The following is a 144,179-nucleotide window of genomic DNA, read 5'->3' on the forward strand; positions in this document are numbered from 1 at the left end:
CGCCGTCACTTATGTGGTAATGAACGACTTCGTAACAGCCGGCCTGGCCGACGGCCTCGCTGAGAGAGGCGTGCCTTTTAAAGGCCCTCGAGACCAGTCGGGGGGAGCTGCAAGGCACTGCTATTTAGGGACCCTCAGGGCGACAGGAGGGTCAGCGCCGAGCCCAGGCGGCATCAGCGCGGCCAGTTCCCGTGTGAACCTCCCCGTTGGGACCCGAGGAACCAAAAGCTCATCCTCCCAGGAAGCGGAGGCTCTGGTGCCAAGCGAACCCCGCCCCCCCCCCCGCGTGGACGGCACCTGCGGGGTCACGTGGCCCGCCAGCCAGACGGTGACAGTCGGCCTCGGCCCGCTTGCTCGGGCCACTCCTGGAGAAGCAATCTTAAGGTTTCAATTAAGCTGTCCTTGGCCTCTTTTTGTTCCTTCAGAAAGGCACATCTCGGTTTAATTACATAACTGAGAACTAGGCATTGCATTCGTCCCCTTACCCTCCTCCACGAAGACCAGGATGTGAGCTTCACACGCAGACTCTCTGCAAGGCTGCGCTCCCCTCCCCTCGCTTCGCCTACCCTCCCCTCCGGCAGGCGCACACCTGGGCCCGCGCTCCCGCCGCGAACAAAGGCCTGACCTTAGCAGCGAGGTCAGCAGATGAAAAGCCTCCGCTGCCTAGACCCTCCCGGAACATCACAGCGCCCAGGTGGGGGGCGAGGCGGCGCGGAGGCTGCGCGAACGCCGATAAGTGAATTCAAAAGCACCTGCTCCTACGGCTTATCTCCCCCAACAATATGAACTCGGAGTTATCACATGGAAAGTGTTCCGCATTAGCCTTACGTTTAGCTCTTGAAACCAAGTGCAGTGCGCTACAACTTTAAAGGACACAAGAGTCAAACCGGCAAATAATTTTATGGCCTCAGGGGGTCCGTTCCCGGCCTAAACCCTCAGGAGGAGAGCGGGGCGGGTTCGCTCCCAGGCTCCCCTCGGCCACGCTGGGCACCGAGGCGGGAAACCCCTCGCTTCCTGCCCCCTCGTGAGCCCCAGGTCACACTCTCGGCCGCCGCCCGAGCCTGAAACAGGGCCCCCGACCCGGCTGGGCCCCTCGGCCTCGGGACAGCGGCAGCTCTCGCCGCCCCACCTGTTAGCACTTACCCGGCTCCAGCTCTGCCGTTTGCTGTGACTTGTGAAGGGCTAGGAAGTACCCGCATCGACCTCATCTAGCCAATCCAGTAGCCACCAGCCACGCTGCAAGGGCTCAAAAGCCATACGTGGCTGGTCAAATACTGACTAGACTGGGCTCCCATCATCCCCGGAAGTGCTACTGGGCAGCTGTGGTCCTAGACCCTCTGGACGCGCGTGGGGTTAGAAGAGGCTACCCAGGAGGGTAAGAGGGGAAGGCAGCTGGCCACGAGGGCAGCCCTAGAGCCCGGAGCCGCCCTCGCCGTGGAGGCGCGGGAGCCACCGAGCAGCGGCCTAGGTGCGGGGCGCTCAGCGTCAGCCCCACCTGCGTACTAACGCCCCTGGCCATCCCGGGGTCGGCGGGCTCTTGGAAGCCCACGAGCACCAGGGCTGCTGCCCTCCTGCCAGGCCGAGCCCTCGCCCTGTAGAACCGGAGCCCTGGGAGAGTGATGCTGAGCCTGAAAAACGGCCACAGCCTGGGCTGCCAGGAGTCCCGCCAGGACTAACAGAGGCAACTCCAGCGCAGGTAATGGGCCTGATCAGACCGAAGTAAGAGGATTCAGGACTCACTCGACTGAAGAGGGGCACAGAGCCCCACTAGAGACCAGGTCACCTGCCCAAACAACCCTGTGCTCTGCAAACCTCCCCCAGCGCCTGCCACACAGCAGGAGGTCAACACATACCTGAATGAATGGATGGGAAAAACATTCCTGCATCGGTGCTAGACCCAAGCTGCCTTTCCATAGAAACAGCTGCTTTAGGACGAGGAGGTCCTCAGGAACCAGCGTGGCTGACCCTCACAGTACTGAGGAGGACCTCTGAGCCCCAGAGGTCAAAAGACTTCCTCAAGGTCACACACCCTGGCAGGTCTCATTTCTGATCCAAGGTTCTTGCCACTACGCCACCTTCTGTTCAAATCTGTCCTTGACTCAGAATGTCACATCAGCCCCCTCAAGGATGAATTCTGTGCCCCCAAGTCTCTGTGAGAGCCGGGTAACACACCCCTAAACACCTCGGGGAGGGTAGATGAGGGCGGCAGAAGCAGCCAGCACCACGTGGTGGGGAGCCTGCCGGCCCAGGGCAGCATGAGCTCATTTCCAGCCCAGCCATAAAGAGGAAGACAGGGATGGAGGAGGGTGGGCAGGAATCTTAATGTGTTACTGTCACCGTGCCTATTGGGGACCTTATATTCTTTTTCTACCCTATCGGTAATGTGGGATTGTTTTTTTTTTTTCTCTACATTCTTTTAAATTCTCTTTTCTGAGAATTCAGTGTCCTTGACCTCAACAAATGAAATGAAAACCCTGAACCAAGGAAATAAACCAAGCAAACTTCTCAGGAATATAAATGCCGCTGAGGCGATGACCTTATTAACAGACCCCACACGATGGGCAAGGAAGGCCTGGTAAAGGAAATCTACAGATATTCAAGAAAAACGAAGTTAGATAAGGCATACTCACTCTGCATTTGCACCATTCCCCTCCTCTCCAGACAAGGAGCAGGTAACGAGGGCTTCATCAATACAGCTGTTGGACAAACTGCACATATGCAAATCAGCGGGGTGATATGGATCCCCTGGACATAAGAATTAGTTAATGAACTTACCAAATTACTGGCAATTATTTTTGAAATGTTATGAAGAAAGACAAAGCAAAAAAAAAAAAAAAGAAAGGCAATGAGGTAGATAAGATTAAACAAACAAAAAATGAATGACCAAGGCAAACTCAACTTAATGCCTAGCACAACCGCCCCCCCACCCCGGTACACAAACACACACATAAATCAAAAAGTAAAAACACAAACTCAGATGCAGAAAACAAGGTTCACTCACTTTAGACAAGGCTCACTGCTTGTATTTGCCTTTCTTAAACGCCATGTGCACAGGGTAGCCTATCAGGGTATCAGCAGACGGGCGCCAGCTGCCCTGGCATAGAGCACCCACATTTCTGCAGCCGCAGCCTCAGGCTTCTCCATGACACCCTTTACCTCCACTCTCTATATTTCTGCTGAGACGCAGCTGCCTCACCTGTGAGCCTGGCCCAGGGAGACACAGATCTTGGTGTCCCACATACACAGTGACCCCTCCGTGGTGGTGAAGGTTGACGAATGTCCCATTTGGATCCATTGAGCCTCAAACTCAGCTCCCTTCGGATGAAATGGTAAGAGATAAAGAGGCAATAACCTTGGAGAAGTCATATGCGGAGACCAGGAAAATCAACCACTGAGGAAACTACTTTTCTAAACTGGAGGTGCAGTGTCTGTTGCTGAACTGGTCGGAGCTGGCTTTCCCTGGTGTTCTGTTGGCTCTCAGGGTTTCCAAATGATGCACAACAAGCGTTCTTGGTCGGTGACCTGGAAAGAATGGCTACGCACCAAAGACAATATGGGGAGAAACATAAACCCATACAAGGCAAGGAAAACCCACCGGAGAGATCCCCAGGATGAAGGCACGGAAAGCAGCAAGAGCATGAAAACCAGTGGGGAGGGTGGAGAGAAAATGATATGCGATCTAGCAGCCAGAAAACAGACAGGAGGGTCGGGGAGGGAGAGGATGGTGTCACTTCCTATTTGTCCACCACCTTTCATTGGAGCATCTCAAAGCACATTACAGGCAGCAGCTCTTTAATCCTCCCAGAGGAGGATGCTGATTTGAAGGGTTCCCTGGGGAGCAAGAAATAAACCACAGGATCAGACTCCAGGGCCAACCTCCTCTCTGCCTTTCAACACCCTTTGTTGCAGATGGTCCCGCCTAGGGCAGGTGAGAAGTGCATGGGCCCTAAAACAAGCCTCCGTCATAGGGACCAAGAGCCTTTGAAATGTTTGGACTCTTTCACTCGGTTCACTTTACTCCCAAAAATCTATGCCAAAAAACCCAATAATTTTCAAAGACAACAAACAAGCTTTATGCACAAATATTTTCCTATAACATTATTCATAATAGCAAATAATTATAACAATTTAAGTGTTCAACAAGAAGGGATCTGGTTCAGTACTGAAGAGACACGCCCCCAATGGAATTATCAGTTAGCAGTTAAAATGCTTCAATGAGATCTGCAAAAACGTGGAAACAACCTTCTCCTCTACTATTAGTATTAAAATGCAGAATACAACGTACCACTGGTTCTCAACGGGTGGTATACGTGTGTTATGCGGAGGGGGACATGCTGCACGGACATTTTGTTTTTACTGTTTTTAAAAGGGTAACATTTCAAACAGTCCAGAAGGAAAAACGAAGTCTTCCACCTGCACTGCTCCCTGGGCCCTCCCCCCAGAGAGGAGTCTACTGGGTATCACAGCATCTACACTGAAGTGGGCTACGAAGGAATACAGGTTAACTACGAGAAGGGGATCTTTCTGAGTGGTGGAGTTACAGCCAAGTCTTATTTCCATTTGTTCCTTCCACTTTTCTGTAATTAATTTTTGACGTAAAATAAACTAAGATGAGAAACCAGCCTTAACTTCTCTATCCCGAAGGGCAAAGCCCACGGCCTGCTTCCGGCCCCGGGTGCACACCTGGGCTGGGTGGGCCCTGCGGTTTCCTCGCTGCTCTGATGGTGTCTTCAGGGGCTGTGGTTTAGGAGGGTCATGCGTGAAGGAGTCAACTGGACAAAAAGAAAATAAGCCAACTCCGCACAAAAGGGAGGAATGCTTCAGTCAACACTGAAAAAGGGCCCTGGATTGAAACTCTTGATAACAGTTCTCAACTCATTTCAAAATCAGCATTAGCCACCAAAATGTAAAGTATTCGTTTTATTAAAATGCAAATCAATCAACTAATCTGTCTTTCTAGTAACAGTTGAATTGCAGTATCCGTGTCAATTAAAATAGTTTCCAATTTACTCTTGGCTGGAAGGAGGGTGGTCCTCTGAATTTTAAAATGCAAGCCTCCCTTTACTGAAAATTCTATCCGTTCTTTCTCATCTCTCCTGATTTTAATTCATTTTAATTAAACATGATGGACTCCAAATATTTTGAAGTACCTGCTTAAATTTTTTTCTTCATCAGGTAGAGAGTGACTGTGACAAAGGTTCCATCTCTTTAGGAATCGTGGGTCTGCATCATGCTCACGGGAAGTGCCGTTAAGAGGTTACTTACTTGCTGTTCTAACGTGGGTTTATCTGGGATCCTCAGGCTAGATGGATGGGGTTGGATGGTCTATATTCGAGTGACTGTAGGGGAAATCTTCTATTTCCGTTGAGTGATCTTTTAGGTAACTGGAGACACACTGAAAATTAAACGTTTCCCTGACAATCAAGCCCAAGAGGTTAACTTACCAAGACAAGAAAAACAGAGCAGGATGTACCAAGGTCCAATTAGTGTGAGATGGAGAAATCCTCCTCCCCCCATTTGCCCCGTCCGAGCCCAGCAGACACACTCAGATGTTAATACTAAACTGTGATGCAGATTACATTCCAGACTCACTTCGTTTGGAACCCAGCCTCTGGGCGCTGTGTCGCAGTCCACAGACGACACCACGTCAATGACACGTGGGATTCCTGGGCACAAAAATCTGTCACTTGGTTTTGACATTTTAAAACAATACCAAAACCTGACTCTAAAAACAATGACTAGTTATTAACTACAACTGCCCTCAGATGCCTGTACGCAACATTCCTTTAATTCCATAGCTCAAAATACAGATTTGGGCAAAGGACCCGGGAGACGGTCGGCCTTGAGTGCGGGCACGCACACATTACTTATGCAAGATCATCTCATTGCATACTGACCACAGCAGGCCAATAAATCCCCCTTATGGGGATTTAATTTCCAGCTTTTGACCTTTCGGATGAAAAACAAGTGAATCATTTCCCCCTGCTAGATTTACACCACAGCTAATCTCAATAAAGTGATTTAGGAATGGTGAGAATGGAAAAGGACTCTGGAAGAATCTTTATGGGTGAAAAGAGGAAACAAGAAGTCAGAGATCTGTATTTAGCAACAAGTAGGCAGATGCCTCCAAGCTCCAACGCCTCTGGGGCGCAGCTGACAGGTTTTGGGGGGCTCCCTGCTCCTCACAGCTGCGATCAGTCGCTAAACACGACTCACCCCGAAAGCCACATCTACCCTAGGATTATTCCTTCCATGAAGTATTTTATATTGTGAAAGAAGGCCATTTGGCTGGGAAAACAATGAAAACCCTCCCAAAGAACCTGTCACCCTGTGGGAACGCTATATCACTCACTCTGTGCTGCTTAAGGAATCGAGTGTGGCAGGGGCGGCGACAGTAAAAACACTCTTTATTTGTGGTGGTTCAAGGCCGTGGGGGGCGAGCCCTTTGCACACGGACGCACCGGTGACACAGATGCTGGATTCCAGGTTTCCGGGCACTCGTCAGGCCCGTGTTCTGAACAGCACACGTTCCCGGGATTTCCCGAGTTCCTCTATGTGGGGCTGGGTGTGCGGAGGTCCCGCCTCAGGCCCCGGGCCACAGGGAGATGGGCGCCGTCAGTCCCCGTGGCCTTCGTCAGGGGGGTTGAGTTGGCCAAAAAGAGATCGATACAGCTCTGTCCTGGAAGACAAACAAAACAAACTGGTTAACACGCTGGTTAACTTTTCAAGGTTAAAAAAGGGGCTTCCCTGGTGGCGCAGTGGTTGAGAGTCCGCCTGCCGATGCAGGGGACACGGGTTCGTGCCCCGGTCTGGGAAGATCCCACATGCCGCGGAGCGGCTGGGCCCGTGAGCCATGGTCGCTGAGCCTGCACATCCGGAGCCTGTTGCTCCGCAACGGGAGAGGCCACAACAGTGAGAGGCCCGCGTACCGCAAACAAACAAACAAACAAAATAAAGAACCAAGAAGCTGGGAAATACCCCAGTCTGATTCTTCAATTGGAAACACAGCCACATAATTAGAAATGCATCCCACAGCTCTTATTCGCAAATACGAAGGAGGGCAGGAACCTAGAAGCGGCCAAACAGCAGAATATGTAAATAGTCCAGAGTGGCTGGATACCCTGTCTCCAGGGAACGAGTTTTCTATAAGTTTGCCCTTTACACACAGGCTCTTCAAGTAAGAAAACAAGATTGAATATTTTAATAGGATGTATGAGACTGCCACATGAGGAGGATTCAATCAGACATGGGATGTAGGGGATATAATTCAGTTTTCATACATTTTCTTGCACTTGGCAGTACTTGAAAAACAATGAAAATGACCCAGCAACAAGATTCCAATTACCAGCACACGTGCAGCTGCTCGGGCGCCAAGGGTCTTCCCCACGCCCCGGCCCTTCCACTATTCTCCATCTAATAAATAATTCGATTGGCTAATTTATTTCTAAAGCTGGGTCTGACATTAAAAAAAAAAAACCCTAACATGCCAGGGTCTTGCGTCCCTGAAAATGAAGTAAATGACCACCTGCCGCCTCTGTTTCCACCACCACCTGGCCAAAGGCACCTGTCGGGGCGGGCGAGGCCCTCCCAGCACCAGCACCGAGCCCACAGCTCCAGAGCACTTCTCTGGATGGAGGGCAGTCTCCCTGCAGAGATGCCAGGAGCCAGGAGGGTCCAAGCAGGTCAAACCCACAGGGAGGCGGGGACCACGCCCGTGCCCTCGGGGAAGGAGGGCAGGCACCTGGGCGAAGGCCATGGACCAGCGAGTAAACGACCTCCTCGGAGAAAGCTGTGCCTGCTCTGCTTATGTTTTCAAGGTCTACAGCCTGCCCTCCTTGTTAGGGAAACAGGCCTTTCCTAACAGAACCGCTCTCATCATCTGAGAGTCATCATCAGCAAATCTGATTTTCAAAACAAAACAGAAGACAAAAAAAACCCCACCTTCAAACAGCTATTTTTGGTCCAGCCAGACTCGAACACAAACACTTACAAGTCTGTTTTTGAAGTCACCTTACTACAGTGGTGTGTACCAAAAGAGACATTATAATTAGAAAACCCAGCAATAGGAACAGCATATTAAAACTTTTTGAAAGGGAAAAGTCTTAAAGAAGGAACCGCAGAAGCCATGGATATAAACAAATCTTATCATGCTGGGTCTCCTGTATTATTACAGGAATTTTATTGCAAGAATTTGCTGGTGCCCTCAGCCGACCACGGTGCCCCTGGACCTATAAACAAAGGATGCAGGTTCACCCGGAGCCCCAGGGTCTCTTTTGTTCCCGAGCTGTACACATCTGCCTGGCTCGGCCTTGGCCAGGCCCCGGACACGCGCGTACTAAGGCAGAAGGCAGCTTCAGACCACATGCAAATGAGAGGCAAGCAGCCTCCCTTCCAGAGGCAGTGGCTGCCAAATCACCAGCCCCATCACATAAAGGACTTTATCACGCGATGGCCCGCCTACTTGCCAAAAAGTACAAGTCTCTCTAGCCATTTCCACAAAGAAATTAAATGGTGTTAAGGGGAGAGTCGCCATGACAAAGAGGACAGTGTGGCTTTAAGGCTGCGACATCTGATGAGAGGGAGCTGCAGAGGCACCATGCCATTTAGCCCTTCACAATCATCCCTTCCCAGCCTCGCCGTGCTCGCCTGCACCAGAGCCCATCATTACCACTGAGCAAATGCTTCCTCTCCGCGCGGTGACATCAGCAAACCGCCTGGGCTAAGGCGGCAGTTACTGCCCGCAGCAGGGTTCACGTGTCGGGAGCAGAGAGGGAAATGCTGAAACCCATGTTTTGATAGAACATCATTTCACACTCAGGTGGGCAAAGCTGACAAAGATGCAGCTGTTCATGGCAAAGCAACCTGGAAAGCCGAGTGGTCTGCGTTCTTAAAGTAGCTTTACAGAAGAGAGAGAATATGAGTAAGGGATTATTCCAATCTAAGAATCCCCAAGCAATTTCAACTTGAAGTCTTCCTCACCCATGACCACCAATCAGTGACCATTTTTACCTTCAAAGTATCTCAAACTTGCCTGCTCCTCCAGGCTCCATTATTTCAGATCTTACCATCTCTCACCCAGAATGCAGTGCCAGCCTCCTAAGCGACTTTTCTGTTCCCGTCCCCTCTTCCCCCGCCTCCATCCCCCTCAGCCCCAACTCTAAGGACTCTAGAGATGGACAAAGCAGACCCTCCTGGGGTCCAGGAGCACCACCAGGATGAAGACCCCCAGACTCCGGCTGCTCAGCTAGGCCCCAGCCCCTCTTTTTCCCTGCGGAGGACCCGCCGGGGACAGAGCTGGGAAAATCACGGCCACGAAGGGTGGGGTCCAGGGTCTGGTCCTCGAGCCTCTCTGCGTACCCCCTAACAGAACTCTACAAAATCCCGCAGCCCCTGCACACATTTTTAAGTTGATATATGAAACTTTTCTTGATGAAGTTAATAGTCACAAAGGATATAATTACCACAAATCTGTGAATACCAGCTTTTAAAATACCTCTTACATCCCTTTTGTAATACACCCAATGGAATCTATATGCCAATACTGATCTGATACCCATCATCACTCACTTAACACATAAACAAACTCTTTAATTTGGAAAATTTATAGCATCTTTCTCTTTTTAAACTTGTATTTCCATTTGATTTTTCCCTACAGATTTTTGTCCTAATATAATTGTTTTATGCTTGAAAGTTTTTTATTGATCACACACTTCTTGGCCACAAAAATAAGTATGCAAATTGAAACACTTTTTGAAATTTGAAAAGTTGAAATATTTTAATTTCTTGGGACCATAAGGCTCTAAGTAATTTTTAAAAATTACTTCTGGACTGTGTTATCATTACAATTATTATTAGGATACAACTGATATATACAATAACAATATAATAAAGTGTAGTATAATTTTGGTAAAATTTTAATATACATGAATATGTAAAATGTTACTGGAAATGATCTCTCAATGATATGGATGCGGCTTTCCCCTCCATTCCCATTCCATGGATGAATATAATTTATTGCTAGAATGAAAGAGGGTTCAGCACCAATTCTATTCCTATTTTTTAGTTCTTGTAGACAGAAGTGATGAGAAACCTTGCCACACAAACAAGCAGACGTGGGAATGGGAGTTTTGTTATAGCAATGATACTCAATTCTTTTAATTCCTTCTGAATTAACCCCCCCCCCCAATCACAGAGTGATCTACCACCAAAACTTAGTTTTAATGATCTACCAGGCTTACAACTCAATTAGGTTCTCCTGCAATTTTGCTGAGAATAAAGACCTGGAAGCCACCTGACCGGCAGGGCTCTGTTACCCAGTCCTGGGTCACAGCCGGTCGCAATCCCTACACCGTATTTTGACCGGTCCTTCTGTGAGGTTCCCCACTCCAGAGTAACGTCCCATGTCAGGGTAAGGAGGGGCTTCGTGTCTGGAAAGGACAACCTGAAAGGCGAGGGAGAAGGAGAGCTGGCAGCTCCAGCTCGGGCAGGCTCTCAGGCAGGGCTGCTGAGAGCCTCTCAGCAAAGAGCTGGAAATTTGATTCCTGCCGCCTCTCTGTGTCTCCTTTCCGGTAGGAAGATCTCTGCACGGCCCAGGAGAAAGACTGAGGCGGAGGGCGTCCTGAGCGTTGCCCCAAACCCAGACAGATGCTAGACCTGGGGTCAGTGCTCAGGGGAGAGGGAGGCACCTGGAAAGAAACAGGATGCGTCCATATCCCTAACCCATCCCAAGGCAGGAACACAAAACTAAAAACAGAACTAGGTAATGAGAAGCCACCATGGGACAGAGGGTCGGATGCCTTCTGCTGCACAAAGCATTCTCCCTGCAGCACCCTTCCTAACCGGGATCGAGCCACCCAGAGAAGCTAAACTATCAGTCCTTCAGGTTAACCTCATCTCCATCCGATTCTCCAGGGTAAGTGTACAGTTTAATACCTGAGGTGCCCTTAAGGCTATGCATAATGAAGTTGGTTTTCTAAATATATAATTCCTGCTCCCTATCACATTAAGAATCAAGATTTGAATCACTGAGCTGAAAGGCCTTCCCCCCCACCCGTCACCCTCCCCCCACACTCCTGGCCTCAATGTAGAAAATGTATTAATGTGGGTATCATGCGGGAGAATAACCTACAGAGTAATTAACAGGACTTGGACCTAAGGTAGAAGGTCGATAGCAGGGGCTCTTCCTTGAATTAAAATTTAACTTACCCTTTATTGCAACCTACAAAAGCAAGTAATGAGCACTAACATTTTTATTTCTTTTAAACTGTCATTTAGGCTATAGAGGGGATAATTACCTATCTCTAATGTAGTAAGGTTTTATAACCCTTAGTGAGGCATTTTCTAATTTAATATTTTTACTATATTATCATAAAACCTGTTTCTGGAAAAAAATGATCATGGATTAGCAGCCATCTTCCATAAAGACAGAGAGAGTGTGTGTGTGTGTGTGTGTGTGTGTGTGTGTACTGGGATTCAGCTTATTTATTATGTGACTCTTGTGAAGAGACTTAAGCGCGCCCAGTAGAGCTGGCTGTGAGATGCCATCACTTGAGTGGTGGGCGAGGTTTGAAGCAGCCCTAAACGAAACGCGGTGGACGTGTGTCACGGTGCCGTCCAGCCATGCGCACTCCTCACTGACCGCGACACAGACCAGGGGCTTTCACGCCATCATCGGGGCAGACACTACAATGCAGCACCTGAACCCTGCAGAGGACCTGTGCGGGGGGCGTGGGACTGAAGGAGCCGCGCAGGCCTCGCCCCAGGCACCCCACTCCTCCTCCCCCTACTCTGGCCCGGACACCCCCACACTGCACCCACCTGGCCCTGTGGCCAAAGGCGAGCAGACAGCAGGGAGAAAGCAGCCAGGCCACCGCTCCCTAAAGAAACCTGCACAGCCTCCAAAAGTACATCCCATTCTCCAAGCAAGTACGATATGCAGGGATTTCAGCGTGTGCCCGTAGAAACAATATCGCTGCTTTCCTGATTAAAACTATACACAGAATTTGTCCTTGATTAATTTGAGATTGTTCATTAGTTGCTTCACTGGGGGGGTGGTTGTCCTCCCTAAATATACAAGACGCATCCCAGAGTGTGCGGGGGGAGGGGCCTCCCTCCCCCATAATCCCCTTCCCTTCCCTGCACACCTGAGGGCCCTGTGCTGCGTGCTTCTGCGGAACTTGATGTCTTAGACATACATTTGAGAATCCAAGGGTGACGAAACACACAAAGGGAAAGTGAGACTAAGGGCTCCAATTCCAGCAGCACTCGTGTCCAGCAGAACCTTGACGAAACCCGAATACCTGGGAGTCAGTACAGACACAGCAAGAACAGAAACTCACACTGACCACTGTGGTTGCCGACTGCAGATGTACTTTTGTTTTTTGGTTTTTTTTTTCGGTACGTGGGCCTCTCACTATCGTGGCCTCTCCCGTTGCAGAGCACAGGCTCCGGACGTGCAGGCTCAGTGGCCATGGCTCACGGGCCCAGCCGCTCCGCTGCATGTGGGATCTTCCCGGACTGGGGCACGAACCCGTGTCCCCTGCATCGGCAGGTGGACTCTCAACCACTGCGCCACCAGGGAAGCCCTGCAGATGGACTTTTAAAAATCATTGGCAATGTTACTGATGCATGCTTTTTTTCACGTTCGTGTTTGGAAAACATTTTACTTATTAGTGCTGTAGAAGCTTATGTGTATTAGGTGAGGATGGTCCCTGGCCTCAAAGTATAACACAAAGGTATAATAAATTCATAAAATACACAGGAATGCCTATTTGCTGTGCTAGGTTTTCGTAGGATTACAGAGACAAGAATGACGCAGCAGAACCTGCGTGGGGAAGGTGAACATTATCAGTTAACTCTGTCTGGACAGCCCCCTCCGCTCGGAGAGGTGGCAGTGTCCTCCCTCTCGCCGGGCACCCCTCTGCTGCTCTGGGACCCCTCCCACAGCCCAGTCCTCCAGAGTTAGGACGGACAGCTCCTTGATCCTCCCCGTGGCAGCATTTCAACCACTGCTGCCTTCCCCTGACTAAATCTGGTCTCTTCTGGGTGAAAAGAAACAGTTCACTCCATTCCCACTATGACAGAGCTGGAGTTCTCCTGCTGGCCCAGTGGAACTCCTCGGAGCCCTCCAGGTAGCCGAAGAGCTGACGGGGAGGCCCTCGCTCTCCGAGCCCACACCCACGTGTCTGGACGGTCCAGGCGGTCCAGGTGCGTGGGGCGAGCTCTACCACCTCCTCTGTTCTCAGCCCGTCCTTTCCTGCCCTCACAGAGCTTCCAGTCTCTCTGTTCTGCCTGCCAACGTGCCCAGGGCAGCATCCCAAGTGCCAACTGAAAAAGATATCTTGCCAGTCATCACCTGGCACCAAACCAAGGGGTCCTCCCAACCTAACCTTCTGGCTGCTTTGAGGTCCGCTCCCCAAATACCAGAGATGAGACAGCACCTCCCTTAATCTTTCATTCCTTCTGCTTCCTCTGACCCCAATCCATTCTACTCTGTATCAGAGACTTTACAGGCGAGACAAAGATGCCTGAGAACTGTTTCTATGACCTAAGAGGGGAACTACATTGGTCCAGGTGGCAGGAGGCTGCCCTGCGCTCCTGGCGGCCGCATGCACATCACAGCAGCGGATCAGAGGCAGGGCCCCCCACTCCGGGCCTTCATCTCTCAGGAAGCCTGCGTTGTGAGGAAGACAATGCAGGCGAAGGGACAGAAGTACGTCCTGTAAGGAGGGAGCATCACATAGGATGACGTAAAAAAAAAAAAAAACTAAGAGTAGAAGACTCAGAATTCTTGAATGCAGCCGAAAGGCCAGCACTTAACAATAAGTGGGTCTCGGGCTTCTCTCCCGAAACGCCGGCACAACTGCATACCAAAAAATCACACACACACACAACACCAAGAAACGTGAAAAGAGAAGAAAGCGACCTTCTCTTACTGAGGTCTTATTTCTTAACAGGATCAAGTTAGCAAAGTAACAGTGACTCAGAGAATGCCCTCACCTATCACTAATTACCTAAATCTGGACGCAAGGCAAATCTCCCATCAGAACCAGGCTCAACTCTTCACAAGCTCCAAGGCAGCCCACCGCAGCTGCCCAAATCTGCCACAAGGTGGCAGCACACGATGCATTTCTCAGTGGACCAGGCAACTAGCAAGGCTCCCAGCAAACTGTGGCCATAAATTACCTAGAGTGTCTGCTCTCCTTGCCATCCTCCCCAGTGCTTGAAGGAGACTCGGGAGGGTCTGTTCCATTTCGCTCCTTTGGTCAGGTCAGAATCAGGTCCTTCAAACCTCTGCAAATGCTTTTAGCCCTACAGCTTTAAATTACAGATGATGACACGGCCTCTGGCCCATCTCCTAAAGATCAGACCGACTCAAGATTTATAAATGTTCAAAGATGCAGGTTCAGGCCCCAAACAAAAGAACTGAACGGCTAGGAGGAGGAAGGAGAGGTGAGAGGGAGCGAGGGGTGAATCTGTAAAGGTTTGCTCCCCACTTGCGCTCCCTCCTTGCTCCCAAGCCAGTTAACAAATTCACTCCACTTACACAAGGAAGAAAAACACTTGAAACTTCCATCATCCCTACCACTAGTTTCAAGTCTTTCAAATTCTTTTAAAGAAAAATAATTTACCTTGGTGGGACTTGCAAAAAAGTGGAGGGGGGTGGGAGGGACTACTGACAAAAGGGCTGTCGCCTCCTCTCCTGTGCATTAATATTCCATATTCCTGGGATGATTTCCACTTTCACAGTTTGACTGTTTTATAACAGATTTGACGCGAGAGAAGACAAATGGCCTCACAAAGGAAAGACGACAAATCATCTCACCGCTTTTAGCGGGGTCTTCTCTTTACTTTTATTTATTTTTATTCTGTGGCTGGGCTGCGGAGCTCTCTGCCTTGCTGGCGATGTTTAATATTAACGCCAAGCCCCCGCGATGCTGGCAATAGAGTTGGCCCGTGTTGTGTTTGTGGCTTTGTGACTGCTGGCTTCAGGAAGATGAAGCTCCTTGTCCAAACAGCAGCCCCTCTAACAGCTCCTGTTAAAAGCCAGGGGATGCTTCGCTGCTTAGACGTGAATCACTTCCTTCAACCCCAGGGAAAGGGAGGCTGACACTGAGTTAAATTTGTATCCTTATCAGGACCTCTGCCCATCGACGCAGGGCCGGGCGGGAGCGGGCGTATGACGCTTCTCTCAGCTCCAGTTTAAGGCTACTCCGAGGGGGTCAAAACACACAGAAATCAACAAGGATATCTGTCCTCAACCCACAGAGTTTCAGCAAGGCATTCCATTACTTCTGGTGATATATTGGAGGACTAACTTTACCAAAAATACCCAGTCCTAATCCGAACATAAAAGCAGCAACTACCGAGCACACAAACACTGGCAGTACCTCTGGGCGGCCGCGCCCCGGGCTGGGCTCAGCCTGCAGGACACAAAGGCCACCATCCACACGCTCCCCCCAGGGTGCGACCGCCCCTGTTCTGTTTCTGTTCTGCCCTCTTGGTCTTTTTTATCTTCCTCCCATAGCCCTTGTCCTGGGTTCTGTTCTAGGCCCTCCTCCCTTCTCTCTCGACCCCTCCCCTGGCCAACTCATCCACGCTCTCAGCCCTGCCCATCTCCTGGGTGCAAAAGCCGCCTACAGCCGGAGTGCCCACGTCCCACCTTGGCACTGCGTCCAACTCCAGTAAACTGGCCGCTGACAGCACCAGGCCCTGCAGGGCGATTCTGCCGCCTAAACTACCTTTGTTAATCATGGCAGCAGAGTCTCTGTCTTCCATGTCCAACACTTAACTGTTTAATGGCAGGAAGCTACAAAGTTATAGGTACCAACATCACATTTTCTGATTAAAAAATAAAATCCTCCCTGAGATAGGGATCTTGTTTGGACAGTTCACTTACATTAATTGACAGAATGCAAACTGGTGCCCTCCATCTGTCACTCTTTCTTGGTTTTTAATGGTTTCCTTCAAAGAACTTCCTCCTCTCCACCGTAAATCAGAGGAGAGAAATTTGGAAAAAAGGTTTCTCCCAGACACCTGCCAGGGCACCTGTCCCCAGGAGGAGTGCCCAGGAGCCCTCAGCTTCCGGGTGACTGCAACAGGGCCACCCCCCACCCACGCACCTCGGTTCACCAGAGTCGCTTCAGTCAGCAATCTGATGACCTCGGCCAGTTATGGGACTGGTTTTTAAAAGCCTGGCTGCTCTGTGCAAAACGAGTGGTTTGCGTTTCTGCCCCTGGAAGCTGGTGACTCTGTTTTGCTGCCCGGCTATGTGCCTCCCCTGCAGGATGGAGAGCTGGGCGAGGACAAGGAGGCTGAGCGCCGCCAGCGCCGGCAGGAGAAAATGTGTATTGATTTGTCCCTCCTTTTAGAGGAGCACGGAGCGTTGAAGAACAGCTGCTCCTCTCTGCAGCCTTTCACATTACACGCGCCACAGAAGGCCCAACCCCCACCCGCCTCCGGGAAGCAGAAAGGGGTGGCTCCTGGGTGCCAGCGGCCACTAGGCTGCCTGGTCCACTGTGCGGACTCCCAACACCCCAGGCCAGAACGCCTCCCCTTCCTCGGATCCAGTAATTTCCCTCTCTGGGCTGACGTTTCCTCATCTATATTGGAGAAGAAAGAGCCTTCAGTCTTATTTACCTTTTAAGTGGAGGTACCCAGAGGGTAAAACAGTTAATGTTTACAAAGTGTTCTGCTCCCCAGAGGAAGACAATGGATAAAACACAAGGTGTGGTTGGCTCATTCAAGACCTCGTTTCCAGGGTAGTTAGTAACAGCTTCCCATTACAAATGCCCCCGCTTCCTAGCACCTGGAACTCAAAGTACACTCAGGCAATGCCCTTTATCTAAATATCCTTTTTTGCTGTGACACTTAATACCAACACTAAAAATAACAAAAGGAAATCAAGGACTATTATGCCTTGTTAATGCACATACAGGAGCCATTCCAGAAATGTCTTCTTCTTAAACCAAACAAATCCTGAGAGCATTCCAAAAATGCTGACCTACAATGAGAACTGGTCATCACAGAGCCCTGTCTGAACACTCCATGTTTCCACAGTAACTAAAAATTTGTAGAAGGGCCACCAGAAACCAAACCCGGTATGGTTATCACAGCCAAGATGGGCAGGAGAAAACCGACAGTATGATACAAGTTTGTGGTGTACACTCTTGGGAGCAACTGCAATACAAGAGTGTTCTTGAAAGACCTTTTCCCAGGGTTCATCCTAAGTTAAAAGACCTCCAAAACTCTATAAGTAAAGGATTGGGCATGACAAGTCCCGGAGCTGGACTCTCCTTATTTCTAGGGCTTTTCCAACGTGGCCAGGAGCGAAGAACAAACTATGGCGCCGGCTCTCAGGCGGTGCGACATCCTCGCGGGGAGACAGAGCCCGCAGAGTAATCGATTAGGGTCTGCACTGCCGGTGAAGTACCGTGTACAGGGTGCCGTGGGAACAGAGCAAAGTGCGGACGGTCCCTGACTTACACCAGCTCGACTCAAGATGTTTCCACTTTACGATGGTGCAAAAGCAATGTGCACTTATTAGAAACTGTACTTCCAGTTTTGAACTGTGACCTCTCTCTTCCCGGGCCGGGGATGTGCGGCAGATCCCCTCTTGTGATGCTGGGCAGGGCAGCCCCCAGTCAGCCACACGATCACAGGGGTGGACAACCACTCTGTGCCCAGACAGCCCTCCCGTTGTTCACTCTCAGTACAGTATTCGATCAATGACATGAGACACTCAACACTTTATTATGAAATAGGCTTTGTGTTGGATGATTCTGCCCAACTGTAGGCTAATGTGAGTGTTCTGAGCACGGTTAAGGTGGGCGAGGGTCAGGCGTGATGTCAGTAGCTTAGGTGTATTTAATGCATTTTTGACTTACATTATTTTCAACCTGCAATGGGTTTATCGAGATGTAACCCCACTGTAAATCGATGAAGATCTGTATATTCGAGTTAGATGACTTGGAGAGATTTTAGTAAAAGAGGCAAGAAGCCTTTGTTCATTCATCTTATAGGAATTGTTTGCAAAAATAATCTTACCAGCAAATTGCTTACAAGCAACAGACTCATAAGCTGAAGGCCTTTAAAGGCACTTCAGACAGGAGACCTACAGCCAACTCTTCTCAGGTTTGCACAGAAATGGGTATGTCTGCGTTGCAGGCAAAGGGACAATGACATAATATGTACACATGGGAAAATGTAAATTTTGTTTATTTACCTATTTGTACAGATATCATTAAAACAGTCCTTCTCAGAAACAAAAAAATTACAAAGAACATTTCATTCTCAAGAATCTAATGAGCAAGAAGAACTATTTTCACTTTATAAAGAAGGAAACCAAGGCCCAGAGACAAGATTTCTTCAAGGTCACATTGTCTGTGAGCTGGGGCAGAACAGGTGCTCAAGGATCCCGAGTCAGTTCTCTAGCCCAGAGAAGGCTGACATCAACTGGGAAAAGACTTAAATTGTTTTGCAAATAAAACTTCTGCTACAAAAATGCTATACCGTAAGTAAGGCAGGATTCAATTGGAATCAAAATATATTATTGCAAATGTATGAGTATAATACCATACATTTTTACTAAAATCTCTCCAAGTCATCTAACTCGATAATACCAAACACAGGATTATAGTAAACATACGCATACTATTGTACTTTGACATATAAATGAAGCATTCTTAGCAAGAAAAAAACCCGAATAAGTGTTTTTGTGAATCATAATAAGTACTGTTAGAGAGTAACAAATAAAACAGGGGTTCCCTGGTGGTGCAGTGGTTGAGAGTCCGCCTGCCGATGCAGGGGACACGGGTTCGTGCCCCGGTCCGGGAAGACCCCACATGCTACGGAGCGGCTGGGCCCGTGAGCCATGGCTGCTGAGCCTGCCCGTCTGGAGCCTGTGCTCCGCACAGGAGAGGTCACAACAGTGAGAGGCCCGTGTACCGGGGAAAAAAAAAAGGGAGGGGGGTTCAAGGACAAAAGAACCACACCTCAGTCGGGGGTAGGGAACCATTAAAGGCTCTCTGAAAAGGCTGATGTGTACCAAGGACTACAAACCCTGCAACAGGAAAGGATGCAGACAGGGCAGGGGTGAGGAGATGCTCCAGTTCCCATGAGCAGAATTAAGAGACACAAGCGGGAGGAGGAGGGAGTGTGTCCTGGGACCTCAAGGGCCGGCAGGACAGCACAAAGAAAGTGCACACCAAACCAGGTGATGAGGAGAGAAAGGTATCAGGGTGACAAATCACTGCAGGCCTTGAGTGGCAGGTTCGAGTATGGCTTTTACGTTGTAGGCGACAAGGAATGGCATTTCCTAAGTGGTATTTTAGGAAGGTGCAATCTGGCAATGATGCACAGAACTAATTAAATCAGACGGGGGGGTCAAGAGGCTGTTGGTGTTAACAGTCTATGTGGGAAGAAAAAAAATCTGGGCTCACAAAGAAGCCGTAGGACTGGAGAGTAGAGACCACTGAATGATATACGAAAATAAAGTGCCAAGCAGACCAAAAGTAAGAAATCAGAAAAAAGTAGGAGAAAGTATCAGCGAACAGCTCATCCTGGGATCCAGGAGGGAGTGCCTAAGCATAAAAGCAATGAAAAACACTCCTAAGAAACAGGTGTTATATATTAGATCACATAAAAAGTAAAACTTACATATGACCAATAAAGATCGTTAATACCAACAGGTGAGCAAACGGGGAGAGCTACAAAAAATAGGAAATATGGTATATAATCATAATATGTAAAATTCACACAAACTGCAAAGAAAAATTAAACCCAAAGAAAAAATGGGACAAAGGATAAAAACAGCAATACAAATGACTAATAAATATACAGACTCTTCAAGGCTATGATTAAATGCGAAAATAAACATTAGATACTTAGCCCAGTGCCTAGCACACTGCAGGGCCTCAATAAAGGGTCACTGTTATTGAACTCTCCATATCAGCAAAGGTAAATGACATGAGCCTCAGGTGGGGGGAGGGGGGATGTTAATCAGTACAACCTATCACGAACCACTGAAAGTACATATATAACTGAATCACTTTGCTATACACCAGAAACTAACACGACATTGTAAAACAACTATACTGCAATAAAAAAAAATTTTTTTAAGTTTTTGCCTTTGACCCAGGATTACCCTTCTACTCCTTAGAACCTATTCTAAAGATACAAGCAAAACCTAAAACATGGATTTCTATACAAATATGTTCACTGCAGCATTCCTTAAAGAGAAATAAAAACAATCAGAAATAACCTAAACGTCCAAGAATAAATATTCCATAACTGAATATTATAAAGTCATTAAGATATCTTTAAAATATTTAATGGTATTAAAATGCTTATAATATAAAGTTAACTGGAAAAAGGGATTCAAACATATATGAATCTATCTTTAAAAAATATACACATAAAAAGTTCTGTAAGAAAATATATTAGTAGTAGTAATAATATTCAATTCCCAGTAGCAGATAACATGAATTTCCTTTGCGCTTTCAGTATTTTCCAAATTTTCTTCCATAAGAATTTGTTTTTGTTTTTAAGATTTTTTTTAAATACATTTATTTATTTATTCATTTTTCGCTGCATTGGGTCTTTGTTGCTGCACGCGGGCTTTCTCTAGTTGCGGAGAGCACGGGATACTCTCTTTGTTGTGGTGTGTAGGCTTCTCATTGCAGTCGGGCTTCTGTTGTTGCTGAGTACGGGCTCTAGGAGCATGGGCTCAGTAGTTGTGGCTTGCGGCTCTAGAGCGCAGGCTCAGTAGTTGTGGCGCACGGGCTTAGTTGCTCTGCAGCATGTGGGATCTTCCCGGACCAGGGCTCGAACCCGTGTCCCCTGCATTGGCAGGTGGATTCTTAACCACTGCGCCACCAGGGAAGCCCAAGATTTTTTTTTTCTTTTTTTTCATGTGGACCATTTTAAAGTCTTTATCGAATTTGTTACAATATTGCTTCTGATTTATGCTTTGGTTTTTTGGCCTTGAGGTAATGTGGGATCTTAGCTCCCCAACCAAGGATCGAACCCACATCCCCTGCACTGGAAGGCGAAGTCTTAACCCCTGGACTGCCAGGGAAGTCCCTTTTGTTTCTATTGTATGGGAAAAATGTAGTCTCTAAGGAAAGAAGGTGACAGACACCTGAACCTGGAAGAAAGAGAACTGTCAAGAGCAAATGGACTGAATACACTGGACCAGGTTTCAAAGCTAATTATGAGGTTTAGGGTCTTTGGAATCAAAGAATGGTGTAACCATAAGAGCAGGCCTGGAAATTCAGTGATTCACACTAGCCCCGTGCTCCACAACTACAAAGCCTGCGCTCTAGAGCCCGCGAGCCACAACTACTGAGCCCGCGAGCCACAACTACTGAGCCCACAAGCCACAACTACTGAAGCCTGCGAGCCTAGAGCCCGTGCTCCGCAACAAGAGAAGCCACCACAATGAGAAGCCCGCGCACCGCAACAAAGAGTAGCTCCCGCTCAGCACAACTAGAGAAAGCCCGCGCGCAGCGACGAAGACTCAACACAGCCAAAAATAAATAGAATAAATAAGCTTGCTGATTTCTTGAAAACAGAGGCAGGGGTCAGAAGCCACACTCCCAGATGCATAAACCAGCTCCCCTACAAACTTGCTGTTTGTCTTGGGCAAATTACTCAATTGCTCTCTGCCTCAGTATTCTTATCATAGAACACAGATAATGTCAACCACTTTAGTGGTTTCTCATAGGACCGAATGAAAATACATATGAAGAGTTTAGAACACTGTCTGACGTACAGTAAACGTTCAGTAAGTGGAATGGGAGGGAGTTCCCTGGTGGCCTAGTAGTCAGGATTCTGGGCTTTCACTGCTGTGGCCCGAGTTCAATCCCTGGTCAAGGAACTGAGATCCAAAAAAATAATAATAGGACTTCCCTGGTGGCGCAGTGGTTGAGAGTCCGCCTGCTGATGCAGGGGACACGGGTTCGTGCCCCGGTCCGGGAAGATCCCACATGCTGCGGAGCGTGAGCTGGGCCCGTGAGCCATGGCTGCTGAGCCTGCACGTCTGGAGCCTGTGCTCCGCAGCGGGAGAGGCCACAACAGTGAGAGGCCCGCGTACCGCAAAAATAAATAAATAAATAATAATAATAAGTGGAATCTGAAGTTATCATTCCATGCCATTTCACTGCCAATCAGAAATAGGGTGGCAGACTTAGGGTGGATAAATCAGAGCAAAGGATGAACACAAAAACTGAGATGATCTGCATATCTTAGCAACCCAAGCTGCTCAGGTGGCTCAGTGAGCACTGTGGGAAATGTATTCATAATATGAATGGACAACTAATCTAAATTCAGGTGAAAAACATTAGCTGCTGCCTACCTCCTTGCAATTTACTTCACTGTGACTAATACAGTATAAGATATTACATTTCAAAAGACAATAATAATAGAATACAAAAACTTAAAAATAATAATTCCTTAAGAGAAACATTTACACTCACTTTAATGAATGTGAAATATCCCTTTGGGAGAAGAATAAGATTCACAATCTTTTGAAGAAATGATGGGAATTTGCCTGCAGAAATGAGCACTATAGTTAAGAAACCCTATTCTGAGGAAAGATTTATCTGTTCAGCATCTACAATCTCTTTCTAGAAAATGTGCTTTTCTCTCTCTACAACCTGCTTGGAACCAAGCCTTGAATTTGAGAATGCAAATTCTTCAGAACTGTGTGAGGACTGCAAACCAGCGAACCAGGAAATATGGAAGAAACGAGAGCAGTGCTTTCTTTGCAATCAAATTTTAAAACTCTGGCCCAAGTGTCAGGTTTGAACTTGAGAACGTTCTCTTTGTCCTTTCTGACGTTTCTGGAGGAGGAAGGTCCCAGGCCCCCTTGCTCCGTGCTGGACGCCATCTTTAATGATGATATATGGGGTCCTTTCCCTTCAGCACTGCTGGGGGGTCAAACGTGGGATGCCGCCCTCCCGAGCATCAACAAGCAAATTATAAACTGTGTCAATCCGAGTTAATGCAAAGCTGTAATCCTCTTTAACAAGAGATCAAATCACTGCCATGAGTTATGTTCATTCTGTAATCTGATAAGGAAGAGAGGGAACCTCTAATAAAAGAGTAATGGGAGCCTTTAATGACGCTGGGGAAAGACAGCACCAGTGCAAGTTTCCAGCTCGTTCCTGCTGATTAGATCAATGTTGCATATTTGCTCGGGCTTGTTTCACCTGTCAGAACAACCTGTGTCTTTTTAGGAGATAAGAAGCCTCAGAGAAAACATCTATATCTTAACCATTCTTGCTCTCAAGTTTTTAACCAACGAAAAATGCTCTGTGGAGGGTAGTTCTGGGGTTATTAGCTGATGTGTTCTCAAATGCTGAGCAAACTTCCTCAGAATATTTCACCACGATTCAGTGCATTATGGCTAATAAAAAAGGGTTTGTGTGGGGGGCGGTAAAGTAGGTAACGGGGAATCAAAAATGGTCTAAGTAACCTCTGGATTACCAATTACGGAGAACAGAACACCATCAGGAGAGTGGTAGAATGTGCCCGTACTTAGGGTACAGACCCACACACAAAAATGGCACGCGGAAGATAAATTGCCTGTACAAATTCTATTATACCGCGGCACCTCAAGAACAACGTGGCAGTGATGTTGACAAAGCACTTTACAAGGCTGGATTACATTTGTACATTTCTAAAACTCCAGATGTAAAACAATAATGTATTTGGTGCTTAGCAGTTATCATTAAAGGATTCTCTCCTTGTTCTTTCTAAAGCCAGTAGCTTTACAAAAGGAGAGGGGAAAGTGGTTTTTTATCTGGGGGCAGAGAGTGGGGGTTAAAATGAAAATTTTTGCTGTTCCTACTGAGAATTTAAGTTCTTTGCAAAGGAATGGAGTACCTACAAAATGTTGATATTGCTATCATTTTTGTAATAAGAAAAAAAGCTTCTTAGGAAAGAAAATACAATAACCTACCCTTTCAATGAACAGTACCAGAACTGGGTTTATCTAATAAATGCTCTCTGAAGCAGCAGTAAATGCAAGGCAAACACCAATTTTCTTAGGCACCAGGCTGACTGCTGCCACTTAGACCTGTTCTGTGCTGACTACAAAACCCACGCTGACAGAGTAAGCATTCCCCATCCCAAATCTGGGGTCGTGGCCAGTTTTGAGGAACACATCTCGACCTGTCTCAGAGTCTTACTCAGAATTTACTTCTCCTACTTGTCACACTAGCATTTTATTATCTGACCTACATCTACCCAGCAAACGAAAAAGAACGAACTTCTTTAAAAGTCTGCCTCAGAGGGTCTTTCAAAAACAGAGGCAAAACCCCAGATGATTATTTCCACAACCGACAAATTCATTTTGTTAGAACCATAATAAAAGATCACCTGGATTTTCACTTCACCCTCCCTCTAGTCTAACAGCACTCCAGGGCTTTCACACCATGTAAAGTGAGCTCTGCTTCTAAAATGTCCTTGGTAAGCTTAGAATAACTTCAATAGTCAGAGAAGTGAACAGCAATCCTGTAAATCATGCAAGTAACACACTGACCTGTTCTCAGTGGTGACAATATGCTTAGAGGGATTCTCTGCCAATGAGACATCAAGCCCTTTGTCCTCCTCAGCCCACTGATAACTCTGCCTCTACAGCATCACATGACACTTCTGCCCTCTTCGCACAGATGACTCTGAAGGGCAAACAGGAGCTGCTCTGGGAGATGTGCTGCCCCGTGCCAAGAGTACCTGAGGGTCCAGCAAAGCCAGCAATCCTTTGTAGACTCGTGGTAACCCCTCTCTCGCACGCAACACATGATACAGGGGCAAAGTTGAATTTCTTTTCTTTCCTCCCAGTACTGAAAGGCAGCTATGCTAACCACCATACCACCAACCCCTCTCCTCCCAGTACTGGGAGTGTTCATCAGGCCTGCAATAGAAACCACCTGCCTACCTCCTAATACCAGACCAGCAAAAGTGTCAGGGGTCACATGAGACTTTCACTAGCAAAGGAAACCTGAGGGCCTGTAAAGGCATTTAAATCCGTATGCAAAGCTTACCTAGAGACGCCCCAAAGGGAAATCTGTAATACAGGAACAAACTGGGCTACTCTGCATTTAAAAAGACTTTTTAAAACATAGATTGCTTGAAGAGAAAATTTCCTAGCATGAGAAAAGAATATGTATCAGCAGAAATATGAAGATGCCACTACCTTTCTAAAGATCCTTTTACAGACAGTACTTCTTCCTCCACTAAGGGTATTTTAATACCCTGTGTTAAAGACCTCTGCTCTCTCTCCCTTAATGAGAGCTATGTTCCAGTCTCAATTCAATTTGACCAAGTCCAAATTTGAGCTCAAACTGGACAATGGACATGGGGGATTCAAGGATGAGTAACCATACTGGGATTCCCCCCTTCTCCTCTCTTTATTAATACTGGGTATTAATCCAACTTAGGCACATGCGTGGAACAACAAATTGGACCCAAGACACAGAAAGAGAAGGGCTTCTCTCTCCAGACCTGGGTATGTTAGGAACCACAGGTAGAGTGGCCTCTGAGAATAAGAAATCAAAAGGGCTGGAGGGGCTTCCCTGGTGGCGCAGTGGTTGAGAGTCCGCCTGCTGATGCAGGGGACACAGGTCATGGCTGCTGAGCCTGCATGTCCGGAGCCTGTGCTCCGCAACGGGAGAGGCCACAGCAGTGACAGGCCCACGTACCGGAAAAAAAAAAAAAAAGGGCTGGAAATTTTGTTATGTAATTTTTCACCATGATTAAAAAAGGGGAGGGGTGGGCTGGGACAGAAGCTACTTGGGTATTCAAAAGCCAGTTTTATCCAAATGGCTCACAGGGCAGAAGCCTTAAGGCAAAGAAGCTCTTTCATTTATGTAATACTTCAATAGAGAAAATCAGGACCTTCCCACCTCCTCTTTATATTATAGATATAATTTTCAAAATGAACATGTCCTATTCTGTTGATAAAAAGCAATACAAATTTATTGTAAAAAAAAAAAATCAAATACTACAGAAATAATAGACTAGAAAATAAAATGTGTCTTCTACTCCACCCTGCCCAGCAATAAACATGTGAAGAGTTTGGTGTACACTGTTTTCAGAGTTTCTTATTTTTTTTAGTGACACTTAATATTAATGCATCCTCATGGCAGGAAATCAGAGCAAAACAGAAGTATGAGAAACAAAAAAAGGTGGAAATCTCCCTTTGCCCCTTCCTCCTCCCAGTCCCTTCCCTGTAGGTAAACATTTTAAATATTACTGATGTGTAACATATCCATACATACGTATACATACACAGCTGTTTAATATTTATTTTAAAAACATAAATGGATATTACATAAATGGATGTTTCTTTTTCTAGTTAACAAAATAACCTGGAGATCTTGCCATGACAGTATAATATATTTTTTTGTAAGGCATCACTTTTTCTTCAATCGTACACGTTTATTTACTCAAAAGCAGGATTATGATATAGTATTCTGTAGCCTATTTATTACATTAAACATTATGTTAATACGTACAGCTCCACTTCCTCCTTTAACAGTTGCTTATAACTTCAATGAGTGATTTTATTTTGACTAGTTCCCTATTGATGGTCATTTGGATTGTTTCTTATTTTTCCCCATTATAAACAATGTTGCAATAAAGATCCTTGATACAAAAATATTTGCTAACTTGCTATTTCCTTAGGTCTCCTTAGGTCAATTCCTAAAAGTGAGATTTCTCTGGGTCAACAGATACATTTACATTTAAAATTTTGAAAAACATTGCCAAATAGCCCTCCAAAATGATTTTGCCATTTACATTCCTAACAACAGTGAATGAAAGCGTCTGTTTCCTCACACCATCGACATTAGTGATTATCACTCTTTTAATGTTTTCCAATTTAATAAGAAAAAAATGAAATCTCATTATTTTAATATCCATTTATTTGATTAACGAGATTGACAGTCTTTGTATTTTTTGGCCATTTGCGATTTTTCTTTTACGATCTCTAAGTTTGCTTGTTGACACGCTTTACCCATTATTTTTATTGGGATATTCTTAGAGATCTGTAAAAACTCTTTCCATAGCATTCTTACACAGTAATGTTACATTGAACTTTCTCTTCCCAGTTTGTCATTTACTTATAACTTTGTTTTTGGTATCTTTTTCACTGTGACTCTTACGTAGTCATAGCTACTAGTACTTTCCCCGTGGCTTCTGGCCTTCGTGTCATGCTTACAAAGCCTTTCTCTACTTCAAAATCATAAAGAATTCCCTATTCGTACATGCACACCAAGAATGACATATCTGTAACTTTGTTCTACTCTACCATAGATGCAACTATAAAAATGGGTTGAATTTTCCCAGAAGTTTACCTTCAATAAATCTATATCATTGTTTAAAAAAAAAAAAAGAATGATATATCTGTAACTTATCAAAACCAGAACTATTCACTTGGAGAAAAGTATCAATAGTATGCACTGATGCTGAAATGAAAGTTTCCCATTCCTCAAATTTTGTGGCATACAAAGTGAGAAACCAAATAGAACAGTGCTAGATTATTTCCAGTTATGGAATTACCTAAACAAAAAACAAAACAGGCCAAGCTATGACGGGCTCCTTCTTAAGATATAGTTTTAAAAAAAAAGATACTACCTAACACTACCTATGGGCCCTGGAATATTTGATACCAGAAGCAGAAAGAGCTAATACTCACTTACTCTGTCTATAGTTAGTCTGGCCTATTCAGACTCTGGAGCACAAGCAGTAACGTGGATGTCTGCCTCTGTGTCCTTAAGAAACACAATGCAAAGGGAGCGTACTTGGTAAAAACAAATGCTCAGTTCTCCAGCTGTAACACTCTTATTAAATTCCTTGTTACAAAGTGGCTAAACCAGCGGGAGAACAATGCTGATAATTAGCAGCGTCTACAAGGGATAGCTTTTTCCCCCACTAACACCAAATGCCACACAGTTACCCAGGAAACACATTCCCAACCCCTCCTCCCTTGCCTGCTCTACCTGAAGTGGCAACATAACACAGTTATGACCAATGAGATATGAGAAGTTGTTTTTGGAGGGCATTCTGATAAAAGAAAATCAGTATGGCTGACACCACTCCTTTCCTCTTCTTCCTGCCTGGAATGCATACTTGATGGCTAAAGCTGCAGCAACCACCTTGCAACCACAGGGGGAAGACCAAGGTATGTTGGCCTTAATACTACTGAGAAGGGAAAAGCCATTGCCAGTAATTACCTGCCACCCCTAGGAATATTCTGTTAGAAAAATAAACTCCCATTTGCTTATACCTCTGTAGTCATATTTTATGTTTCTTGCAGACCAAGCCCAACATAATCCTAAATAATAAAGTCGTTTTCAAATAAACTTTATGTCTAGCATATAGCAGACCCTTAAAAACTATGAGTGAATAAACAAGATTCTGGGAAACTAAGTGTCCGGGGGTATCAGGTGATTCAAGAAAAATCCCAGCTAGGAATGACAATCGATTTCTAAATGATCTAGTAGTACTATATTCAAAAGATGCCACCAATACTTAAACTAGATTTCACTTTATGCCTGGGATAATAATGTTACCTTAATGGATTTTAGTTTTTAAGTGCCTAGTTTTCTTTTTCTATTGAAGTAATTTTTTCATGTCATCCTGACAGAGAATCTAAGAAGCATTCATTTTACTCTATTATTTTTTTAATTTGTTTTTTCTCTTGCTTTTATTTATATACTTATTTACTTATTTATTGGCTGCGCTGGGTCTTCGTTGCTGCACGGGCTTTCTCTAGTTGCGGCAAGCGGGGGCTACTCTTCGTTGTGGTGCACGGGCCTCTCGTTGTGGTGGCTTCTCGGTGGCTTCTCTTGTTGCGGAGCATGTGCTCTAGGCGCACAGGCCTCAGTAGTTGCAGTATGCGGGCTCAGTAGTTGCGGCATGTGGGCCCTAGAGGGCATGGGCTTCAGTAGTTGTGGCGCGTGGGCTCAGTAGTTGCGGCGTGTGGGCTCAGTAGTTGTGGTGCATGGGCTCTAGGACCCACAGGCTTCAGTAGTTGTGGAGCGGGGACTCAGCAGTTGTGGCTCTTGGGCTCTAGAGCACAGGCTCAGTAGCTGTGGTGCACGGGTTTAGTTGCTCTGTGGCATGTAGGATCTTCCTGGACCAGGGCTCTGAACCTGTGTCCCCTGCATTGGCAGGTGGATTCTTAACCACTGCACCACCAGGGAAGTCCCTCACTCTATTATTTTTAAAAACAGATCAGACCCAGAAATAAATGGAAAAACAAACAAACAAAACCCAGCCAGACAAAGGCATTCATTTGCAAAGCACAGAAGAGTGCAGGAAGTCACAAAGATATGCGTATAAATGGACTCAGCGCCACCCGTAAGCTATTTTGTACTCAAAGCACTGAACAAATGCAAACAAAAAATTGATAATCATCGTGTTCAACTAAACTTGCACATCTACTACTTTTCAAGCAAGGGGGGAAATCTGATGGGGTTTATTAGCAAACTAAATACTCTCAAATAAAAAGGTTGAATGTAGCTTGAGGGATAAAGCTGGCAAAACCCACATGTGCCTACATTATGACCAATAATTTCACTTGGTGAAGACTTATGTTTTAAAGTGTCTATCACAGCATTACAACAATGATAATTAAAAACAATTTAAATTTCCAACAATTAGTGAATGGCTCAATAGGTAATATAAAAATATTACCCAGTCACTTAAATTTTTGAATAATTTTAATGACATGAAATGGTCACAGTATACAAAATATTTAAAGAAAAAATCACAATACAGAATATAATTCTATATTGTTGAATATAATTTTAATTATATAAAAATAAAAACAAGAACATACTAAAAGGGGACTCAAAGACTGAAAGGAAATATTCTGAGATACTAGAAGTGGTTGTCTCCTATGTATGGGTATGTGTATATACACACATTTCCAACCTCTATACGCTGAGAGAGCCTATGAACAATGACACCCAGAACAATGAGCACCCCAGCACCCAGACCTTAGGTTCTAAAAACCACAGTTCACTAAAAAGAGTGAGAACTCCCTGGAGAAAGACTGACTCCAGGGCTGGAACAGAGAAAATATAAGATGAGCCTAGAACACCTAGCTGTGGTGGAAAGGAAGGAAGCACTCAAGGAATAATTGGGGACATCTCAAAAAGATGCAAGCCAGCTTGAAGGGGCTTCTGTTAACCTGAGATAATTTTAAATCAAAATAAATAATGACAGTAACAGATCATAACTAACTTGAATAAAATAGGAGAGCATGAATCCATACTGATATAAATGAATAAGTAAATGCTAAACAAATCAAGGAGAAGGAATATGGATAGATAAATAATATTATAAAAATATTATGATGTAGTAGAATGCCAACTAATAAATACAAAAGGAATGATTCTTTAAAAAGTGGTTATCTCCGAATTGAGTACACGTATACATTTTCTTCTGTACACATTTCTAGTTTCAGCTTTGTAAAATGAGCATGTACTTCTTTTGTAAAAATACTCAAAATAAAAAAAACCTCAACAGCAGCCTGAACAAACACAACATAATGCAGATCTCTAGAGCAATCTCTAGACCCATTTTTAAAAGGAGAACATATGCATAAAACCCCCAAACACATGAAGCAAGTGTGTGTGCTGTCCTAACCCATCTGTCTAGAGAAGAGCTCCGATGTCCTAGGCAGGTGGCTAAAGTTAAAAACAAAACAAAACAGCAAAAACAAACAAAAAACCCACCAGAGGCAGCACTGAGATTTACGGGAATTTTGTTTTGGTCTTACAGTAATGATGGGAGTGAAGAGATGTGACGAGGACCCTTGCTATGATGCCAATGACAAATGGTTCACTGATAAGAAGAAATGGAGAGGGCGACAGGCTGTAGAACAGGTCAATATCGGGCTGTCATGAAGCCATTTGAGACATATAATTAAATCTATTACTCACCTGGCATCATCATTCATTGTGGTATGGTCAATAGGTGCCATGAAGCTCAGAAGCCTGCTAAGGACGTGAAACCTAATAAAGTAGGAAACAAACAGGCAGCAACATCAGTAACTATTAACCTAGAAAAGGAAATACACCCTACCAGGTAACAAACTCCAGAACTGATCACAGGTATACCTGGCTCCAGAGTGCAACAGGGAACAATTCATAGGCACGAACCACTCACGACCATAAAAACACTTTTTCCTTAAGACTACAGGAGAAAAGTGTGATAAAAGCACATTGTGAATGACAGTAGCTCAACAGAGCTCCAACGCCCAAAAAATGAGTAGATAGACCTGTGCCCTTGAGCAATCTACTAGCCCTTAAACATGACTCCAGACAGACAATGAGGAGATGACTACCTCATCTTCCCTCCTCTACACACATCTTAATCATTTTTCAGTGTCATTAAAGCTACCTACTGGCAGTAGCACAGGTAGTGGCATAACATCAAATGGAACACCTCACCACCACCATCACTCACTAGCTCCCTGAGTCAGAAAAGGCTTCTAGAATCACCTTCACTCACTAGCTCCACCAGGTCTTTCATTTCACCCTTTTTTTTTTTTTTGGCTGCATTGGGTCTTCATTGCTGCACGCGGGCTTTCTCTAGTTGCGGCGAGCGGGGGCTACTCTTCACTGCGGTGCGCAGGCTTCTCACTGCAGTGGCTTCTCTTGTTGCGGAGCACAGGCTCTAGGCGCGCGGGCTTCAGTAGTTGCAGCACATGGGCTCAGTAGTTGTGGCTCACGGGCTCTAGAACGCAGGCTCAGTAGTCGTGGCACACGGGCTTAGTTGCTCCGCGGCATGTGGGATCTTCCCGGAGCAGGGCTCGAACACGTGTCCCCTGCATTGGCAGGTGGATTCCTAACCACTGCGCCACCGGGGAAGCCCCTCACCCATCTTCAAATGACACATGCAACTGAGTACATAAGAAGTCTGATCCTTAGATCTTCAGTCAAGGTGTTACAGAAATTTAAGTTATGTCACCTCCATCTCCCACCAATAGAAAAAAAGGGTATTTTTGTACAAAGTGCTTTGAGATCCTCTGGTGAAGGGGGGCTGAACAAATATTTGACCTTATACAGAAGAAATTACACCAAAGAGAATTCAAAGAAGGTATCCCTTTCTGTTCATTATAAAAGGAGAAGCTGAAGGACAATATGCATAGTATATTGGTTGGCCAAAAAGTTCATTTGGGTTTTTCCATGTTACGGAAAACCCAAATGAACTTTTAGCCCAGCCCAATAAAATTCTAACCAGAAAAACTTGTTCTTGGGCAAAACACTATCCACAAAAAAATATGATATAAATATTTTCACATGTGTAATGTTTTACAGTTTTAAAAACATTTTTACACACATCAAAGAATTTGATTCTCTACTACACCACCAATAGCCAAGCCTCCCAAATTTCACTCATTTTTTTAACAAATGAATTTAAAAGAATAATAGTGATGAGATTTTTCCCATTATAAGAGTAATACAAAAAGCATAATTCATTACAGAAAATTTAGAAAACAAACCAACTGGGCACACACAAAAATACATACATAGGGGCTTCCCTGGTGGCGCAGTGGTTGGGAGTCCTCCTGCCGATGCAGGGGACACGGGTTTGTGCCCCGGTCTGAGAGGATCCCGCGTGCCGTGGAGCGGCTGGGCCCGTGAGCCATGGCCGCTGAGCCTGCGCGTCCGGAGCCTGTGCTCCGCAACGGGAGAGGCCGCAACAGTGAGAGGCCCGCTTACCACAAAAAAAAATAATAATAATAACATACATAGTTCTTCCACCTAGAGAAGAACTGTTATTAATATTTATTATTATTATGAGTTTAATATTTTGGTTAATTATGTTCATTTTATTTATTTAATTAATTTTTTTTTTTTTTTTGCAGTACACGGGCCTCTCACTGTTGTGGCCTCTCCTGTTGTGGAGCACAGGCTCTGGACGCGCAGGCTCAGTGGCCATGGCTGATGGGCCCAGCCGCTCCGGGGCATATGGGATCTTCCCAGACCGGGGCATGAACCCGTGTCCCCTGCATCGGCAGGCGGACTCTCAACCACTGCGCCACCAGGGAAGCCCAATTATGTTCATTTTATATAGAAATCCATACACACACATAATTTCATATCTTTTTTTTCACTTAGCATTGTATCTCAAAGCTATATACAAAATTCCAGGAATGGAAGTACCATAACTATATTTTCATATACTTGAACATTCATATTGCTTCCAATTCTTCACTTTTTATAAGATGCAACAAAATATCTGTTCACTGTACATTTTTTAATGTTCCTATCTCCTAATTATAAAAAATAATATAAAATTTCAAATTCCAAAATGTATAGAGAGCTGACAAGTTCCCTGTAGTCCTATACCCCAGAAATAATCACTGTTAATTAAATCACTGTTAATCATTGTTAAGTTTGTCTGTGGCATTCTCCATATATAAGACAAATATAAACTTTATATATTTTCACATAAAAATGAGACTGTAAGATACTTAATATTCTGCATTATGCTTTTTTCCACTTTGTCATATTCTATTCTTTTAAATAGTTACAGGATATTCTGTCGTGCCAATATAATTTATTAAACCTCCTACTGATAGGCATTATACAGCCTATCCCCTTTAAAAACCATATTAAACAGTGCGAAAGTGAAGACTTTTCAAAACTTTTAGAAATTTATTTTATTGACACATAGTTGATTTACAAAATTGTGTTAATTTCTGCTGCATAGCAAAGTGATTCAGTTACACACACACACACATTCCTATTCATATTCTTTTCCATTATGGTTTATCGCAGGATATTGAATATAATTCCCTGTGTTATACAGTAGGACCTTGTTGTTTATGCATTCTATATATACTAGTCTGCAACTGCTAATCCCAAACTCCCAGTCCATCCCTCCCCCACTGCCCCCCATTTGGCAACCACAAGTCTGTTCTCTGTCTGTGTCTGTTTTGTAGTTCATTTGTGTCATATTTTACATTCCACATATAAGAGATATCACATGGTATTTGTCTTTCTCTTTCTGACTTAGCTAAAGTGAAGATTCTTTTTTTTTTTTTTTTGTGGTACGCAGGCCTCTCACTGTTGTGGCCTCTCCCGTTGTGGAGCACAGGTTCCGGATGAGCAGGCTCAGCGGCCATGGCTCACGGGCCCAGCTGCTCCACGGCATGTGGCATCTTCCCGGACCGGGGCACGAACCCGTGTCCCCTACTTCGACAGGCGGACTCTCAACCACTGCGCCACCAGGGAAGCCCGAAGATTCTTATATATAAATTATTGTATGTTTGTTCACACATTTCTATGGGATAAATTTTGAGATGTGGAATTGTTTTGCTGGTGAATCGAAAAGTATGCATATTTAAAATTGAAAAAGTAAGCTAAATGCCCTCCCCAAAGGTTACGTTAATGTACAAGAATATAATTATTTACATAACCTTTTTATTTAAGTATAAAGTGTAAGTACAATTAATAAATGTATTTTAATGTCTTTAGGCTTCGCCAAACTTCACTGTTCATCTGAAAAAATGAAAACTGTTCTTGGCTGTGTCCAAATACAGGTTTAATTTACTGTCTAGACAAAGACTATGAACTACACCTTATAGTTGTGTTGTCCAATCCGGGAGTCACTGGCCACACGTGGCTACTGAGCACCTGAAATGTGCCAAACTGAGATGTGCTCCAGATTTTGAAAACTTGAGATGCAAAAAATGTAAAATATATCACTAATAATTTTTAAAACAATAAATTGTTGAAATAATATTTTTTATATATTGGGTTACGTGAAATATATTATTAAGTTCACTTGTTTCATTTTTTCCCCTTTTCAATTGTGGCTACTAGAACATTTAAAATTACGCAGGTAAAGACATTTTTATTGGATGGCACTGCTCTGTGGAATACCTTTACACTTTAGTAAAATATATTCAATAACTATTAGCTGCATGATGAAAGACAGTCTTTAAGAAGTAATCAGATTTAGTAATGTGTACTTAATACAATGCATTTTACCTAATCTCAGTGCTACTGAGGATGGATGCATGTTTTAGTATTAAAATACCTTTTACCAACCATACTAAGAAGAGATAAATATAATTTTGTTGCAGAAAAATAGACAAACACAAAACACAGTATGACACCTCATTATTAAAGACCCGAGAGCTTCATTCATTTACATTATGAATTCTGCTTAAATCATGATCAAATCCACTTACAGATAATGCTGAGTAAAAGACTGATAGTCAATAATTATAATTACTTCCCAAAACCAAAACATTTCTTTTTTTTATAAGTTATTTTCCAGCATCCAACTAGCAAATTGCCACACCCAGTCTGACCAGGATCATGCCACTGACCTGCTACCATTTAAACTAAGGTTTCCACAAGGTGATGTTCATCTTTGCTAGGACATTTCTTCTCTCTCCAACCATATCACACAAAGCAAAGCTTGCTCACTGGTGGAATCTAGTACCAGTGATGACAGTTGGCACATCCCACCAGCTCTTCTGGGGGTCTAATTTAAGGAAGTTATTTATGCTATTCTCATCTAGCCTGGGCCCCTTGTTAAATCCATCATGGCAGAATTCTAATGTAGCCAAGGTACCATTTTGGTGTCTGCAAAGGTCCTGGCCAGAGAAACAACTCAATAGCCACAGGTTAGAAGCATGGGCTCTGGAATCAGACCAATTAGCTCAAATCCAAGTTTGTGCTTGCTAGTTCTGTAACCTGGTCGAGCTACTTACCTTCCGAACTACTTTACATGAATTAGCTAATTCAATCTGCATAACAATCCTATGAGATGTGCCTTTTATCACCATGCTAGGTTGACAGATGAGGAAACTGAAGCACAAAGATGTAAAGTATCTTGCCCAAGGTCTAAAGGCCAGTAAGTGAAGCGTCAGATTTCAAACCCAGACAGTTGAGCATCAGAGCCTATGCCTTTTCTACCTCGGCATGTAAATTGCTTTGCAGTGCCCAGCAGAGTTTTATAAATATTAGTTGTTGCTATTGCTAACAAGATCACTCTGATTCTGACCACATCCCGCACACTGATGTTCACAAAGAGAGCCAGGTGAACACTGATGATAAAACTGCAAAACAATTCAAAGCACATGACCTTATTTATTACTTTTCTTTTTACTTCTTATTTGGCAGTAATTTTAGGCTTACAGAAAAGTTGCAAAAATAGTGCAGAGAACTCATGTATATCCTCACCTAGCTTCCTCTAATGTTAACAGCTTACACAAGTACAGTGTAATTATCAAAATTAGGAAATTAACATTGGTACAATACTATTAACTAAACCATAGACCTTATTCAAACTTCACCCATTTTTACCCTAGTGTCCTTTTTCTTTTCCAGGATCCAACCTAGGACCCCACATTGCACCTAACTGTGGTGTCTCCTTAAGTCTCCTCCAATCTGTGACAGGTGCTCAGGCTCCCTTATTTTTCAATGACTTGCTACAGTCTTTAAAGTCTGAATTCTGAGCTTGACCACAATCTAGCGCTCACTTATTCATACAGCCTCATCTCCTGCCATTCCCCCATACTCAGTTTAAGTCTCTGTCAAAACAAATGCAGTTCCCAAAACAGACGTGTACACTCTCAGGTCTGTATTTTGGCAAACATTATTCTTTGTGGCCTTTCCCTAGGCTCACTCTTCCTAGTCTGCTCACTTCACACTGTGAAGTGTGGATGCTGCATCTTACAGAAAGTCTTACCTGACAAGCGTGTTAATTTTACTGTTATAATCATCCAAAAACATGTCTACGAGGCACTACGGTAGACGGTTACGGTTGGAACTGTCTTGAAAAAACAGTGCAATACTTGCCCTCAAGGGACACACGATTATAGCTACTTGCCCTAACAGTTTTAAAACTCATAAACATATGATAATGTAAAAAAGGCATTTTTGGCCACTCTCAGTTCTTTTGAAGAGCGTATATTTGCAACAGCAACGTCAACAGATAAACACAAGAAACCAAAGAAACTAATATTTTCGAATGCTTCCTACGTACCAGACATATTCACCTTGTTTTAATCCTCAAACCAAATCTATAAAGTAGGGATTAGTATCTCCACTTATTAAATGAGAAAAGTGAGGCTCAGAGAATAAAGAGCAACCAAAATCATAGAGCCAGACAGAGCCAGTCTCCTGATCTGAAATCCCGGGCTCCTCCCTCTAGAGAACATTTAAAGCCTCACAAAGCTATTAAATTAATTAATTAGAAGTACAGTTGATCTACAATATTATTAGTTTCAGGTGTACAACACAGTGATTCAATATTTTTATAGATTATACTCCATCTAAAGTTATTATAAAATAATGGCTATATTCCCTGTGCTGTATAATATATGCTTACTCCTTATTTATTTTATATACAGTAGTTTGTGTCTCTTAATCCCATACCCTTATCTCGCCCCTCCCTCCTTCCCTCTCCCCACTGGTAAGCACTGGTTTGTTCTCTGTATCTGTGAGCCTGTTTCTGTTGTGTTAGGTACATCCGTTTGTTTCATTTTTTAGATTCCACATGCAAGTGATAACATAGAGTATTTGTCTTTCTCAAAGCTATAATTTTAAAAGCACCGTACTGGAGAAAAGTCTAATCTCAAAATTAAAGAGTAGGTATTTAATCAGCCTGGTCAATTACAAAGTACTAGTAATAACATTCTTCTTTAAATCCTTCCGGGTGGGGGGGGTACAGAAGAGACAGGTACAAAAGAGGCATGTACGTGAGTGAGTTAAGTAAATGAACGTTCCAGGAGGAGACTGATCCAGTCTTGGAATAATAACAGCAATAATAATGATAGGAATGATGGCAACAGACACGTATATAGTGCTTGCTGTGTCCCTGGCACTGTTCTAAAAGCTGTATATATACTTACTCATTTAAACCTCACAGCAACCCTACAAGTCTTGTACTATTATCATCCCCATTCTACAGATGAAGAAACTAGCACAGAGAGTTTAAGGGTCTTGCTCGGAGTAACTACTAGAGTGTCATATCCCACACTGTCAAAGCTGGGATTCAAACTCAGGCAGTCAGGCTCTTGAGACCATGCTCTTAACCAGTACACTGAAAACAAACTTGGAGAAGTATGAAGACTTGGAAACTTCAACATATGAAAAAACATAAACAAATTATAACAATTTAACCTGAGATTTAAGAAAGTGACTTTCAAGCACAAGATGATGAAAAGCTACTTTGCACTTCTGCAAAGTTAAAGAAAAATAAGCATTTCCTGATGAGTTTTGTTAAATACTAAAACAGGTTAATTGAAGTAGTGAAATCTGCTTCTCTGAAGATATTTAAAAATGAGACAGATCCACATTTGTCTAAAGGGAATTTAATGACAGGCAGGCTCTAATAAGGATGTGGGATTAGCTATCTGCCTAAAACTGTCCTAACACAATGAGTTTAACATTTTTTTTTCAGTGTGCACCTGAATTACAAGTAGTTTCTTTGACACTGAGGCCCTGTGAGAGTGATATTATGTAATATATAAAAATAGTTACAAGGAATCTAAGTCTGAAAGCATAGCAATGTCAATTCTACTCTTGCCCCATCTTTTGTCTCCATACTTTTAAGACTCCTTCAAGGGCTCACAGGGTTGAGGGCTTTCCTACACTCAGAAATGTCTCTCTGTTCTCATACAAATTATATTCCTCATCTCATTTAAGCAGTGTTAACATTCTCTGGAATCCTTCATTTTTACCTTTTTAGCATATTGCGTACATGTATGGCATCATGAAAATGGACCAATATAATTCTATGTCTAAACAAGACTCCAAAATACAATTTTTATATTGTTCTAAAGAAATCATTTTTTAAAACTAAGGCAATTTCAACGATCTTGTCTTATTTCCTTATTATTTCTCTTTCAGGGAAATGCAAATATCATTTAACCCATCCATTCACAACAGTAGAACAAGAAGTAACTATCTTTCCATTACAGAGTAAAAAAAAAACCAGAGTCTCAAAAAAAGCCTCAAATATTGCTTTAGTTATTTTTCTGCTCCTGAAAAACAGAATCATCAAAAGAAATAGAAAAATGATGTAATAGCCAACATGCAAGAGAAGAGATAAGGATAACAACACACAAGATTAACATTTTTTCTAAAAAGTAACTCACCGAAGTTTCCTTCCTTTGCTGGCTTTCCTATCTACTTTCTTGTGGATTTTGCTTCTTAACTTCTGGATTGCAAGCCACTGCCTAGGAAATTCACAAGCGATGTTATGCATCATCACTAATGGAAATAGTTACATGTATCGACAAATCGGAATTTTTCTCACTAACAACACTGCAGAAAGAAATCATCAACCTACATCAACTTCCTCAAGACAGTCTGGGGCCACAGAGACTAATCAACAGACGAGGATTTGTGCAATGGCTTAAAGAAACAAAAACAAAAACAAATGGCAGCTGGGAAATTCTACAGCAAATTTGGTTAACAATGCTCCTTAGTATTTGGAGTTACTGTGACAAGCACTAAATCTACCAGTCTGCAGGAAAACCCATCAAACTGAGTATAGCTGCTTGGGTTTGCTTTTAATGTTTTAGCTGTGCGGCCTGTTCTATGACTAATATTGCAGCTGCTGTTTGGTTTGAGCACGTGAATTCTTTAAATCTAATTTTCCCATTGTTAATGCCCAACTGCTTTTTCCTGTGCTTTCCACTTTTTGCTAAGTGTTAAGAATTATCCACTATCGATACTAGTTTTACAGTCATTTTATTTATTTAATTTGCATTTCAGCTATAATATTTCAGAATGTGTTGTTCAAAGGTAAGGGCTTTTTTTCCCGCAATATAATCTCAATACCAAGAGCCCCAATATAATCTCAATACCACTGTCACACCTAAAAAAAGTTGACAATAATTCTTTACTATCAAATATTCACTCTAAATTTCCGAGGTCGTCTCAACTTTACAGTTAGTTTGCTTGAATCAGGATCCAAACAAGATTCATATATTCTGCAGTCATTTTATTTTACTTTTATTTTTTTAACATCTTTATTGGAGTATAATTGCTTTACAATGTTGTGTTAGTTTCTGCTGTATAACAAAGTGAATCAGCTATATGTATACATATATCCCCATATCCCCCCTCTTGATTCTCCCTCCCACCCTCCCTATCCCACCCCTCTGGGTGATCACAAAGCACCGAGTTGATCTCCCTGTGCTATGCAGCCGCTTCCCACTAGCTATCTATTTTACATTTGGTAGTCTGCAGTCGTTTTAGATTAAAAGAAATTAATTTTTCAAATAAAAGATACTGGGCTAAGAAAATCTTCATATATTGCTCATATGAACAAATGTGGGGGGAAAAAAGGAAAAACAGCAGCAGCTACTCATCTTACCTGATTTACACAATGAAAATTTAACATCAAAAAAAAAAAATCCAGGGAAATCCAATTACTGTAATCTTAATATAATCTTAATTACCATAATCTATTTTATTGTAAAGTCAGATAAATGTACAATATAATCATCACTTAAATGCAATTTGCTCTATCACATTAAATTTATGGTGAACAGCTCTCTATAGCATTCCAGAGATATACAAAATATCAACATCCTACCCTAAAATTCATGTTTTACTCACATAAAATTATTTCATCAACACAAATTTTTCATTGTGATCTCAAAATGCTGCTCTGCCCCAGAATCCCATTCTGATACTTGCAGCTTTTGTTTCCTTTCATGCTTTTGCAAATTATGGCTCATGGCTATTTAAATGTACACTATTCATTAGGTAGCACTCTCAACGTCCTTTTTATTTTCCAGCCACAGGATGAAGCATACACAAGGGCCTTCCTTCACTACTTTCCATTCTACCCTGACATCTGGGTAATGCCGCCACGTTCCATTTCTAATTGTGCCACAGCTTTCACTGAAGGGGTGGAGGTCTAAATTAGGGCACACTCTCCCAGAGCAAGGAACCTGTTGTGCACAGTGCCACGTCCTGACAGCGGAGAGCATGCATCTGGGTGGATGCTTTTTACCCACTGGTCAGAGATTGATACAGATAAAATCACAGCCCAATCCAGAGAGCAAAGAGATTAAGAGGGACTTTGTGAAACAAACCCTAAAATAAACACCTATAGGCATTTTATAATCTCTTATTCAAACTGCACTTAAGGCAATGTAGGTAGGGTAAACAATTTCCATCACTCTGCCTGTCTAGTTCTTGTTATCTTGCTTAACTTTTTTTTTTTAATTTGGCTGTGCGGCATGACTTGTAGGATCTCAGTTCCCTGACTAGGGACTGAACCCGGTCCACAGCAGTGAAAGCCCGGAATCCTAATCACTAGGCCACCAGGGAACTCTCAACTTTTATAATTATAGGACCAATCGTTGCCTTGGAGGCTGAATTAAGGAGATTCAGAGGGAGAAACTATTATACAGGCTACTTGCATGAATAGAAAGCCATATCTAAATTACCTTCCCATGGCCACCTGATCATTGGGATCCAAGGAGCTGGTCTTCCGTTCTATGAGTTCTCGAAGGAGCTGGGGAAAAAGGAAAGCAAGTGATTTATTTATCATCTCCCAGCACCAACTGACTTTAAAAGGGCACAGGAGGAATTCTGAACGGCATAGTGACAGCTCTAAACTACAATCAATAAGGGACAACTCAGTGGCAAGAGCATGACTGAATTCCCATTAACCCTTTCATATTTATATATCTTTAAAAAGAGCTATAAGCAATAGCTGAGAACAAAGTCCATTTGAAAGACTTATTGTACTGCAGTTCATTTCAAATGGATCAATGAGTATGCAACATTCCCTTCATTGTTTTTATGATTAGTTTTGTCCACCTCATCGATATCAGTGGAGAATCTATAAAAGGTCAGGTGGGAAGGGCTGGGTGGCAAAGAGGAACACGCATCAGCTTCTCACCAACAGGATAATGGTACATGGTTAACTTCTGACCTATAACCTCCGGCAGTCAGGAAGGTCTTCCTTAGGCAAAAAGCCTTTATTAGATATAACTAAAAGTGTGGACTTCACTCTCTTGCTTTCCACAGCTGGTACCCTAGCATGCTTACTAATAAATAACTTAACCATATATGACACCAACACATTCACAGCCACAACAACTTTAATAAGGAACCTAAAGAAAGTCGTATGTGCATACTGGAAACACAACACAGACAGCCAGTCTCTCAGCCCCACAATTAACTCCATGGGAACTCTAAATCACTCTCCTACTCTCCTCTTAATACTGGGTATCCCACCGCATGCAATCAAAGCCTAAATCTGTATCTTACACACAGACTGAAGAATTTGCATTGGATCTTAAAGTCCCACGTGAGAAGAAGCAATGGATTTAAAAGTTAAACACTAAAGAAGGAGAATTTTAAATTACAATAATAAAACTAGATATCATCTCTCCTACACAAGTGCTATATACAGGGAAACAGCAACAGAGATTAAAATTCCAAAAATCTTCTGAGAGGGACTTCCCTGGTGGCACAGTGGTTAAGAATCCATCTGCCAATGCAGGGGACACGGGTTCAAGTCCTGGTCTGGGAAGATCCCACATGCCTCAGAGCAGCTAAGCCTGTACGCCACAACTACTGAGCCTGCACTCTAGATCCTGCGAGCCACAGCTACTGAGCCCTCGTGCCACAACTACTGAAGCCCACGCGTCTAGAGCCCACGCCCCACAAGAGAAGCCACCGCAATGAGAAGCCCGCGCACCGCAATGAAGAGTAGCCCCCCCCACCGCAACTAGAGAAAGCCTGCGCACAGCAACGAAGACCCAACGCAGCCAAAAATAAATAAATAAATAATCTTCTGAGAGAAATCCAAGGGAAGACACTAAAATAAACTCCTTCCTGCTTATCACCTGTCAATAACACAGGTTTGACTTTAAAACTTGTTTCTTCACAAAAATAAGTAATCATTTTGTAGGTAAGGCATGGGAGCAATACAGATAGTTCATCAAGTTAAACAGCCAAAGTCTGTGGGAGGATAACGAAGGAGGGATAAATTCCTACGAAAGTAGTTCACTCTCTAATTGTCATTTGTTTATGTAAGTAGGCACTGGAAGAAGCACAACAAATTTGTAAAAATACTCATTTCCATATAGAACGAACCTTTATTGCAAACGGGAAAAGGATATCTCAATCGCAAATAAAAAACCTCCTGTGATGTTTTCTCATTTACTTATTTTAGACATTATTACTACAATGGCAATTACATTTAAAAATGCGGGGACCAGAGGCCTCTGGTTTATTATCACTAGAAAACAGCAAGCTATTTCTCTGCCCTGTTTATCTGATTGACTCCCAACATCTTTCTGGCAGCCAATCTATCAGTTTATCTCCCCTACTTCATCACAGTCACTTCTGGCAGCTAAATACAAGATCCAAATCCAGTGTTACACAGACATACGACACAGGAACCCTATGTAACACCGCTACTCTGTAAACAGCTGCCCTTAAGGCTAAGCCAAAATGGGCTCTGGTTCCTAGTCAGCATCCTGTCAAAAGCAAGGTTAGGGGAGGCGGGGGGGCGGGGGGGGGGGGAAGAGGTTAACAAAAAGAATCTTTTTTTCTTTTAATAAAAAAGAAGAAGAGAAAACAAAATAAAAAAGAAGGAAAATAATGGGATCACTACATCTCATTGCCCTTACCTTGTTCCAGCCACATAAGAGATAACAGCCACGATTCCTGGTTTTCCTAATGATCTCTGATCCCTTGAGACTGGGGCCATCACGGCCACTGGGAAGGAGCGCTCAGGGAAGGCTGCCCCAGCACAACGTGGGAGGCTGGAAACGGGAGCCGCATGACCGCAGTGGGTCTGTTACACTCGCAGTGGTCTCTGCAGTTCCAACACCAAGCTGGTGCAGCATTTACTCTCAAGCACCCTGTGTACTTTACATATTCTGGGTTGCATTTTCACTACCCAAGTGTCTCACAGCTATTCTTAGTCATTCATGGTTAGGAAGAGAGTTTTATTGGTCTATCTGGCCGAGTCTAGTTTATTCAGTCCAATGTTTCAGAAGACCCTGTTGTGTGCAAGGCAAGAATAAGAAAGTAGCAAGAAAATAAGTAAACAAATGCTCCTCGTGGCTATTGCTATTCCCCACAGCTCTATCACTGGGCTTAAATTTAATTAGGAAAAATGCTTTCAAAAAAGTTGCCGAATAATGAAGTTTTAGGGATACTGCTGAAGAACTTAGCTTTGCTTCTCAGTTCAATTTTCAAAGCTTAACTTTATGACCAAACTTTTCCATTAAAATTCCAGTTTCTGTTAGTTTCTGGAGCTTTTTATTTCAACAATAATGATACAATAGTCCTAATTTTCTATGTGATTTGGAAAATGGAGAGATATATGAAATATTTTTGTTCCAGTCTGTTATAATTCCTCCAGAGAGTCAATCCAGAAAGGCTTGATTGTTTCTCTAGTTCTAGGGGAAAATCATAGATGTAGTTGGGTTTCCAGGCCAGCCCACAAAAACCTATTTAACCCATAACAACATATGTGAGGAATGGCACCGACAGTACTATTCAGAATCGAATCAACATTTATAATACTCTGCCTGGAAAAATGCACACCAGAATCAGTTAAAAATGGCAGTTTGAACACATTAGTCTATCTCTTCTCCCTTCTCAACTCCTCTAAAAGACAGTAGAGGGAAAAAAATAAATGTATTAACCCGCAAGAAAGAAGAGAAAAGGGAGAGCTAAGGAGAGTAGCTTTTCACAAAATTTTCAAAGACAGTCAGGAGATGAAGGAGTAAAAGGAAGTTATCACCCAAATGTCCAGAGGGAATAAAGGTGAGGGTGGAGCTAGTGAGGCCCACAGAATCCCTGTGAGATGAGCTCTTGGCGGGCAGTTACCCTGAAAGGTGGAGAAGGGGAAGGGGGCAGAACCATGGGCCTTCTCCATTATCCCACACAACCAAGTGACTACCCCACAGGGAGAAAAGAAGCTTTATTCTCTGCAAAAACTGAGCCACAAAAGTTCCAAACTGAGAGATGTGAGGCACGGAAGGCTGAGATGGGGCATAAGGGAAAGGCTCGATGCTCAACTCTAGGACCTTCTGTCTCCTTCCCCCACCCTCTACACAGAACACTAGCACCATGTGTAAAATTTCCAAGGCAGGAGAGGAGCCTTTTCTGGAGAAACTGCATGGTCACCCCCTGTCTCCCCGGAAAATAAGATTTCCAAGTTCTAACAAGCAAGACATTAGTTCACAGCAAAATTATATATAAAGGAGCCAAAAAGCTCTGCCCAGGTTCCAGAGATACTTTTGAATGCCTTACTCTGAAACACGAAGGGACAGTTAAGGATCACCAACATCTGAGGAAAGCCTCAGACACAGACCAAAACAAACAGAAAAAAAAGGGACTCAAGAAAGCAACGCAGAGAACAAACGAAACAAACGCACACAAAAAAAAAGAAGAAAGAAAAAGAAAAGAAAGAGAAAAGAACTCACGATGGATGACCTCAGAGAAGTGAGAGAAGACACATTTCCACAAGAACGGGATGCTATGAGAAAAGAGTAAAACAAGAAATTAAACGCAAAACAGAAATGTTTAAAAATTTCAATAGAATAACTGGAAGATAAATGTACAAAAATCTCTTAGATATAAAACAAGAAGGCCCAAAGATGATATCCCCTTGATTATTTGTGAGAAAAGAAAGAAACTTAGAGGATAATCCAGAATGTCAAACACCTGCCTAACAAAGGCTGGGAGAAAATTATTAATGAAATAATTTTAAAAACTTCCCCAAATCGAAGGACAAGAATGAACCCACCACAACCTAGTGCAACCTAGTGCAATGAAAAAGGACCTTTTGTAAGATACATCATCATGAAATGTGGAACTCCAGAAGCAAAGAGAAGATCCTAAATGGTTAGAGGAAAAATAGGTCACATGTAAAGAGGGTGACCACATGGCCCCAGCTACCCCAGAGAGTCCTGGTTAATGCCTGCTGTCCTGCTATTCTTTCAGGCTAGCACCTCAAGGGTTCTAGTTTTGACAATGAATTATACAGTCACCCTAAATATTAAGGACTGTAAATCTAAATGGGATTAGACATCTCAATAGCAATAACAGATGCCAGAGGACAGCAGAGCAAGGCCTTCAAAATTCTGAGGAAAATAACTTTCAACCTCAAGTTCCATACACAGCCAAAATATTAACCAAGTATGAGAGTTACATAAAGCATTTCACATAGGCAAGGACTCAACAATTTACTTTCCACACGCTCTTTCACAGGAAGATGTGCCTCAGTAAAATGAGAGCACACGGCAAGAAGGACGAAGACAGGAGATGTTAGAAAACAGGTCTACCTCAGGAAAGAAGTGAGGCAAGTCCCAGGACTACAGATGGCACAGCCCCAGAGAGCCTGTTCCAGAAAGGAAGAGTCCAGGGAGCTCCAGGAGCAAGCGCTCCAGGAGAAAGGGGGAAAATGATAGGTTAAGTACATCTTTTAAAAGCGGGTATTATTCACTCTAGGAAAAAACAAATTTGTAAGGAAATGTAATCACAGTACATCACTTGTGAACATTTATTTAATCATATATTGGAAACAATTGTTTTCACAAAACTGCGACAATAAGTACAAGAGAAGAATGGAGAACTGAAGCATTGGGAGTGAGGAGGGAGCAGGGCCTCACTACCACAATGGGAAATCAAGAGAGGATTTCAAAAATGATGGACATCAATAAATCAACAGTCATATAAACACGTTATTTAAAACCATGCAAAAAAAAAAAAAAAAAAACCATGCAAGTAGGACTTCCCTGGTGGCGCAGTGGTTAAGAGTCCGCCTGCCAGTGCAGGGGACACGGGTTCAAGCCCTGGTCTGGGAAGATCCCACATGCCGCGGAGCAACTAAGCCCATGCGCCACAACTACTGAGCCTGTGCTCTAGAGCCCGCGAGCCACAACGACTGAGCCCGTGTGCCACAACTACTGAAGCCTGCATGCCTAGAGCCCGTGCTCCGCAACAAGAAAAGCCGCCGCAATGAGAAGCCCGTGCACCGCAATGAAGAGTAGCCCCTGCTCGCCACAGCTAGAGAAAGCCCACGTGCAGCAACAAAGACTCAACACAGCCAAAAAATAAACAAATAAATTTATTTAAAAAAAAAATCTCTTACGAATATTTTTCTGTTCCGTAAAATAAAACATGAAAACATACTAGAAATAATACAAATAACATTTATTTTGATTTGCTGCAGATAATGCCAAACAACTGTTTATAACTTTATTGAGCTATAATTCACTTACCATACAATTCACCCATTCAGAGTGTATATAATTCAGCACTTTCTAGTAAATTCAGAACTGTGCAATCATATTTAATTTTAGAACACTTTCATCCCACCTAAAAGAAACCCCATACTAGCTGTCATCCCCAGTATCCACCAGCCACATACCCCCAGTAGCCCTAAGCAACCACTAATCCTTCTGTCTTTATAGACATGCCCATTCTGGACATCTCATATAAAGAGGATCATATAATATATGGCCTTTTATGACTGGCTTATTTCACTTAACAGATTTTCAAGCTTTATTCACATTGTAGCATATGTTGGTACTTCCTTCCTTTTTATGGCTGAGTAACATTCCTTCGTGGATGCTGTGGCATCGTCCATCGCTGCATGGAGCCACAGATGCAGAAAACAAGCTTACGGTCACGATAAGCGGGGGGTGGGGGATAAACTGGGAGACTGGGAATGACACATACGCACTACTATATATAAAGCAGATAACTAATAAGGACCAACTGTATAGCACAGGGAACTCTACTCAATACTCTGTAATGGCCTATATGGGAAAAGAATCTAAAAAAAGAGTGGACAGATGTATATGTATGACTGAATCACTTTGCTGTACACCTGAAACTAATACAACATTGTAAATCAACTATACTCCAATAAAAATTCTTTAAAATTTCATATGTTTGTAATAAAATTGATCAGAGTATTTTTGTATGATGTGCATAAAAAAATATTCCTTTGTATGTATATACCACATTATGTTTAGCCATTCACCATTGAGGGACACTTGGGTTACTTCCACTTTATGGCTATTATGAATAATGCTGCTATGAACATTCACGTACTACTCTTTGCGCGGACATATGCTTCCATCTCTCTTGGGTTTATACTTAAGAGGAGAATTGCTAGCTCATGCAGTTAACTCTACGTTTAACATTTTGAGGAACTGCCAGACAGTCTTCCAAAAATGCTGCATCACTTTACCTTCCCACTACCAGCATACGAGGGGTCCAACTTCTCCACATCCTTGCCAGCACTTGCTATTACCTGCCTTTTTCATTATAGCCACCCTAGTGGGTGTAAAGTATTATCTCATTGTGGTTTTGATTTGCATTTCCCTGATGGCAAATGAAGTTAATCATCGTTCTGTGCTTACTGGCCATTTGCATATCTTCTTTGGAGAAATGTCTATTCAGATGCTTTGCCCATTTTTAAATTAGGTTGTCTTTTTATGATTGAGTTTTAAGAGTTCTTTATATACTCTGGATACCAGTCCCTTATTAACGCCCATTCTGTGGACTGTCATCGAAGTTTTTAACTTTGATGTGGTCCAATTTTTTCTTTTGTCATTGGTGTATTTGGTATTGTATCTAAGAAGCCACTGCCTAACCCAAGGTCATGAAGATTTACTCCCATGTTTTCTTCTAAGAGCTTTATAATTTTAGTTCTTATATTTAGATCTAGGATACAGTTTGAGTTAACTTTTACGTGTGGTATGAGGTTGGGGTCTGACTTCATTCTATTGCATGTGGATATCCAAAATGCACCACTTGTTCAAAGACTATTCTTTTTTTTTTTAAACAGCTTTATTTTTTTTTATAGATTTACTTTTATTTGAATACATTGTTTTTTGTGCTTTCTTTTTGTCTGCGTTGGGTCTTCATCGCTGTGCATGGGCTTTCTCTAGTTGCGGCAAGTGGGGGCTACTCTTCGTTGTGGTGCGTGGGCTTCTCATTGCAGTGGCTTCTCTTGTTGCGGAGCACGGGCTCTAGAGCGCAGGCTCAGGAGCTGTGGCGCACGGGCTTAGCTGCTCCGCAGTACGTGGGATCTGCCCAGATCAGGGATGGAACCCATGTCCCCTGCATTGGCAGGCGGATTCTTAACTACTGCACCACCAGGGAAGTCCCTTCAAAGACTATTCTTTTCCCCATTGAATTGTTTTGGCACCCTTATCAAAAATCCAAGTAATTTTTAAAGCATTTGGTTTTATAGCCTCATATTCCCTGGCTTTCTGAATTTGTAACACAGTTACTGACTCCTACCTCTCAGGTTTCCATGGTTCATAGCCACAGATGCTTGAGATGGAAAAAAGGTTGGGGCAACCCTGTATGTAACTTACTTAGCCTCGCCGAGTCAGGATTTTTCAAACTCCCTCCCCAATACATAGAGAGCACATGAAAGAAGGGCAGTCAACCCCTCTTACATGTGTTTCAGCCCCTCCCTTAATGATAGATATAAAAAGTGGCTTCATAAGGCTTGGGTTTACTCTCCCCTCAGCTTCCTCTCTAGCTCCCACAAGAATTCTTAGTGAAGAAATATTTCTGCTCTAACTCCTGCTTTACTACCCGTTTTTTTTTTAGTTCTCAGATCTCCAGTCTTTCAAATTATACCCAAAAGGAGTCATTTGCAATTTTCATACTATATTTGAAGCATACAAAAGATAAATCCACATATACTATATTGTCCACACCTATAGTATAAAATCGCCACAAGGTGACCCACTGTCCGTAGGTAACTATTTTTTCTCTGTCCCCTTTGCACATTGCCCAATCACTCCTCAACCAACTCTGCACCACCCAACAGTTCTGGCTCCATTATTCTACTGAAACACCTCAGGCCCAGGTCTCAAGATGCCCGTGTCTAATGAACATCTGTCACGACTCAACCTTCTAGACTTCTTGAAGCAGCAAGTGACGCTGGACATTCTCACCTTCCTGAAACACCCTTTTCTTGGCATCTTTGAGGCACCTCCTTCGTTTTACGCCATATTCAGCCAGCTCCTCTACCCAAACATTAAATGCTAACATCCCTCAAGACTCAGTTCCAAGCTTTCTTTCTTTTTTTAATTAATTAATTTACTTATTTATTTTTGGCCGTGCTGGGTCTTCGTTGCTCTGCGCAGGCTTTCTCTGGTTGCAGTGACCAGGGCCTACTCTTCATTGTGGTACGCGGGCTTCTCATTGCGGTGGCCTCTCTTGTTGTGGAGCACAGGCTAGGCTTCAGTAGCTGTCGCACGCAGGCTCAGTAGTTGTGGCTCACAGGCTCCGTTGCTCCGCAGCATGTGGGATCCTCCCGGACCAGGGCTTGAACCTGTGTCCCCTGCATTGGCAGGTGGATTCCTAACCACTGCGCCACCAGGGAAGTCCCAAGCTTTCTTTTCTTCTCACTCCATATGCTCCCCGCCAAGAATTTCATTCTATTTTCAAGGCTTCAATGACCTAAGAGTTATCCCTGGAATTCCTTTTCCCTTACACTCAATATCTAATCTATCTCCGAGACTTATATATGTGATCCACCAATTCATGAACCTGTCTATTTTTCTCTGTCTCCATTGCCTGTACCCTAGTATAGGCTGTTATCATCTTCATTCACTCCATAAACATTTAGCACACTGGGGAAGCAATGAAGAATGAAACAGACACGCTCTCACCTGAGTTAGTGTAGCGGGCTCCTGGCATCTGCACCTGCCCCTCCTTCATTTTGTTCTGCTCTGTACAGTCAGAGTAATGTTTTCAAAATGCACGTACGCCAGAGTATACAATTCTTATTGCAGCCTAAAGGCCCCTTTACCTACCTCTCCAGCCTAACCTTCCACCTCGGTGCTCCAGTCCCACCAGCACTCCTTTTGTACCTGAAACGCTCCCAGGCTTGCTCCCACCATGCAGCCCTTTTTTGGACCTGCAACTGCTTGGAACATGCTTCCCTAGCCATTAACCGGCTTACATCCCACCTTCGCTCCTCATTCGCTAATTCTCAGCTCAACCACCTTTTCCTCAGGAAAGCCTATCTTAACTGCACCCCTCTATACATATTCACATGATGTTCTTGCTGTACTTAATTTACATTTTACTAGCGGATTACGTGCCTATTGTCTATTTCCTCCACTGGCCGACTGTCTACCTCACAGAGCAGAGAATGTATCTGACTGCTCACCACTCTATCCTGTCCACTGGCCATAGAAGGAGCTCAATAAATATACATACACACAGAGGGGGAAAAATTGCTTCTGGCAGAAAATACCAAATTTTTGTTTATTTACCACACACACAAACACACACACACACACACACACACTCCTTTTGTTTTTAAACAAAAGAAATACCCTGCCTCCAATCCAGAGCACCACTACCTACCCAAGCAACTGAGGAACCGCCTTGTTTTTATCACTACCGATTACCAGCACCTCCTCCTCCTGAAACAATATTCTCCTTCTCTCACAACTCACACAGGGCCTAGAGAACTGGGTGGTTTAAGTGGGTAGGAATTACCCTTTTTTTAACCATCCCAAGAGTACCTGAATTAACAAAAACAAAAAACTATTTAATCCAAATGAATGGAAAGATCTTAAACACCTCTCATTATTTTACTGTTAAAATGATGTAGATCTAGCCTCCCTCTTGGGTCTCATTTCCCAAAGGAAAAACTCGGTTCTTCTCGGGAAGAGAAGAGAGGAAACAGATCTTTTGTGCTTCCTCTAACCACTCCCCCACACCGTGACCCCTTCCTGTAGTAACTTCAAGTTGGTTTTTTACTACAAGAAAGGTGTCTTGACATCTTTATAATAAAGATCTGAATTAATTTCAGTATAGTCTTTTCTATTTAAATATCTTTTATCTATGAAATAGGTTTGTCAAATCTCAGTTGCAGGTTTCCATCTCCCATTTTCTAAGATCCATGCTTCCGGATATGAGCTTTCAATTCCGTGAGTGAGTGCGCCCCATGGTTCAATGTAACTGTAAACATTTGCCAATGAGTCCGTAAAACGCCAGGGCTTTGGAGTCTGACACATCTGGGTTCCGAATTCCAGCTATGCCCGTTACTAGCTGCGTAGTTTGGGACAAGTTATATGACCTCTCTGAGTGACACTCAGTTTCCTCATAATAACTGTACCTCAACAAAGTTGATCTGTGATTTTAAAAGATGATAAAAGTAAAGCACTTAGCAAAATGTAAGTATTTCAATAAAGAGAAATACTGTCAACATCAGATAACGATACTCATCAGATAATCACAAAATGCAATTTGGGACAAAAAAATTCAACACCTTCCAGAGCTGAATCACGACAGCTGCTAACAACAACAATGAACAAGTACAGTAATTCAATGTTTCTTTCTACTGGTTGTCAACAGTGGATAACAAATAAGATATGAAATGAAGGAAAAGCAGAGTGGAAGGAAGAAAATGTAAAAAGCACAGAAGATTCACAAAAAATAGTGAGTCAATACTTGCAAAGTAGGCTATTACTTGCAGAGCTTTCCCAAACTAGGCCATGCTAAATTGGGGCAAAAGCAATGCTCTCCCTTATCATTTATTCTATTAGGACAACTAACTGCTCTTCCCTTTCCATGACCTGTGACCACACCCCCACCCCTGCTCCCACAATCCCCTCCTCCTCAGCCTGCCCCTCAACCTCACCCTCCAGATCACCCTCTCTATCCTTTTGCAAGGGCCTGGATCAAACGCCATCTCCTCCCGGCAGCCTTCTCTAATTCTCCCAGACTGTTATTAATCTCTCCCTCTCCTGAATTCTTTATCACTCCCTGGCCAAGCACTCTGGTTGTCTATGTTCATGTCGTCTCCCGTGCTTGGCTGTAAGCGTCTTGTAAGCAGGGTACGCTCTCACTCAAATTCTCTCCTCCCACAGAACTCCGCGCACAGCCTTGTACACAGTGACTATTCAATGATACTTCTAAAAGGAAAGAGTTGAGTTCTAGATATTGTGATCAAAGATGAAAAGCACCCAACTTCTGCAGTGGCAAGTACAATATTTACCAGAATAATAACACAGGGAAGAATGGAGGGAAATCAGGGTGTATGAATAAAACCGAAGTGCACCTTACTACTGAAGTTATAGATAACCCACCTTTGCTTACTAAAATCAGAAAATGTACAGCTAGAGGCTACCACTGAAAAAGTCAGCCTAACTCCGCCTCACTGTCCTTGGTCTCTAAGGATTTGATTAGTTTTTCCACTTTCTGATTCAGTGCTGCCTCGTGCCTCCACTCCAGAGCTGGCGCTAAGGCCTGTGATTTGGAAGGGATGATAAATCCATTCACTGAATAAAGTCACACTGTTTTCTCAGCACAGTTCAAAAATATTTCAAAGCCCATGATATTTCACTTGGCTTGGCCATTTGGGTTAAAATTTATTAGTCGAAACAGAAAACTTTCTCATCAGACCCCATACGTTCCATTAGGTGTGATATATAGTGTCTCCCAATGTCTAATTATTAACTAGAAGTGTAAGTAAATCACTATCAGTATTAGGCTCTAATGTGTGAAGACAGAGTAAGAATTAGGCAATTCGACTGCTAAAGAACTTCTTTTTGCCAATTTGCTTTTCCTTTCTTTTTCCTACACATAGAAAGAATTGTACAAGGACTAAGTGACTGCATTAAGCCACTCTTCCTAATCTATACCAAAAGTAACAATGTGCCAGGAGTGCTATTGTTTAGAACTTCCAACAGCCCCCATTTCCAGTATTCTGTCCCTTGGTCACCAGGCAGATGTCCTGGTGTGTGTGTATATATATATTTATTCTATCTATAAAAAAGGTGAGGAGAGGGCTTATATATCCTTTGGGACACCAGCTCAATCACTGACTATTTCTGGGCATTCTTTGGCAATGATTCTTTTTTTTTTTTTTTTTTTTTTTTACAATCACTGCTAAATAAACATTTTTAATATAGTAATGAGTCAATAAGGGAACCAAACCAGATTCAGGACTGAAATAATGCAGTTTTCCATGAAGATATCAAAGCCATATTTTTCACCTCAACCTCCAACATTTCACGTAGGTTAAGGACGTCCCTCAAGCATCTCTAAGCCCTCAGTCCTCCAACTTCTAACTCATGGCATTCTGCATGGCACCCAACTTCAGGAAAGACTGAGACGCCATCCTTCCGGGGAAACACAAGGCCGGATCCAGGGCTCAAACCAAAGCCTCAGGCAGGGGGTCCGCAACCCACTTTGGGAACCCCCAAAACTCTTACGCCCTAGACTCTCAGGAGGCTTGCTCAGGCCTGCAGAGGCTGACCGCAGCCCACCCGCCGCCGTTCAGTCCCAGAGGTACGGGCTTGGGGCTTCCCACCGGCAATGATTCTTTTAATGAAAGAATACAAACAATATATCGTTTGTACCGAAAGAATAAAGAGGGAGTCATTCAGAACTAGAGAAGATCTTACTAAAAAGGATTCACAAGTAAGAAACCAAAAGGGCAGTACTAACTTGTATTCTGTAATTATGTCCTTTAAGGATTAAAAGCCCAGCTGAAACAAACCTCAACCTCTCTTTCCGGGATTCAGACTCCAATAATTCTTCAGCCCCACCAGGATCGATAACCCATTGATCCTGCCACCTTTTCAGCATGCCTCCTCCTCTCCTCACATGCTCCCTTCTCTCCTTACTCAGGTGCACGTGATTCCACAGTCCATCAGGATAGTCACTCCTGGTCAACATCCTGGACTCCCCTGCACGCTGTCCCTTTGTCATACAGATTCACAATCCCTTGAGGATTGATGTGTCTTGGAATCCAGAACTTTTTCGATTTGGGGGAAGGTGATACAGTGTATATACCATAAACGTCCCAGTGAAGCCTGGGGCAGCAACCCGAAGTCAAACACATTAATATATTTATGCATGGGGCTTCCCTGGTGGCGCAGTGGTTGAGAGTCTGCCTGCCGATGCAGGGGACATGGGTTCGTGCCCCGGTCCGGGAAGATCCCACGTGCCGCGGAGCGGCTGGGCCCGTGAGCCATGGCCGCTGAGCCTGCGCATCCAGAGCCTGTGCTCAGCAGCGGGAGAGGCCACAACAGTGAGAGGCCCGCGTACGGCAAAAAACAAAAACAAACAAACAAAAAAAACCAAAAAAAAAAAAATAATTAAAGACAACACAGTCCATGGGGGGAAAAAACCTAGTATAACCAAAGCTGAGTTCCAGATTTCTCCTCCAAACTAGCTTCTCTCACTGTTTTTCCCCATCTCAGTAAACAGCAACTTCATCTATCCAATTGCTCAGACCAAAACCCTTAAAGTCCTGGACACCTCTTTCCACACTCCACACACAATCCATCAACCAATCCTGTCAGTTCAACTTTCAGCATAAATTCAGAGTCCAACCACTTCTCAGCAGTCCCTCCAAAGCATCCTAGTTCCAGCTACCACCATCCCCTACCCAGACTATCATGAGGGTCTCCTATTTCCTGTTTGCCACCCTGCCTCCTTAGAGTTTATTCTCAACACAGTCCTCAGAGTGATTCTTTAAAAATATTAGTCCAATCTTGTCACTCCTCTGTCCAAAACCCTCTAGTGGCTTCCCATCTCAATCACAGTGAAAGCCAACGCCTTACAGTGGCCTACAAGGTCCTTCAGAACCTGGCCTCCCATTACCTCTCTGGCTTACTCTCCTATCCCACTCTTTCTTACCTGCTCACCCCAGTGGCACTGGCCTCCCCGATTTTCCTGGAACATGCTAGCCTCCACAATGTCTCAGAGACTTGGCACTTCCCATTCCCTTTGTCCCCAACGCTCTTCCCCCCAATACCTACATGGTTCTGTTGCTCGCTGCCCTCCCGGCTCTGCTCAAATATCACCTTATCCCCGGACCACCCTATGTGAAAACAGTAACCATCCCATCCCTACCCTAGACCCCCTTCTTTCATCATTTTCCACTGCAGGGTCACACTATCATCCTGTCTCTAAGCTAGAATGAATGCTCATGAGGGCAGGACTTGGCTTTGTTCCAGCCCCTGAAAGAGCTCCAAGAGACCTTCCTGTGATGCTGGGAATGCTCAGTGTTTGCACTGTCCACTGAAGTGGCCACTAGCACATGTGGCTGCAGCACTTGAAATGTGGCTAGCATGACTGACAAACTGCATTTTCAACTTTAATTAATTAACTACAATTTAAGTAGCTACACGTGGCTAGCAGCTACTGCATTAGGCAGCACAGCCTAGAACAACAGTTACTCAATAAATATACAGTAGGTACTCACATATTTGCTGAATCAATTAATGGAAGAAAGAAATCTGAAGGCTTTTCTTCTCCTTAACTTTTTATTACAGAAAACTTCAAAACTACACAAAAGTTGGCTACAGCAAAATGAACCCTCAAATACCCATCACCAACCTGAATATGCTCTTTTTTTTTTTTTTCCTTTTTTTGGGGGGGAAGAAGGAAGGATTTATTATTACTTGCAGCAAGTAAGGAGAAGACCAGGGATCTTTCCCAAAGCAGTGTCTCCCTGAATGCTCTTCTTCTTCTTCTTCTTCTTCTTTAATATTTATTTATTTATTCTGGCTGTGCCAGGCCTCAGTTGCGGTGTGCGGACTGCTTAGTTGCGGCCTGCGGGATCTAGTTTGCCGACCAGGGATCGAACCCGGGCCCCCTGCATTGGGAGCACGGAGTCTAACCCACTGGACCTCCAGGGAAGTCCCCTGAATGCTCTTCTAGTCTGAAATAGGTTTCAGTGGATACCGGCATCTCAATACTGGCTTCTAACAATGACTATATGCCTGGAAAATAGTGAATTTATACTATTATCCAGAGTTTATATCTAACAGCATCTCTTAGAGTCTTTTACAGGTTATTGAGACATGACTTTAGGAATTAGATCAGGTGTCTGTTGAGGGAAAAACCTGTGTGCTAACGAATGTCTGAGGCACATTTGTGATAAGACAACACTAGGCAACTACATGTACGTTTTTATATCAAGGACCTGATTGCTCTCTTGCACCATTTATTTTCTCCACTTAAATTTTACCAAAGTCATACTTTTCAAGAGGAGCTGTGTGACTATACAAAATTGAGGAGAATCTTGCTCTTGTTAGATGACACAAATTCCTTGGGCAGGGGTTTTCTCTTATTAGTCTTTGTAAACCTAGCATCTGGTACAGCAGTTGTTAAGTGAATGAAGTTCATAATTGCACAAAAGTGGTAACATGTGAACTGTCAGAATGCAAACAGATACACTGGATCTCCAATTTCCTAAACAGATACAAATCTGAAAAGGAAACGCTCAAGTGGATTTTTAAGTGTGTCAGATCGAAAGGCGGCAAAATACGCTAGAAAGAAAATCAAACTGGGAACAAGAGCACATGGGTTTCAATGTCCTAAATGAGGTGATCGTATCCCAGTCACTTACTTCCTCTAGGCCCTAGTTGGTAAAAAGTCAGTTTGGCATTGATGATTTTCAAAGACGCTATCTAACTTTACAGCAACTAGGTTCTATTCTAGATCTACAATACACATACATATTTTAAGATGCTTATTAACTTCCCCTTTCTATGCTAAGTCATGGTCCCTATAATTTACTTTAAAGGAGCTATACATTGAATATAATTTCACAAGGAGACTTCATGCCCACTTTAGTAAACATGTAGTGTTCCCCATTTCTAAAGTGCTAAATTCTTTACTTGGGTCTACTAAAATACTGCTAGAGTGCTGTGTTTAATTTACACTCAGCCAGCTGATATTGGGCTTATTAGTAGTACAGAAAAGGCAATTTTGGCCACATATTTGCCTAGTAAACTGCCAAGGTACCCCTTGTGTTCGAAAAGTTTCTTCGAGAGTTCTAAGCCAATTCTTATCTCTTTCCTAGCTGGCTCCATCAAATGAACTATTTTAGGCTTTGTCCTGAGGTTTTTCTACCTTTGTCTAAACGAAGCAGTAGTACTGAAGTCAGGCTCTGGTGTTTTTTAAAGCAAGGAAACTGAAAGAAATCAGGGCCAGTCGTGTGTGCCTTCCCCTGACGCTGCCGTGTGATGAAATTTCTCAACCTTGTATTTAAAATGTGGCTTTTGGGCTCCTGTTCTGTGCAGCCTGCACAACTGTGAGCCCACGCTGGCAATGCAATGCCATCCGATGCCATCCAATGACGATGCTGATGCTGTATGGGGTCTAAACACTGACAGATCAACAACAGCAGCACAGGAACTAGAATGCATCTCAAATAAAATTCTTACACATGGTCAAAAAATAATCTTGTAATTATTAAAACTGAGGTTTAATTGGACAATGATATTGGTTTGGAGTTTGTTTAACACCTTTATTATGTCTCAAGAAATCTAACTGATTAACTCTCTTCTGTAACTTTTTTTTTTTTTTTGGCTGCGTTGGGTCTTCGTTGCTGCACGCGGGCTTTCTCTAGTTGCAGCGAGCGGGGGCTACTCTTCATTGTGGTGTACAGGCTTCTCATTGTGATGGCTTCTCTTGTTGCGGAGCACGGGCTCTAGATGTGCGGCCTTCAGTAGTTGTGGCTCGTGGGCTCTAGGCGCGCAGGCTCAGTAGTTGTGGCGCACGGGCTTAGTTGCTCTGCGGCATGTGGGATCTTCCCGGACCAGGGATCGAACCTGTGTCCCCTGCATTGGCAGGAGGATTCTTAAACACTGCACCACCAGGGAAGTCCCTCTCTCCTATAACTTTAACTGTAACTTCAATCTTCAAATCTGTGTACTTCACATTCACGTCCTCTCTAAAGTCACCATAAAGGTCTATATGTAATAAATGTTATCAAAATTTTAAGAAACAGCATCCACATCTCAAATAACAGCAACATTTCAAAGTCAACCTAAAAATGAAATACTGCTCTGAACAGAAGGAATCTGTTTTCCAACAACAAATTAAAAGCAGGAGGTTTAAATCAAACTTTAAAGCATACTCTTAGCCATCAATTGAACCACTGGAAAGATACATGCCAACAAGAACACAGTATTGCCTTAACCGTAGGAATGGCTTCACACATCCCTTATTCACACTACGACCTAAATGCATACTATTAAAGCCACGACATCAGCCGTCCGTATTAATCACTCACCAATTTAATTAAAGTAAACCAGCTTGTCAGAAAGCTTGCCTCTTCTCTATTTCTTAACATTATTGACTTTTAATAGTTCACTGAATTAGTAATTACTTGTTTATGGCATTATCAAATGTCTTGGACACAAAAGTCCAGCGTGTGGCAGGGTCAGTTACAGACATGTCCTGATGGCAAATGAAAGGAGAGATTTAACCCATCAAAGTGGCCATCTAAAGAACAGAACCTATTATGCCTTTCTCCAGACGCTCCTGGTTAAATTCAAAGTGACAGGACAAACCAGATCAAAACTAAACAGAGCTAGAAGCAACATACAAAATCCTAATGAACCCTCAGAAATCCAGGAATCAATCTGTCAATATCTAAGCTCAATTAGTCCTTTCAGAACAAAATACCTCACGAGGTAACAAGAAACTAGTTTGAGGTCTTGGCTATGAAAAGAATAAAACCAGTCACTTTACTGCACAGCATATTGCTAAGTGCAGTCATATCTCAACATGGAGATCTTGGGAGGATTAAATAAAGACGTGAGTCAAGTACCTGTCTACTCAGTCCAGAAGCTGGCACATAACTAGTGTTCAGTAAACGTTAGTCCTTCCTCGATCCTTTAAGAACTCAGGCCTATCAAGTCAAAATCAATGGATGGTTTAAAAAAAGCAAATCAAAACAAACAAAAACTTTAAATGGAGATATAGACAACACATCTTAAAAGCACTTAATGTGGGCTTCCCTGGTGGCACAGTGGTTGAGAGTCTGCCTGCCAATGCAGGGGACACGGGTCCGTGCCCCGGTCCGGGAAGATCCCACATGCCGCGGAGCGGCTGGGCCTGTGAGCCATGGTCGCTGAGCCTGCGCATCTGGAGCCTGTGCTCCGCAACGGGAGAGGCCACAACAGTGAGAGGCCCGCATACCGCCAAAAAAAAAAAAAAAAAAAAAAAAAAGCACTTAATGTTAAAAAAGTAGCAAATGGGATCGTGAAAATGAAAAATAGATACTGAAAACATTTCTGAATGGCTCATCCTTCATGGTCATTTGCAACCTTCAGATTTTGTGAAATCATCTTCAGGGATGAGCTCTGACAAGAGCTAAGCCAGATGCAAACTGATTCCATCAGGGGGTGAGACTTGGCAATGTTTGCAGCCAGTGAAGTTTCCCTCCTGAAACCGTCACCACTGGGCACACTTAGGGCTTTCAACAACTCCAGTTTCCAAACAAACCAGTAACACAACTAGAAGGCTAATTTTTTCATTAGAATTGTTAAGAAACCAGGAGTTTAATAAATCATTTGCCTTCAAAGGGAAAAAAATTACTTTCTAACACACATAATATTTCTTCTGGTTCTAAGAAAATGAAGCTTAGCTATTTACTGAAAACTGTAATACTATAGTGAAGTCTTTTTATGGCTCACGAATGAAACGTTTAAGAAATAAAGGTATGTGAAGAACGGGACTTGGCCTAAGCAGTCTTGAGGTCAAGTACTAGTGCTGCCATTTACTATATGACTTGCAGGAAGTTACTTAACGTCTCAGGGACTCAGGTTCTTGTGTGGTTCTTTTCAGCTCAAAAGCGGTATGATTACTTACAATATCTGATACTCCTCAGTGCCCCTCTCTCTCTATGTATATGCTTACACACACATACACATATACATGTACCTTTATTAAATAATGCAGACATATTTTTTAAGTTGTAGTAACTTAAGGCCCACTGTGAAACAAAGAGAGTGTGTTCGTGTTGGGTGTTCTGACCCTGAATACCATTCTCAATGGTGAGGGCATTTACAAAGGCTTGTGACACCTGAATTAACCAAGTAAGCCTTTAAACCCTTACAATGAAACATTAAAATTCAATGTGGCTATAATCTCTTCCTTATAAAACATGGACCCAAAGAGTCTGGCTTCAAGTATGGTTTCAAAAAAAAAAAAAAAGGCAGATGTATTATATTCACCACCCAGCTCTTCCCTATGACCACATAAAAAAACACAAATGAAAACTCACAGGCCCATTGTAATACATTGTACCACTTCTGAATGCAACACTTAGCTCAGGCTTACTACCCTGACAAATAAAGGAAAGCATTTTATGAAGCCAATTTAATTGGGAGGTGACAGAAAACATACAGCCATTTTCTTCAGCCTTATCATTGAACTGGCTTCAGCTCCAATCTCTGGCAAATCCCACTCAACAGAAGAAATTAACCAGGTCAGCAGAACAGGTGCTACGTTGTGTCTGTCAAGGGCCTGGCATCACCACAATTACTTGCACACAATGAAGCAGTAATCTTTACAGATCATCTCTCCCAAGAAGCATACTGGGGAGGGGGAGAAAAACTGAAGGGAGGAAGGCAGGGTCGGGGCAGGGGGGATGGTAGTGGGAAGAAGAGGAATAGGAGGCAAAGAGAAAAGGCAAGAAAAGAAAATGAATGTGCAGCTGCCCTGCGGCTCAGCAGATGTCGGGATGTGATGTACGAGGCTAGGATAAGCTGTCGTAGCCTGCTGCCAGAGAGTGGTAAGTGATTAAAGCCTGCACACTTCTAAGCACCATATTTAGAATCTGCAGGGTTTCGAGACTTGCACCCATTCCTTGCTGTGCTGCCAGATGTTGGCAACTGGTCCAGTTCCTACTGACTGTGCATGGATGGCAGCAGTTGGTACGGCAGCAGAGCAATCTGGAATGCTTCCGGAGATGCTGTACATTAACAAGTGTCACCCATCATTCACCTTTACAGAAGGCTGAAACAACTCCAATTTGCTGCCACTTCCCTCTTGGGAAACAGCCAAGATAAAGTTGCACCTGGCAGCCCCATTTGTTTCACTAAGGTGTTTCAGCTGCCTTGCTGACCTCTATTAGTTTAAGTTTTAATTTAGATTAACCCCAGCACCCCAATTAACCAGCAAGGGTAAAAGCTAAGATGTGACTAGTCATAACTGAAATCAGAATTTATCAAAGTTAAAATTATTAATTGGGATGAAGGGCCAATCAAGTAATGCTATTTCTTTTTCAGCAGACCTCCAGGCCTAAAATATATATATATATGTAAATATATATATCTTTCAGACTAAGGATTGCCAGTAGAAGCAACTTCCCCCCCCAGTAATTTCAGTTTATTTTATTAAGCCTATTTAATTTATGATGCACTTCCCATTGAACAACGTACACTTCAATTAATGAAGACTGGAATATTTTTGATTGTCTCCCATGATCTCCCACAATTATACAGCATTAATATCCCATATCAGGTACTTCCTTAAGACACTCTAGAACAAAACAGAATCCCCTACTCTTCTGACAAATGGATATAATAAGAGAAGAAAAGGAAAAAAGAATCAGGACCTCTGACTAGGAACACCTGGGGCCACATCAATCCTCTTTCCTATACCCTCTCATCATTACTTTTGAGACTTACAGCAATAATTTTATTGAACATCACAGAGTGAATAGCAAGATTAATAAAAAGTCTCTCTTTTTTTTTTTTTAGGGCAAAACCAGAGGCATCCCCAATATAGAATCACTTGTCCTACTTGCTTCACAGGGTAATTTTCCTAAGTTCCTTCCTTCGTATTCCATATACTACACAGTACTGTCATCATAGCTAAACCTCCAACAAGCACCTGTAAATTCTTCGGCAAAAGTTAACACTAAAAATTCAGCAGAGGAAAAAAAAATTCACCTTGATAAAATAATGGCTCAATCAAAACTGGTTTATCACTGCTGAGCAGCATCCTCAACTCTCCAGAGCTAGAGAGGGTACATCCTGAAGCACATTTCATTAAGAAGTATGACTTAACAAGAGACCCAGGATTACAGGAAATTATTTTAGTTCTTTAGAACAGCCCAGATGTTTAGTCTACCTTAACGGTCACCACCATCATCAAAAAGAGCAGCACGACAGCAGATCACAGCGTCAGGGAAAGAACGGGGGAAATGTTTGTGAAGAGATATTGAGAACGGGACTAGATTTCAACCTCTAGCAATTCTTTCTGTCTTCAAAGCACTACACTATTATTATAATCAACAGTAGCAGACAATCTCAATAAATATAAATACTTAACTGATGTGAACATGCACACATACACAGAAGTTTTAAGACTTAATAGGTTAATAGAACCAGAAGTGCAGTTCAAGAATTCTGGGATCCCAGCCCTTCAGCTCCATATCCTTATCTAATAGTAATAGGACAAGAAACCAACCAACCAAACAAAATCCTCCATTAACATCATCAAAAGCTGCTGAGAGAGAATAAACCACCTGATGCAAAGAAGTTGAAACTGTTTTACAAATAATTCACACTCTGCATCAACTAACAACATAGCTGTAGCTATATTCATTTCAAAAGGAAAAATATAAAAGTAAAGCAATAAATCCAGAACTACACAGTAAGTCAATTCTGAACACTAGAGTTCTAACTCCCTATCTGACTCTATCCTTCCAAAGTAAGCTACCTTTTGGTCAGAGAATTCTATCAGCTGTTTTAAAATGCTAAAGCCTGATTTATAACAAAAGAAAAGAGTGTAAAAATCATACCTGGTGGTAAAAGTCATCATCATCAAAGATTTCTTCATCCAGGTCCTTCAGGTGGGCACTGGCAGGGGCTTGAGGAAGGATCTCCTATATCAATGAGAAGGAGTGAATCCCAATGAGGTTACCAAAGTAATTCAGCTACTATAAATAATGTGTATAACAGCCAAAGCACTATTTTCCTTAAGATATAAAGAGCTCTTCAAATTAAAGAACAAGGACTTCCCTAGTGGTGCAGTGGTTAAGAATCCACCTGCCAATGCAGGGGACATGGGTTCAAGCCCTGGTCTGGGAAACTCCCACATGCCACAGAGCAACTAAGCCCGTGCACCACAACTACTGAGCCCTCATGCCACAACTACTGAAGCCCATGTGCCTAGAGCCCGTGCTCCACAACAAGAGAAGCCACCGCAATGAGAAGCCCACACACCGCAACAAAGAGTAGTCCCCGCTCGCCACAACTAGAGAAAGCCTGCGCACAGCAATGAAGACCCAATGCAACCAAAAATAAATAAATTAATTAATTTAAAAAAATTGAAGAACAAAAACAATGCGATTGAAAAATGGGCAAAACATTAATAGGCACCTGACAGAAAAAAAACACAAGCAGTCAACAGTTATATAAAAATATGTTTAATCTAATTCTAATTAAATACATGCAAATTAAAATGAGAAGACACCATTTTTCACCTCTAGAACTGGCAATCTTCAGTAGGAAAACACAGCTGGTAGGATTGGAAATTAATGCAGACTTTTTGAGGCAATTTTACATCTATCAGGATTTAAAATGCATATTCTCGTTGATTTAACATTTCCACTTCTAGAAGTCTATCCATATGTTCACACAAATACAAAAATAAAAATGCTCAGGAATGTTTCCTATAGCACTGTTTCTAAAACTAGAGACAACATAAATATCCACTGTTCAAATAAATTATAGTACACATCCATACAATGGAATACTCTAGCCATTAGGAAAAATGAGGTAGATCTCCATGTAATGACATGGAAAAGTATCTAGAATAATGTAGAAAGTTGTAAGATTTTACATATAGTTTATAACGTTTTATATATTTATACACACACACATATATATATCCAACCCATTTAGTTAAAAAAAGACAACCATATTTTTGTAAGTGCTTACGTGTTATATGCATGCGTGTGTGTGTGTGTGTGTGTGTGTGTATTTATATATATAAATAGAAAATACCTGAAAGTGTGTTACAACTATGAACATTGGTTAAACCTGAGGAGTGGAGTTTTTAGACTAGGGGGAATTTTACTTTTCATTTTAAATTCTTCTGAACTTAAAAAATATATTAAGTATATATTCCTACTATAAATAAAAGAGTTTCCTTTAGACAGAAGAATCTGCCTATTTCAATTCTGGATCCTCTTCTGGAGCATCTAAACATCCAAAGGAAAGCCTAAAGTACATGCTTGCTTCGATACTGGCATTTCTAAAGAAAAAATTTTAAAACTGAATTTAAAAAATTGGATTACAGGGCTCCCCTGGTGGCACAGTGGTTAAGAATCCGCCTGCCAACGCAGGGGACACGAGTTCGAGCCCTGGTCCGGGAAGATCCCACATGCCGCGGAGCAACTAAGCCCGTGAGCCACAACTAGTGAGCCTGCACTCTAGAGCCCGTGAGCCATGACTACTGAAGCCCACATTCCTAGAGCCTGTGCTCTGCAACAAGAGAAGTCACTGCAATGAGAAGCCCGCGCACTGCAACGAAGAGTAGCCCCCGATCACCACAACTAGAGAAAGCCCGTGCACAGCAACAAAGACCCAACACAGCCAAAAATAAATTTTAAAAAAATATAAATTTATTTTTTTTAAAAAATTGGATTATAAATGCTTCCATGACCAGACTCAGATCAAACTCAAAATTAAGAGAAGGCTACACACAATAATAGCTTCATTTTTAAAAAACTTTCCCCTCCCACATATCCTCAGTTTCTCAACAATCTAGGAAAATAGTGCTTTTTTCCCTTTCTTTCACTGACTTCTTATACCCAGAGGAATACCTACAAGGAGATGATAAGATTTTTCAGTTAATTAGCCTCCTAGAAACTGCTCCCATAATCACCATGCATCACAGTTCTTACCGGCTGTCCTGGCAAACTCTCTGGGACAGGCTGGGCTACCGGCTCAGGTTTGCCAAGAACTCGGTAGATAGAGCGCTTGGTCTGTGTCCTTCGAAGTAATCTTTCTTTGTCCATCAGAATATGATCAATCTGAGTCAAGATTGAACGTTCAAAGGCACCAAAACCCTGCAACAACATTAACCAGTGTCAGATAACATGGAAAGTCTCTGCTGAAGGCAGCTACGTTGGTTTCCCTATTTTTCTGTGTCAGCAGAGAAACAGACAATCCTCCTTCCAGGAGGGACTTTCTGTTAAAGACCGAGTTTGTGAATGGCTCTAACTGTTCTCAGAAAAAAAAAAAAAAAAAAATTAGTCCCTAAGCAGGTCATATTAGTTTCCTATACCCAGAGATTAACCTCTGCTCCTTTAATAATAATTGTCTTAAAGTCCATTTCTTTAAAGTATTTGTACCTCCAACACTTACAAGACCACAACTTCTAGAATAAAATACTTTTTCTAATAAAGTTGAAATCCCATGCCTGAATGGTATAAACCCCAATGGATTTGGGTTAGGGTTAGCGTTAGGGTTCAGTAAATTTTTCTACAGAAATGACTGATTACTATGACACTGAGGCATCATCCATATAAGGGAGCTGTACTTCCAATTTCTCACAGCTGCTTCAGGTTGCCATGACCTGCCTTACACACATGAGTGCACACACTTGCCTTCCCCAGTTTTCCAGAAGCCAGCTTGGTCTTATCATGCCACTTCTGGAGCGTACGGTTCCTGTAGACGGTGAAGTCGGCGAAGCGCTTCGCTATGAAGCTGGGGTAGTCCTCAGTCTCCAGCTTCCTCTTTGCTGGGGCCCTCCTCTGCTGCTGCTGCTTCTCTTCTACGAGCTCTTCATCTTCACTGGAAATCTCCTCCTCACTGGAAAACCAGTAAGAACACTGAGTCCAATGTAAATAAACGTTACCTAAATAAAAACTTAGGCGTGGGACTTCCCTGGTAGTGCAGTGGTTAAGAATCTGCCTGCCAATGCAGGGGACACGGGTTCGAGCCCTGGACTGGGAAGATCCCACAGAGCAACTAAGCCAGTGCGCCACAACTACTGAGCCTGCACTCTGGAGCCCACGAGCCACAACTACTGAGCCCTTGTGCCACAACTACTGAAGCCCACGCACCTAGAGCCCACGCTCCGCAACAAGAAGCCACCGCAATGAGAAGCCCATGCAACTGCAACTAGAGAAAGCCCACACGCAACGAAGGCCCAATGCAGCCAAAAATAAAATTAATTAATTAATTTTAAAAAAACAAAAACAAAAAAAGCCTAGGCCCACATGCAGTCAAGAGTATTTGGGCTTTCCCTATGCTGTCTGCATCTTAAATAGCACGGGAGACGTGAGGACGGCTTTTTTGTTGCTGTTGGAAGAAAACGTTCGTGAGGTCAAACAAAAACTCGTGTATCTTTTAAAATAAATATAAAAATAGATGGTTTCAAAATATTTTTTAAAAAGTAAGCCAACTATAAAAATAAATGAGGTTGTTAAAAACATTATTAGAAATGCACATGAACCAGGCCTATACTGCTACAGGAGGGTCTTTAAAAATTAAACATATAATCATACTTTTATGACCTCAATCCCCAAATCAATAAGGGAACTATGTCTCCCTGTAACCAGCTACTCAGGAAAGCTGAGTAATATTGGTTGAACCAAACGAAGAGAAGCAGAATGTGAAGAAAACTCAAAGGGGTAGGCCACAGAATCCGAGCTAGGCTGTAATATCCTCAACTGTGTGAGAGAGCACTAGAGCCTACAGCTACGGAGCCAGCTACACTGCCTGCACTACCGACCCCAGCGCACAGGAAGTGCTTACTAAATGTGAGCTCCTCTCCTTTGTCATTCCAACTAATTCAGCAGAAAGGTATGGAGCAGAGGGGAAGCCCAACGGAAAACAGCAGGCAGGTACCCTATGCAGCAGGCTCAAACAAAGGGGGGAGGTAGAGGAGAACCTTCATCAACTGTGATAATTTCAGGAAGGGAAAAAATGTTTTCTTCTACTATTTCCTGAAATTTTTCCACCCTTCGCAATAACTGCTTCTTCCTTCACTGAAAAGTCGACAGTTGTGCCTGGTAATTCCATGTATGGGCAACAAAGTGCTTCATAAACATTAATTAAGCGTTCATGTTAAAAATGTGCTTTCACCTATAATCTCACTAGATCTAAAAAGAAGGCAAGATTTTTGCAGAAGCTTACAAAGAAGCTTAGGCACAACTATGCATAAAAATCCAAAACCTAATTCCCAATTTATGTGTCATCCTGGCCACCAATTAAACATAAGAGGCTCTTTCTATTTTACTAACATTAAGTCCGGTATCTGCCTGGAAAGGACGTGACTTTCTTTTTCATAAATAATGGGAAACCATTCAGATGAAAAGAAAATAAGCAATTCCATAGTTCCATTCCCTCCTTACCTTTCTGCTTTGGGCTTTGTCCCATCTACTAGATATCTAGTGTCTGGATACTGGAAAAGCAACTCTTCCTGAAGATCTACCAATGACCTCAACAATGCTTTAAGTGCCTTGTGACCTGGGAAATAAAGCAGAGGGAAGGAACAGTTAATTATCTACAGTTCTCCAAAGTAGGTGATGCCTATGACGCTGGACTCCTGAGCAGTACTGGCTGAGGGGGTGCGCACAGGGTACGCCGGGACTGAAAACTCTCCGAAATACAGAATTCCTGAAAGGAAATAATAACAGTGCCTACCTCATAGGGTCGTTGTGAGGAACAAGCAGGGTAACAATGTGTAAGGTACTTAGAAGAGCATCTGCAGTAAACTGTGAGTTCTTAAATTTAATAAGTTTGACACACTCCTTCCCTGCCTGTCATCATAACCAATAATTTTTTTCCTTTGGTGTTTCTTTCTCAGATATTTTTCTACAGGTTACCCATTGACCTCTTGGATTATCCCTTTACTGATCAACTCCTTAAGCAATTCCTTCTCTTCTGAAGAGCACAGCTTAGTCCTGGGGTCCCTACCACCACCACCACCACCACACCCTCCCCCAGGAGATCTCCTTTGCCTCTGGTGTGAGCTACCACCTCATTCATTCAATCTCCCAACACATACCCTTAAGGAAGGTTCCAGTTCACGAATAGAAAACCAAGTTAATGACTTTCTGTTTGCAGTACAGTCAGCCCTCGGTATCCTCAGGGGATTGGTTCTAGGAGCTCTCCCCCACGATAACGAAACCCATGGATGCTCAAGTTCCCTATATGAAAGGGCCTAGTATTTGCATGTAACCTACATGCATCCTCCCACATACTTTAAATCATCTCTAGATTACGTACAACTAGTACAATGTAGATGCTATAAAAATCGTTGTGAATACTATGTAAATAGTTGCTAGAGTGCTGCAAATTCAAGTTTTGCTTTTTGGAACGTTCTGACATTTTTTCTTTCCAAGTATTTCTGATCCAAAATTGGTTGAATCCACGGATGCGGAACCCAAGGATATGGAGGTTCCATTGTACTGAACTGTGTATTAAAATTCTGCACACCAAGAATATGTTCTCACCTGATTCTCCTCACGACCAAAAGGATGCACGTGTAATAAAGCTGGTCAGGATTAAGTTTAAAGTCTATGACCAAGAACTTTCAGAATAAAATCTGGCCCGCTGAGAACCAAACTCTTACCTTCTTTATCAGCAAAATCCTACTAAAGGGGCTAAATAGACGTGGATAACTACTAGTTAAGTTTTGACAGCACTCAGACATCTCGCTTTATAATCAAAACTTTCCCATTTCCAGCAACTGCCAAGAAAATCTTCACATGGATGCCCCATCACTCCCTCAAACACCATGTCAGAAACAAAACTTTTTTCTTCCAACCTAATACTTCTCCTTTGTCTGATTCTCTCACCTCTGTCTAATGTTTTCACAGGAGATCACTGACATTTTAGAGCCCTTATTCAATATGTTCAGTCAGTTGCTAAATCCTGTGGTTTCCATACTTCCTATCACTAACAGTTGTCCATCTGTCTCTGGCTATGCTTCGATCACTCCTTCCCACTTTCCTTTAAGTAACTGTAATCTTCTCACAAGCATCCTTACTCTCATTTAGCAATCCCTACATTCATTTTTATTTTATATTCTAGACTAACCTCAGCCCACACGAACTTCAGTTTAAGTGATTTTTATGAATTTGATTCTATCTCTTCGGCTTCTACCTTGCGCAGCATGAGTAGCTTCCTCACTATTTTACATCTCAACCTATTTCATCAATGGGACACCAACACATGACTCAGACAAGTTCTCCAAACAGATCACACTGCAGCATTCCATTTCAACATACGGCTAAGAGCTTACCTGAGAAAGCCTCTGCAGATTGGTCAGAAGGAACTCAATAACCCAACAGCTACTTTGCATTCCTCCAATAATCTCCGTATAAGACTATACAGGGACTTCCCTGGTGGTCCAGTGGTTAAGAATCCGCCTTCCAATGCAGTGGACCTGGGTTCGATCCCTGGTCAGGGAACTAAGATCCCACAGGCCTCAAGGCAAGTAAGCCTGCGCGCTGCAACTACCAAGCCTGCATGCCCTGGAGGCCACACGCCACAACTAGAGAGAAGCCTGAGCGCTGTAACTAGAGAAGCCCGTGAGCCACAATGAAAGATCCCGCATGCCACAAATAAGACCCGTCACAGGGACTTCCCTGGTAGCACAGTGGTTAAGAATCCACCTGCCGGGCTTCCCTGGTGGCGCAGTGGTTAGGAGTCTGCCTGCCGATGCAGGGGACGCGGGTTCATGCCCTGGTCCGGGAGGATCCCGCATGCCGCGGAGTGGCTGGGCCCGTGAGCCGCTGAGCCTGCGCTCCGCAGCGGGAGAGGCCACAACAATGAGAGGCCCGCGTACCGCAAAAAAAAAAAAGAATCCACCTGCCAATGCAGGGGACACGGGTTCAATCCCTGGTCCGGGAAGATCCCACATGCCGTGGAGCAACTAAGCCCATGCACCATAACTACTGAGCCTGCACTCTAGAGCCTGCAAGCCACAACTATTGAGCCTGCGTGCCACAACTACTGAAGCCTACGCTCCTAGAGCCCATGCTCCGTAACAAGAGAAGCCACCGCAATGAGAAGCCCGCACGCAGCAACGAAGACCCAACACAGCCAAAAAAAGAAAAAAAAAAAGACCTAATGCAGCCAAAAAAAATAAATTAATTAATAAAAATAATAAAATAAAATATTGTTCTTGTAGCCAAAAAAAAAAGGACTGGGGCTTCCCTGGTGGCACAGTGGTTGAGAGTCCGCCTGCCAATGCAGGGGACATGGGTTTGTGCCCTGGGTGTGGGAAGATCCCACATGCCGCGGAGCAGCTGGGCCCGTGAGCCATGGCTGCTGAGCCTGCGCGTCCGGAGGCTGTGCTTCGCAACGGGACTGCAACGGGAGAGGCCACAACAGTGAGAGGCCGGCATACCGCAAAAAAAAAAAAAGGACTATATAAATACAACTTGCTTATTTAAATGTAACAGAAGATCCTTGACCACATCTTTTCTAAATTCCACATTCTAATACTTTTATAATCAGTACATATCCACACCACTTGGGAGGACCTGCAATACCTAAATATTACCTGAAAAAAATCCAAAATGCCTTGTGTTCTAAACCCAGGTTCTCCACCTGTTACTCTGAATCTTAACAAAACAAACAAACAAAAAAACCTTTCCACCAAATATAAAAATAAAAAGTTACTCTCATGAAGAAGAAAAAAGTATCACAGAATTATTCTTCGGACAGTTTTGGGGAAATGGATTAGGCACAAACAAGATGAGAAGTAGGCAAGAAGAATAAAAAGAATAAAGATATAATAATTTTAAAAGAGAAGAATTACTTTAAATGTGCTAAGTGTGTAACTAGGATAATGCAAAATTATGTATATAAACATGTAAATTTTTAAAGTAATGAGGAAAGCAGAGAATACAAATAACTACAAATATTAGGTTACCACAAATGATCATCTATGAAAAGAGCTGAATATTATAAACAGAGATTCCATATAGCTAAGGTTCTGAAAGTTATGTTACAGCCAGAACCTTAAGAAAGTAGAAGAGACACTAATACTTGGAAGGAAGCCCATGAAAACGCCGAAATCTCCTCTCATCCAAATTCTGTGCAAATATGAACCATTGTTTTTACCTCCTTTTCTAGAAACAGCTACATCTTAAGAGAGCCCATGTTCTCCAAAGTGAAACTACAAATCAATTTTGCATTTGCAAAGTAGTCTTCAAAATTCCCAAGCCTAAACCTTGAAAATATTAGGCTATGTGAAATAAGTCAGTTGCAAAAGGACAGATATTGTGTGATTACACTTATATGAGATATCTAAAAAAATGGTCAAACAGAAAATAGAAGGGTGGTTACCAAGGGCTGGGAAGAGGTGGGAATGGGGACTTATTGTTTAATGGACACAGAGTTTCAATGTGGGATGATGAAAAAGGTTTTGAAATGGACAGTGGTAATGGTTGCATAACAATGCAAATGTACTGGCTACTGAACTGTACACTTTAAAATGGTTAAAAATGGTAAATTTTATGTCATATCTATTTTACCACAATTTTTAAAAACACCTTAAAAAAACCCTAAGACCAAAGTAGTAATAATTCTACCATCCCAGTCTATCTCTCTACAGAAAAAAATCGTCTACATTCCTTCAACCTGGAGCCTAGTCCAAAAGAACAATGGAATATTATTCAGCCTTAAAATGGAGAGGAGGAAAAAAAAAAAAAAAATGGAGAGGTGGGCTTCCCTGGTGGCGCAGTGGTTGAGAGTCCGCCTGCCGATGCAGGGGACACGGGTTCATGCCCCGGTCCGGGAGAATCCCAGATGCTGCGGAGCGGCTGGGTCCGTGAGCCATGGCTGCTGAGCCTGCGCGTCCGGAGCACAGGCTCCGCAACGGGAGAGGCCACAGCAGTGAGAGGCCCACGTACCGCAAGGAAAAAAAAAAAAAAGGAGAGGAATTCTGACACATGTTACCACATGGATGAACCTTGAGGACATTATGCTGAGTGAAATAAGCCAGTCACAGAAGGACAAATCCTGTATCATCCCACTTATATGAGGTACCTAGAGTAGCCCAATTCATAGCAACAGAAACGGTGCTTGCCAGGGGCTGGGGCAAGAGGGAAATGGAGATTTGTTCTTTAATGGGTATAGAGTTTTAGTTCTGCAAAATCAAAAAGTTCTGGAGACTGGCTGCACAACAATGTGAATATATTTAGTACTACTGAACTGTACACTTAAAACAGGATAGTAAATTTCATGTTACGTGTCTTTTTACAATAAAAAATTATAAGAACAGGAAAATCAAGTGCCTGTCCCTTACTTCCTCTAGTACCATGTGTCCATGATCTAAAATATGAGATCAAGAACCATGCAGGGAAGAAGCTGCAAAGCAGTTCATAATGTTTATGGCTGCTTGCCCCCAACAAGCAAGTCATAATTTGACTCTCTAATGTAACATAACCAAGAATTCTGAAAACGTCCAACAAAAAGACTACTACTTTTAAGGGCCACTTTCAAGTAGCTACACAAGCCCTTTTTTTTTGTTCAAGTCAGTTTTTAAAAATCCATCGCAGATATATTAGACAGCATATCAATCCAACAAGAAAGCAGAGAGCCAATATCAGTAAATCAAAGTGTGCCTTTCTGTTAATACTCTCTCATATGTTCTCATTTTATACACCCCTTCACCCAGTCAGAAAGTAGCCCTAAAGTATTTAAGCTCCATTCAGGGATAGCACCACCATGCATCAAAGTGTCAAGAGACCTACCAGAGGTGAAATCTGCAATTCTGTGCTGCTAACCACCAAAAAAAAAAAAAAAAAAAAAGTTTATCAAAGTCAAGTCACCAGTGGCCAACACATGGACAACCTCCTGCGAAGAGATTTAGAAGCCAGAGCCCAATTCTTGTTTCTCTGTGATATTAGGGCCACATCTCCTTCTAGTAAAATTTTATGTAAAACCTGAAGAGACGATGAGCAATCCTCTGCTGGTCGCAGTAGGCCTCCTGGAAGCCACACCTGACGAGGATGAGGAAAGACTCTCTCCCAGAGGCTCAAATCCAATAGTGAATTCTTCGCAGCCAAAAACCAAACCAAAACAAGCAACTCTCTTTAGCATTCATATAGGGCTGAATTCTATTTGTTCAACCCTATGAATGTGAAAGGGAATGGAATCAACAGTTTCTAGTTCACCTCTAGCTTTTCTCCCAATTAGCGTCAGAGTTAAAAATTAACAAAAGCTGCAGATACTTTCTTCTTGTTCAAACGAACAAGCCCAAACAGTAATACTGACAGAATTCGGAATTATGATACAGTGGAGCCTTCACGTAGTTCTTTGTTGAAGAAGTTAGGGCACCTGGCCACAAAACAAATGGCGACCGTCAAGGACATATATGCTTATTTTGTCTTACATGGTCCATTTCCAGAGGCTTTTCCCTTAAGAGGAGATTAAGAAGGACCTATGCCTCACCTTATTACCAAGATTCAACCCAAGCACCTGGGCACTGGCTTTAGGAATAATTTCCCAAGTAGAGAATAAAAAGAAAGAGTACTTTACTAAGGGTCAGGAGCCCTGTATCCTAACTGACACTATCACCAACTAGTCATTTTCCACTGAGTGGACCAATTTAATCTCTTCAAGTCCCAATGGTCTCATCTATAAAATGTAGATAATCCTTTGCCTGCTTATCTTACAGAATTAAGGTGAAAAATAGCAAATGCTTTTATATATTAAGGTATTCTGCCAATTTTTTTAATGCTGTAGAAAGAGAAAGTACATTACTATCACAAAATCAGCGTCTTTCACATGGTGAAAATCTCTAGCTCTGCCTGTTCTGATCTCCAGCAATAGGACTGAACTAGTATATTCATACATTCCTATATTAAGTATTCATTTACACACTACCCATATGCAAGCATTCTATATATAAAATGTCACCAATCTAAAAACCATTTTCACTTAACAGCTTTATTTTTTTCCCTGATTCATCTAGGCTGTTCGATGTAAACAAAACTGTAGGCAGAGAATAAGTGTGGACATGGGCACACAGTTCATTAATTAGATTATAAGCCAATAAGTAAAACTTCTGGCAAGGGGATGGAGGGCAACGGGAAGAGCAAATGTATAAAGTAAAATAAAGCTCACCTTATCAGTTTTTAAATATCCACACCATTATTTTTTAAGTAAATATGCAAGCATACAATTATGTATGTGCAAGTAATATAAACTCCCACATTCCTACTACCCCAGATATATACATTGAGGTAGAATATACAGATCGCAAGAGCATTTTTTTTTTCTTTCCTCCTTCTAAAGTAACTCTAGGACTGCAGCTAAACTATAGGTCAAAAGGACACACGATATACTGGCCTGAGAACAATACTTTTCATTCAAATCCATACAAGCCTGCCACTTGCAGCAGTCATCCCCGGCAATTAATCCCCCAAGAAAGACGTTTGATTAAATCTTTTCAAGCAAATCCTTTGCTTTGCTTTTGTTAGTTCACTTCTTGTCAACATCCATTAAAATATGCCTTTAATTCTCCCACAATCTTAAAAAACACCGATTCCACTGTCTTCAACTTTAATCAACTGTATGGCCGGCATTTTTCATTTCATAATAATGTGCTGCTTGGAATTCAAGAGGCAGGCTCAGCATCAATCATCTGGTAAGAATTTTTCCACTGCAATAAATATGCAAATGAGGAGAGCCAGTCAGTCGTATTTCAGGCCCGACTTGCTAGTGTTTTAAAAAAGACACAAATTTATTAATTGCCGGTGGCCAGAGGAATCCTATTACTTTGGGCATTGATTACAAAGCTGTGTGAGTGATTATTGTGCAACTCGCGGGCTACCCAGGCATGAGGAAAAATTATTAAAGCAAGGCAGAGATTATCAACTCGGAATAACAATAAGCCTTAACATTTAGGCCCTAACTTCTTCAACAAAGAATTACGTGAAGGCTGCACTGTATCATAATTCCGAATTCTGTCAGTATTACTGTTTGGGCTTGTTCTATATTCCCCAAGCAGGATGGCGTTACCAGTAAGAAAGAGCACTGCAGGTTACAAATTCCTTAACACCCACTGTGTGGATGAGTCGCTATCATTTCCAGTGTGGGTGCAACTAGAATTTTTATATATCCATGTAGGTATACACATACACAGGTGTGGGCATGTATATAACCCCCCGATTTATTAGAGAAACAGATGTACTCTTAGGAGGACCATATTTCGACTGGAACAGTAGAAGTAGTTCTGTCCCACTCTGTTGGTTGGTTCTGTGAACCAAAAGTAGGATCTTTTTTTTTAATGGTACAAAATCACCACCAGGATAACTTTTCCAAAGCAGAGTGTGGGGACTTATATTCTAAAATCACGACAACTAATCCAAAAGCAGACTTGGGTTTTCCAACCTCAGGGAGCCCCATGGTAGAAGGCATGCAGTCTGTGCAGGGGTCTATGAGGAAATGATTTGATGGGCTAATTCTGAATGCAAAGTATTTTTGTGAGAAACATTCAGCCTAAGACATATTAAATCAAGTAAGAAAGAGGACTCAGTGGACAAAACTTATTTTTTCTCTTAAGAGAATGATGTAGGGAATTGGGGAGTAAGTGGAAGTTGAAATAAGGGAGAGGTGAAGAGACATAGGATAAAATATGTTGGGTGAGCCCCCTCACAGAAAGAAACCAAAAGGAAAAATCCTTCCCATTTTACATTACTGTCGCACTAAGTAACATGATAGATAGTGTGCATTTGAGTTCTGTGGAGGGACATCCCACTCAAGCTGTAATTTCTGACCAGGTATGAATGTGTAAGGAAGGGAAAAGAAGTGCAGAATTTCTTAGGTTTCCCTGAATACTCTCTCAAATACCTTGATGAAGTGTGTCAATAAATCCTTAAAAAGCCCTACAGGACACAGCAATCTAACTGATCAATGTACTTTCCGAAATCCACTAGCTACCTTCCGTTTCACAGTTCCTAGACAACCTCCATTGTTCCAGAGTACTTACCTGAAAAGGGAAATTTATTTTTCCCCTTTAAACAGAAAGGGTAAATGCTCAGAGCACTGAGGTACTTAAAATCCAAGTTTATTTACCACAGTAATTGCTTAAACTGTCTAATATAGGAGTTACCCTGGGAGAGTGGAGATACTTTCATTTTTATTTGATATACTTTTGAACTGTTTGAATATTTTATAAGCACATATTACTCTTACAATTTAAAATGCTATAAAGTTTAAACTCTGAAGTAAGGGAACTTGTTAAAAATAAAATTAAAACCACAATCCAAGTAACCTTCTGTTTCATATAAAATAGTCTGATCCTTTCATATTAAAAAGCCTTTAAATAAACAGGTAGTGAACTGTCCCGAACCAAGTGCCCAAATTCTCTATACAGTATGGGTCTGGAAATGGGGGTTCCCATGCAGTTAATCCTTCCTCTCTCAGTATCCTTCACAGCATTGCTACAACACATATTGTACTGTGCATGTTGTAAGCAGCTTGAGACACAGACCTTGTCCTGCCACTCTAGCAGCCAACACATCACTTGGGCCATAAAAAGTACTCTACAAATATTTCAGTTCCAGAGAATTGATGCCCAAGTCACATGACAGAACATCTAACTACACTATCATTTCCAAATCTAAATGCTGACAAGCAAACAAAATGTGGACTCCCTATCTGCTACCTTCAACAACTGTGTATCCTCAACAAACTGACCTTTTGTTAACAGAAGCAAGGTAATCAAGCTTAACTTTTTCCTTATTTGAACACGCCAACTATAAGATGTATAGGCTACTCCTAAGAGTCTCAAAACCACTGTATCAGATTTAAGAACTTACAAACATGAAAATAATTAACAATTTTTGTTAGGCATGTTACAATGCATTCTCATGAAAAGTCATTATCGCCACTTGGATAAACTGAGGCTCAGAAAATAAAAGATTATTTTATTTGCGTTCCTTTTAATATTAGCGAAGGTAAGCACTGCTTATTCATCAACCCAAAAATGAAACACGTTGAGATGCTGCTTTCATGTAAAAACATTTAAATGATGCTTAAAAAGTGGTTTACCTATCTCCACACCTTGCTGTGAGCATCCTGAGGCAGGGACTGAACCGCTCACCTTGGTATACTGGGTGTTGGCAAACGGCAGACTCCACACTGTTGAATGAATAACTGAATAAAAATGACATCCTAATATTCTTCCTGGCATGTGCTTTTTGTGTGTGCATTTCAAATCTCCAAAGAACTAACTATAAGTATAGCACCAGTATTTATTTATATAACCCCTTTAAGAAGAGGGAAACAAATACTGTGGCCACAGAGCTATAGCCTAAGAAAAAAACTATTACCACTATTAAGATTAATAGCTAACACTTATCAAGGACCTACTAAGTACCAGACACTAGCCTGAGCACTTTTCATGTAGTAACTCATTTAAATCCTCACAACAATCCTTTCAGGTACATACTATTATTATATCACCGTTATACAGATGAAGAAAATGAAACACTACTACAAGCTTTAAAAAAAAACTGCACGTTTTTCATTTTCTAGATCAATGTACCTTTATGGGATATGTATCAAAACTACCTGGAAAACGAAATGAAATTTTCAATTCCAAAAAAATGACAAAACTGCCCTCCTCAATACCATGACACAATAAAAAGCACTAGTGACGGGACTTCCCTGGTGGTCCAGTGGTTAAGACTCCATGCTCCCAATGCAGGGGGCCCGGGTTCGATCCCTGGTCAGGGAACTAGATCCCGCATGCTGCAACTAAGACCCAGCACAGCCAAATAAATAAATAATTTAAAAAACAAACAAAAAAAAAACAGTAGTGAGTTTCTGTTAAAATGCTATATCTAAATTTGGTCCTCACACTTGAAAAAACAAAGTGGAGAAATTAAAGAAAGCCCAAGTCATACGGATGGAAGGCAGGTCCTGTAAGACAAGATAAAAGAATATTTGCTTAACCCGAAAAAGAAAATGTTAAGAAATGGATTAATAGTCTCCAAAATTCAAATGGCCAAATACATCCAAAAAAAGATGCTTAGCCTTACTTAAAAAAAAAAAAATTAAAGCAATGTGATACTTTTCTGATAGTGCTTGATGCTGGCAAGAATGTGAAGGGGCACTCTCCATACACAACTGATAAGAGTTAATTAGCTCAGCGGATCCTGAAAGCAATCTGGCAAAAAGTATCAAAGTTTTACAAACGCATGCCTCCTGACCCTACTATTCCACTTCTAGAAATTAATTCTAGAGAAATAATCAGATAAGAAAGCAAAGAGGTGGCTACAAAAACATTAATTTTTAGCATTATTTATAATAGGTAAAAACAGCAAACATCTTAAGTGCCCATTTATAAGGTATTTAGCCAAATAACTTTCTGGGCAGCTGTTGAAAAGGATAAGTATAAACAGAATTTGGTCTGAATACACTAAACCATAAATACTTCGGGGGATAACTGAAGTAATCTGAGTATGGAGTGGACATATTACTTAGGACTGTTAGGAAGTATTGATTTGGTTAGAGGAGATGACCGTGTTACATAGGAAACACTCTTACTTTTTAGAGCTATTTATAGAAGTATTTAGAGGCAAAATGACATGATGATGAGTACTTTAAAATACTTCAGGAAAAAAAATGAAAACAAAGATAGCATATTTTTTTTTTTTAAAGAAAGAACAGGTGGGCTTCCCTGGTGGCGTAGTGGTTGAGAATCTGCCTGCCAATGCGGGGGACGTGGGTTCGGGCCCTGGTCTGGGAAGATCCCACATGCCACAGAGCAACTGGGCCCGTAAGCCACAACTACTGAGCCTGCGCGTCAGGAGCCTGTGCTCCGCAACAAGAGAGACCGTGATAGTGAAAGGCCCCCGCACCGCGATGAAGAGTGGCCCCCGCTTGCCGCAACTAGAGAAAGCCCTCGCACGAAACAAAGACCCAACACAGCCAAAACTAAATAAATAAATTTTTAAAAAATCTTTCCCTAAAAAAAAAAATAACAGGTAAAACATATTTATTAACGTGGGAAGATGGTTTTAGTTCAACGTATCCTTATGATCTCATTTACAGTTTAAAAAAAGGTTAAATTGACATAAATACCTAGAAGAATATACACCAAACTGCTAGAGAGAGTTCTCTCTGAAGAGCACTATTAATAGAAAGGAAAAAGAGGACTTTCACCATCCATGTTACATATTTCAGGATTAGGTCAGGGGGAGGGGGATAATTAGTACTGTTTGAAAAAGAATTTTTTTTTACTACAAACTTCACTTTAATAATTTTTTTAAAAAGCTGATTAAGATTAAATAAATATATTCAAGTACACAGAGAGATCTTCTGAAGTAGATATAATTCTTCCTGTCAACAGAATAATCAAACAAAAAGACAGATTAAAATAAAACCAGGAGAAATTAGAAGTAGCCATACATTTGATTGACAAGAAGATCACCCATCCCTAGAACTAATTTAAAATTTTCCCTGTATGGTCACAAAAGAAATATGAAAGACCAATAAATGTAAGGAAAAAATGTTTACCCTCGTTAAACGCTGGGGAATGTAAATTTTTAAAAAATGCAAATTAAAAGAAGCAGAAACCATTTTCCACCTATCAAAGTGACAAAGATGAAACAAAATTATAATATCCAGGGTTGACAAGGATAAGGGAAACTGACATTCATATAAAGAAGATGAAAATGTAAACTGATCCAGCTTTTCTGGGGGGCGACTTGGCCATACAGATCAAATGCCTTAAAATTGTGCATATCCTTAGAACACATACTAATTCCACACCTAGAAATTTATTTTATGAAACAAAGTTATCACAGATGTGAGTAAAGATTTAGTAACAATAATGTTTACTGCATTATTTATAAAAATGAAAAACTGGAAACAATCCAAATGTCCAACAATAAAGAACTAGTTAAACTACCCATATGATGGAAAGTCTCTGCTGCCATTAAAAATAATGCTGTAGAACAATATTTAATGACATGGAAAAATATTCATGATCTCTGTTAAGTAGAAAAAAGCACACTGCAAAACAGAATATAGAATATGGTTCCATTTTTGTTCTAACTACACACCCACAGAGGGAAAGAAAACCAGAAAATATTTATACCATGTACCAAAATATTAAAAGTACATAACTCCAGCTGCTGAGATTGAGGAAGATTATTTCCTTACTTTCCCTTGGCCATTTTCTAAATTTTATATAATGAATATGTAGCACATTTATAATAAGAAAAACACATTTTTATCTTTTTCTTTATCACTTAAAAAAAGTCTTGCCTGCCTAGGGGAGGGACTAGATCATCTGATCCCCCAAGGGTCCTTCTAGCTCTCTTACTGAAAAAGCAGTACGAAGGAATGATCTTTAGAAAAACTGAAGGATGCATTTACGATTCACACTCTAAGCCTTCTGTTTTACAACAAATTCATCTCCATCTCTCTCCTGCCTTCATTCCTTTAAGCTTTGGCATTTATTCCATTTCTTTATTCCCTCATACTTTCTTTAAAGGGAAGATTAAAAAAAAAAAAAACACAGATTAGAGTAGTTCAGACTATGTGCATAGTGATGGTCTAGAGCAGTGGTTCTGAAGCAAAGCAGACGTCATACTGGCCTTGCCTCTAACTGTGTGGCCTTAACCAGGTTACTTAACCTAAGACTTGATTTCCTCTTCTGTACAACATAGTTATCAGCCAGCCCCTATTTCACAGGCTGCCATGAGAACTAAATGAGACACTCGTAAAAACTTAATACAGTGCATGGGGAGTAGTGCCAACTAACAAATGGGAGCTATTTTTATTATTTTTAGAGGATAGTGGCATCCTGCATTGTACTTGCTCAATAAAATACCAAGATAGAAGTAAATTAACCAACCCGATTCTCAAAAGGTCACTTCTGATTTCTTTTCCCTCGTGTTCTTCTACCGCATGAGCCTTACTGAGGACACGGGAAATGCTTTCTAATCACTCGAGTTAGCACATTTGTCTCTGCCCTCTTCCAAACCCCCACCACTGCTGACATTCACGTAGCATAGATTATGTGCCATCTTAAGGACGAAAGAATCTTTAAGATTATCTGAACAGCCCCTCTACCTATAAAAATTTTCCTTGCATGAAACAATATGAATAGCTAGTAAAAACTCTTCTCAAAATAGTAGCATTTTGGACTTATACAGAAGCAAATTTATTCAACTGCCTCAAGAAAAACAGAATCTGGGAGATTTGAGACTAAACACCAAGCAAAACAATCAATATTACATGAGAGCAAATGAAAAATTACCAAAGAACTCAAACGAAAGTGTAGTCCAAGCACAACAAACTTTCAAAGCAAGTAATATGGGCAAATTTATTTGGGGACAGGTAATAAATTTAATAATTATAATAATCAAGAGAGAATTGTCTAAAGGTATCATGACATACTGACTTTCTCTAAGATAATTTATAACTAACATAATAATAGCCTTTGTTTTTATTCCCCACACCTCGCAATCTCCTCTCCTTGTCAAACTTCCATTAAAGCTTAATGGAGGGCTTCCCTGGTGGCGCAGTGGTTGAGAGTCCGCCTGCCAATGGAAGGGACACAGGTTCGTGCCCCGGTCCGGGAAGATCCCACATGCCGTGGAGTGGCTGGGCCCATGAGCCGTGGCCGCTGAGCCTGCGTTTCCGGAGCCTGTGCTCCACAATGGGAGAGGCCACAACAGTGAGAGGCCCGCGTACCGCGCAAAAAAAAAAAAAAAAAAAAGCTTAATGGAAAAATATATATAGTGGAAGAAAATATATATTAAATATATTAAAATATCTAGAAGAATACACTTCCATTGTTTTCTCTGAGAAGGAGGTATGGGAATTTGGGAAAGTGGAAGAACTTTCACATACATCTCTACTGTTTATGTATTTTTTTTACCGTGAAGATTTTATATATACCTTTATATATAAAGATATATGTAAAGATTTTACATATATATTGTAATGGAAGAGTATAAGGACAAATTAAATTAAGTCCCATAAAAGCCCTAGCAAGTTTCATAAATATCAGGGGAAAAAAGGTCTCCACTCTTTCGAAAAATGCTTTGCAGCTTCTCATGGTATTTTTAAAGATGGACTAGCTACTGTTGGGAAAATACATTATAAGTAGGTAAGCATTAGCCATGGTTGAAACTGGAAAGCAGGAACCTGCTAAACCAGTGATCTGATTTCACATTTCCAACTGCTTTTATACCATCTAACATATCAAGATGGAGACCACCTCCAGCTTTGACCAAGGCGTCCAAAAGAAATGGTAACAACCCAAACACTTTGGAAAGTCATTTCATGAAAAAGAAACTCACAAAAGGAATATTATGAAACAGCATACTTGACATAAGCACAGGGGTATGTTCTTCTAGATGTCTGGGGTTATTTGGATTATGAAAGGCAACCTCATTTATCAGTACTACTACTATTACCAAGAGGAAAAAAAAATCTGCAAATTCAGAGTAAACAGAATTAGGCCTCCTACATTTAGCCAAGTGAAACAACCAACAAAAACCAAACACATAAATTCTCTATGTCTTTCAGAGGTTTTTTCCCCTTTAAACAAAGGATTTACTTTCTGCTCTTCCTGTGGCCCCCTACATTTGGATCCCTCTTTCCTACTTTGGTACAATGTATCCCTAAGTAGTTTCAATGAGTTGTGAATTAATTGTCATTCACAAGCCGAAAAAAAAGAAGAAGAAGAAAGAAAGAAAAAGCAGGATTAACTGCAATTGCCACTACAACGGAGAAACTTGCATCTTGCACTCTTACCATGTAAATAAGGCACAGATCCTGCAGGAACATGCCAAACACCAAGATTCTTAATTAATGGAGCTCTTTAATGTGCAAATCAGGAACAAATTGCAAGTTCTGACTTGCATTGATTATGAAAACATTAATTGAATGAGCAAGACCCTAAAAAAAAGACACAATCCTAAGTCTTCAAAGAGACCAAAAGAATACAAAGCTCTGGAAACCAGACAAGTCTGACCAATGTGTAAAATGTAAACCTAAAACTGAGGCCTGCTCACTAGTACACAATGAATTTAAAAACAAGAAACAAAAACCTCAACAGTTTAATCAGAAAGCAATCACCATAAAAGCGTCTATTCCACCAACATCTAGCATTAAGCAGAAAAATGACTGTTCACTCCAGAAGCTCACAGACACTGCTTTAATGAAAAAAAAACCCTTTATATATACACACACTTATATGTATATAGGTATAACAAAACAGTGCTGTCTCTTTAAAAAGAAATTCATCCTATATAAATTATAGCCATAAACTTTTCCTGCAGTGCAGTCTAATTAATTCTTGTTCTATACACAAAGGGAAATGCTGGGTGACAAATGGGTGTGAAGCCAGAAAGCTGCCAGGTCTGCAAAACATTTTCTACTTCAATTTATAAGCAATTTTGCAGTAAATCATCAACCAGAACCTGGAATCTCAGGAATCTCTGAGTGTCCAAACCACATTATATCACTTATCAAAGAGAGAAGGAAAAGGAGTTTAAAGACATCTCATTTTTCAGTTCTAACCCACATCAAAATCTAGAAGCTCTGCATAATCTATTATTCTCTTCTGGGTAAGGTTTTAGTACCAGAGATATATTTTTCAAGCAAAAATGACACTATAGGTTGATGTAGCCCATTCCTCCATCCCTAGAAGTACTGTATCATGTACCCATTACCATAAGAAATATTCCCAGAGTTATGTGGGAATAACCACATAACTATTTACACCCCTCCCTCAATCTAAGCAAAATGTTCACAATCAAGCCAAGCGGAAGGGTTCAGAGGCAAGCCAGCGGACAAAATTTAGGGATGAAACACTCCAAGGAAATGAGTCTACCGAAGAGGAAAATAGAAACTTACAGGAAACAAAGAAGAAAGCAGGGCTGCCCCTTTGTAGTCAAACCCTTCCCCCACCCCTAACCTCTGCCAGCCACTGATCTATTCTCCATCCCTTTAGTTTTACTTTTTCCAAAATGTCATATAAATGGAATGTTAAAGTATACATATAATATTTTGAGACTGGCATCTTTCACTAGCATAATACCTTTGAGATTCATCAGTGATTCTGCATTTAACAATATTTTGCTCCTTTTTATTGCTGAGTAATATACCACAATTTATCTGTTTGTCTACTGAAGGACATTTGAGCTGTTTCCAGTTTTTGGTGATTATGATTAATGCTGCTATAAACACACACATACAAGTCTTTGTGCGGACATATGTTTTCATTTCTCTAGGGAAAATATCTAAAAGTAGGACTGCTGGATCATCTCGTAAATATACGTTTAACTTTATAAAAAAACTAGCTTTCTTCCACAGTGGCTATACCATTTTGCATTCCCACCAGCAATGCATGGAAGCTCCAGTTGCTCTGCACCCTTGCTGACACTTGATGTTGTCAGGTGTTTGTTTTTGGTCATTCTAATAGGTATATAGGGGCATCTCCTTGTGGTTTTAATTTGCATTTCCATCAACACTAATGATTATGTTAAATAAACATCTTTTCATGTGCTTATTTGTCATCATATATCTTCCTTGGTAAAGTTTCTGTTCAAGTATTTTGCCCTTTTTTTTTAAAGGGTATTTTTTATTGTTGGGTTTTAAGAGTTCTTCATATATCCTGGACACAAATCCTTTGTCAGATGAGTGATTTGCAAATATTTTCTTTCAGTCTGTAGCTCTTCTTTTCATTCTGTTAATGCGTCTTTCACAGAGCAAAAGATTTCCTTCTGATTTAGTCCAATCATCAGTTTGTTCTTTTAAGGATTATGCTTTTGATGATCTAAGAACTCTCTCTAACCAAAGGTCATGGAGATTTTTCTCCCATGTGTTCTTCAAAACACTTTATAGTTTTATGCTTAACATTCAAGTTGATGAAGTATTTTGTTAATTTTTGTATGAAGTATGAGCTGTAAGTTGAAGTTCACTTTTTTTGCAAATGAATGTACTATTGTACTAGCACCATTTGTTGAAAAGACTATCTTTCTCCACTACCTCTGCACCTTTGTGAAAAGCCAATTGCCTATATTTGTGAGAATCTATTTCTGAACTCTCTATTTTATTCCACTAGCTAAAATAAATTTAAAAGGAATAAACCCACAAAGGAAGGACAAAGTACAAGCATACCTTGTTTCATCGCACTTGGCAGATACCCTGTGTTTTACAGATTGAAGGTTTCTGGCAACGCTGTATCGAGCGAGTCTATAGGCACCATTTCCCAACGCATTTGCTCACTTCATGTCTCTGTGTCACAGTTTAGTTAGTCTCACAATATTTCAAACATTTCCATTATTATCATATCTGTTTCGGTGATCTGTGATCAGTGATGTCTGATGTTACAGTTGTGACTATCTCGGGGTGCCACAAACCATGCCCATATAAGACGGTGAACTCAAAACTGATTGTTGAAATGACAACAAAGGATTTAGAACATTACATGAACTTAGCTGATAAAGCAGTGGGAGGGTTTGAGACGACTGACTCCAATTTTGAAAAAGGTTCTACTGTGAGTAAAACACTATCAAACAGCATCACCTGCGACAGAGAAATCATTCATGAAAGGAACAATCACTGTGGCAAACTTCACCGCCCCCCCGCCTCCAGCAAACACCACCCCCCACGCCCCCACCACCCCGCTGCCTCCCCGCAATCAGTCAGCAGCCATCAACATCAAGGCAAGACCCTCCACCGGCCAAAAGATTACAACTCACTGAAGGCTCAGATGACAGTTAGCATTTTGTAGCACTAAAGCATTTTTTAATTAAGGTATGCAGATTTTTTTTAGACATAATGCTATTGCTATTATACACTTAATAGTATAGTGCAGCCATAACTTTTATATGCACTGGGAAACAAAAACAGTCATGTGAGTCACTTTATTGAGATATTCGCTTTATTGCAGTGGTTTGGAAATGAACCTGCAATATCTCTGAGGTATACCTGGATAAGAGAGATGACAGAAACCAAGTGTTGCAAGCTAAAAAGCCAATGACTACACGGTTATTAGAATGTCTGAAATTAAAAAGACTGACCATGCCAAGTGTTAATAAGGATGTGAAGCAAGTGGAACTTTTATACACTGCTGGGAGGATTATAAAATGGTATAACCACTTTAGAAAACAGCTTGGCAGTTTCTATGAAAATTAAACATATTTACCATGTGACCCAGCCATTCCGTTCTTAGTTCTTCAGGAGGCATGAAGTATATGTCCATACAAAAGCATGCACACAAATGTTCACGGCAGCTTTATCCATAACAGCTAAAAACCAGAAACAAAACAAAGCAAATGTGCTATATCCATATACTACTACTACTACTACTCAGCAATGAACTGCTGATATAGGCAAAAACATGGCTGAATCTCAAAATAATTACACTGAGTGAAAGACAGACGAGAAGAGTACAAACTGCATGATTCCATTTATATAAAACTCTAGAAAATGCAAACTAATCTACAGTGACAGAGAGTAGATTAGTGGTTGCCGAGGAATGGGGAGGGACAGAGACAGAGATTACAAAGAGGCTGAGGAACTTCTGGGGATGAGGAATATGTTCGTCATCTTGACTGTGGTGATGGTTTCACGTGTGTACACAGAGGTCAAATTGTACAGATGCTGCTGACAGGTGAAGTAAGACGAGGACTGAGAACTGACCATTTAACTCAGCAACATGGTGGTCATCTGTGACCCTGAGGAGCAGTTTTGGTGGAGCAAGAGGGATACAGGCTTGACTGGAATGCGTTCATGAGAGAACAAGAGAAAGGGATTCAAGACAGTGAGTACAGACAACTCTTTCCAGGGATGCTGTTTACAGGGTTAGGGTTACAGAAATGGGACCTATATGCAGGTTACTGTATGTCAATTATAGCTCAATAAACCGGTTTTTTTTTTTTTTTAAGCAGATGGACAAATAACTGACTTAGCAAACCTGAGCTAGTTGACCTTGGTGCTGGCAGTGAAGAAAAAGAAGCAATCCCCTCACGGTCCGCAAATACAACCCCAGAAGCTTCAAGAACTAGCAGTGCCAGGCACCTCCAGGAGAGGAGAGGAAGGTAGGGCTACAAACAGTCAACACACCTCTTTACTCAGGCAGACGTTTAGAGGTTTATCCCTTGAAGAGAGGTAAACATAGGGTCTCTGGACAGGGGGACACCAGACACAGTTGAGGCAAGGGCATAGTTCTCGAAATGGGGAATAAGCAGAAGTTCACAGACTGAATGCTGAGACCCCCAGCCTACCCACCTCCTACAATGCTGGCAGCCAGGCAGGAGATTAGAAGTTCTCTAGCAACTAAGATCCCATAAAGAACAAAGATCTAAAAATACTGACATGCGGGTTTCCCCACATGGCCCAGATAGAGCACTCTACAATGGAAACCACAGACAAAGAGCCTCATCCAAACATACAAAGCTGCTAATCAGCTTCTGAGTACCCCACTCTTGAAAGTCAACAGTGGACAAGAGATCACCAAATATTTGAAGAAAGCATCTAACATATTACACCCAGGTTAAAACAAAAGAAAAGAAAGCAGCTTGGAGGAAACACACTACTCAGGAAGAACTCTTAAGACTATACATACATATATACACCAGGTATATCCCCAGAGAAATAAAATGTATGACAAGAAATAAAAATACTCAACAGATGAGAAAATAAAGCTGAGGAAATGTCTTAGGAAGTGGTGGGGGGGGGGGAGAAAAGAAAAAAAAGACAGAAAGAACTGGAAAACTGAAGAGAAAAAAAAAGAAGAAAATCAGACGAAAAGTCTAACACCAAATGATAGGCCTTGCAGAAAAAGAAGAGAAAAGAGAGGGTAGAAAAATCACTAACAAAATAATTTCAAGAAAATTTCCGAGGACTGAAAGATACGAGTCTCCAGCCTGAAAAGGCCTGCAGACACTCTGCACAATGATGAAACACATCCACAACAAGGTGCAGCATCATGAAATTCCAGAATTCTTTGGACAAAGAATTCAAAACAGGGAGGAAAAAACATTAAGATCAGGGATCAGAATGGCTTCTGACTCACCAACAGCAACTTCAGAAGGTGGAAAGCAAAGGAATATTCTGTAGACTTTTATACACAGTCGGCGAGTCAATCAATTGTGATGATAGAGTAAAGGTACTTTCAGACAATCAAGATCTAAAAAAGTTTCCCTCTCATGCATCCTTCCTCAGCAAGCTATTAGAGGGTGTGCTTCACCAAAATAAGGGAATAAGCCAAGAAAGATCCTGACAAGGAGATCCACACAAGTGGGAAGTGAAGGTAATCCCTAGGATGGTGGTGCAGGGAGATCCCAGCATGACGGCTGGGCACCAGAGAAGGCTAACAGTCCAGATTAGAGCAGGCCAAAAGGTTCTGGGAGACGGGGCTTCCCTGGTGGCACAGTGGTTAAGAATCCACCTGCCAATGCAGGGGACACAGGTTCAAGCCCTGGTCCGGGAAGATCCCACATGCCGCGGAGCAACTAAGCCTGTGCGCCACAACTACTGAAGCCTGCGCTCTAGAGCCCACGAGCCACAAGTACTGAGCCTGTGTGCCACAACTACTGAAGCCCACGTGCCTAGAGCCCGTGCTCCGCAACAAGAGAAGCCACCGCCATGAGAAGCCCGTGCACCACAACGAAGAGTAGCCCCCGCTTGCCACAACTAGAGAAAGCTCACGCGCAGCAACGAAGACCCAACGCAGTCATAAATAAATAAATAATTTTTCTAAAAAAAAGGTTCTGGGGGCTTCCCTGGTGGCGCAGTGGTTGAGAGTCCGCCTGCTGATGCAGGGGACACGGGTTCATGCCCTGGTCCGGGAGGATCCCACATGTCACGGAGCGGCTGGGCCCGTGAGCCGTGGCCGCTGAGCCTGCGCGTCCGGAGCCTGTGCTCCGCAGCGGGAGAGGCCACAACAGTGAGAGGCCCGCGTATCACACGCACAAAAAAAAAAATAATAATAATAAAAGGTTCTGGGAGAGACTTCTTTAGGAAGGTAAGCTGGCAGAAGAGCTGATGCAACTGATTATCTCGAGGGGAGATTTAGACAACTAGAGAAAAGTTCATGCTTGAATTACAGCATAGAAAACAAAATAAACAAAAAAGTAAGAGTTATTAACTCTAGAAAACAAAACGATGTGTGAGAAAGGAAAAATAATCATGGCATATATATTACCCGGCTGAGCTGTGAACAGTGTTTACACAGACATAATAATGTAAACACTGACTCCTGATCTAACCAAATTACAATATAACCAGGAAGGGACAGAAAGTGTGCATGAGTGTAGCAGGAACAAGGGCTAAATCCTCATTTTCATAATGAGGAGTCAATAAATAATGCCTAAAACTGAAAAATATAGTAGAAATGAAACATGTCACTTAGAGATACAGAGATAAATTCATGAATTCAAAAAATAATAGTAACAATTTAAAATATAATTGTTGCTTTAGGAGAGTGGGTTATGTATGGCAAGGTAGTGGAGTGTACAGTCAGCATACACTAGTTTTCATAACAAGCTCTGTAGAATTATTTGACTCTTTAAATTGTATACATGTGTGCTTCCCTGGTGGCGCAGTGGTTGAGAGTCCACCTACCGATGCAGGGGATACGGGTTCGTGCCCCGGTCCGGGAAGATCCCACATGCCGCAGAGCGGTTGGGCCCGTGAGCCATGGCCACTGAGCCTGCACATCCGGAGCCTGTGCTCCGCAACGGGAAAGGCCACAACAGTGAGAGGCCCGCGTAACGCAAAAAAAAAAAACAAAAAAAAAACTGTATACATGTTTAAACTTGGATAAAAATGTAAAAGAGAGGAAAAAAGTCCAGAGTAAACAAAAGCTGGTGGAGATAGGGATACTTCTAAGAACTAAAGTGAATATAAAACAAAAGCAAAAGAACTTTAAATGTACATAATATACTCTAAGTATATTAATTATATAGAAAAGGAACACTCAGAAAACAAAAGATCTTTTAGAGATTAAAAATATGATTGCGGGCTTCCCTGGTGGCGCAGTGGTTGAGAGTCCGCCTGCTGATGCAGGGGACACGGGTTCGTGCCCAGGTCCGGGAAGATCCCACATGCCACGGAGCGGCTGAGTCCATGAGCCACAGCCGCTGAGCCAGCGTGTCCCCAGAGCCTGTGCTCCGCAACGCGAGAGGCCACAACAGTGAGAGGCCCGCGTACCACAAAAAAAAAAAAAAGAACTAGGAAATTAAACTCAAAATTTTTCTGAACACAGATACAGAAAATCACAGAAAGATGGAACATGTCAGAGAAAAAACAACACTAATCCAGTTTAATACCTAAAAGAGAGCAGAGATGATGGAGAGAAGGAAATTAGCGAAGAAATATTAGAAGAGATCTTCCCAAAACTGAAAGACCACACAATCTTAAGATTAAAAGGGCCCAGTAAGTACTCAACACAATGAATAATAAAGGACCCATACCTAGACATAGCTTCGGGCAATTTCAGAAAACCAAGAATAAACAGAAGATCCCAAACATTTCCAGAGAACAAAAACAAGTCACCTACAAAGGAATGAGACTCAAACCAGCAACCACCTTGGACAACATCTGGATGACAGAAGACAATAGGGCATGTGGAAGGCTGAACAATGGTCCCCAAAGAGGTCCACATGCCATTCTAATCCCCAGAACCTGTGAATACCTTACTTTACAAGGCAAAAGGACTTCTTCACAGGTGTGATTAAGTTAAGGCTCTGCAATGGGGAGAGGATCCTGAGTTAGCCAGGTGGGCCCAATGTAAACAGGAAGTCCTTACAAGAGAGAGGCGACAGGGTCAGTCAGAAAAGGAACACTTGGTGTGATGGGATTGCTGGTTTTGAAGATGGAAAAGAGCCATGAGCCAAGGAATGCAGGCAGCCTCGAGAAGCTGGAAAAAGCAAGGAAACAGATGCTCCCCCAGAGTCTCTGGAAGGAGCACAGCCCTGCTGACCACCTGGATTTTAGGATTTCTAGCCTCCAGAACTGTGAGACAATAAAGTTCTGCTGTTTTAAGCCACCAAGTTTGTGGTAATTTGTTGTAGTAACAATTGGAAACTGGAACTTCCCTGGAGGTCCAGTGGGTAAGACTCCAAAGCTCCCAATGCAGGCGACCCGGGTTCAACCCCTGGTTGGGGAACTAGATCCTGCATGCATGCCGCAACTAACAGTTCACATGCCACAACTAAAGATCCCGCATGCTGCAACTAAGACCTAGTGCAGCCAAAATAAATAAATAAATAATTAAATATTTTTTAAAAAACAATAGGAAACTAATACAGGGCAGTACTTTCAAGTTCTGAGCGAAAGTAATTTTCAACCCAGAAATTTATACCCAATCCATGAAGAATATATTGATATCAATGACAAATGAGGCAGAGCATTTTTAAATCTGCAAAAAATCAGATCATTTACTCCCCATCCATGTTTGGCACCAAACTGACAAACTGAGATACAGGAAGAGCCAGAACACAGCTCCACCCTAGAAGAGCAAGGAAAGGAAGTCCCAGGAGGACCCAGTGCGCCAGACCCAGAGAACAACCCACTCAAACCGGGAGAATGTAAGAGGAGAGACCGCATGATTTAAAGTTTGGGGGAAGAAGGATTGAGATGATAAAACTGAGCCATCAGGGGAAGAAAAGAATATCTAGAGACCTAGGAAAAAAATGATATAATAGATAAACAGTTCAAATGTGAAGCAAAAAACAAAAAAGAAAAAAAAAACACAAAAAAATAAAAAGAAGAAAAAAACAAATCTGAAGCAAACTAAAATACAGCATGATTTTAAGCAACTGATGGAGGGTTATAAAAAATCTACTTGAACTAGGAACTAGGCACTTGTACTGAACTAGGAACATACTCCTACAGACAGGCCTCTGAACACACAGGAAAGAAAAAGTCATTTTCCAGTCCCTCCCTGCCCTGGTATTACACCCTTATTTACATGATAATAATACACTGTAAATGCAGTTGACTGGTTTTCAACTCCCAGGGTCAACATATGGATAGAGTATGGGAATCTTGGTTGCAGTTGCAGGGCAGAATGTAAAAACGTAGTGGAAGAAGAATGGAATGACTACCTCATACCTCTTCCTCCCAAATTTCTACCACCTCCTTCCTTACTCCTCATTCACAATTTATGACCTTGGTTTCTATTTCAAAGAAAACAGAACGATGAAAAGAGAATTTTCAGAGACTCCTACCTATCTGTGTCTACTCACATACTGTCTTCCCACCTGTCACTACGATTAAACTGTCCCCACTATCAAAGGTCACCATTCCCTAAGGATGCCCTAGTCCCATCTCACATACCTCCTCAAGGACATTGCTACAGATATCCACCCCCATCACCATCAATTTCCCTTCTGCTGCATCATTCTTGCCAACATACAAACATGCTGTTATTGCTCCCATCTCAAAAACAAAACACTTCTCTTGACTCCACATCCTTCTCCATCTAACCTCCCATTTCTCTGCTCCCTTCTAAAGTAACATTCCTAGAAAGAGTTGGCCATACTCACTACCTCAGATCCCTTTTTCCCGTCCTCTCACAAACCCATCCCAGTCAAGCCTGCATCCCTCCCACCCTACCAAAACTGCTGATCAAGGTAGAGGATGGCCACCATGTTGCTAAATGAAATGGTCACTACTCAGTCTTCATCTTAACCTGTCAGTAGCATTCTCATCTTTCATACCAGAGGATAAAGAAATCAAGAAATAGAGATCTAAACAAATTATTTAAAATTATAAAAGGAAAACGAAATAAAATGAGACTGAAAGTAAGGCAAAGGACTGTTGTCTTCCTGAATGCTTCTGTATTATTTATCATATTCATGTATAATTTTAATAAATTGATTTAAGAATAAGTGTTAAGACACAAATAACAATAATAGAGTAGCATCTTTTTGCAGTGGTCAGGTTATAAAGTCTGAGCATAAAGCAAAAATCAAGTTCTCACAAAACTGCTTTAAAAATCCCGAAAATTGCCCAGAAAGTACAGCACCACAGTCTCCGTGCCAGTTCAACATGGTCAGTTTCTCCCCTCAAACACTACAGCCGCTTCGTCGATTAAACACAAGATGATTACATTTGGGGACCGTGCTGGACAAAGACTGCAGGCTGTAACTGTAACCACTCGATTCGCAGTCTGTCTGACGAGATGCTCACTGGAGAGGTACCCGGAACAAAGAATAACTACGGCAGCCACAGATTCCACCTGCCACCCATGCTTACTCCAGGGCATGAGCACACTGAAAAAGATGGCAGGCAGAATCACTGGCACTACTTAAGCTGTTTCTCTCTCCCTCTTTTTCTTTTGGCCAGGCATATATGGTTAAAGGTGAGTTCATAAAATGTCCATATAAAGAGACTCCAACATACACTGATGTGTATGACTTCACTGTGAATCCAGCAGATAGGGCAATCCTACTACATATGTTACTACTACCACTACGACGATGATGACGACTACTACTTACTACTAGTACTACCTACTACTACTACTGCCTACTACTAGTACTACTACAAGTCCGGGTTGCTTCCTTATGTAACTCATCACAATTAAAGATTGTTTCAGGCCTGAAGACAACCTTAATTCCTAAGAAACCCAAAACAATAAAACAAATGTTCTGATGAGATTGGCTGCGGTAGTTTTCAAGCTTCCACAGCTCTGCGAGCCATCCAGGGCCCAACTTTTCAGAGTGGGTGAAAGAATCTGACACTCTCCTCCTGGGTCCCCCACTCAGTTGCTTTGGAAAAGCACTTGCTCTGTTGACCCTACTTTACTTTCTACATAGTATAAATGCCTAATTAACCACGTTGGACAAATTAGGTAGTAGCTCAACAGGGACCAAAAGTCTTCCTACATAGAACTCATTCTCTAAGAAACAGACCAAACATAGCATAGATTTCAAAGCTGACCAAACATAGCATAGATTTCAAAGCTAAGTCAAGAGGTATTATGTAAATATCAAACAGAAAGTTATCAAGAAATGATTGCCTTCATTTCTCACCTACAGTTTAGGAAAAATAAGAGGATCAATAATACTCTGTGGTGGGAGTCCAGGAAAACAACTGCTACAGATGAGAATTAAATGGTTATAATTCTTCTAAGGGCCAACTTGGCAGTATCTTCCAAAAGCCTTAAAAAAGAAACAAAAGTACGATCCCTTTGTCCCAGCAACTGAATTTCCAGGAACGTAGATCTGTGCTGTCCAATTCAGTATCCACTAGTCACATGTGGCTACTGAGGACTCGAAATGTGGTTAGCCCAAATCGAGATGAACTGTAAATGTAGAATACACTCTGGATTTCAAAGACTTGACATGAAAAAACATACATAAGATATCTCATTAGTATTTAAATATTGACTATATGTTAAACTTTTAATATTTCTTATATACTGCATTAAGTAAAATATGTTACAAAAATTAATTTTACCTGTTTCTTTTTACAATTTTCTAAAAATTTGATTACTAGGAAATTTAAAATTCGTATGTGACTTGAACCATATTTATACTGGACAGTGCTACTTTTAGGCAAAATGCTCGAATATGTATGTACAAGAGTGTTTATCAAAGCATGCTTTATAAAAGTGAAAGGCTGAAATAAACCTGAGTATCCATCAATACAGATTGGCTAAATAAACTGCAGTAAATCAATAAAATGGAATATTCTGTAGCCACTGAAAATGCTGACGTACATCTAAATATACTGACATGAAATATGTTAAGTAGAAAAAAATAAGCTTACAAAATAGTACATACTTGTAAGATTCCATGTTTGTTTAAAAAAGTGTGTGTGTGTATGTGTGTGTAAACACAGAAAAAGGTCTGAAAGGATATTCATCAAAATGACAACTGTTGGTTACCTCTGGGTAGTAAGATTACAGGTAATCCTTATTTTCTTCTTTATGCTCTTATGTATTTTCTGAATTTCTGAAGTAAGCATGACATGATTTTATAATTAGAAGAGTAAAGCTATTTAAAAAAATAATAGCCATCAGCTGAAACAAAAAGATCAATCTTCCTCACACCATCCTGGCTAGATGAAGTCTACAGTAATAAGAGTCCTTAATCTTACACAATGCTACACTTGGAGAAGCTTGCAAGTGCCTTCGTCCCAAGCAATACTTAAACCTATCCCAAGTAATTACGGATATTCCAGGGTTCTACAGATCATTTGTGAGAACTGTGTCATGAACCCACAAAGCATTAATCGAGCTAACACTGAAATAGATGTTCATGGATTTGTCACCTAAGGCAACTAAGTAATAACAAAGGGGGAACTTCCCTGACAATATTGGTTGCCTATGGGATAGGGGACTGGGTAGCAGGGGTACGGGGTGGGAAGGAGGATTTTCTCTGCAGAGTCATTAGCATCTTTTGAATTTTGAGCCATGTGAATACACTGCCTACTTAAAAATAAATAAAATTTAAAAAACAAAACAGAAACATTATCTATCAAGATTCCGATTGCCATGACTTACTCAAAATTTTAAAAGTTGTTCTTTAAGGTGTGTATTAGTGCTGTGGTCAAATTGGCATTAAAATTTTTAGTCTATTCAAGTCAAAATAGTTGAGGGGCTGGGGGAAGGGCCACAGAGGGATGAGAGGGTGAACTCGAACTAGAAGTGGGAAGATGGGGGGCGGGCACAAACAAAACGTAACTTCTTAATAGTGGAATTTGTGTTTATACTCTTAAGCAAGTAAAAAATCTCAACACTTCCTCTATATTTATATTACATTATACTGTGTTCTTGGGGGGATTTTGCTTATAGGAAATATCAAAATGTCAACCATTGTTTCTATTAAAGGTCTTCAATGATATTGCATTTTAGACCTATAATGAAACATGGTGCTCACTGCAATCTGTACTGCATCTCATTAAATACATTAATAACATGCATTTCACTAAAAGGTCAACTTATTATGGCTGAAGTTTGGCTTTCCTTTAATCATTTCATTTAAAGCTATAGAGCAAACTCTGAAAAGACAATAGAGAGCGCCTGTTACAGGAATGCTCCCTCAATTCCCCATCCATTCAAACCAGTTATGTTTATTAAGAAATCACTATTAGTGTTTTTGTGTGGGATGATATTGTGATTTTTTTTTAAATGCTTTTCTCTTAGAGATCCATGCTGATTTACTGATAAAATGATAGGATGTCTGGTGTTTGCTTCAAAATAAAGCAGAAGTAGGGGGTGAGTTAGTATAAGTAGATGAAATAAGATACGCCGTGACTTGATAAGTGTTTTGCTGGTAAAGGTATATGGGTTCACTATACAATTCTCTCTACTTTTATATAGGTTTGATATATTCCATAATGAAAAGTTTTAAACAACTCATGCTGAGGTTTCCTTAAATAACATGCCTTTTTCCTTATATACTGCTGCTACCAACATAAAAGAACTACCTCCTAACGCTACAGAAGTTTTTAAAAGAAAATCAGAGAGGAAAAAGCTAACCTCTTCAGAGGAATGGTTTTGTGCATGGAAAATCCCTTAATTTTGCTAAGGTTACTTCATGACTTACCACTTATGCAACTACTAAAATATCAAAAAATGCCTCTGAAATTATTTCACATCGAGAGGTATCCAACATGTAGTATCAGGGTGATTTGGGGACTAAGTGCGTTGGGGAAGAAAGGAGATATTTGTTTAGTTTCTGAAAAGTAGAGTTTAAGGTGCTTAGGGTACAAAGGCATGCTGCTCGGGACTTAACTGTGGCTGAAATACAGCTGGAAGTCTGCTCTGTTCTAGAGGCTACTGTTAGGACTATGAGAGTAAATGACAGAGCCAAGGAGAGAATATGCCAAGAAAACACAGCCTGAGAACAGGATCTTAAATGCAGTGAAACTGACACTGAGAGGATAAAAGAGGAGTCAGAAAAGCAGGAGAACCCACACATCACATGCAGTAGCGCCAAAATCTAAGGGAAAAATTTCAAGGAAAGGTTGAAAGCTTCACAGAGGCAGCAGCTGGGTCTGGCAATAAGGAAATCTCTGATCACCTTCTCACAGTCATAGAGGCCAAAGCTGAATTCTAAGTATTACACTAGAATATAACACTACTGGGCTTCCCTGGTGGCGCAGTCGTTGAGAATCCGCCTGCCAATGCAGAGGACACGGGTGCGAGCCCTAGTCCGGGAAGATCCCACATCCCGTGGAGCAACTAAGCCCGTGCACCACAACTACTGAGCCTGCGCTCTAGAGCCCGCGAGCCACAACTACTGAGCCTGCATGCCACAACTACTGAAGCCCACATGCCTAGAGCCCATGCTCCGCAACGAGAAGCCTGCGCACCACAATGAAGAGTAGCACCCGCTCAACACAACTAAAGAAAGCCTGCGCACAGCAATGAAGATCCAATGCAGCCAAAAGTCAACAAATAAATTTATTTTAAAATAATAATAATAAAAGAATATAACACTACCCGTTTTCCAGAACAAATGGTTAATTTAAATTATATAGGGAATCTGAACACTAACAAAAAGTCAAAAAACACTGGAGACAGTGGGAACGGTGGTTAGTTACAGTGACGACCGTCATTCACAGGGCTGAACACTGCCAAATGCCTCTTTCTGCAGAAGAGGAGAACACATGTACGTAACATTTGTGGTGTGCAGTGTGCCAGACACTGTGCTAATGCTTTATATCGATTACGTCCTTTAATCTTCACAATCATATTATCCCCATCTTACTGTGAAGTTAAGTAACTTGCTCCAGGTCACTCAGCTAATCCACTGCTGAGATGGAATCTAAACCCAGGCAGTCTGACCTTACTGTAAGACCAACCACACTGAAAAGAGATTTAATTAAAGAAATTAAGTTCCAGTGTTTGTTCTGGGGTCAGTACAAATTCAGCCTATGTTCCACACCAGCTATATAACAGTATAAATTGTTCATCCACAGTAACATAACCAAGAAGTTTTTCTTAAACTCTGCTCACCAAGATAGGGATACACAACATATTATATCATATTGTCATAAAGGTAGAAACAAGAATTAGCTACCCTTCAGATGCATAGAAATTCTGGTAACCAGAAAACGCTCCTAGATAACTAATAAGGACCTACTGTATAGCACAGGGAACTCTACTCAATACTCAATTCCACAATGGCCTATGTGGAAAAAGAATCTAAAAAAGAATGGATATATGTATAACTGATTCACTTTGCTGTACACCTGAAACTAACACAACATTGTAAATGAACTATACTCCAATAAAAATCTCAAAAAAAAGAAAACTCTCCACCCTCCCACCTTAGAATATGTGATACCAAATAAACATTCCTTTCTTCTCCCTCTTCCGCTGCAACCCACCTAGTCAGATTAGGAGACATCTGTCAGATTAACTGGAATTCATCAACGAGGCAAAGAGGCAATTGGTTAAGTACAAAAAGAGATGGGGGAATTCCCTGGCGGTCCAGTGGTTAAGGCACAGCACTCCCAATGCAGGACACGTGGGTTAGATCCCTGGTGGGAGAACTAAGATCCCACATGCCACATGGCACGGTCAAAAAAATAAAATAAAATAAAAATGTTTCTTTTTTAAGTGTTTAAAATGATCGGAACTGTTGCAAAATAAACGTTAAATAACATTAAAACAGCTAAATAACTGAACTGTATCCAAGAGTAAGAATGCGTCCCTTATACCGAGCACTGATAAAACCTTAAAATATCTACATTTTGAGATGAACCCCCAAAAAAGCGGGGACAGGGTTGGCTCAAGCAAGAAGAGTAATGAGTAACAAAGTGGAAAAGGCCTTATTGTGAAACATTTAAGACATTTAATCTAGAGTAGTCTTGGTCTAGGTCTCATTCCAAAGGCATACCGGAAATCAGGGCACTAGGGCGTTAAAAATAGCAGAGAAGTGCCCCCAAAATCTCAAAAATGCTGAAAACCACCAAGCTACCGTTTATTTGAGGGAGGAAGCGGGGAAGAGCTGGAGGAGGGGCTACAAAAGACCCACCCTCACAGTAACTGCAGGGTTCCTGACTTCAAGTGTGTCAAGACACACAATCTAAAGACTGGCCCTTGGAAAGTAATTCCTAATTAAACCAAGTAGTCCCCGTCAAGAAAGGTTCACACAATTCCTTACCCTAGAAATCCTACCCATTTATCTTAAATGGCTTAAGGTGATTCTAACCAAGAGGCAGAGCCAAATCAGACTGATGTCCTCCTCAGGCCTCTTTCTCAGGCCAACTCCACGATATTATAAAAACAAGTTTGAAAGAGCAAATGACAACACTAAGTCTCAGCGTGCAAGTAAGGGATGGAGACTCCAGCCTCTGTGCGCTCACCCCGCATCTCTCTCCTCGGCCCCAGTCCTCTGGTGCCACTGGGCACCCAGGAGGCAGCCCCTAGATCGTAAGGCAGAAAAGCTGGGGGAGGCTGTCTCTGCCGTGCATGATCGAGCTCTCTAACTTTGGGCGACTCATTCCCTTTGGGCTTTGGCTCTCTCCTCTGTAAAATGAGGGAGTTGGGAGCCAAATAATTGCTAAATTCCTTTGCTCTTCTAAAATTCTTGGACTTTACAGCCCAGCAATTCTCTTTCACAACTTTTTCCTCCCTCTGCGGTCACCATCCTTCATCACCCTCTGTAACCCAAAGGGAGACAGGAGTAAGGTCATCTCAGCATTTTGTTCTAGAAACCACCCAACAAAGAAAGGCATCCTTTAAGCACGTGATATACAAGTTAAACAAACTGAGGTTAGTCATTCACTGTCTCCCTTTCGTTCTATGCCAGTGGTTTTTCCCTGAGCACTAAAGCAGTAGCTCAGAAAGCCAAGAGGAGGGGGAGGGGAAAGTGAGAGCAGGGCTGGAAAAAAGAGGAACAGGCATGACTCAAGCACCCAACCTGTTTCGATCAAAGTTGCCTTCATTTGATAAGAGGGTTATACTGCGATTTTTTTTTAAGTTAAAAATCGCCATTTTATACCATATTATGACTAAAGCCAAGTCTTCTCAACTCTGTGGTGCTGTGAATACAATCCCAGTATATCCCAATGAACCCCAGTGGTTCTAAGCATCCCAATATGCGATAAGTATTCTTACTGTTTTTCAAGGCGCTGGCAAATTCTGGGCCACCTTTGTCCTTGAAAATAGGGAAAACATCTGGTTGAGGAAGCTGATTGGTGGTCAGCAGAGCTTTTTGTAGCTTTATCCTTCCTTCCAAGAGCTGGTCCCACAGTGCTGAGAAAGAAAAAAGAATTCCATTCCTCAGTTAATAAAATCTTCCTGGGGCAGGGAGACGGGGAGGGACTGGAAATCAAAGCAGTCCCTAAGCAGCATGCCTTTACCAGCTTCATGCCATGGAAACACTCTATTTATTACAGGAAATAAATCCGGTGTCTGGACGCAAATTGACTTGCTACATGAGAGAGAGAATGCTACAGCCCAACAAGAGGAGACGCCGCCCTTCCCTTCAACCTTCCACAGCTGCCAGAAGTACTAGAGCAGAACCAGCAAAGCAGCTGAGTGAAGCAACAGCAGGCCAAGCACAGGGGAACAGCGCTTTGGGCCTCTAGGTAAGTGGGGCACGTCACCAACTAATTGGAAGGACACAGGAGACAGCAAACAGCCACAAACAAACAAAAAGGAGATCAAATGTGGACACTCAAAACAAGCAAACAGCAAGCCGTGTACAAACCTATCTGGTTCTTCACAGCTTGGCCTTTCTCCACTTCCTCGGAAACTTTGACCTCGGAGAAGGTCATCACCACCCCGTCATCCTCACTGGTCCTGTCTTCGGCCTTGTCTTCCTCACTCTCACCTTCAAAGTCTTCCTCACCACCCCCTTCCTCCATACCACTCTCCTGCTCTTCGTCTTCCTCGTCCTCACTGCTACCGAGGTCATCCATTCCCTCGGTAAACTTTTCAAAGTCACTGATGCTCTGGACACTGAAGCCCGACGCCTTCCTGGAGTGGCTTCTGCTCCTCTTTTTCCAGGCCAGGCTACTGTCACCATCAGCACACTCCAGTTCCTCAGCACTCACGGCATCCTCACCGGATTCCTCCAGGCCCAGACCCTCTGAATCTCCATCTCCAGATCCTTCCTCATCAGACATTTCTTTATCTAAACACGGGAGGGAAGAAGGAAAAACAGAAAAAAAAGTTACCTTAAAACAAACACTAGGCCATATCTTTCATTTTAACTAAAGTATTATGACACCTATCCAAAAAAAAAAGCATTACCGTATTCAATGCAACTCAACAAATATTTATTACACATCTACTATCTCTAAAATGCTAAGGGAGAAACAAAAATGAATAAAACATGGGTCCTATGGGATTTCCCTGGCGGTCCAGTGGTTAAGACTCCGCGCTTCCAATGGAGGGGGCTCGGGTTCGATCCCTGGTTGGGGAACTAAGATCCTGAGTGCCACATGGCGCGGCCAAAAAAAAATAAACAAACAAAAACAAACAAACAAACGAAAAAAAACATGGGTCCTATCCTACTGAAAGGCTCTAGTGGGAAAGGCAGACCCATAAAAACTATAATACAGAGAAGAATTAAAAGCACTTTGACAAAGTTTTGGTAATCAAGAGGAGGAAGAGATTTTAGCTGTGGAGCAAGTGAATTTAAGCAAGGTTATAAGAAAAAGGCAGCCTTTGACCTGGACCTTGAAAAATGGTCAAATTTCATCTGGTGTGAGAGAATTACTGGTTTCCCCAAACCTGCATCTGAAAAAACAGAGTTTATCACTAACTGTCCCAAATGCACAATCTCTGTCACCCTAGTGATGCCTATTAAACACTTATTAAGCACCTATTATGAACCAGCCATGGATAAAAACTAGAGACTGACAAACAGAATGTAATATCTGTGGGGGCGGGTTCACAGTCTGCTAGGAGTGGTGGATATGCATAACCAATAACTACATTAGAAAAGCATTAGTACAGTGTATAGAGAAGGGTGAGAGATGGCTTCATGTGAAGGACACATTATAGTTTTACTTATTAAGCATAAGTAACAGGTCATCAGACAGAAAAGAGGGAAGGAAAGGAAAAGCAGCAGATGCAAAGGTCCAGCACACAAAAGTGCACTGGGGTACAGAATGCTGGGATATGAGGCCAGAGAGTTGCTCAGGGACCAAATCAGAAGGGGTCTTGTCTTCCATGGTAAGGAGTCTGAACTTGATCCTTCAGTAAATGGAATATTAGTTATGGCTCCTGATTTTACTTATGCTTGGGGTATCCTGACACTTACAGGTCTTTAGTGATTATCCAATCTCTTCCATGGTAGAACACAGGAAGCATAATCATACAGGGACCTGTTACCAACAACTTTCTTCATAAAATAAAGATTTTTATGAAAACATGATCTCTTAAGTACTTCTTTAAGTAACGATATATAAACTCAAGACAGAGAAGGCTGTCAAAAACATATATACAGAAACTAAGTGCCAAATAGTAAAGAGAAATAATCCTTTAAGTTCTTTAAATGTATGCCATTTCTCAGATAAAGAAATATTCACAGAGTAGTAGTTTAAAGTATAGATCTTAGAGTCAGACCGCCTTATTTGAGTTCCAGCCTGCACTTACTTGATATATGACCTTGAGCAAGTTACTTAACCAATGTGTCCCTCAATTTCCTTATCTGTAAAATGGGGATAAACAGTACCAACCTCACAGGGCTGTTGGGAGGATTAAATGAGATAATACATGTAATGATATGGTGGTTAACATTTTCTGAGGACTTACTATGTACCAGGCTCTTAGAATTTAAAGGACTTACCATAGTGCCTGACACATGGTGAGAGCTCAATAAATATTATACTGGTCCCAGGACTGGTCTGTTTATCATTCTCTAAGCAAAGAATATGAAATGAGCTTATCATCTGGGAGCCCCAAGGACTGTATCAGGGACTAAATCATGGATATCACAGCATGAGTGATTGTTTCTTTTATATTGTCTGTGGATTCTCAACATGGTCCCTCTGACCTCTCTAAAGGAAAGCAAATAGCATCCACTCAATAATCACCATATCCCGCCCCCTTCTTCCACTCTGAGAAACTCACAATCTTTAGAACTATAAGCTCACATCCTCCTAACTGTTGCAGGGAACAAACAGGGAAAGACTATGAAATTTCTACAGTGGCAAAAAAATGAGTGTCACAAATTAATATTATCCAGTGACTTGATGCAAGGCTTGACAAACCAAAGGAAAAGGGTCAAAATCCATGAGTAGCGTGCTGATCAGACACAATGCTTTTTCAACACATAGCCCTCTCCAAATCCAAATATGCAAGGCCTTTTCTCTCACTCCATTTAGGGTGAGCCATTAGTGCCAACATTAGGAGTATAGCTACTTAAGAGCTCCAGACTTCAGATTCCTTACCAAGTGAAATTCAGTACTTCAAAGGGCCCTTTCTAATGTCAAATCAGTGGTTTCTCCTAAGACAGTAAGTGGGGCATCCGGACTAGTTCTGCAGAGAGCATCAAAAAAAAAAAAAAAAATTTACCCCCAAAAATCAGGAAAGAAAGAGTACCATAGAAATACGTCTACTCACCAGATGAACCTGGCAGAGTCTGCTCCCAATGGTCTGCCTTCCAAGCTCTTCTAGAGGTGGTCTTGCCAGAATACCTCTTGTCTGTGTCCAAGAGGGAGGCTGATGCCAGCTTTCTAATGCTACCCACCGCCAGGAAATCATCTTCCCCATCTTCCCCTTCATCAAACCTGTCAATCACTTTGGCAGCAGTGGCTGTCGGGGGAGGGGGAAAAGTAATCAGAATCTCCTGGTTAGAACATACTTTAATGGTAACCCTGTTCAGCCCTTTAAATTCACGCTTGAACGTCCTCTACAAAATCCCCACCAACTTCCAAGAACAGGGACCTCATCACCTCCCAAGGCAGACCACTTGCTACCCTGCTGCTACAGAAAGCTTTCCTGTACAGAAAGCTGACTCTCTGCATCTACTAGAAGGATATATTTCCATGCCTTGGATCATAGAAAACTAGTCTAATCCCTCTTCCATGTGTGACAGTCAGCTCAAATATTTTAAGTCAGCCATCATCATGTTCTATCCCACTCCAGCCCATCCCTCAGGGAGGTTTTTTTTTTTTTTTTTTGCGTATCCTGGCTAAGCAGCCCCAGTTCCCTCAACTAATTATGCCTAAGAAACGGTCCAGCACTCACATTTATCCCTCCGTATTCTCCCTTCCTGACACTTCTCTGACTCAAGCCTAAAGGAGGATTACTCCCAACTAGACCTTGAACATCAGCTTACAGATCAGAAATATCATTCGTCAGCCGCTAAGCAAGTGTGCTGAAGCCTGAAAAGGCTGAAACGGCACCATGGAAGCCTACTTCTTCCTTCATCCTCCAAGTAGGTTCTCAGAGACAGGCAGAGTTTTTTTTAAAAAAGGATGAGAATTTTTCTTCTCATTTCTAACGCAATGCCAGTAAGGGCATCCTGAAAGATAACCTCCAACCTGCTACCAGACTCTGGCTGCCCGCAACAGCACTGGATCAACAGTTAACCCAAGCCTGAGTCCTCCGGACGCTCCGCCCACCCGAGCACCAATCTAAAACGCGCGTCCGAAGGATTCCGAAGCCCTCCTCCCCTGCCCCGGGGGCCACCCTCCCGGCAAGCAGTTTTCCTCTGCGCAAGGGGAAGGAGAGTAGGGTAGGCGGCGAGGCCCAGCTGCCGGCCCCTCACAAACCGCCCGGGTCCGCACTGGGCCCGGCCCACGGCTCCGCACGTGGCCTTGCCCCCAACAGGCCTCACCCTCCTCCGGGTCGGCCTCAGGATCCGCCTCGCGCGGTCGCGGGTTCAACAACCGTTCCAGCTGCAGCGCTAAAGACTGCGGCCCCGCCATGGTCACCAGGTCTCGCCCTGCGCCGCGCTTCTGAATGTCGCTCTCCCCCTTCCGAGTCCTCTCGCCCAGAGACTGAGCCCCAACACATCCAGGGACGCCCGGAGCCGTGCACCCTGCTCCCGGCCGGTAACTTCCGGGAGGCTCCCGGGAGGGGGCGGGGCTTGCGTCCCTACGTGCGTTACTAAGATGAAGGCGGAAGCGCCCGGAAGGCTGTCGCGTGTGCGCGTGCGCGTGCGCCGAGGGGGTGTGTTGAGCAGCGCGGGAGCGCGCAAGGGCACGGCATCGCCGCTGGCCCGGAACTGAGACATCCTTGCGTGCAGCCTGTGTCCTCTTGTATAAAGTATGTCACAAGATTTGTCCGAGATTTGCTTAGAAATAAAGTGTAGTGTAACCGTGACCCGTGGTGGCTGATTTGGGAAGGAGGAGGAGTAAAGGGTAAGCGTCTCGAAGCTTACGTGTGCTTTAGGGCACGCACAGACTGGGACCAAAAGAAGGTTTGGCATTTCACAATTTGGAGGAGTCTGGGGCCGGGCACATGCCTCTGGCCCCGCGATGGCCACGATTTGGAAATCGTGCCTCAGGGATGGGCATGTGTAAGTGTGCGGTGCACTGCTGGCATTTTTATTAATAGGAATTAGCAAGTGCTATAGCTGTGCGTAAATAAAGATCGATTCTGTAGCTTCTGCAAGTAGCTTTGTCTGTGCAGGGAAAAGAGGTGGAGTGGGGATTACTCTACTGCACACCCATCGGTATTGATATCCTTGCTGTTCAAGGATGAGGGCATACTCAGACACTTGAAAGTAGTGCACAAATGCGGGAAAACTCAGGTCTGCAGTTAGAGGGGCACAGGTAGACTCAAAATATAAAGACCCAATAGGATCAATTTAACTGCACCCAGGCACATAGAAAAATACAATCCCTTTATATGCTCTTTCCTTCATCAAGCATTCCCTGACTGCCCGCTATGTGGCAGGCACTGCTAAATGAGATACAAAGATGAGTAAGTTAGATTCTCTTCTGGCAGTGATCAGCCTAGGGGGGCAGACAAACATGTGAACAGAAACTGCAAAAAGGGATGATCAGGGGAGCAGAAAGTGGTCTATCCTTCCAGTATCTGTTTGAGGTCACCTGTAAAGACCTAGAAGCCCCTAAACGGACACTGCCTCAAATGGATCCAGGAAACAGGGTCGGGGTGCCCTGTGCCCTTCCTGGGAACAGCCCAGGCCGGTTGGATCCCACAGTTGAACAGCCTGGGGAACCCTCAGTTCTCCAGTGTCTCCTGTGGAACCCAAGGGACATGAGGGTCCCTGGATTCCCTAGTCTCCATACGCGTCCCCAGCGTCAAGAGCAACAAGAGACCACTTGTTCCATGTCCCCTTCCTAGGTGGCGGCAGGAAGCCCTCAGGGTAGATGCCCACAGACACTGGGAAGGGAAAGCTCTCCAGCTAGGATGGTGGCACCGTAGGCAAGGCACTGAGGCAAAGAAAACTGCTTTTTACCACCTGCAATAGAATTCAGTCGAAAACAGCTTTAAAACAAAAACAAAACGAAACAAACCATATCCCCTGTAATTGCAGTCTGGTGCCTGCCGTCTGGGGCCTCCAGAGTAAAAGCAGGCTCCACGGACTGGGACAGGCATGGCCCCGGGCTTTGAAGGACAAAAATGTTTCCCTCACCCCACATTTAGGAAACTACCTCCCCCGGTCCTCTTCCCTTCCTATTTGGGACACTAATAAGGCTTAGGAACCTAGCCTTGGGGTAAAGAAAGGGGAGAAAAGGAGCCGGGAGGTGAGGCAAGGCAGAGAGCACCTCTAGCTGTCATGCAAACAGGACACTGCTGGATAATTCTGGGCAGAAAATGCCTGCTTCCCTACTCTTCTGTCTCTGTCCAGGCACCTACTGACTTGGGAAGCCTTTTGAGGAAGAAATCAAGACCACTCTACTGCTGTTGCACACAACCCAGGGCCCCCAAAATGCTTCCCTGGCTTTCTCACCCCATCCTGAGAGTAGGGAGGGGCCTCCAGGAGTGGAGGAAAGAAGAAAGAGTTCTAGGACTTAAGATGCAGCTCAGAGATGTGGAGGCAGGAGGCAGCAACCTCCTAAATCCCCTCTCTGGGGGGTCCTCCCTACTTGATTCTAGTTTCTTGAGAAGGGAGGAGGGTTTTCCTGATGGGAGTGGGAGTGGAGATGGACGGTGGACTATGGGAGGGGCTATTTCAAAAACTCTACCTCTTAGAAGAAATGTAAACCCTGACTGCCCTTGTGATGTGAGCAGATGAGATGAGGAGGGGGATGGGAATAAATGCGAGCATGCTCCGAAAAGAACAGTTCTCTCCAGAGAAGGTCAGAAGGTCTCCCAGTTCATGGTCCCTCTGCCTAAGGGCTGCAAAGTGGCACACAGATGTAGCAAGAGCAGAGGATAGGCAGGGGTGACATTGGATACCACCCCCCCCATTGTCCCAATCTCCTGTCTGTTCAGGTGACCAGGAGTTTCAAGAGTTTAGGGAAACCATGTTCTTACCTTTCTCTCTTCTCACATACTATCAAGGGTCCCAGGCTCTTTCCAATGCCTGTCCTGGCTCTCCACGCATCGCCCTCCCCCACCTTGTCTAGCCCTAAAGCAGTTCCCACTTTACCCCATCCTGGAAAAGAGAGGTGGGTGAGCTATGCCTCCCTCGTCCAGGGCAGATGGCAGCTCCCAGTCGCTGGAACCATGAGGGCAGGTGGCTAGAGGCACAGAGGTGGCAGCTTTGAGATGGCTGCGGGGAGAAACCAGGCGGCCAAGCCCAGGCAGGAGAGGACACTGCGTTGGGGGTCGGAGGGGACCGCCTCTGCGCTCCCCTCCCACCCGCACGCCTCTCCGGGGAGCGCCCAGGCGCAGTGCGATGGTGCAGCGCTCCTCGGTACCTCAGGGCCAGAGGTGGGCAGCACAGCTCTGATGGGAACAAGAACAGTCCCTGACATCCCTAGACCTCCCCGCCTCGGGCGACTCCACATTTGACTGCTGAAGTTTGCCACCTGTCCAGGGATTCGTTAGGGCTCTGGACACAGCTTCCAAGGGGAAAGACCGAGCTGCTGCCAGAGAGAAGTCAGAGAGAAAAACTGCGTCCACACCGAGCAACCAACTCTAAAATGCTTATCAAGTACCAGATTCCACAATAAGGCTGCTAAATAATTCAGCAGCCTTGATAGGAAAATGTGGCTTCCCAATGAGCATACGTTCAGTTAAATGAATGTCTTTAAAGGAGGCTGGCTACAATGAATAAGTTGGCTATGATTTAATGTATATAAATGCTAAAAGGGCAAAAACAAGGCGATCTGCATACAAAGCAGGTAAATGTGCTGCATGCAGAGGCTAGGAGTTTCAAAAGTCTCCCCAGTATTTCATAAATTTGGATTTCTGAAAGAACACTGTCACATTCCACCCCGATAGTCCTCCCCATTGAATAAGCTGTCATGTGGATGCAGGGAAATATTTATTTTAAACCCTTCTTAGCAAGAAAGATACACTTGGTCGTGTCTTAACAAAATATAAAAACAACACTGGAAATTGCATACCATTTCATGTAAAACCCTTGATTTAAAAAAAAAAAAAAGGAAATAAAGAATCCAGACTGAAATGTAGGTGACATGGAAAAGAAATTCTGGAACTGTGGTAGTGTCTGATAGTAAAACACACACATGTATTTCACAGCAGATAAAATATTTAAATTCCTTCCATGTTTAATGAAGACTTGGAAGGGACTGAACTACTTTTCAGAACCTTATGGCAACTCTCAGTTGAAATCTGATTTCTATATTGGTTATTTTTACTCCTCTTTCAGAGAAAGTAATATGTATCTTGTGCCAAGCAAAATCGTTTTCCTTCTGGGAAACTTCAAATGAAACAAATACTATAAAACAACTATTTCACATCAGTTCTGTGAAAGGGATTAAAGTATTTCATTTATAGCTGTGCTGTACATTCATTTTATGTTATCTTTCAAACCACCAAGTTAGAAAGCAGGATTATCTATGGGAAATGAATTGAAATAGAAAAGGACCACCTCTAACTACCTATTTATAGGTAACTGACGTTCAGAAATCTGGTTTTGCCTGTTTAGAGGGGAGAGGGAGAGAGTGCATGGGGTCTCATGCTTAATGACAGACTGGGACCACTCATTTTTAGCCATGGATTTGATTTCTATTTCCAGTTCTATATTAACTTATCGGCAAACATCTCAATTGTATCCGTTAAAATTCACAGAATGCAAATCTGTAGTTAATAACAGCAGGAAGGCACAGAGACAAGCTTGGTTGGCATTAGCAAAGGGGTTCAACTACAGCCAAGGTAAAAACAGATCCACCAGTCCTGTCTCTCTTCCTCCTGGCTTCTGAGAGGTCATTCGGCTCCGTCGCAGCTCAATTCTAGTTGTTAAAACATCAAATAACACACCAGTTATCTAAACATCAGATTTTCTATTTTTATTAAAAACTCACAAATTTATTCAACATGTTTTCTTTCATACAGTGAATGGTCTAATATGCACTGGAGGTCACACAAGCTTAGGTTTATCAGAACAATAAAAGACATACGAGAAATTTAATATATAAAGAAAAAAGTAGCAGCTGTTGACTGCATATTTGACCATAAAATTTAAATATTTTGGACTTTTATTTTAAAGACACAAAAATAAAACCTGTGTGGGTCTATATAAGTCATATTAACAATTCCATGAATGTTCAACAGGACTAAAAATTAGCAAAGATGGTTTTTTTTTTCAACCTTGTAACACTTTTTTTTTTTTTAACACTTTTTCAGGTTGCGGTGCCAGGCACCTTTACAGTATTTGTGCTATAATTACTCTATTTGGCAAGTGTCTGAATATCACGTTTTCTCTTTGCCTTGTGTAAACACCTTTTCACATACTAGCACAGTGAGCTGTAAGCCCTGTAAATCTGTCAGAACATCTACAGGAAAAGAAAATGAACAATTTTGGTTGATTGCTCAAAACATTTTGTTTCGAACAAGAGGTTTCAAAACAGGATATATTAGTAAAACACTGAACTCCTGAATTTAACGTTATACGTAAACAGTTGACTGTTTTTAGTTCAATAGTTTTTTTTTTTTTAATTTTGTGTGTGTGAAGGTAGAATACTTTTCTTGTACAGCTGATGTTCAAGTCATTTTACTAAGAGGTCTGGCTGGAGACCATCCTATTGTGTGTGTGTGTGCGTGTATGTGTAGAGCTTTGTGAAGGTAGAAGAGTTGATACTGAGGGCTTTACATTTAGAATTTTGCAATTTTGGCAAAAACAAAAAAACCAAAAAACCCAGAGAGACAAAAAAAATATATATATATAGTCCCACCTGATGCACAGCAGGTCGGCGTTTCTGAAGCTATAAGTTTGTTGTCGCTGTTGCTGAACTCTGAGACAACACTAATAAATTTCCCAGAGCCAGAACCCTCCTGGCTGGCCCGGGAGCTCCCCGGCCGCTTCACCGTCCTCAACCGGCTGCGGGCGCAGCCTCCCTCCCCGCGGCTCCTGGCGTCACCACCGACTGGCCGCCTCCCGCGGCTGCCGTGGGTGTTTTTATGCAGCCCGCCGGGCTCTCGCTCACGCCGGCGGTGTCTGTCCAAGAATCCGGGTCCAGGTGGGAGGTGGGGAGAGGTCTGCGTTTCCCTGCGGGAGCCCCAGTTCTGCACCTTGCCAGCCAGCGAACGGATCCCAGTTTTACCTCCAGGCGGATTTGGATTCTATTTCGTGTCCCCCTTTCCCATCCGGTCTCCCCAGACGGAAAATGACCCCCCAAGCTGGAGGAAGTGGGGGGGATGACTTGCTTTTATGTTTTTTTTTTTTTTTTCTGTTTTTCTTAAATAAAGGTTCGTTTCTGTACAACCACGAACTCCGCGTATCGTGCGCGACTCCGCTACCACACGGCCGCCTCGTTCATTTCGGGGGGGTGAGACAGGTGGTTTCCGTAGCTCGCCCCGCCGTTGACCGACAGCGACGAGAAGGGTGGGCTGGGCCCGAAGACCTCGGCCGACATTGAGTGGAGAGGCCCGGGCAGGCTGGGCTCGGGGCTGGGCGAGTCCCCGGGAGGATGCGCCAGGATGTCGGTGAACCGCTGAGCCTCGCTCGACGGGTGGTGGCCGGGCAGCGGGTGCTCCAGGCCACCCAGGGGTGTCCCGGAAGGCCCGGACGACGGCACGAAGGGCAGGTCTACTGGCGTCTGAGCCTGCGAGGACGGGGGGCCTTGCGGGAAGAAGTCGTAGTTGCCTCCGGGAGCGTAGTACTCGCTCTGGTAATCTGCGGAGCAGCGAGGAGGCTGTCAGGGCGGGGCCCTGGGTGGGGCAGGGTGACAGGGCGGGAAGGCGTGCCCGCGAGCCGGCTGGGGAGGGCGACTCGGGGAAGTCGCCACTCGCCCGGCTCCCCTGCCGGGCCGGAAGGACGGACAAGGCTGGGTGCAAACGCCGGAGCTGCTCCCTACCTGCCCATTCGCCTCATTCAGGGTCGGGAATTCGGTCCGGTCTCACTACCTCCCCCTCGATTTACTCCCCAGCCTCCACCCATCTCTTCCCTACTCTCCACTTCTCTATAGAAAGCCAGAAGCGCCTCCGCGCTGCCACCCGCTTCCGACGAAGCCAACCCCGCCCGCCCCGCCCGCGCCCTGCCCGCGCCCTGCCCCTAGGCAGCGCACCCACCTCCATAGAAGGAGAAGGGCCCGTTGGGGATGAGCTCGCCCGGCTCCAGGCGGTCCACGAGCGGCCGCATCCGGCGCGGACTGCGGAAGAAGGCGTGGCGCCTGGCGCCCAGCGCGCTTAGCTGCTTCATCCTCCGTTCCTTGGACCGTCGGTTCTGGAACCAGACCTGAAGCACACACGCGGGGGGGTGGTGAGGCCCCGGAGACGCCACCTCCACCTCCAACTTCGGGTGCGCGGCCGGACCTGGCCCCTCACCGCTTATCTCGCGGATTCCGGGCCGTGTGGTGTGTCTGTGTGTTGTATATGGGGGCGGGGGGGGGGGGGGCGCGGTCTCTGAGTAGGACCGCGCAGGGTGGCCCTTGAGCCCATGGTGAACAGGATTCCCGTCAGAGGAACTGGGCAAGCCGCCCTGCTCAACATGAGGCAGTTGGAGTTGTTTCTAATAATTCCACCGACACAGTTACAATTTCCCGGGGGCTGTACACACCGAGGCTCAACCTCCCCAAATAGTATCAGACACATAGCTTCCCTTTCAGGGACCCTGGCAGCCCCCTCCCCCGCATGATAGTGACAGAGATCCAAACAGCCTCCTGTTGACACTCAGTCTCCCAAAGATAGTGACACCAAAACCCACAGTCTCCTTTTCCACCCACGTACAATCTCCCAGTGCCAAACGTACTTATCCACAGCCTTTCACTGGTAGTGACACAGACACGCAGCCTCCCCTTCACCTGCGCACAAGATCGCACAACCTTTCAGAGGCAGAGGGCCCCCGTGGAGGGCAGCCTGAATAGTGTGCCCATGCACACAGCCTCCCAGGCACATCCACCCATACCCTCGCAGAGCCTCCAGGCACCGGACACCTAACCTTGGGCCCAAGACTCGGGACCGGTTCACACGCAGTCTCAAGACCTCACAGCGGGCACCTGCGCAGCTGCCTGGATGGCCACCTCCCATCCCATGCTACTCTGGACAGGCCGAGGTACAGCTGACTCCCACCCCGACCACCTTCCCTTTAAACCTGGACAGCCCACCTCTCTTTGGAGGGGAAGTCTCTGCTCTGGGGCTTGTTTAACTGGGGCAAGAGACCCACAAAGTTGGGGGTGGGGACCCGCAGAGGGAGATCACGTTGTGCAGAAGCCAGCGGAACCGATTAATTCCGAGAGGCACAGTGACCTCTTAGCTCCTCCCGAACAGAGGTGGCAGTGCAGACAGATAGGTCCCAACTCCGTCGCAGTGTCCGACAGTGTCCCCTCCTCCAGCCTCATGCTCCCCGTCCCTCCCCCACCGTCACCACTCTCACCTGCGCTGGACCAGGAAGACGAGGAGGTATAGGGAATTCCAGATGCTCTACGCATCTGGCGACGCTTTGAAGTTCGAACCGGGTAGGGTTGTGTCTGGGCCTCTCCCTCCCCCTCCGCCAGCCTACAGGGACTCACTCTCCTCCTCAAAACAGCCCCCCGCCCCAGCTCGGCCTGCACGGAGTAGCTGTGTGGGCCTCTAGAGAACTGAGCGGCACGCTCGGGCCCTGACCTGAATGACACGCATGTTGAGGCCAGTCTCCTGAGCCAGCTGCTCACGGATGTGGCGCGTGGGCTTGGGTGTAGCGGCAAAGGCGGCCTTCAGCGTCTCCAGCTGCTTGGCTTTGATGGTGGTGCGCGGCCCTCTCCGCTTGGCCCCCAGGTTCTGGTCGTCGTTCTCATTGCTGCCGCCTTCCTTGTCTGACACATTGGCGCTCTCCGAGTCCTTGGCGTCGTCCTGCGACGGGTCTTGGGAGTCCGGAGACAAACTGGGGTCACTGCCCGTGGTGGCTGGGGAGAGGGAAGGGACAGGTGAGCAGCACCCTTGGCAGGCCTTCCTCCCCCAGGACCCACCCGCCCCTAAGGAGCCGGGAATTAGGGCCTCACCTGAGTGGAGGCTGTTCTCTTTGGCGACGCTGCTGTTGCTTAGGTAATCCTCTTTGCAGACGAACTTGTTCTCATCGATGATGTAGAGCTCCTCACCGGTGGAGAGCTGCTTGTTACACATCATGCAGGTGAAGCAGTTCAGGTGAAACACTTTGCTCCGGGCTCTCCGCACCAGGTCGCTAGGGGAGATGCCCTGCGCGCAGCCCGCGCATTTGGTACCGAAACACCTGCAGGCGGGGAGGTTGGCGAGGGCCAAGGGAAGACAGAAACAGGGAGAAAGGCGATAGAGAAAGAAAGTGGAGGAAGAAGAATAGGGAAGAGGAAAAGTAGAAAGAGAGAGAGAGCCAAAAAGAGAGGCAGAATGCCGATTAAGCAGGCAAGAAGGCAGGAGAAAGTGCGGGGCACCAGTGAAAAGTCAGGGAGAAGATACACATGGTTAGAATGATGGAGTAAGGAGCTCAAGCTGCCCCCACCCCTAGCCTCACGCCCAACGTTGTCCCAGAGGGAAAAAGCGCTGCCGAAGGCGGCAAGGTGGCGACGGGAAGGGAGAGGGAGGCACCTATTTTCCGATTAGATTCAGAGAACAAAATTAGAGTGCCATACAAATGCGTCTCGATCACCGCTTTTCTCTATATTGCCTCTCCTTCGTCAAAAAAGAAGGCGCACACGGGCTCGGGGTTGGCAAGGTCCGGTCCAGCCGCGGGTAAACAAACAGCCGCGGAGAGCCCGGATGGCCACAGCCAGGCCGTCGCCACGTTCAAGCCCAAAGCCCAGCAGGTTGGCGCAAGCTAGACCGCATGGGGGCTCTAGGTGCCGGGCCGCGCTTCGCGGGAGCCAGGCTTCTGGGACCCACTGGCAGTCGGCACCGTTCGCCGCTCCCTGGCTCGGCTCCCGCCAGTAGCGGGAGGCCCGGCAGCACCGGCCGAGGCCCAGAGGCTCAGCCTGCGCTTGCTCTCGGCAATACCAGCGGACAGAGCTTTGCTCCATGGTCCGCCGCTACCAGAGCCGCGCGTCCCGGGGATGCGCTGGGGACAGCGCGTCCCAGGCCTCTGAGCAAAGCGACCCGGGTGGCTTCGAACCCCCACTCTGTCCCCCAGTTTGATCTGTTACCACAAACTCAGAGAAAAGCAGAGACCAAGTCAGCCAAGTAAACTGGGAGATTTCAAACGGGCACAAGGGAATTTCAATTCGAGTTTGCTCCAGTTCTCTGTTGACTTGTGTGTTGTGTGGATTTGGTGGCAAGATAGTAACTTTAAGAGGATTCAATTAAAATGCTAAACGGAGGAGGGTTGTCGGGAGAAGTCCCCCGGCTCCGACGACCCGGGTCTCGGCTTTTCCCAGGTTTCGGCAAGGAGGTGGCGGGCTGTGGCGGGCAGAGCCTGGGAGGGCTCCGAGCGGAGCCTGCGCCTCAGAGCTGAGGTCGGCGTTGGGCGGAGGCCGAACCTCCCGCCAACCCAGGCAGCCGGGCAAGGTCTAGGCTACCGTGCAGTAGTGTGCCCAGGTCGGCGCTGGGAGGCCCAACTGGGTTTCAGGAAGACTCTGGGGCGTGCAGGATAGGCACCATGGCCGAGCGCTTCCCTGCCGCTGCCACCGCAGGCGACTCAGACACTCCGTGCAAAAGGCTCGGCGGTTCCCGCCAAGACTTCTCGGAGACGGAAAAGACAGTGGCATGGAGCTAGCCTGGGCTTCTAAGCTCAGCCTGGAGGACGAGCAAAGCCGGGAGGCCCGGAGGATGCAGTCGCTGGAGAGCTCTGCGAGGGGAAAGGCAGGAGCCGGGGCTACACCTCCTGAGGCTGAGCTACCTCTTTCCAAGCTTGGAGAGGCTTCTGGCTCAGAGGCGAGCTCAGACCCTTTCTTCCCAGGCACGTGCAACCAAGCCCGGACCCACAATTTCCAGGACGAAAGCAGGCCGCGTCCCGGGGAGCCCAGCGCGCCAGCTGGTGAAGAGGCGGGAGCCCCCGGGACTTGGCTGCCCTCTCCAAAGGCAGCTCCTAACGCGGCCGCCGCGGCCACGCTGACCTCTGATCCGAAGCTGGCTGGGAAGGGCCCGCGGGGAAGGAGCAGCAGAGGCGCGCGAGGTAAGTACTCACCGGAAGAAGTCGTTTTTGCAGTAGAGCTTGCCTTCCCGGGAGAAGCACTTCTCGGTCAGGTTGCATTTACATTCACAGCACTGGACGCACTTGACGTGCCAGGCCCTGTCCAGCACGTTCAAGAGGAAGCGGTCCAGGATGGGCCTTTTGCAGCCGGCACAGTGCACCATGGTCTTTGGTTTGGTCGGGTGAGGCCCGGAGAGAGAAGCGCAGGTAGAGCCGAGGGGATGATTCACCAAGACGACCGGCAGGAACTCCCCAGCCCCTCCAAAATGGGGAGACACACTTGGCAGTGCAAACCGAAACCCGCGCCGGAAAATCAGAGAGAGGGAGGAGGCTGATGGGGGTCGGGGGGCGCCTCGGTGGAGTGTGCAGCCCGACAGTCCCGGGGCCCCGGGGCACAGCAGCGCCGCCGCCGCTCCTGGGGCGAGGAAAGAGTCTCAGGCGGGCGAGAAAGCGACTCTTCTGCCCAGAGCCCGCGAAGGAGTGAAGGTCACCGAGAACGGCGACGGGAACGGAAATAAATAAATAAAACGGAGTCGGAGAAGGAAGAGGACGACACGGCGAGCTCGGCTTGCAGGGAAGGCGCCGCTGAGTTCTCTCGGGCTTGAGGTAGAGCTGTCAGAAGTCAAAGTGCATCTGCTTTTGTCGGGGTATGAGGGCGGGTGTGTGTGTGTGTAGGGCTGCCCGTCACCGGAATTTCCCCTCCTCTTTTTATAAAAAGAGAAGAACCAAACGAGTAGGGAAGCTTTGGATCCTAAACTGTCGGCCTCGCGCAACGGGTCGGGACGCCCTGGGAGCCTGCGGTGGGCCTGGGGGAGGGGGCGGGGGCAGGCCGCGGGGGAAGGGAGGGAGGGAGGAAAGGAGGAAGATCTCGTTGTTGATTGTTGTTGTTGCTTAGGTTTCCCCCCTTCTGGAGAAGTGTTTGTGTCAATCGAGAGTAAGAGGGACAACTCCGGGCGGACGCAGCCAGGTGCGCGCGCCCGCTCCCCACCGCCCCAGCCCCGTCACCTCGGCCCGTGGCCTGCCTGGCGGCCTCCGTCTCCTCGGGACGGCCCTCCCTGCGCCTGGACTCCTTCGGGGAGGGGGTGCCGTCTGGCTCCTCACCGCGCCTGGCCGTGCATCGTGGCTCCAGTAGCAACTCGCGGCCGCCTGGGCGCGCAGCCCCACATCGCTCGGCCCACGCTCCAGCTGCCTGCGTGCAACCCCACAGTCTCTCGACTTTTCTTTTCCTTTTCCCCTCTTTTTTCGTTGTGATGGCAAATCTGGGTTTCCTTTCTAGCCTCTTTCCTTCCTTCCTTTTTTTTTTTTTTTCTTTTCTTTTGCAGCGGGAGGAGTCGGGGGGAGGGGAGTAGCTTGAAGAGCTTTTTAAAAAACGTCCTGGTGCAGCGGCTACAGTTCTGTGCGGCTGGAACAGCTCGGCACGGGCCGCCGCTCTCGCCTTCCGGGCCGCAGTTCGTTGTAGGCTGTCCCCGGACAAGCGTCCCTCTGTCCCTGGTCTCCTGGCCCAGTCCGCCGCCCCGGCGCGTCTCTCCCCAGTTCCGGCGGCTCGGTCACTGCTCCTGGCTGTTGGCTGGGCTCTGGAAGCCCCCTCGCCTTAATGCAGCGCCCGCCGACGTCACGGCGGCCTGCGACCAATCAGCGGCTCGCGGTCCCTCTGTAAACCATTCTGCATCCCCCGGCTGGGGAGAGTGCCGGGAGACCGCGTTTAGAGGATCAGTGGCGGCGGCAACCGCGGCCCGGCGCGGTGCGGGCGGCGGGCAGCGAGGTGCCCGGGTCCCCTGCTGCTCCGGTAAGGCGTCGGTTTCGGTGGGAGAGACTGAGAGCGCGCGGGAGTAGGCGCAGGCCTGCTGGAGAGGGGCAGTAACCCAAGATCGAGCCTTGTTGGAGGTTGGGGTGCAGCTGGGTCCGGGAGCCTCGGCGGCCCAGGTGCACTCTTTGGCTTTGCAGTTCAGCGGGTGCTGGCTTTTTTTTTTTTTTTTTTTTTCCTCTTGCTTTCTTGGCCTAGAAGTTTGCCCCGGGCGCAGCGCTTGTCTTTGGGGGAGTTGGGCGGGGGAGGGCGTTTGGCAGCAGAATCTCCTTCCTCCGGTCCCTCCTTCTGTGCCCCCTCCTCCAATCCATCCAAAGTCCACAGGGTCCGGGTCTCTAGGAGATCTGGGTGTCTGTTTCCCGCAGCGCAGTCTTGGAAAGTTGATTCCGGAGGTTTCCTGGTGGGGCGGGGGAGACCGGAGGCGCGGCGCCGGGGCGGGGTAAAAGAGTGGGTGGGGAAGCGCCTCGGGTGAGGAGTTGCAACCCCGGCGAGAAGTTGTGAGAAAACTGTGATCCGGAGACACCTTTTCCATACAAAAACAAAAGACTAGGCGGGAAACCGCGGGGCAGTAGCGGCGGCTGGGGGGTGGTGGTACTGACGGTGGGAACGGGGACGTCCTGGGGGCTCCACGGCGAGGCTGCAGGGGATTGGGGTGTGCAGAGTACGGGCCTGGCCGCCCTGTCCCCTTTTCCAGGCTCCGGGCTGGCACCAGCTTCCCCGGACAAGCGCAGAACAACCTCCGGTAGTTCACGTCTTAGGCAGCCTATACTTCCCTAATTTTCCTCAGGGTATAAACTAGGGACCACTGCCCACGGGGGCAGATTTTCCTAGAAGTAGGGGTCGGGTCCGGGTCCTAAGACTCTTAGCCTCGAAGAGTCACTCTATTTCCGCGGCCCACACCCATCAAATACCAAATTCCGTTTCGACAGCACCATTTCTATGCCTAACCGGGACTTCTCCCCAAGTGAAATCTGAAGGTGGCAGGGCCGGGCAGTCCCGCATTTGCTCCTTGTTTTTGTTTTGGGGGGACAGGGGTGTTAGAAAGGCGCATTTGGCCCTAGTGTAGAAGGAAATAAGGATGGGCAGCCAGCCAGCAAGGTCTAGCCGGTATTTTGAGAATGGCCTTTTGACCCCCCACGCGGTGCTAGGTTCAGACATCTCACACAGGGCCGGAGCTAAGTTGGGGGAAATGCGCCCTGCAATGCAATTGTTGTGAACGTGGCGGGCAAGGAAGCCAGTTCTTTGCAAAATGGAATACCCTCTTCGAACGAACCGGTTAGCCACTACAGCGAATTTGGTTTGCGCTCCGTGGACTGGGATTTTAGGACTCTGCCAACACGCTTTTCCCTCCTCTAAGCCTCCGCCCGCCCAGCCCTGCACCCCCGAGGCCCGCCGGCAGCCCCCGCCTTGCCGCCCGCGTCACCTTTTCATTGGAAGCCGAAGCCAAGACCGGCAGTGAGGCTCTTTGGCGCTCCGCCCATCTTGACCTCTGGGCGCGAGGGCCCTTTCGCCTTCTCCGCACCCCCTCCACACACACCTGGCCTCTGGCTCCCCACTGCGGGGAGGGCGGCGTTGGGACTGGTTGTCTCTTGCAACAGCCCCCTACGCGGCTCTCTCCCAGGCCGGGGCTCAGGGCAGAGCTGGGGATGCGGAGGGCGGTTCTCCAACCCAGCAGGCCGGCTTCGAAGGATGCGACTTGGCTTTGTGCTCCTCCCGCGGACCCGGCATTTCCAGGAGCCAGCCGACCCGTAGCCCGCACTCCAGGACCCGGGGAGGCGCTAAGAGCTGCGTGGCGCGGGGTCCTCGCCTCCTCCACCCTGACCCGGAGGCACCTCCCCAGTCCGCCGCGCCGGGTGAGGCCCGCAGAAGGGGGTGGTCCTGTGAGCGGTCTCCACGCTCTCCCCACCACGCCCCCACACCCCCAGCTGTCTTGGTTCTCGCCGCCAGCGCCCTCAACTCAACCGCCCCTTTCTGGAATCTATAGCGGACCCTGTCCCGAGTGGCTCCACCCCGCCCCCGCCCCAGCTGGGCTCCTTCTCATGCAAAGCAGAGGGACCGCGGGGGTGGGGGGCAGTCGGCGGGGACTTACGGGGCGACAGCTGGACCCGGCTGCCGGCCCTTCCTGAACCCGAGGCCTGCCGCCTCCTTTCAAGTGGGCTGGAGGAGGTTTGCTGCAGCCGTTTGGGGGTGCGGGGACCTCGATGTGCGGACAAGAGGGTTCCCCCCTGCGGGCGGACTAGCGCGGTAAGGGAGTTGAGGGCGAGGGCAGGACGCGGACTCTAGACCATCGGGCTCCGAGGTCCAGATGGCTCAGTGTACGGGTCCACGGGAACTAACCCCGGTGTCTCGCAGGGCGTCAGGGAGAGCAACTCGAAGCGCGTCTCCTGGCTCCTGATTCTAGAAATTTGAGTCCAATTTTAACACCTCCAAGGCGACCGCACAGTAGATTAATATGTTTTTTATCCCATTTCCATTGAGCTTTTATTTTAAAATGTAATTGGTCGCAGAGACATGGAGAGAAAACTGACCGTCTCCGAAGCTTCTCAGCTCAGCTCTGCTTTTAAATCCATGTCTGCTCAGCCAGGAGCACCAGCCTTGCCTCCCCGCCCTCTCCGCCACCCTTACTGCCTGCGTCCTGAAGTCCGCAGGCGCTTTCTCCCCAGAGCTCTCCACGTCTCCCACACCCACAACCACGCTCAGCGCCCGGCTGCCAGGTGGTGTAAGTCCTGCACCGGGTGCCGGGAGGGGCAATCTGCCGCCCAGTCATCGCTCAGTGGCCGCAGAATCCTCTGAACCTCATCCCAGGCGCTCTTGGAAAAGACCCCAGAGGGCCCTGGAAGCGGCTTTCACATCACAGGTTTCTGCTATGAGAATCGCCTTGAGGATCAGCCCAAGAGGAGGGACCTGGCCCGGAAACGGGCCATGGGAGGGTTCTGCCAGCTCTTCCCAGACGCCCTGCAGTTGGGGGGCTGTAGGGTCCCCCTCCTGCACCCGCTTTCTTCCCGCCGCCTCCTTGATTCCGAGCCCTACATGGCCACCCTCCCCGACGAGTGGCTTGGGAGGCCCAAGGACCCGAGCTTGCCGACAAGGTCGGCTGCTGTTGGTCCCGATAACGCCCACCGCCCCGGCCGCTTCCCTCCTCGCCCAGGGCGCTCCTGTACAGCCCGCGGCCTCCAGAAACCGGCGGTGAGGCCGCGAAAGGGGGCGCCTGGGGGCGGAGCGGGCTCTAGATGGGTACCTGCGCCGGGCCGGCAGCAATAGGGCGCGACCAGCCGCCACCTTCCAGGAAGAGGGAGGTGGGAGCGAGCCGGGCGCGTCCGGGACCCTTGCAGTACCGGAGGCCACGCAAACTCCGCACAGACTCGGTGAGGACGCCACACGTGCGACGCAGGAAGCTGGGATCTGATCCGACCTCTCCCCGCTCTCTCCTTGCCCTCTCTCATTTGCTCCTGCCTCGGGTTGCCTTAATCTCACTCCAACACTCTCTCCTGGAAATGATCTACTTGCGCGCAGCACTTTACAGTTTTTATCGCAACCTGCCCAGAATCACATAGTAAGAGGGGGGATCGGTATTATCTCCTTCCCGGGGAAGAAACCCAAGTTAGGGGGTTTGCCCGAGATTCCTGGGTCAGTGCGCTACTGAAGGCGAGAAGTTTGGGGGTCTTGTCACCCTGCCCCTTTGTGTACTTGGCCCGGCCACGTTTCCAAGGCCCGGGTTGGGGGAGGTGGGGGACCTCGAGGCCGGTAAAAGGCAGCATCCGGCCGGGCCTTCACGGTGTGCGCTCGGGCTGGGTAAACAACGCCAGGCTTCCCACGAGGGCTTGGAGGCACCCTGGGCACGAAGGGGGGAGCCAGGTCGAGCGTGGTGATCTCAGATGCAAGTCAGCACCGCCGCGCGTAGCAAAGACAGGACATGGAGAGTCTGGGACGGGGAGTCTGGGCGGGACAGAGAGAGAAAGACAGAAGTGAGGGCAGGGGGATGGGAACAGCGAATAAGGGCAGAAACCCAGAGGAAAACAGAGAAGGACTGTGGAAAAGTAAGCGGGAAATAAAAGGAGGAAAGACATACTGGGGGAAATGCGTGGAGGAGTGGAGGAAAAGAAACCCAGCGACAAAAAAGGCGGCGGGGAGAGGCTCAGAGCCCAGGACCCAGCAGGTGCTGCGGGCGGGTCCTGGCAGTGACTGGAGGGTGTCTGGTGTGTGACAGTCGGGATCGCGGGCAGGAGAAAAGGAGGCAGCCTTTTTGGTGGGAGACTCAGAGCCCGTGGAAAAGCGTGTGAGCGGCTCTGGGCAGGAATCCAACAAATAAATAAAACGTCTAAGACAGCGTGACAACAATGTGTATTTGGGTGCGTGCCCGTGTTCCTCTGTCTGAACACACTCACACCCGGTAAGGAAGACAAACGGGGCTCGTGCCTCTGAGTAATTAATCCTCTCACTAATTGACTCTCTCCCCTTACCTAATGGTGGTGGTCACTGCTGATATCTGGAGAGACATCAGGTGGGGAGAGAGAGAGAGAGACACCCCAAAGCTAACCATCTTTGGGACTGGGATTGAGTTCTTTCTGGACTTGGCAGCTCTAAGCCCCCCCTTTTGGGGGACAGAGTTCCATAGATGTTGCTGCCTCACCAGCTCCTCCATGTTTGCATTAATAAAGCTCTCCTCAGATTAGGGGTGCCCAGGAGCCCTACACACACACACACACACACACACACACACACACACACACACACACACACACACCCTTCATCAGTCTCAGAGGCTGAAACCACCCACTGCCCCTCTGCTGGACATCGCCTACCTCCAGGCAACACCAAAGCTCCCCCCTCCCTGTTGTTCCCCCAGGAGCCCAGATCCTGCACCCCCTTCTTTCAGTCACTACTTACTCTTCCCCGACCTGGGGTGTGTCCTGCAGCCCCTAGCAGAGCAGGCGAGGTTTCCAATGAGTTAGGAAGCAGCAGGAGGGATGAGGTCAGGGCAAGGATGGTAAGAAGCTTCTGGGGACAAACCCACTCAGACTTGGGTGGAGGGACACAAGAGGGGAGCGACACACACCTGGCAGGAGTGGGGCCTCTGGGGACAGAGGAGAAAAAAGGTGGCCACTATGTACCGTGGGAGAGAGTGTCAAGTGTGTGGGAGGGCAGGAAGGTGACCATGTCTGTGACTACGAGGGCGACTGTTCTGTCTCTCTGTGTGAGCACAGGGAGGGGCCCCTCTTATTTTCCCCACAGCACCCTCAGTTCTCAGGACTGGGGAAAGAGGCAGGGGAGAGAGGGTTGCACTGGGACGAGACCTCTGGTAGCTGAGTTGGCCCGAAGGGGCCCGAGGCCCACAGTCTGTCTGACGATGCAGCTTTGAGGCTTGGGTGTGGGAGGTGAATGTCAACTCTCACCCCTTCGGGGTGGCAGCTTTGCTCTGTTGGCTCCTTAGAGGCTAAATAATTGCTGAGATCCATAAACCACCCGGTCTAGGGAGAGGAAAGGGGGGAGGGCTGTTCCTCAGGAAAAAAAAAATGCACTCCCCCCACTAAATACATTTTTAATTGTCCCTTGGGAACATTTGTACATTTGACCAAAGCAAATCCCCAAGCAGTAACAGCAAAATCCATTCTAGGGGCTGGCAGTCCGGAGAGAGTTGGGGGTCTGGAGAAGAGGGAGGTGGGGAGAGATGGCGGGCATGTAGTTGAGAGAGTGAGAAACTTGGCTCTTCTCTCCCTGTTGCCCTCATGCTTTAGAAAGAAAGTGAACAAGAGGCATAAAGTTCCAGAGGAAAGAAAGAGAGGGCATATAAAAGGCACATGCAAAGCAGAAAGGAAAGAAAGTGAAGAAGAAAGAAAAAGACAGGGAGGTGGGGGGCAGAGACGATAATAAAACAGGGTGAAGGCAGCCCCAGGAGGCTGGGCCTCAGTCCCAAACCATCCGTCTTCATTGTCTCCGTGTGTGCAAAGGCAACTCCGGCATAAGGAAAAGCCACCATTGGAGCTGTGGCTTTATTTTATATCCTATACATCAGGAGGGAGGCAAAGCTTTATTTTCGCCAAGAGACAGATATTTTATTTCTCTCTTACGGTTTTATGTGTGAGAGATGTCAGGTTGCCACAATGGATGGCTGATGCATAAGCAAGAGGAAGCCGTGTTGGCATGCTGTGTGTCATGGGGTCTTGTGGGGGTGAGCGGGCCTGGGATTTAGGGCTGATGGGCCACTCTGGGGGATTTCTGCTAAAACATCTCTCTTCATAAATCCAGAAGCATGGTCAGCTCAACAGGGAAAAGAAGGAGTCTTAGAGGGAAAAGAGTTGGGCTTAGTAATAAACGGAACACACAAAGGAACCGCTTACCTTCCAACAGGGGCAAGGCAGCCCCGTGGAAATGCCAAGACCCACGTCGAAATACACACGTGCCATTCACAGGGAAGTATTCTCCTATAGAATCCAATGTTGGTTTGCTTCCTTGTCCCATTTGATATTTTCCCGCTCTTGTTTCTCCCTTCACCAGAAATCTTTTTTCACCTCCTCAGAGCCTGGAGTGGGGGGAGAACGATTAATTTGCAAATCATCTGATCTGTGAAAGGATCAAGATGCCTGTTTTTCACCACTAAATCCAATGTCTTGAGTGGACACACGTGTGCACACATTCGCCCACCGTGCTGTGAATCCTGGGAGTGTAGGTGCCAGAATTGAACCCAAGGAAAGCACCTCCCACCCCGGCCGCCTCCCCTGGGACCTGTGGCCAAATTAAGCCTTAGATCCCAAACTGCATAATCTTCATATTTGTAAACCTGGAGAGAAGGGGGAGCGAAGAGACAAAGACAGCGGGGAAGCATGTTCACTAGTCTCCTCCACTCCCAGCCTCCACAGAGCATTTCTTGTGAGAGTAGCTTTTACTCATTCTCATGTCCTACTCTTGTAATGTTTTGCTTTCTTGGTTGACATCCACAGTGGAGCAGAAAGGTGATCATGCCATTTCCCTCTTTTCAGAGGATGGGAGGGGCAGCACAGGGTCTCTGGACAGTGAACATGAGGATCTGACCACACTGTCCTTAGCCGTTACCTTTGGGGAATACATTTAACCTTTGGGGGCATCAGTTTCCCCATCTGTAATCCGAGGGAATTTGGCTACATAATTGCTCAGGTCCCTTCCAGCTCCGACCTCCTCTGACCCAATGAGATAATGTGTGGAAACATTTTGTAAACGCTAAAGCTGGAGGAACGCCGGGGATTATTATTACGATTCTAATCAATCCTCTTTTCTCCACGTGCATCTTGGCTGGTTAGCGCCAGCAAGCAGGCTGAAGAGGACCGATGGCGAGAAAGCGCGTAGCAGAGGTGGAAACGCTCTGTGCCATGGACAGAAAAAAAACCTCTGTCTCTAGGCACTCCCACCCCCCAGGCTTGGTGGGAAGGGGTGGGGAGGGAGAGGAGGCCTCACTTGGTAGGACCCATTTCAGTTTAAATGCAGGCAGAGAGTGTATTTCTTCCAAAGCATCAGTTTTGTCTCCAAGTAACTGACATAGGAACCTGATGTGAAGGCGATTTGCAATTGTTTGTTCCAGGAAGAAAGGAAAGAGCAAGGTGTAGCTGATTAGCAAGTTAATTATTTCAGTACCCCAAGGGTTCCAGCGTGGTGGTGGTAAGTTGTCCAGCCCTGGTGTAATTTCACAGTCCGTGCATTTCCTGGGGAGCACCTGGGGTGCCCAGGTCTGTCTCTCTCTCTCCATCCACCTGCCTGCTTTCTTTCTGACACACCTGGGGAGCTGAGTAGGGGCTGGGTGGTAGATGGTGTGGCATATATATCTGGCCTAGGCTGCAGGTGGGGCGCTGGACAGAGAACGGGGTGGAAGCTTCGACCTCTGCCGAGTGTTTAATTATCTGGCCCTTCCTTCTTCTTAAAAAAAATATCTGTTGTTGAATAAATATTAATGAGGCAGGTTATCAGAAAGTGGAGTTGCTGTGAGGTTATTTCCCCAGACTTAGCATGGAAAGAAACTGGGTTGGAGGGGCCCTTTTTCCTCTTACCTCCTCCCAGCCCTGGATCGCTCTCTGATGCTCATCTTTGTTTTCCCAACTCTGGCCACCACTTGGTCTGCAGTGGTTTCCTCCAATCTCCCTTTAAGATCTGATTTCCCCTTGGGCGAGGGGAGGGAGGATTGTGTGGTCAAACAGGACACCTCCTTCAGAAAGATAAGTTGGGGATGTGAATATTAGCTTCAAAATGAGCAGCTTCTGTTGATCTCTGCTCTCTGGGCTGGTAGGGCTGGCCCCCTGCTGCTCCTCAAGAGATGGGGAGGGCTCTGCAGTACTTAAGAGTGGTCCCATCTGCTCAGACTTGCCTTTCATAAGGGGAGGGATTTATGCAGTATCCTTGTGCACAGACCTGGGATTTGCCTGAAAACCATGGGCCTCTGAGAATATTACCGAACGCTAAAGTGTTCAGCCACGGAGATGATTCATGATTTGTCTGCATGGACGTGTGTGCGTGTGTGTGTGTGTGTGTGTGTGTGTGTGTGTGGAGGGGCACACACATTGATGGATGCTTTTCCCCATTCTTACTTCTAATCCAAACATTAGGAAACTTTCTTTTTTCTATATTCACTCAGGAGCCAGCCCACAGCATCAGGCTCTGGAGACTTCAGCGTGTGAAGATGATACAGTACTCTTTGGTGCTGGCACTGAAGCAGGTTGGCTGATATCACTGCTGGCGGAGAGGGGCCGGGGGCTGTCTGGAAAGATAGTTCTGATGACTGCTTTGCTGCAGGTGGCAGAGGATTTGGGGAGTGCGGGGGGTGGGGGGCGGTTCTAATCGCTGTTCCAATTAGGCTACTTGTCTTTACCTTACAGGCCTCTGGAGTCTCAGTCGGAGGGAAGTCACACAAACTTAGAACACAGGAGGGCAGGTGTAGGGAGTTCCTTGTCTCAATCTTGGTAGGGCCAAGCCAAAATGAAGCCCACAGAGGGTAAGAAGAGATCCCAGAGAACAGGGCTTGGAGGTTCCACATGGGATCTTGACCTCTTTTCATGGCCCAGTGGCTGGGCAGGGAGCATTTCCCGCTTGGGTGCTCCTCAGTGGTGGTTCTCCCATTTTCTTGCTCATGTTCTAGTTTGGACCCCAGCCTTCCCAGCTCTTGAGATTTTCTTTTCTCTCAGGCCATTCATAATTTAGCTGACCTTTTAGGCCATCAGTCAGCCCACGTTTTTAAAGGGGAGCTGGTGGGCCTGTAACTATGGGCAAGGTTGTTCTCCTTTGGGCTAAAGAGAGGATATTGTTTCTCCTTAAGAAAGAGAAGCAGGGAACCACTTCTATGAATCTCTTAATGAAGGATTTACTTCCAATTTGATAAGTTCAATGCTCTTTTTACTCACTCTGAATGAATAACTTCGTCAGTCCACCCGAGGGGCTGCAAAACCTACCAAGATGCTTTCTTCGGCCTCCCTATTTTAACACATGCTGGGGCTTGAGCCTGCCTCTGACAGACTGGGGAGGAGTAGAAACATTCCAGAGACCAGGTCTTAGAGTGTTATCTCTTCCCCCACCCCAAATCCTCACCCTTCATTTTATCTCTCTTCACCACAAATGCAGAGACCTCCTAGGGAAGTGTGAAGGGATGGGTTTTAATCAGGTTTGGGGAAGGAAGGGGACTAAGTTGAGCCCAAAGAAAGATGGGGACTGTTGGAATTTTTAGATGATGCCCCTCTGTTACACTTCTCATATGTTGTATATTATATCCTACAAATTATGAATTTGTGGCGGTAATCTACAATGTGTACGTGGCGTTTGCCAAACCTGCTTGGCCGAAACAGTGTTAAATAAAATTGTAAGAAATGCTACCGGGCCTTGCATGGCTTATTTAATTCTATCAATGATAGATTCACGATGTTAATGTGTAGCATCTCAGTTGGCACAATATCATGTTTTGTTTATATATGCCAGATACATCTAAGCATGAAAGATACAGTTTTTCCACACATACATTTCCCAGTGACTCCTTAGGAGAAATGTGATGAAAACAGCAGAAACCTTTTCTCTCCACATAAACTTGTACCGCAAACACACAGACGGCCCGTCACACATACTCATATGGCCAGCTGGCCACGTACCTATTGTTATAGACAGGCCTCCACCAGGAAATGCAAATGTAGGTTCTGTAAACGTAGATGCAGCTTTATACACTAGTACACAATTACAGACACATATACCAGCATTTTAGACTCTCTGGTACGTTTACGCGTATCTCCTCCCACAACCACCCTGCTGCGTAGACAGATGCTGATGTGAACATGTGTACCATCCCGCACGTGGATAGTTACATGTCCACATGCAAGTGTTCTCAGTGAGAGTGCACACATGCCTGGAAGGACGCGTGCCCGCACGCAGGAGAGTCCTCTCCACATAAGTGTGAGTCTATGTATATGTGCACATTTGCACACACACACACTCCCACACCCCTGCTCCTGGGTACACACTGACACTCCATATGGCCAAGGGGCCACAGCTGCCCTGTTCCTCTCCAGACCTGGTGGACATTGTCTGAATTGCATGTTTGCCTTGGATGAGCCCTGAGGCCTTCAGGATGGGAGGCCAGGAGGAGTAGGATTAAGATGCCAGCCCGCCCGGCCTCTGATGAAAATAATACGAAAATGTGGGGCTGGCATGAAGGGGTTGGGTAGCTGGTCTCTGCAGAAAGAGATGCCTCCAAGAGAGGATCAATCTGTTGTTTGCTCATTTAACAAATGAGGCAGATATCTGATTGGCTTCTGTGGTCCTGGTTCTGCTGCCAGTGATCTGTGTGAGCCTAGGTAATCTGCTCGCTGGGCCTCAGTTTCTACATCTGTTAATTGAAGTATTGGCGTAGACCAGTAGTTCTCAACCCTGCCTACATAGTAGAAACATCTGGGGAGCGTTTACAAAATAAAACACCTGGGCTCCACCCCGACCAATTAGATCAGAATCTCCGGAGATGAGTACCTGGCATTTCATTTTTTAAAAAGTGCCCCAGGGAATTCCCTGGTGGTCTAGTGGTTAGGACTCGGTGCTTTCGCTTCTGGGGCCCGGGTTCAATCCCTGGTCAGGGAACTAAGATCCCACAAGCCGAGCGGTGCGGCCAGAAAAAAAAAAAGAAAAAAAAGTGCCCCAGGTGATTCTATATTCAATCAATGTTGGAATCCACTGGCCTAGATGCTCTCCAAGGTCCTTCTAGCCCTAAAACTCTATGCCATGGAGGACCATTTAATTTATAAAGCACTGTGCTGGGCACCAGGGTACTCTGCCGAAAGTTCTAATTCACTTGTATAAGATCATAAAAAGTCATTAAAATTATTCTTCTTTCTGTTTAGGAAGAGGATAATTTATTTATTTATTTATTTTTTTGTGGTAAGCGGGCCTCTCACTGTTGCGGCCTCTCCCGTTGCGGAGCACAGGCTCCGGACGCGCAGGCTCAGCGGCCATGGCTCACGGGCGTAGCCGCTCCGCGGCACGTGGGATCTTCCCGGACCGGGGCACGAACCCGTGTCCCCTGCATCGGCAGGCAGACTCTCAACCACTGCACCACCAGGGAAGCCCAGGAAGAGGATAATTTTTGAACAAATTCTATTTATGCTGGAAGAACTCAGGACTGCGTTTCCAGCTCCCTCTTCGTTCCCTTCCATCTTTGTTCCAATCTTCCATATATTAATTATCTGCCATAGATGCAAATAGTATAAGCGGGTCCCTGATAAATGTGATCGATACCTTGTTAACTGCACGTATTTCCTGTCTAGCTCCTCACCCAACCTGTCAGGTAGCATGGTATTTTTAGTAGGGTAAGTGACGAGGCACAGGTCTCCTGGGGAAAGTCCCCCTGCCCCAGCCCTGAGTCAGAGAACACCAGCCCCTAGGCCCATGCCCCAGTTCTGGAGGCTGGTGTGCTAGCTGAGCCTTGAGCTGCGTGTCCTAGAAAGCTGCTCTCAGACTCGGGCCTTTGGGACTCCTACCTTAATATTCTGCAACCACAGCTCCCCAGGCAGAGCCAGTCCCTCTCGAAAACAAATCTGCTCACAGCCACACCTGCTGGAAGAGGCGGAGTCCAGCTGAGGCATCTCAGCCACATGGCAAGCAGGAGGCAGAGAGGAGGCGACAAGGGCTGCCGCCTGTGGGCCCCTTTCTCAGTTGGAGGATGCTTAACAGAGCGTAAGGGAGGGGCTCTGCCTTTCACCTGGGTGGGATGGAGGAGGAGGTGTTCATTCTGGACGCAGAGCTCCTACTCCTTCATCAGTGCTGTCGTTCACTCAAGTCCGGGTTAGGGGTCTCCCGGAGAGACTCAGGACGGAGTCTGCTTCTTGCTCTTTCCCACAATCTCCCTCTCTCTGTAGCTCTGCTGGCTGGCCCAGGAGGCAAGCCAGGCTGGGTTGATCTTTCTCCTGAAGGCGTTTGGACTAGTTTTCTTCCTCCGGAAAGTTGTCCCAATGCACCTACCGTTGCTCTACTGTCCAGGTGAGCACTGGAGACCGTGATGGGCCCAGAGAGCCCTGTGGTTTGGGCTCTCACCCTCTCACCCGCTCATGCTTGTTTTTTCAATTGCCTCGATTTTTCCGTCTTCTTCATTTTGTCTCCTTTCATTTTCTCCCCTGACGACACACCAAATCTGGTCTCGGCCCCCAAGGGGGGCGTGCACACAGGGCAAGAAATGTTGCCGATCACAGTGGACATCTCAGGTCCTGCCCAGTCCTTTCCCCCTTCTCCTCACCTTCCCTCGCAGGGAGGCCGGACTTGGTGCCAAGGAGGGGGCCCCAGACGCAGCTCAGGATCCTTGGATTCTAAATCTAGATCCAGAGCCCAGCTTCCCACGCCTGTGCCCCTTCCCAGGGCCCACCTCCCATTGGGCCTGGGGAGCATCACACCCCAGGATGTGATGGATTCCCCAGGCACCTTCAAAGGGCTCCACATTTGTTTGCAGTGCAGACCTTGAATCCTGCTCTGGTCATAAATGTTGTTTATTTTGACTAGGACCTACTGAAAGGGGACTGGGGGTTAGGGAGGGCAAAGAGAGGATTCCATAGGGAAGATCATAAAACCATTAGCAGGGCAGGGCTTTCAGGGGTCACAGGATCATAGAATTTTCTGGCTGGAAAGAACATAGGCCATTGGGAAGGTCAGAGAAGGCCCTTTTTTCAGCAAAAGGCCTCTAGGGGCCATACAGGGCTAGGGTGGCGGGCTTTGGGCCTCTTTCTAGAAAGTGGACACAGGGTGTGGAGGCATGACCCCCCAATAACCTTACACCAGGTGGGGGAGGCCTCTAGCTGCTGAACATGATGGATTTGCCCTCTCAGTGGGAAGAACCCGTTGCTTGAATGCTCATTGGAGCCCCTTGTTCCGGGGAATGGGCACAGCTCCGGGTAAAGGAAATAAAATCACCTCCCATTCTGCTCCTACCATCCTTTTGAGCAGCTAGTATGTACCAGGTGCTATGCTTGATGCTCTTCCAGTACCTTCAAAATAATTCTGAAAGAGATGTTATCTCCATTTTGCAGATAAGGCAGTTGAAGCTCAGAGAGGGGCGCTGGGTTGCCCAAGGTCACACAGCAATTTGGTGGTAAGACTGGGATTAGACCTGAAGAATTCAGATTCTTTAAGCCTAATCGCCTTTCCATTTCCCCTCCCCTCCCCTCCCCTCCCCTTCACCATCTGCTATGATCTGGTCCCCTGCAGCCTCAGAGATGGAATGGGAGCAGGGCTCCGTTCCCTTTCAAGGTGATGTTGGGGTTGAGGAAGCTCACCTCTAGTAAAGGAAGAAGAGCAGCCTTGGGCTCCTTGCAGTCCCTGGCACAGACCTGGCTCACTCTACAGAGAACACGCACCCATAAATCCAGCCACAGTCAGGAAACCATCTTGATTGCCCTTTATGTGCTGTGAGGCTTAGAGCAAGTCACTTCACCTCTCTGAGCCATACTTCTGGATCCATCTCCAGACCTGAGGTCTTCATGGGAGGTGAGGGTTGGCAGAGGTGTAGCAAGCTGTTCCCCTTTGAGCCCCCCTTTGGTGTAAGAGCTCTGGGAGGGTGGGGGGAGATGAGACTTGGTTTTGCCCTCAAGGCCGACTCAAATCACAAAAAAGGCACCTCCAAAGCAGGCAAGGCAAGGCTCACTGAGATCCCTGCTGAGAATGCAGGAGGCTGAGAGCCAGGGCAGAGGCTGGGCTGTGAAGAGGCAGCTTAAGCAATGAGTTCTCCCCTGATTCCCTGCCTGTGTAATCCAGTTGCTCAGAGAATGGAAAATCCCCTTCCTCTAACCCTGCCTCCTTCTCCACAAAGGCCTCCTAATAGGGCTGCCAGGTTTGGGGTGCTAATCTGCTCAGACACCACTCTGGGAACAGGTTGCCTGGGCTCCCAATCCCAGCTGCCCCTCAGTGGGAGATGGGGAAGGCTGGTGGAGGGTCAGGGGTCCTAGCACTTGGGGGAGGGTCTCCTGCTGTCTGGCCTGTCCAAAGGATCAGGGACACTCATGGGCCTCTGTGATGAGGGGACTTCAGGGATGGAGAAGGGAGGTGGGCAGGAGGGCTGGGTCCTGGGGCAGAGGTGCCTTGGGTGGGACTTGTTATTAGACAGCCCCATTATTTCACCCACCACACTCCTTTCATTTTTATTTGAAGACAGCTCCCTCCCCAGCACCTTCACCTCCCCACCCCCCTACACTTTCACTCATCCATCCCCTGAGCCGCTGACAGCTGCCCTGCGGGTGAACTCCAACCCTCCTTCAGCTGGAGAGATACTGGTGGGGGGCTCAGGCCAGAGCGTGGCCCTTCCAGGCCCCCCTCCCCCTACACACATACTCACTCCCTCTGGGTAGTGCCACCTTGGCTCCATGAATCAGACCCAGAGAGGAGAAAATGAAGGAGGCGAAGAGTAGGCAGGAGAGCCGGGAGAGGACGGAGAGAGAAGAAATGGTGCAACGGGGGAAGGAGAGGAAGGAAACAGAAAACAGAGAAGCAGGAGTGAAAGAGGAAAAGGGAGGGCATGGAGGAGGAGAGAGAGAGAGGGAAAGAAATCAAGAAGGCGGAAAAGGAGGAGGAGAAGTGAAGGAAGGATGAAAGGAGGGAGGGCAGAGGCCGGAAGACTGGGAAGAACTAGGGCGTCACCCTGCATGGTGGGGGCAGTGGGAAGACGGACAGGGATGCTGGACGGGGCGGAGGGGGCTACACAGGCAGGAGGGAAGCCAGGGGTCTCTCCACAGGCGAGGGAGGAGGCTGGCTGGAGCCTCGCCCACCAGCTCCCACCTCTGGGTGAAGCTTAGTTACTGCAATGCCTCTGACCACATCAGTGGCTAGCCAGACCATAATCACGGGGGTCTCTGGCTTGGGGTGGTCAGAACTGTGAGGACCATCCTGTCCCCTCCCAGGATGGTGACGGCTTCTGCCCGGTCAGCATGGCCATGCCCACCTCATGCCTGCAGCCTCCATCCTGCCTGCTCCTCTTTGGTTACAGTGCCCATCGGGAGTTGGTCCTAATTTTGGGTTGTTTTTTGTTTTTTGTTTTTTCTGTACGCGGTCCTCTCACCGCTGTGGCCCCTCCCGTTGCGGAGCATAGGCTCCGGACGCGCAGGCTTAGCGGCCATGGCTCATGGGCCCAGCCGCTCCGCGGCAATGTGGGATCTTCCCGGATCGGGGCACAAACCCGTGTCCCCTGCATCGGCAGGCGGACTCTCAACCACTGAGCCACCAGGGAAGCCCTAATTGTTGGGTTTTATGATGTTATGAGGGACTGAGCCTTAAAGACTTTCCACCCCCCTCACTTTACAGGTGGGGCACTGCAGCCCGGAGAGGGGAAGAAACCTGCCCACAGTTACACTGTGAGCCCCGCCTTTCTAACCTCATGCCGAAACAGCCAGAGAGGAAAGGGGCAGCGTGGCATCTCTGTAGAGGGCCCGCTCTCTGTCTTCAGTCCTCTCTGCTGGGAACACTACTACAGTGTTTTGTGTCCTAGATGAGGGGAAACGTTTGTGATTATGAATAGTTACCTTATTCTGAGTACTGCTATATGCCAGGCACTTTGGCATACATTATTCTGTCAGGTGGATATTCTATGTCCTGCCTTTACAGAGAAGTAAACCCAGGCCCAGAGAGGTTAAGCAACTTGCTCAAAGTCACACCACTAGGAACTGGAGCTGGGATTTGCTCCAAGCCCACGCTGAATCTCTAATGCCTCGCTCTCTCTTGGGTGATGACGGCTAATGCCCTCTACCCTCATTCTCCTCCTCCTCATACTCTAAGGATTAGCGCTGACCCCACACCCCCCCCCCCCCGCCATATGGGACTGATGTTGTCATGGAGAATGCAGCTGGGTGAATCCCTCTGACCATGTACTATTGACTCCCACCAAAGACCCCACAAGGACAAGGGCAAGGCCCCTTGAGACTCTGTGTGATTTATCTGCTGGTACTGCTATTATATGGGATGGGCCAAAGAGGTGTCAGGAAGCAAGTTTGCTGTAAATCTCCTTCTGCTGCTTCCTTTCCCTCTGTATGTTCCCTCCTGGGATTTACGGTGGAATATGTTCAGAGCTAGGGACTTGGGGCTTGGGTTCAGGCTTGGGGTGGAAAGGCAAGGGATAATACATCTTCCTGCTATGGGAGCTCCTAAGCGCGTGTGTGTGCGCATGAGCTACCCACGCTCCATCACAAGCCTGCACTGTGTAGTCCACAAAACCTTTATTAAGATCTCCACGGTGCTCCAATAGTTCTGCAGACAGCACGCTGCCTGCACTAGGGGTGTGTTGTTGGGACCAACCCATAGGCTGGTGCCCCCTGCGTGCCTCCCTCACTGGTGGGCGTTGAGTTTCTGAATCAAGCCAGGAACCTGGGAGCAGAGCCCACGTGGGAACAGATGTGTGACCCACATGCAATGCCTCTGAGGATGGGAAGAAGGGGGTGCTCCCCACGAGGTGGTAGGTCATGGGGTAGCTGGAAAGGGACCTGCTCGTGGGTGCCTTTTGAGATTGGTGGGGCGGGCAGGGCAGGGGCAGGTAGGAGGGCTCCCTAGTTGGGCTATTGGGGAAGCCGTCTTGGCCTCCACTGCGGACACTGCACTCCAGCCGAGAGAAATGGAGCAGGATGCTGCAAATCTGACTTCTCACGTGTGCAGGGCCTGGAGTATCTACATCTCCTGGCTGGGGGTGTCTGTACCAGGGGGCGAGCCCAAGGTCACATACCAAGAGCACTGACGGAGACTGGTGCACCATCTCCCCCTTCACACCTCTCCCCACATCAAGGGCTTTCAGGGCTCTGAATACTGGGCTGTTTGTTCTGAGCTAAGCTTGGCCAGCTCAGGGGCCAGCAGATGCTGGCTGCAGCCAGAAGCCTAGAGACAGCTCAGCCCAGGGAGGGAGGAGGAGGGGGAAGGAGAGGGAAGGAAAGAATTGAGTAGGGGAGGAAAAGAAGGGGACAGGCTAGGGAAGGCCTTTCCTGACTTGTTTCCCCCAACACACAGGTCTTTCCCTCTGCTGAACCCCTTCCCCGAGCACAGGGCTCCTTATGTAGGTTCTGGTGGCCTTCATTACTGTCCCCCTCCTTTGCAGGGGAATCTCTCCAAAGAGTCTATGGCACCTGGAGGATAGGCCTTGGGCATCCCATAACTCTCCATGGTCCCAAGTCCAGTGTGCAGGACCTTGGGAGGGCTCAGTGAGTCCTGGCTAAATGAACCCAGAAGAAAAGAGGAGATGTCACCCTTTGAGTGAATATCAGGTCACTCTCCCACCCATCCTTTCTCTGCTCCTCTCCTGGCTGCCCAAACCAGGGCTGCACTGTGTCTCCCGTTAAATATATGGAATTATCTATTACAATACTTCAATATTTATTACACTGATTTCACTTTAAATGCTTTGTAAATCATAGCAAAAAATAATGGCCTTCCAACAGAGAGTCACATACCGTAATCAACTGGAAGAAAGTCGGCATTGTAATTTAAAATAAAAAAATCCTTATGTGAGTCTCTCGTTTAAATTAAGAGACAGGACGTGATTCAAATAATAAGACCCAAGTGAGGCTGGTTTTTCTCGGCAAATTAGTAGAGGTTTTAACTGGAACTGAAAAGGTGTTAAGGTGGAACACTGACCTTATTAGACCTTAATTATTTTCTGTTGTTACTTTCCTGGAGCACAGGTGTTTTTTTTTTCCCGAAGTGGCCATGTTAAGCTTCATCTCAGGAACTTTGTCTTTAGAGAGATATCACTTATCAAGAGGCATTAGTGGGATAAAGAGCAGACACTTCGCCTGTGTTCCTTTTCTCCATCCTAGAGTTTCCTGGGCACCTACGACTCCTGGTTTGCAGGCAACCTTCTTGTCCTTGAAAACGGAGGATTCACCCCGCTCTGTCCCCAGCTTCTTCAGCGTCTTCACCCAGCCTTCTTAGTGGCAGCCTCCTCCCGCTAGAGGTATCCTCTGCCAACTGGTAGCGCCAGCGTCCATCTGGCCGGGAGAGAGGAGGGGACACGTGCATGCACGCACAGTGCGTGCGGGCGCATGTGTGCGTGCGCGCATGCGCCTGCTGGCGGGGGGGGGCGCGGGGGGGGTGGTGGGACGCAGCAGGTGGTGTTTTCCTCATCTTTCAGTGCAACCTTCCTGCTCTACCTTCCATGGCCAAATGCGGCTGATCATCGGTCCCAAAGCTAGCCAGGCCCAGCCCAAGATGTCCACGGCACCTGGAGATGAAAATGGAGCAAATGCCATCCCCTCTAAACGGAAATAATGCAAGTTAATGGCCCAGCACTGTGACTGGCACGTGGTGGGCATCCGGTAGTGGTGGTTCTCTTTTTGCTGGAAGGAGACACAGTCAGAAAAGGGTCTTTTCCGCTTGTTTCCAGACCCCCCTCAATATCTCCTACTGGCCCTGGGGTGGGGTGCAGAGGTGGGGAAGAAATATTGAGCCCCAAGAAGGCCCCATGCAGACATCCATGACACAGCCGCACACCCCTCCTGGAAGATAACCCAGCTGAGCTCTTTTTATTAAACACAGCCCTCTCCGTTCCTCCCACTGGCCTCCTAATCAACTGATTTCATCAGAGCAAGGAAAAGCTTTTCCCCCGGTCTGGCGTCTTGGGGACCATGCCTCGTGGTTCATCACTATCCAGGAGAAGGTTGGGGTAGGGCGGAGGATGCTGTCAAGAGATAGGAAACGACCCAGTGGGACCCATTTAGGCCATCACAGGTGGAGGGATCCCCAAAGGAAGAGGGAAATCAAGGCTTCTTTTGTTGCCTGTCAGCTGTGAATGTCGAGACAGAACCTGTATGCTTCGGAGGAGATCCAAAGTCCTAGAACATAAGGTCTGAAAAGGGTCATCTAGGCAGGCTCTCTTGCTTTATAAAGGAGACAGTAAAGCACTTTGAAATGATTGAACACCCTGCCCGTGGGTCCATGGGGGGGCCAAGTTGAGATGGTGACAGAGAGGACAGAAGCCGCAGGGATGTGGTCTCTGGCCTGAGGGAGGCCTGCATGAACTGAAGGGGTCCTGGAAGCCTGGTGTGCAAAGCTTCACCTTGGGCCAGGCTCGTCCTGGCACACGTGGGCCAATCCCAGCTTCCGGCCAGCTGGAGTGACCCTTTCTGGACCCTACTCATGCCTCTCATCACAGGCCATGGATGGAGGAGGAGACACCAAGAGGAGCAGAGGTCAGGGCTCAGCAGCTGCATGACCCAGGAAGCACTTCCCTTTCTGAACCTATTTCCTCCCTGCCCTACTTACTTAATAAGGCATGGGGGAGATAAGGAGATGACTTGATGTAGAGTTAATCAGACTTTCACTTGTGGGCTCATATTGAGTTTTGCCTTCTTCTGTCCTACCTTCCCTGTGGCTTAACTCCATATTCTGCCCTGCCAAGGAATGGGATGGGAGGAAGCTTAATCCTCCCAATAACATGACTGTAAGATAGGTAGATCGGTATATTATTGTACCCATGGGACAGATAAATAAACTGAGGCCCAGAAAGATTAAGTTCCCTGCCCTCCCCTCTCCCCAGCTGCTAAGAGGCAGAACTGGGAGATGAACCCAAGTCTCTCTGACTCTAGATACATCAGATCAATAATCAAGGGGCTTCTCTGGTGGCGCAGTGGTTGAGAGTCTGCCTGCCGATGCAGGGGACACAGGTTTGTGCCCCGGTCCGGGAAGATCCCACATGCCGCGGAGCGGCTGGACCCGTGAGCCATGGCCGCTGCGCCTGCGCGTCCGGAGCCTGTGCTCCGCGGCGGGAGAGGCCACAACAGTGAGAGGCCCGTGTACCGGAAAAAAAAAAAAAAAAAAAAAAAAAATCTAGATACATCAGGGCAATAATACATGAGGGAATGTGAGCACCACGAGTGCGGGGATTTGTAGATGTTTTGTTCACTGCTGTCTCCCCAGCCCCTGGAACAGTACCTGACACACAATGAACAACAGATATTTTAAAATAATGAATGTCAACTTTAATGGAAGGTAGCAAAGTGTAGCAAAGTGAGTTAGGAATGACCACTTTATTGGGAGCTAGATCTTATATCACAGTTTCATGAAAGTTTCTGTGGGGTGGAGAAGTTGGGGTAGCATTTCACTGTCCATGGTAGCTCCTTCTGGCTGTTTTTATATCCAGTTACCACCGTGACAGTGGTTTAGGCCCCGGGTAGTGGTTAAATAGAAAGGAAATAAAATTAGGAAATAGCAACATTAGCAATAAAGCAAAATCTCCACAGACATACACAGATTGCGTTAAAATGATGTCATAGAGGTAAACAGTGTCTTGCTCCTTGATAGAGCTCTTGGGAAGATGTTATGGAGAAGAGAACCCTGCATGTTTTCCTGGTCCACACATCCTTTAGTTTTATACCTAAAGGTATTGGCCCTTGATGCAAAGGAACCAACTTTTTATTCTGCCAATTTTTACTGAGCACCTACTATATTCAATGCACTGGGTGAGGCCCTGGCAGGTACAGAGATGCCCAAGGGATGGCCCATGGCCCTCGGGAGCAAAGTCAAGGCCTGGGGAGACTGCCGTCAGGGCAGCCAGACTTGTCCAATAGCTTGCTTGGCCCAACTTGCCTCTTCCTTCTCTCCTCCCTGGTGCGTGGAGAGTCAGCCTCTTGCTCCAGGAGGTCAGCCCAAGGGGCTCTCTCTTTCTCTCTCCCCCCCACCTCACTTCTCACCCTCTACCCCTACCCCAATCCCTGGCTGAGTGAAAAGGTGCAAGAGGGAATCTGAGAGATTCTGTGCTGTTTGTTTTGGGTTCAATGAAATCTCATTTACACATGTTAATTGCAACTAATTGGCACTAATTGGATGAACAGGAAACCCTCTGGGAGCACTCATACCTTTAATTTGTAGTAAATATCATTAATTAACATATGCTAATTAGAGCCAATTAACATTGATTAAGGGTTTCCAGCTACTTGGAAAGTACAATTCTGAGTCCTCCTCTCTTGGTTGCCTGAAGTCAGCACAAAATATGGCACATGGAGTCTGGGTGGGGAGAGGACGACCCTTCTGGCCGCATCTCCAGATGGGGGCCGTCACAGCCTTAGCAGCCCTGACCTGAACTGGGTGCTTGGAGGATGGCAGCCTGCCCTCTCTCTCCCCAGGGCAGAGGGGGCTGCAGGGGAGGGGCTGCAAGGTTAGCACTGCTTCTCAGGGAGTCAGAGGAACAGGTGGGGGATGTCCTGGGTATTGGGTGTTCTTTCCTTGGCCTGGCTGAAAGGGCAGGTTGAAAGAGAGCTAGAGGTCAGCCTGGCAGGGAGGGTGGGGGGCTGCTCAGGCCAAGCAGGGTTTGGACTCCTCTTCCACAGATGACGGGAGGGTGGGACCGCCCCCCCCATTGACCTGAGACCTGTTTGGCGCATGTGTGTGCACCTCTGTGTGGCATGGATGTGTGAATAGGACACCTCCTCGGTCTGACAGGTGCACAGATGGTGGGACCACTTTTACCTGGGAACTGGAAGGCATTTACGTCTACTTTTAGTTCTATTACTAACTAGTTATGGGACTCTTGGGATTAATTTAAATATTACATATATGTATATATATATATGCACACACACATGCATATATAAATTGTCTTATTTTAGTCCAATTACAAAAGAAATAAATGTTTCTTGCAGACCCCTACCCCCACCCCCAGGAGTGCCCTTTCTGTAATAGGCTGCAAGGCCTGCCTTTCCTTTTCTGGAATATTCACCTCATTGTTTCATGTCCAATGTCCATCTTTTTTTTTTTTTTAATATAAATTTATTTATTTATTTTTGGCTGCTTTTAGTTCTTCGTTGCTGTGTGTGGCTTTCTCTAGTTGCAGCGAGCGGGGCCTACTCTTCGTTGCAGTGTGTGGGCTTCTCATTGCGGTGGCTTCTGTTGTTGCGGAGCACGGGGTCTAGGCGCGCGGGCTTCAGTAGTTGTGGCACGTGGGCTCAGTAGTTGTGGCTCACAGGCTTAGTTGCCCAGTGGCATGTGGGATCTTCCCAGGCTAGGGCTCGAACCCATGTCCCCTGCATTGGCAGGCGGGTTCTTACCCACTGTGCCACCAGGGAAGCCCTCCAATGTCCATCTTCACCAACAATTTGTAAGTTCCCTGAAACAAAGTTCGAGTCTGGCTTGCTGATTGTGGCACTTCATGGGCACTAAAAAAGCTGCTGTTAAGTTAAATGACATGAAAAAAAATTTGTTGAGTGAATAAGTGAACGCATAAAACCATCTGTAATTTCAACCGCTACAAATTTGATGTGTGTATATTTATATATATATATACATATTACATAAATAAAATATGTTATATATATATATAACACACCTATATAATATGAATATCTATCCCAAAAGGCTTAGTGCAGTTTTTGCTTTAATAACTTCAAAAATATAAGTCCTACAAACTTTAAAAACCAAAGAAATCATTCAAAACCTGATTTAGGGGCTTCCCTGGTGGCGCAGTGGTTGAGAGTCCGCCTGCTGATGCAGGGGACACGGGTTTGTGCCCCGGGCCGGGAGGATCCCGCGTGCCGCGGAGCGGCTGGGACCGTGAGCTATGGCCGCTGAGCCTGCGCGTCCGGAGCCTGTGCTCCGCAACGCAAGAGGCCACAACAGTGAGAGGCCTGCGTACCGCAAAAAAAAAAACAAAAACAAAAAACAAAAAACAAAAAACCTGATTTAGATTTATTATACACTTACTTAGTTTTATGAATGTTGAATAATAAATTTAAAATTTTAATTTTCTGTTTTAGTCTCTCTGAATGAAGGTAGCAAAGAGTGACTCAAAAATGGAAACTAAAATTTTATTATTCAAAATTCACAAGACTAAATATGTGTATTTGTGCCAGCACTGAGAACTGTTCTTTCCTTTCAACCACTGGCTAAGTCATTAAGCCAATTTCCTCATCTGTGGAATGAGGCCAGTGGTCCCTACATTACCTTGACTCTCAGCTTTCTCATGTGGGAGGATGTGGTGATTTTGCAACCCAAGAAAAGGAGTATTTCCCAGGCCACCTAGGAATAAAAAAACTTTATAGCTCCCAGATCTGACCTTCTGGCTCTAATGGAAAGAGATGGGGCCAGGGTGAGACAGAACCTGGTGGAAACCTCACCTGCAAGGGGACCTCTGTGGTAGATCCGTACTTACCTAACTCAGAGGAACAGGGCTGCCCTGGAGGGGCTTGGGGGTCAGGACAATGCGAATTGCAAGGTTGGAAAGATCACCCTGTGAAGGGCACATGGGCCACTTTTCCATAAAGGGAAAAGTGGATTAAAAGCCCTTGCCGTGGGGACTTCCGTGTTGGTGCAGTGGTTAAGAATCCACCGGCCAATGCAGGGAACACTGGTTCGAGCCCTGGTCCGGGAAGATCCCACGTGCCGTGGAGCAACAAAGCCTATGCGCCACAACTACTGAGCCTGCATGCCACAACTACTGAAGCCCATATGCCTAGAGCCCGTGCTCCGCAACAAGAGAAGCCACCGCAATGAGAAGCCCGTGCGCAACGAAGAGTAGCGCCCGTTCGCCACAACTAGAGAAAAACCTGCTCGCAGCAACAAAGACCCAACGCAGCCAAAAATAAATAAATAAAATAAAGTTTTTTAAAAAGCCCTTGCTGCGGGACAGGCCCTCTTCTAAATATTTTATATGCACCATTCACTTAATCCTCCCACAACCCAACGATATAGGCACCATTATTACCCTCGTTTCACAGATGAGGAAACTGAGGCTCAGAGAGGCCAACTAACGTGCCCCAGCTCACACAGCCAAGTGGCAGGGCTACAACTTGAATTTAAATTTAGCTGCTAGGTGCTGCCCCCTCCCTCCCACCCACATTTTTGGTGCCGGCAGAACAGCTCCAGGAAGCTGTGGTTCCTGGAGTGGATCCCCCAGGGCAGGGAGTTCCCGGCTCTGCCAAGGCCTCCTCAGCATTGCTGAGCGGACCCCATTCCCAGCCCCCTCCGCGTGGATATCTGAGGTCTGAGGGAGAGCTGCTGGCGAGGTTCACAACAGCTTAATTACCAAAGTGATTTTAATTTGTTTTTGTTAATTGAAATCTCATTAAGCAAGTAATTTACTCCAGCACAGCTCAGGAGTGCACGATTCTACGGGTGAGGAGGCTAAAGGGGTTTTTAGAACTCACCTTAATCTGGGGACTGTGCTTCTGACTTTATCCTGTGGCCTGTGTGCGTGTGAATGGGTGTGTACACATGCCTCCCAGGGACAGGCCCTCCCAGCTGGCCAGGGGCCCCCTTTCTCCTTCTCGGCCTATACTTTCCTGTCCTACCACCCTTGGCCCCCCACCTGCCTTGCTGTGTATTCTGGAACGATAAGAAAAAAGTGAACCCAGGGCATCCCTCTGTAGAGCACGTGTGCACCCAGGTGTGTGGCACGTCGTACAGACACACGGCTACCAGTTGGTATTTGTCCATCTTTGTGCCAAGCATTGCAACTAGGCATGAACTGGAGATGCTGGGGAGACACATGGTGCTTTTTAAGGTTTTTTTCTGAACGCTGGACTTTGTTAGTCCACCGGCTAAATGTCCTGAGCCCTCTTTCTTTTTTTTTTTTTTTTTTTTTTGCGGTACGTGGGCCTCTCACTGTTGTGGCCTCTCCCGTTGCGGAGCACAGGCTCCGGATGCGCAGGCTCAGCGGCCATGGCTCACGGGCCCAGCTGCTCCGCGGCATGTGGGAGCTTCCCGGACTGGGGCACGAACTCGTGTCCCCTGCATCGGCAGGCGGACTCTCAACCGGTGCACCAGCAGGAAAGCCCTTGAGTCCTCTTTCTTAATCACGTCTCATGCATTGTAATCCCTTGCCATCATGGTCCTCCCCCGACTGTAAACTCCAAGAGAGCTGGGGCCCCTTGTCTTCTTCATGACTGTGGCCTGGCTTAGCTGGGGGTTCTCAGCTGGGTTTGGGGTGGGCAATTCTTTTTTTTTTGGCCGCGCCGCAGGGCATACGGGATCTCAGTTCCCCAGCCAGGGATTGAATGGGGGCCCACGCAGTGAAAGCACCGAGTCTTAACCACTGGACCGCCGGGGAATTCCCAAGGGTGGGCAATTCTTTATCGAATGGGACTGTGCTAGGGATTGCCAGCCACTTAGCATTCCTGGACCTGGCTTATGCAGTACCAGTAGCATCCTTCCAGATAAGTGTGACAAACCCAAACTTGCCCTCTGAGTGTTCCCAAGCTCTCTGAGTGGGGTGGGGATTTGAAATCGGTGCAGGTGTCCACACACTGCCTGGCATGTACTAGGTGCTCTGCGAGCATTTGCTGGGTCGGTGACCGAGAGCATTCATGATCTGTGCCTCTGACCTGGTCCGTGTTTCTCTGCGATGTGTGTGTGTGTGTGTGTGTGTGTGTGTGTGCATGTGTGACTGTGAAATGCGTGTGCTGCCCCTCTGACCCGTGCCCCTTGGTGAGCTGGGCCAGCAGAGGGTTCTGGGACCTACTGCAGGCTGGAGCCCCAGTTCTCCAGAGCTCATCTGCACCGGGCATTTCCCCTCTCCCCTGGTGGCCTCATTGTCCCCTGGCTGCCTCTCCAAGGCCCCCGTCGCCCAGCTGCCTCCTCCTTTTGCCCCTGACTATGGCCACTTGGTAGTTTTCCAGGCCTGACATTTCGAACATGCAATGCCATATGTATCGCCACTCTC

General features: G+C 45.3%; 2 protein-coding genes and 1 non-coding gene across 4 annotated transcripts; 1 reads left to right on the plus strand and 2 right to left on the minus strand.

The window, feature by feature from the left end:
• Positions 1-3,015: 3,015 nt before the first annotated feature.
• Positions 3,016-105,723, minus strand: AATF (apoptosis antagonizing transcription factor). 2 transcript variants are annotated; one of them, XM_059996384.1, is made up of 12 exons: positions 105,508-105,723; positions 104,289-104,480; positions 101,425-101,850; positions 100,830-100,967; positions 68,155-68,269; positions 66,403-66,607; positions 65,698-65,862; positions 63,589-63,672; positions 41,453-41,520; positions 39,143-39,223; positions 30,957-31,028; positions 3,016-6,679 (listed from the first exon to the last, which is right to left on the minus strand). In XM_059996384.1, exons 1-12 carry the CDS (start codon positions 105,596-105,598, stop codon positions 6,616-6,618), a joined length of 1,701 nt encoding a protein of 566 aa, XP_059852367.1. In that variant the 5' UTR covers positions 105,599-105,723; the 3' UTR covers positions 3,016-6,615. The 2 variants fall into 2 exon arrangements, 1 of the variants encoding a protein (XP_059852367.1); XR_009516891.1 differs by lacking the exons at positions 39,143-39,223; positions 41,453-41,520.
• On the plus strand, positions 78,434-78,506 carry TRNAW-CCA (transfer RNA tryptophan (anticodon CCA)). The gene has a single exon. It is a non-coding gene; the product is annotated as a tRNA-Trp (tRNA).
• Positions 105,724-111,508: 5,785 nt separating the features above from the next.
• LHX1 (LIM homeobox 1) lies at positions 111,509-116,450 on the minus strand. Its single transcript, XM_059996820.1, has 5 exons — positions 116,281-116,450; positions 114,191-114,417; positions 113,817-114,094; positions 112,284-112,449; positions 111,509-111,888 (listed from the first exon to the last, which is right to left on the minus strand). The coding sequence occupies exons 1-5, from the start codon at positions 116,448-116,450 to the stop codon at positions 111,509-111,511; spliced, it is 1,221 nt and encodes a 406-aa protein (XP_059852803.1).
• Between the last annotated feature and the right edge of the window lie 27,729 nt (positions 116,451-144,179).

The sequence above is a fragment of the Delphinus delphis genome, chromosome 19 (genome assembly GCF_949987515.2).
Source record: "Delphinus delphis chromosome 19, mDelDel1.2, whole genome shotgun sequence".
Taxonomy (NCBI): Eukaryota; Metazoa; Chordata; class Mammalia; order Artiodactyla; family Delphinidae; genus Delphinus; species Delphinus delphis.

What these genes read in the sequence shown, in the direction of transcription:
- AATF (XM_059996384.1), bottom strand. Translation starts at nt 105,598, where the DNA reads ATGGCGGGGCCGCAGTCTTTAGCGCTGCAGCTGGAACGGTTGTTGAAC. An exon ending in AGCTGTGAAGAACCAGATAG is followed by an intron (nt 100,968 to 101,424) that starts GTTTGTACACGG and finishes TTTCTTTCTCAG; the next exon opens with CACTGTGGGACCAGCTCTTG. An exon ending in ATGATGACTTTTACCACCAG is followed by an intron (nt 41,521 to 63,588) that starts GTATGATTTTTA and finishes CTTTTTCCCCAG; the next exon opens with CTCCTTCGAGAACTCATAGA.
- LHX1 (XM_059996820.1), bottom strand. Translation starts at nt 116,450, where the DNA reads ATGGTGCACTGTGCCGGCTGCAAAAGGCCCATCCTGGACCGCTTCCTC. An exon ending in AGAGAACAGCCTCCACTCAG is followed by an intron (nt 114,095 to 114,190) that starts GTGAGGCCCTAA and finishes CCCTCTCCCCAG; the next exon opens with CCACCACGGGCAGTGACCCC. An exon ending in TCAACATGCGTGTCATTCAG is followed by an intron (nt 112,450 to 113,816) that starts GTCAGGGCCCGA and finishes TGTGTGCTTCAG; the next exon opens with GTCTGGTTCCAGAACCGACG.